At 44.7% G+C, this 125,645-nt stretch overlaps 2 protein-coding genes across 3 annotated transcripts; one reads left to right on the top strand and one right to left on the bottom strand.

Annotated features, from left to right (window-relative positions):
• Window positions 1-33,253: 33,253 nt before the first annotated feature.
• On the top strand, window positions 33,254-80,957 carry RDH5 (retinol dehydrogenase 5). 2 transcript variants are annotated; one of them, XM_044284921.1, is made up of 6 exons: window positions 33,254-33,486; window positions 56,061-56,153; window positions 59,132-59,450; window positions 63,488-63,746; window positions 67,342-67,505; window positions 78,434-80,957. In XM_044284921.1, the coding sequence occupies exons 2-6, from the start codon at window positions 56,079-56,081 to the stop codon at window positions 78,655-78,657; spliced, it is 1,041 nt and encodes a 346-aa protein (XP_044140856.1). In that variant the 5' UTR covers window positions 33,254-33,486; window positions 56,061-56,078; the 3' UTR covers window positions 78,658-80,957. The 2 variants fall into 2 exon arrangements, with proteins under 2 accessions (XP_044140856.1, XP_044140857.1); XM_044284922.1 differs by lacking the exon at window positions 56,061-56,153.
• An 8,936-nt stretch (window positions 80,958-89,893) lies between these two features.
• Window positions 89,894-123,482, bottom strand: CD63 (CD63 molecule). The gene is made up of 8 exons (XM_044285141.1): window positions 123,361-123,482; window positions 123,101-123,179; window positions 100,977-101,165; window positions 100,811-100,885; window positions 96,241-96,336; window positions 94,021-94,158; window positions 91,145-91,228; window positions 89,894-90,553 (listed from the first exon to the last, which is right to left on the bottom strand). Exons 1-8 carry the CDS (start codon window positions 123,465-123,467, stop codon window positions 90,488-90,490), a joined length of 834 nt encoding a protein of 277 aa, XP_044141076.1. The 5' UTR covers window positions 123,468-123,482; the 3' UTR covers window positions 89,894-90,487.
• Window positions 123,483-125,645: the final 2,163 nt, after the last annotated feature.

Genomic DNA, 125,645 nt, shown 5'->3' with positions numbered 1-125,645 from the left:
TTCCCTACTTTATGTTTTCAGGACCGGACTTCATTCCTAACGGAGGAATAGTTGTCTGAATGCGGCTCTTGGAGTGTGCTATGTGCGCACCTACAGTTTTACTCCCATTACATCTGTATACTGGTTGGAACTGGAGCTTTCTTAAAAGGTTTCTTAGCTTCAAAGACTCTATTGTTCAGCCCCACTACTCCAGCTCTAGACTATTTATGTTTTATAAGCTTATCACATGTTGCATAAGCCTCTCTCTGACCTCTTTGATAATTTTCTTGGCCGGCTTAGAAGATATTTATTCTTATAACACACTGAAACTTTTTAAAGAAAGTGTTAAAAGTGACTCCAGGCAATGCAGTCATCTGATGCAACCTAAATGTGATGTGAAGAGCCTCTGGAGAGTCTGGAGTGGACATTCCACAGATCCAGCAAAGAGAAATGTTTCTTGTCATATGTAACAGTTCATAGCTAGGTTTTCCTTCAATATGAGTAAAGATTCCGTTACTAGGCCCTAGCAGTGTTGGACTGAGGTGCCTATTTAGCTGATGGATTATCACCTCCTTTTCCGGTATATGGGCCCATTCCACTCGTGCAGATTCCACCTCTTGGGCTGAAAGGGCACAAGTGTCTTTGCAGGATATTTGCACAGCAGCTTCATTGTCAACACCTTTTACCTTTATAAACCATTATAGGTTGGACATCGAGGCTTCAAGGGAGACAGCTTTTGGAACAGGAGTCCTGAGTGCTGTTTTGCAATCGTAACTAGCCCCCCCCCCCCCCCCCCCTTTAATTTGAGCTATTTAAATCCCATTCTGTGCTGCCGTAGGATGATAAGGAAAGATGACATTTGTTCTAACCAGTAATTTTGCTTTCCTCGAGTCCATAGGCAGCACAACTATATCCCTCCCAATAAATGTGTGTTTTGCAGCAATTCGTCTCTATTATACGCGTGTTGTCAGGGAGGAGATTTTATAAAGGTTAATTAATTATGCTAAATAAATATGCTAATTATTGTAGTTTAGTATTCTAGGTGGGCTGGTCCTAATATGGAGACTGGGGACAGAATATCCCATTCTGTGCTGCCTATGGACTCGAGGAAAGCAAAATTACAGGTAAGAACAAATTTAAGCTATTCTGGTGCATGGACCTTTGTAAATTTGGAGTGTCATAAATCCTGCACTATATTTATGCTAGAATGTTGTCCATGTGCCAAAAATTCTGTCTGAGCTCCAAAAACTGTCTAGTCTAAGTTTACACCACATATAAGTTGGTGTAGCATTACTCCAAAAACACACCAAAATTTTGGCATGGGGCTGCACATTTAGGCCACCTTCCCTTTCTAGCAAAGCCACGTTTCTTTCTAGTGACCTTTCATGTCGGAGAAGGTGGAAAAAGCATAGACAAGTATGTAAGATGGTTAGTAAATGTGAGGCAAAGCATTCACTGCAGTTTTTTGGTGCAAATTGTGCCAAAAACTGGCACATTTTCATTAGCAAATCTGCCTCATTGACATTTGTCACTTTTAGTCAATTTTATAAGCTGCATTGACACAATGGATAGATGACAAAATGAAAAACTGCCTTTAATCCCCATAGCAAACAATCACAGGACAGCTTTCATTTTTCAGGAGTTCTATAACAAATTAAAGCTGTGCTGTGATTTGTGGCTATGGGCAAGAAAAACACTTTTATTCTTTTAGGCTGTTTTCATATCACATATTTGTCCCACGTTTTAACATATATTTTGGGGAAACAAAAAGATGCAAAAGTGTCGTACACTATGCTTTTCTATCGTGCAGAGTCCCTAAAAAAACTTTGGTTACATGCACACACAGGGGCAGATTAAGGCTACCATGGGCCCTGGGCTGTATGGAGAATGAGAGCCACCGTCTAACAATGCATAGATATGACAACAGAACCAAGCTTATGACTCAGGCACGATACCAGAACTAAGAATACTACAAGATACGATACCAGAACTAAGAATACTACAACGACAAAATAACGGAACCAAGATTACTACATAGATACCTGAACTAAAATTACTACTTAAATGTGATACCAGAACTAAGCTGACTGTATAGATATGGTGCCAGAACCAAGATTACTACACAGATACAATACCAGAACTATGTTACTACACAGATATGATACCAGAACCAAGATTACTACACGGATACAATACCAGAATCAAGATTCCTACATAGATATGAAACCAGAATCAAGAATACTACACAGGTACGATACCAGAACCAATAGATATGATGCCAGAATCAAGATTACTACACAGATACGATATCAGAACCAAGATTACTATGTACTGTACATACAATACCAGTACAAATAATACTACACAGATATGATACTAGAACCAAGATTTCTACATAGATATGATACCAGAACCAAGTCTACAACACAGATATCATAACAGAAATAAGCTCACTGCACAGATAGAGTAACTTTACCACACCATACATTGCTGGAATATTACTATAGCCACACTAATGTGTGTGAGGCCAGGGGCATGCTTAGGGGCTATTCTTACAGAAGAATTTGACGGCGGAATTTCGGTATAGTTTTGAATAAGAGGCAGCTCTGCAGTTTGTGGGCTGTCAGCTTAAAGGTGTGACCAAGCAAGAAGGGACATGTCACTTCTTCATGCAGTGCCCGGATGGACGCTGATTGGAGCCATGGTGGGATATAAGAGAAGAGAACTACAACTCCAAGAATGCTCAGACTATAGGGCCAGGGTTGCCAACTGTCCAGAAATTTCTGGACAGTTCATAAAAATATGTGACTTTTTTCCTGTGTCTATACTTGACTAGATTAATTTGGTGGTAATTTTCATCATTTTACAGTTCACACTAAATGCTGGTAATGAGTTCCTATCAGTATATTGAGCTATGGACCTGTATTACTTATTATCTTTATCATTCATTATGGTTTTCCAATTAGTCCGTAATTGGTAATACCAATTATAAATAGTTTTTGCGTTTTTTCTTTTTTAGCCCCCCCCCCACCCCAAGTATAAATGAATATTGCTCTCAGTCATTTCAGGCTGGTTACAAACTGTGGTGTTCTTTAGTGGGAACACCAATAAAAAGTGGAGAACCATATCTACCCCCATGACTTCACATATTCTGAAAATATCCAGAAACATGTACATACGTTTGAATGAATTGCATTAGAAGCTCTTTGTATAAGCTGTACTTTTATGGATGCTATGCTTCATTTACATTGTTCCTTTCACTTAGGAAATAGACGAGACAGTATGTGTCTATAGTTATACTGTACATGATCACCTTATTTCTCTGTTTACTTTGCTGATAACGGGGAGAGGATAAGGAGAAAGTGTGGTTAGTTCTGCATAAAATGCATAGTACAGAGAATTCTTTCATAACTCGTGATCTGGATCTGTTCTGTGAGTAAGGACTCTCCCCCATTTACTGAGAACATTAATTCTCCTATTGTTCTATATCGTTAATCCTCTTACTGATCCGTATCAGGGGGAAGTTTAACCAATAATAGAGTAGTGGTGGCTCAAGTTTGGAATGTGGGAGCAGAGGACTCTTTGCTGGAAGATGCTCAGAAGTAGAAAATTTGTCTAACCATGGATTGATGCACACCAAAGTCTTTAGCAATGGCCCTTTCTAGCTTCATGTGTTTATATAAGACATCTTCTGAGGTCTTCTGAATGGTGTTCTGAAAGTTATTTGCATGAAGACATGCTTCACATTAACAATTCTTTCTTGAGAAAAGATTTGTCAGTAACCAGGTTTTGTGTGCCTTTATTTAATGGGCAAAGCAACTAAGAATCCCCCACACTTTCAAGTTTATCTCCTGAACTGAAACACCTTTTGCCAATTAGCTTTAGGAAAAGTTATTAAAGAGGTTATAGAGACCCAAACAGACCTCCCAAATGTAGCACACCCGCACTGGTGATGATACTCACCTGGTCCCGGCCACTGGATTAGGTCAGTGTGGCTCCCATATCAACACTTCTGCTTCCTTATGTGCCAGCATCAACATCTGTTATCGGGGGGACACGTGACCGCTGTAGCGAATCGAAGACCGCAGCAGTCACCTGCTCCCCCTACATCCCCCTACACGGTACACATGACATAAGGGGAGCAGGTCATCGCCGTGGCCTGTGATTGGCTGCAGCAGTCACATCTTCCCCCTATTGGCGGATGTTGATGCTGGCGCAGAAAGGAGCAGAAGTGCCAGTTCTGGAGTCACACTGACCGAATCCAGAATCTGGGACCAAGTGAGTATCATCACTAGTGCAGGTGTGCTACATCTGCGAGGACTGTTTGGGTCTCAGATAACCCATTTAAGGGCTCTTTCACACTTGCGTTCTTCTGTTCCGGCATAGAGTTCCGTCGTCGGGGATCTATGCCGGAAGAATCCTGATCAGTTTTATCCTAATGCATTCTGAATGGAGTGAAATCCGTTCAGGATGCATCAGGATGTCTTCAGTTCCGGACCGGAACATTTTTTGGCCGGAGAAAATGCCGCAGCATGCTGCGCTTTTTGCTCCAGCCAAAAACCCTGAACACTTGCCGCAAGGCCGGATCCGGAATTAATGCCCATTGAAAGGCATTAAGCTAAATGTCATTTCGGCGCATTACCGGATCCGACATTTAGCTTTTTCTGAATGGTTACCATGGCTGCCAGGACGCTAAAGTCCTGTTTGCCATGGTAAAGTGTAGTTGGGAGCAGTATACTTACCGTCCGTGCGGCTCCCGGGCGCTTCAGAGTGACGTCAGGGCGCCCCACGCGCATGGATGACGTGATCGCATGGACACGTCATCCATGCACATGGTGCGCTCTGACGTCATTCTGGAGCGCCCCGGGAGCCACACGGACGGTAAGTATGCTGCTCCCCCGCTCCCCACTACTACTATGGCAACCAGGACTTTAATAGCATCCTGGCTGCCATAGTAACACTGAACGCATTTTGAAGACTGATCCGTCTTCAAATGCTTTCAGTTCACTTGCGTTTTTCCAGATCCGGCGTGTAATTCCGGCAAATGGAGTACACGACGGATCCGGACAACGCAAGTGTGAAAGAGCTCTAATACAGCGCTTCACTTACCCCTTTCTCTGTGCACTATAGGTGGTAAAACTGTGTGTGTGATGCTTGTTTAGTTAGATTGTGTTTGGCTATGATTATTACTCAGGTAATACCATCAGGCATTAAGACCTGTGTTCAGCATGTGACTTATGTGACAGATATATGTCATGTAACATGACTGCAGCAAAAATGAAGAAGGTCACGGCACTCCAAAGGCTATTCAGTGTTTTTAATACACCACAAAATCAGCAGCAACGTTTCGACAAGTCTTTTTCAAGCTTTTCATGCTTGAAAAAGACTGTTGTCGAAACGTTGCTGCTGATTTTGTGGTGTATTAAAAACACTGAATAGCCTTTGGAGTGCCGTGACCTTCTTCATTTTTGCTGGTATTTGTGGGGTCTGTGAGGCCGGGACCTGACGTCACGAGCACCGCCGCAAAGCCCCTTGAATGCATTCAAGTAAGTGGTGCTGTCCTACCACCTCTTTTTATGTAACATGACTGCAGTCATTTTTCTGACACAAATCAAGCTCATCCCTACCTCTTGCAGGGCTGTTTCCATATCAGACATATCTACTAGAGATGAGGAAAGTGAGTTTTGGATGTTACATAACTTCGGATTAATACTATACGGAGATCCGGCTCCATACAATAGTAGAATGTATGGGCTGCGATGAGCCGAAGATAGTTGTTTGCGAAGTCGTGCAGTTCGAAGCCGAGTTCAGTTTCGAGTTTTAAAGTGGTTTTCCACTTTAAAAATCAACTACCGAAGTTATTCAACTAAGTCACGAGTGACTTCGCAAATAACTAACTTCGGCTCATCAGAGCCCATACATTCTAATACTGTACGGAGACGGATCTCTGTACGGTATTAGTCCAAAGTTATGCAAGAAGCAACTTCGGATGTAACATCCGAAGCTGATCTTCTCTCATCGCTAATAGCCACAGGACATGCCATAATACATTGTGCCTAAGAAGGATGTTGGTTATTTTCGTTTAATTCATCATTTATCATATTCAGAGAAACTGTGGTTGAATGATAAGATAGCCACTCATCTGCCTCTGTACTATATTTGTCTGTTGATCAAGCTGTTAGTCTATTGCGTCAGTTTGGACATAGGGCTTTCTTAGCTAAAGCCGACGTTCAATCTGCCTTCAGGCTGTTGCCAGTACAACCCCAAGGTTATTATTCATTGGGATTTCAATTTATGAGTCAATATGTTTATGACACGTGTTTGCCTATGGGGTTTTCATTTTCTTGTTTTTATTTTAAAGCGTTTTCTAGTTTTATTCAGTGGGTAGTTGAATGTGAACTTGGGGATGGGGGTGTGTTACATCATCTTGATGATTTTCTTTTTGTAGGCTATGCTGATTTGGAGGTTTGTAGAGATTTGTTCTTAAAGATTTTTAAAGGTTGCCAAGTTGTTTGGGTGGCCGTGTCATTCTTTAGCATTTTTTAGAATATTATTAGAATATTATTATTGATTCTAATTGTATGGAATTTCGCTTGGCATAGGATAAGTTAGATAAGATTAGATCCCTTATTGTCCTTACGTTGGCTAAAAAAGAAGACGACACTTAAAGATATGCAGTCTTTATTGGGTTTATTAAATTTTGCCACCCATGGAATTCCAATGGGTAGAATTTTTTTCCGACGTTTGTATTTTTCTAAAGCAGGTTTGAAGTCCCCTTCTGCCCACATTTGGTTGATGAGGCCTTTGAAGGATGATTTAGGTGTGTGGTTGGAATTTTTGGGTTCTTTCAATGGCCATGGTGGTTGGCAGGAGGACTTTCAAGATAGCGATTCTTTGCGTTTATTTACTGATGCTTCTGGCAATATTGGCTATGGGGCATATAGGGATGGTCAGTGGTCTGCTGAGCAGTGGTTGGTTTCTTCTGTGTCTGAAGGTTTTACTAAGAGGATAGTTTTATTAGCATTGTTTCCAGTTATAGTGGCTATGGTGATTTGGGGAAGTTTCTTTCAAAATAAGCACATTCTTGATGTAACAACACAAAGCTGTTGTATTTGCAGTCAATAAGTTATCTACTAAATGTTTAATGGTGACTTAGTTGTTACGTCATCTGGTTTTGTGTTGTCTAAAATGAATATTTGATTAAAGGCTCGGTATATAAGGTAAGAGGAATCATCTGGCTAACTCTCTTTCTCTTTGCCAGTGGGACAGATTCAGGGAATTGTCTCCAAATGCAGCGCAGAATGGGATCCTATGTCCAGAGCATTTATGGAACGTGCTTTGGGAATAATGTTAGAGAATATTCGGAAGTCACTTGCCCCTAGAACATGGGCCAGTTGTTTGGCTGACTGAAGGCAATGGACTTAGTTCTGTCTTTCTTTAAAGGTTAAATATTTCATTACGGATGTGCAGTTGGTGTTGTTGTTTGTTGGTGACTTAATGGTGAGGAGATTGTTTTATAAGTAGGATATTATCAGGCATTTCATTTTTTCTTAAATTGGGGGTGTGCAGCCTTTGTCTGTTTACTTTCCAGTGAAGCAAATGTTGAAAAGATTATAGGAAATCTTTTCCGGCTGTAGACAATAGCGACTGATTTTGGCTCAGACAGTTATGGGATACTTTAAGGTGTGTTTGTTTAGATTAATTTGAGATTATTTTGTTTAGGCCGGGTTCACATCTGCGTTGTGAACTCCAGCACTGTAATCTGGTCACTGTATCTGGCATACATGCCGGCTTTCATGCCGGCGAAAGTTGGCATATATTTCAGAAAGCGGGTGGGTTACCGCCGGGTCCCATTACAGTAAATGGGGATCCAGCGGTGCATGGTGGTATCCGGCTATGCCGGATACGGTGAACTCCGACGGCCTGTTCCTCCGCCGGAACAGACTGCCGGAGTTCACACCACAGATATGAACCCAGCCTTACAATAGTGTTTGTTTTGGCTTCTTTCACTGAATTAAGGATAAGTGAGTTAGTGGCTGCCAGTAAGCAGACAGGGTTGAATATATTGTGGGTGATGTAACAGTCCATGGGTCTTCTGTTAACATTTGTTTGAGAAGATCGAAGACTGATCAATTGGGCAGGGGATCTTGGATTTGCTTATATGCTTTGCCAAGATCTGTTATGTCCTATTCAGAATATGGTTGCTTGGTTATCAATCTGACCTTCAGTTGCGGGTTCTTTTTTATTACATAGTGATGGTTCTCCGCTTACGGTTTATCAATTTAATTTGGTTCTTCAGAAGTGGTTTTCTGTGTTGGGCCTTAGTGATTTTAAGTTGTCAGCTCATTTTTTCAGAATTGGGGCAGTAACAGAAGCTGCTAAGTTAGGTTTGGACTAATCGGTTATTAGAAGAGTTGTGAGGTAGGCTTTAAATCATTATCATTTGTATATTCGACATGAATTCTAATTCTTTTTTTCTTTCAGGTGCTCATTTTGTTATTTGGATTGTGGGACACTCTTACATCTATTGGGCTAAGAAGAGAGCAGTGCGGTGGATTTATTATGAAAACTTTTCTTTTCACCCTGATCCTTTTCATGTTATCTGGTGGGGTTTTCGAGGTATCAAATGGTGTATGCCGCAGGAAATGATATTGGAAAAGTGAAGACTTTGGAGTTATTGTGGGAGATGAGAAGGGATTTGGCATTATTGAAGTGTATGTTTCCTTCGACAGTGATTAGTTTTTCTGAGGTGGTACTATGGCAGGTGTGGTGTGGTAACGAATGTATTTTCTTGGAAATAGGGCAATGGAGATGTTTTTGCCGTCGTTGGGTGGCTTTAATTATAGGCATCTTGATCTTGAAGGTGCTGTGGGAGGGCTTTCTAGAAGGGATAATGTTCATCTTTCAGACGTGAAAAATCTATATTTTAATCTAGGGTTACATTGTTTGGGGGGGGCATATCTTTTTGAGTCATGGCTTCTGGGGTTTTGGTGACACAGTATGCCACCCCCCCCCCCCCCCCCCACACACACACACACCTCTTTTCAGTATTAAGGAGTCAGATTAGGTTATATTGCTTCCGTGCTATTCTCCTCCAACCCTCTAATCTCTCTTGGCATCCTTAATATTAGGTATATTGACTTGCTGAAGGTGAACTTGGGTCAGCTGTACTTCGGCATGAGCTGGTTCTGGAAGCCTGTCTGCTGTTGCCATAAAGGTCAGAAATGTGTCCGAATTGGCCTTCAAGTTCTTCGGCGGGAAGAATTCATCATGATTGGAGAAAGGTGCTAATGGTGAGAAGAAACCCCTTTATAAGTTCATGTCCAGTGGCACTCGTGGTCAGTCCATACGTGAAACCCTGTTTTTGGTAGCAATGTTTATTAGTGAGGTGTAGTTCGCAGCCTAGCTGTGACAAAAATGGTAATGCTTCCATGTATTGGGACTAAATATAAATATATATATATATATATATATATATATATAGTGTGGCTATCAGCTCATATGGTGACTTCAGATATACAGTAGTTTAAACAATAGTCTTTTTTATTTTGTCCAAAAAACGGATTCAACAAATACTTGCTTACTTCAGCATGTAAACACACAAAAACACAGTCCATGTGAAGTGGTCTGACTCACAGTCCTATGTAGTTCCTTGTTTCCACCACCAGCTTGAGGGGGAGAAGACTTGGCAATAGCAGGCTTCTCCGCTGAAACACTCCACACAGCTGTACTCCCAGTCTATCACACTTCCAGACTAAGAACCAAACCCCCAGCTCTCCTGGGCTTCCTAGCTTATATACGCCAGCCAGCCAAAACCTGGCCTGGATACGTGGGAGTAGTCATCCCACCCTGATCTTTGACTACTCCAATGAAGCTCGGGACGGATCAGCTGCAGCCAGTAGCTAAACTACTACTAACAAGTGTCAGTAACCTAGGGTTACTGACAAAACGTTATCTGTTCATTTCACCGAGGCCAGGCACCTCGGTGACACATATCTATCGTCTACTATGGCACCTTGTGTCTTCTCACATACCCCCCTCCCCGTCCAATGCCGGGAATTGCATCTTTAGCCACAAGACTGTGTACCCTTGACAGGGCATCCGCATTCCCTTGCATCTTTCCTGGCCTGTGTTCCACTGAGAAGGAGAAATCATGTAGTGCAAGTAACCAGCGGGTAACTTGGGCATTATTCCCCATCTTCTCTCGCATCCACCTTAGTGGGGCATGGTCTTACAATAACCTGAACCTTCTTCCTATTAAATAGTACCTGAGGGAATCTAGTGCCCATTTTTTGGCCAGACACTCCTTCTCAATGATGGCATAATTCCTTTCTGCTGGGGACAGTTTTATACTAAGGTACAGTCCTGATCAAAAGTTTAAGACCACTTGAAGAATGGCAAAAAATCATATTTTACATTGTTGGATCTTAACAAGTAGAGCTTCAACATGCAACAAGAAGAAATGAGAGTGAGACAAAACATTTCTTGAGCATTCGATTAATTGAAAATAACGATTAAACTGAAACAGGCTGTTTTTCAGCTGATCAAAAGTTTAGGACCACATTCCTTTAAAAGGCCAAATCTGTGCAAAGATGTGGATTCATTGTCGTTTTCTGTCAGGTAGTCACACGTCGTGATGGCAAAGGCAAAAAACTCTCCCTGTTTGAACGTGGTCGGGTTGTTGAACTGCATAAGCAGGGTCTCTCACATCGTGCCATCGCTGCTGAGGTGGAAGCAGTAAGACAGTCATTTGGAATTTCTTAAATGATCCTGAGGGTTATGGAACAGAAAAGTCAAGTGGAAGACCCTAAAGAATTTCATCAGCACTGAGCCGGAGGATCCAATTGGCTGTACGTCAAGACACTGGACGATCTTCGACCCAAATTAAGGCCCTTACTAGTGCTGACTGCAGCCCCATAACCATCAGACGGCATCTGAGACTGAAGGGCTTCAAAAACAAAAAGCGTCTTTAAAAACCTCGTCTCCTTGAACGCCACAGAACTGCTCGTTTGGACTTTGCAAGAGAGCACCAAACATGGGACATTTAAAGGTGGAAGAAAGTTTTATTCTCCAATGAGAATTTTTTTTACCTTGATGGTCCTGATGGCTTCCAATGTTACTGGCATGACAAGCAGATCCCACCTGAGATGTTTTCTACGCGCCACAGTGGAGGGGGCGCCATAATGGTCTATGGTGCTTTTTCCTTCAGTGGAACAATGGAGCTTCAGGAAGTGCAGTGGCGTCAAACGGCCGCTGGCTATGTCTAGATGTTGCAGAGAGCATTCCTCATGACTAAAGGCCCTCGTCTGTGTGGTAACGACTGTTTTTTTCAACAGGAGAATAACATCACTCTTTTGGCCCATCCCGCGTGTTCCTCTGATCTAAATCCAATTGAGAACCTTTGGGGATGCATGGCAAGGGAAGTTTACAAAAATGGACAACAGTTCCAGACAGTAGATGGCCTTCGTGCGGCCGTCTTCACCACTTGGAGAAATGTTCCCACTCACCTCATTGAAACGCTTGCATCAAGCATGCCGAAAACAAATTTTTGAAGTGATAAACAATAACGGCGGAGCTACTCATTACTTAGTTCATGTTTGGAAGTTGGATTTCTGTTTTGGGTGGTTTATTTTTTTTTTGGAGGTGTGCTCCTAAACTTTTGATCAGCTGAAAAACAGCCTGTTTCAGTTTATTTGTTGTTTTCATTAAATTGAATGCTCAAAAAATGTTTTGTCTCACTCCCATTTCTTCTTGTTGCATGTTGAAGCTCTACTTGGAACCTTGTTAAGATCCAGCCATGCTAAATATGATTTTTTGCCATTTTTCAAGTGGTTTTAAACTTTTGATCAGGACTGTATATCACTGGGTGCTCTTCTCCATTCACTACCTGAGACATGACTGCACCCAGACCTACATCAAAGGCATCGATCTGGACCACAAACTCATGGGAGAAGTCCGGGCTATCAACACAGGTTGCTTACACAGGGCCTTTTTAAGCTCCTGAAAGGCCCTTTCCACTTCTGGGGAGGACCTCACCATGGCCGACTTCGTGCCCTTTGTCAGGTCGGTCAGGGGAACCGCTATTTTAGCGAAACTGAGGACAAACCTCCTATAGTATCCCACAAATAACCAGGAATGCCTTGATCTGCTTCTTGGTTAGTGGGCGGGGCCAATTCTGAATGGCTTCTATCTTATTAAGCTGGGGTTTAATCTCCCCACTACGTAGCCCAGGTATCTGGTTTCCTCCATCCCTAGGGCACATTTTGCTGGGTTAATCGTAAACCCCGCCTTCCTTAAGGCATTAAGGACGGCCTGAACCTTTCTGAGATGACTTTCCCAATTGTGACTAAAGATGACAATGTCATCTAAGTATGCTGCCGCATACTCCCTATGGGGACGTAGAACTTGGTCCATGGACCTCTGGAAGGTGGCAGGGGCCCCCTGCAACTCAAACAGCCTTCTCCTTAGCCTCTTTTGACAGTGGGATCTGCCAGTAACCCTTAGTGAGGTCTAAGGTTCTAATATACCTCGCCGGGCCTTGTCGTTCAACCAGCTCATCTACCCTGGGCATAGGGTAGGCATCAACCGTGGACACTTCATTAAAGGGCTTCTGTCACCCCCCCAAAACTCATTTTTCATTTTTGGGCATATTAAAATCCTTACTGGACGACTATTCCCTATATAGGGCTCTTACCTTGTTCTGTGGCTTGGTTTCACTAAAAATTGATCTTTTAAAATATGCAAATGACTTCACTACCAGCAAGTAGGGCGTCTACTTGCTGGTAGCCGCCGCATCCTCCTTTAAAAAAACGCCCCCTCCTCCTGCTGATTGACAGGGCCAGCGAGCGCTCTCCTCCTCTGGCTGGCCCTGTCTGCAATTCAAATCCTGCGCCGAATACGCCGAAGACGTCATCGGCGCAGGCGCACTGAGGAAGTGCTGAGGAAGCGAGCGTCCTTCTCTCAGAGCGCCTGCGCCGAATGAGCTGCAGGCGCGGGATTTGAATTGCAGAAAGGGCCAGCCAGAGGAGGAGAGCGCTCGCTGGCCCTGTCAATCAGCAGGAGGAGGGGGCGTTTTTTTTTTAAAGGATGCAGCGGCTACCAGCAAATAGATGCCCTACTTGCTGGTAGTGAAGTCATTTGGATATTTTAAAAGATCGATTTTTAGTGAAACCAAGCCACAGAACAAGATAAGCGCCCTATATAGGGAATAGTCATCCAATAAGGATTTTAATATGTCCAAAAATGAAAAATGAGTTATGGGGGTGACAGAAGCCCTTTAAGCTTGCGGTAGTCATTGCAGAATCCCCACTCGCTTGGTTTTGGCACTAGCACTATGGGGCTGGACCACCCACTGTTAGACCTCTCAATCAGCCCTAGCTCTATCATCCTCTGGACCTCCTTGGAAATTACCTCCTGGCGGGCTTCAGGGATCCTATACAGTTTTAAGTTCACCCTCACTTGGGGATCCGTGAGGATTTCATGTTCTATCACATTGGTATGCCCAGGGGTTTCCGTGAAGAGATCCTTATTTCTCTGCAGCAGTTCCCTACACGGTTGTTTTGGGGAGGGGGATAGGGTCTCTGAAATCTTAACAGCTTCAATGGTGGACTCTGGTTGAGTCACCAGGCAAGAAGCTTCAGGTGGGTCTCTCTCCTTCCAGGGTTTGATCAAATTGACATGGTAGATCTGGAAGGGCTTCCTCTTCCCTGGCTGGTGTACCCTATAGTTGACCTCCCCTACTTTTTGTAGGGACCCTGCCATTTGGCTAGGAATTTGCTCTCAACAGTGCGGACTAACACTAATACACGATCTCCCGGCTTAAACTGTCTCAGACGGGCGGACGTATTATAGACCCGGTGTCACAGGTAATGGGTAGGGGAAAACACCAGATAACACACAGAAGGAAATGGACCAGAGTCTAGGCCTCAAAGATAAGGGAGGGGGATGGTGACCTCCTAGGAATCCCTAGACCTCTCCCTGACTCCTGCAAATATGAGTAGACCCTGAAGGTAAAAATACTCATACACCGTAACCTTAGCCCTGGAGACCCTGGAAATCCCTAGGAGTGGTGGCAAGGAATGAGGCTACTGGTTCCTTCCCAGCTGAAGGAACCAGCGTCTCCCAGAGGCCTAGAAAACAACAAACACAAGTGAACAACACAATGCAAAACAAAATGCACTTAACTTAAAGAAGGATGGAGGAGCAGGAGATCCAAAGGGACAACACACCAGCTCAACCAACTCCAGCAGGAAATATCAACCGCATGGTAAGCAGTGTGAGTCATAACTAAATAGAGACTCAGTAATGACCACAAGCTGCACCTGACAAGAGGTATGGTGATTACCAAACAACAACACTGCAACAAGAAAACAGAGAGACTGTCAGATAAAAAAGAGAGTTACAGCCAGCTCACCTATATTCATCCTGTACGGTGGTGCACGGGACGGACCCAAGTCAGTCCTGGTGTAAGTCCACATGAAAAGAAAAAATGCTCCAGCACCAGTTGTGAACATTTAAGCAGTTCTGATCTATATTCACCAAATTGTTGGCAGTAAATACAGCATACAGTGGCACCGATTCCCACGCTTTTCCAGTTGATTTACGCGTTTCGAACAATGATGTTCTTAGTCATAATCAACATAATCGAAACGCGTAAATCAACTGGGAAAGCGTGTGAATCGGTGCCACTGTATGCTGTATTTACTGCCAACAATTTGGTGAATAAAGATCGGGACTGCTTAAATGTTCACAACTGGTACTGGAGCATTTTTTCTTTTCATGTAGACTGTCAGATACCCTCACGTGCCAGCAGTCTCTCAGATCTTCTCACCTCTGTCATGGGAGGGACCGTGACACCAGGGCCTGTGCCTCTTATGCCTGGAGCATATGCTCCTTTACAATGGGCATCACCCTCGACATCCTCTCCTGCATCTAGGCTACATGCTCTACTACACTTTTGTAGGGCATGGCCTCACTTTCCCATGTTTCCTTTGCCACATCCAAGAGACCCCTGGGGTGCCTGCCATACAGTAATTCGAAGGGTGAAAATCCTTCAGAGGTTTGGTGCACTTCTCTTATAGAGAACAATAGGTATGGTAGAAGACAATCCCAGTCCCGCCCATCCTTCTCTACCACCTTCCTCAGCATGGCCTTTAGGGTCTTATCAAATTGCTCCACAAGGCCATCCATCTGAGGATGGTAGACCGATGTACGCAGCTGAGTGACTTTTAAAACTTTGCACAGTTCCCTCATCACCTTTGACATAAACGGGGTTCCCTGGTCTGTAGGAATCTCCTTGGGAATTCCCGTTCAGGAGAAGACATAGAACAATTCCTGGGCAATATTTATGGAGGAGGGGTTCTGTAGTGGAACAGCCTCAGGGTAACGGGTACAACGATTACAAGGATGTACTGATGCCCCCTAGCTGACTTTACCAATAGCCCCACCAGGTTCATTGCTATCCTATCAAAGGGAACCTCAATGATTGGTAATGGGACCAGAGGGCTATGGAAGTGGGCTACCGGGGAAATGACCTGGCAAACTGGACAAGATAGACAGAAATCCCTAATCTCTCGGTAACACCCTGGCCCAAAAAATCATTGTAGGACCCTTCTGAGTGTTTTGTCTGCCCCAAGGTGACCAACACATGGGAGTGGGCCATATATCCATAACCATACGTCTATCTGGTCCCGGGACTATTAGCTGCTCTACCACTTCATCCTGTATCTTGGTCCCCCGGTATAAAAGGTCCTGATTTAAGGCAACGTGTGGAAACCGTTGGTCGGCCCCGGGCTCCTGGGGAATCCAATTAAGAACCACCACATTCACTAGTGCCCCTTTCAAGGTCAAATCTCGGAGTTGAGAATTTCCCCAGGACACCTCCAAATCAGGGACATTTTCCTCTGTGGTAGCCTCTTCCTCATTGTCCCCTAGCAGGACAGTCAGAGGGAACTCCTAGGTTACCTCTGGACTTCCACCCACCGGGTTGCCTGGACCTTCTGGGTGATTTGGCATAGCTGTCTTTGTCCACAGGTCCCAGAACAGGTGGCAGTCACGACCAATAATAGCATCATGCAGTAAGCGTTACACCACCCCCACATTGTGCATCTGGGTACCCCAGCCTGTCTCCAGAGTAACCTGGGCCACCAGGTAAACTCTGGTGTCCCTGTGAATACACGTGACCCCCAGGTTTTTCCCAGGGGCGAACACATGAGGAAGAGAGGCCGAGATAAGAGTTACCAAGCTCCCTGAGTCCAACAGTCCTAAGACAAGAGTCCCATTGATTGTTAGTGTACACATCTGGGGTCCCTCCACCTTAATTGGTACGGCGCTGCAAGCTGGCTGCGCGAAGAGGGAACTGTGCCGGCCCACAGAACAGTCCATGGGCTTTGTGGTGAGGGGACACTGGGCTACAATGTGACCCAGGGCCCGACATCTCCAGCAAATGATTTCCCAGGGAATTCCTTTGGTCACTGGTTCTGGCATCCCCCTGGCCTTGGCGCGACCCCCCAAATAGGCTTGGCCCCAGTCTCTGACTGTCCGAGTCCTTCCAGGCCCCTCAATAGGGTGACTTCGGGTTCCCTAGACTGCCCAGGGACTTCTCTATAGCATGGAATTTCTCCACCAGTCCCACCAGGTCATCTGCCATCTGGGGGTCACCCTGTGCAACCCAGCACTAGATGGGTTGGGGAAGAGAGTGCATGAACCGGTCCATGACCACACACTCCACCATTTCAACCAGAGAGCAGATCTCTGGCTGCAACCACTTCTGGACTAGATGTAGCAAGTCAAACAGCTGGGATCTCAGAGGTTTGTCCAGGCTATAGGCCCAGTACTGTACCCTCTGGGCCCGCACAGCCAAGGTGACGCCAAGCCGTGCCAGGATCTCAGCTTTTAATTTGGGGTACTCTTTAGGGTCCTGCAGGGCAAGATCATAATATGCATTTTGGGGCTTCACAGTTAAATATGGGGCCAGGACTTAGGCCCACTGATCCGGCAGTAGATTCTCCCAGTCAGCCACCTGCTCGAACACAGTGAGGAAAGCCTCAATGTCATCCTCCAGGGTAATCTTCTGCTAATATCCCTCTCACAGTCCTCCTGACACGATTACCATCAAAACGGATTCAACAAATACTTGCTTACTTCACCATGTAAACACACAAAAAACACATGAAGGAGGTATTGGTTACCTTCCGAACGACCCTTCCACTACTTGACTTACCTTCTACATCAGCCCCACCCATGCCTCCTCAAACCAATCCTCCCGGACCTAACCAACCCCTAATAAGACACGGACACCAGATTGGATTAAATCGGCCACAGCAGCCGTTTTATTAACATAAAATAAACATATATACTTAACCTTTATTTAATACCATAACCATAACATATGTATAACATATGTGAAAGATAGGTTTTATTTCTCTCTCTATATATGTACTGTATTACTCTTTTCTGTCCACAAGATGGCAGCTAACCAGATGTGTGAGCCTTGTGTGCATTTCTTTGTCTTAAGGTCACTGTGGGGGGGGGGGGGGGAGGTGGAGTTAAGTTGCCATTTTTAAATGTGCCAATGAAACTCAGGGATAAAATTGGCAAACTACTCCCATTTTGTCAAAGAGACAATAACCTTTCTTTAAGGACCACCCTTTTTGTCTACCTCACATCTCCTATATAAGTGTATGTCACTTGAATAAAGAGAGGGGTATATTTTAAATGATACCAGCCTGTGTTGGTCTAATTGAGAAAGCTGTATGACAGGGGTACTCAACTGGCGGACTGCGGTCCGAATTCAGACCGCGGTTGCCAGTAGTCCGGACCCCTGCATGCACCCAGGTGCCGTCTCTCGGGGTGCCAGAGTCCAGAAGCAATGAGCACTTCCATCAATACAGATGGAAGCGCTCATTACTGGAGCTTAGGGAGCTGGGTCATTTGACTCATCGCTCAGCTCCCCACGCTCCTATCCTTCTTCAGGTCAGCGGCACACAGAATGGTGAAGCAGGAAGACTGCTCCACCGTTCAGCACAGATCGCTCTGCCAGCCTGTGTGGGCGGAGCCTGCAGCCAGGAAATCTGAATAATCTCTGCCAACACAGTGCTGCAGAGCGATCTGTGTCTGCAGGGGAGAGAGGACTGTGAGCTTCAGGAACGGGACAAGGTGAGTAGTTACAGTGTTGTTTTTTTGTTTTTTGTTTTTAACAAAGAGGGTGCACAATGGGCATTTTTTTACTCTTGAGGGGGCACAATGGGCATTTCTACTTTAGAGGGGGCACAATGGGCATTGGTAATGTGAAGGGGACACAATGGGCATTTCTACTCTGGAGGGGGCACAGTGAAAATTTCTACTCTGGAGGGGGCACAATGGGCATTGCTAATGTGAAGGGGGCACAATGGGCATTTCTACTCTGGAGGGGGCACAATTGGCATTTCTACTCTGGAGGGGGCACAGTGCACAGAGGGCATTTCTACTATGAAGGGGGCACAGAGGGCATTATTACTGTGAAGGGGGCACATTTGGCATTACTAGCACAGAGTGCATTACTACTCTTAAGGGGGCACAATGGGGATTTCAAATATGGAGGGGGCACAGAGGGCATTACTACTGTGAAGGAGGCACAATGGGCATTACTACAATTAAGGGGCATTATTACTGTGAAGGAGGCACAATGGGGATTATTACTATGAAGGGGGCACAATGGGGATTATTACTGTAAAGGGGTCACAATGGGAATTATTAATGTGAAGGGGGCACAAAGAGGGCATTACTACTGTGAGGGGGCACTTAGGGTATTCATACTCTGTGGGGAGGAACTAAGGAGGCACCGCAATGTGTCAGGGGCACTGAGGTATCACCTTGCCATGAGGGTGCACTTAGGGGTATCATACTCTGTGGAGCACTAAAGGGATATCATACTGTCTGAGGGGCATTAAAGGGGCATCATTATTGTAAGGGGGCACTGAAAGGACATTCTTAGTGTTTGGTCGGCAGAAAGGTGATTAGGTGGGCTTGGAGGTGTGGAATATTGTTAAAAAATAAAAATAATGCAGCGCTACACGCCAATGGTGTTGTCCCTCCTAATATATTTTTTGTCTTACAGCTCGGAGCTTCATCCTACAGCAGACTCAGGTATGTTGACCTTTAAAAGAAGTTCTTGAGTACCCCTAATGTATGAGCTCATACTTACAATCCTATTTGATTTGGCACCACACAGAGAAGAATAAAATTGCATGAATTGTGATAAATTGGCGTACCTGGGTGGGCAGACAGCTTGCGTAGCTTCCGATTCAAACGCCATGAGAGGCCTTGCGCAAAACCATCAGACGAGGTCACACGCTGCAGCAAGGTAAGAAAGCTTTATTTCTTACATACCTTCTCTGAGCCTTTTGCCCAAGTAGATTCTCAAGAGTTGAATTGGTGTTATCGCGATAGAAGGGTTCAAATTATAGCTGATCTGTCCTTTAGAATGAAAGAACTCATTTGAATATTTCTTCTTTGTGTGGTAGGACGTGCTGGAACTAAGCGGGAATTGATAGACAGCTGAGTCGGATATCTGTGACATAGAATTGGATCCCAGCCAAGCTCTGATGACGAGAGTCTTAGAGATTTATCAGTAGGATTAACACCAATTACAGGGCAGTTATTAAGATTTTGTTTCCCTACAGAGGTGAATTGGGCCAGGGGTCTTCACCAAAGGATTTGTGGGTTCGATAGTGATTAGATATTGTTTGCTCTTTGTGTAACTGCTTTAAGCTAGCGGGTTCGATAGTGATTAGATATCATTTGATCTTTGTGTAACTGCTCTAAGCTAGCAGGTTTGATAGTAATCAGTTATCGTTTGATCTTTGTGTAACTGCTTTAAGCTAACTGGTTCGATAGTGATTAGATATCGTTTGATCTTTGTGTAACTGCTCTAATCTAGCGGGTTCGATAGTAATAAGCCTTCATTTGATCTTTGTGTAACTGCAAAAATGGGAAATTCTAATGTTGCAGGACATAGTGAGGAGATGTCAACAGCAGCTCAGCTGATGAGAGAAAGAGAAGGGAAAGTTTCAGTTATTAAGTTAAAATCGTTCATGCGTGCAATTGGTATGCTAGAAACCGGTAGATTAAATGAAAATTTATGGAAAAATATATTGCAGGAAAAGAGATGTTGGTTAAGAGATAATAATAGGCTGATGCAAGCAGAGTTATGGTGGAGGTTGTCTATTGTAAGATGGAGGATTTGGATGTAGTAGCGAACAAAGAAAAGGGCAGTCTGCCATGTGGCATCCCTTCTCCCGCCACATCTGCTGTAACCTCCACTAGTAGTTCTGTGTCTTGTAGTTCCACAAAAACTCCTATTGTTCCTTCCGTCAGCCCCTCCTATGCACTCTGCTGTGGAGTGTGCTCCTTTCCAACAACCTCCCACCGTGCTTTCTGCTCCTTCTATCCCTTCCCCATCCTCCAAAACTTCCTCCTCAGGAAACCAACCCCCCCTTATGGGGGGTGAGAGTGTGTTTGCAGGCACAAAAATGCTGAAACTAGTAACATGTGTGTTATCTGTAGATCTCAAAGACAGGGCAATTCCTATTATAGGTCCCAGTACTGGATTATATCCAGTGATGCCTGCAAATAACCCTTCCCAATTGTATGTCTCACCAGTTAAAAATGTGCCTGCAGTGATTGCCCCTATGATGCCTACTGGAAGTGTCCCTGACCAATCCACTCAATCTAGGGCTGCACCCGCTCTAAGTCCTTATTCAGACATGAGTGGATTTCAGTCACAAGAAAATGTGGGGTTTCCAGCATCATTGTTTGATGTGTGAAATATGATGCACCAGTTTCCCCAGTTGTATCATCCAGACCAAATCCACCCCGGCCAAATCTACCCTATCGTACGCCCAGACACCTAACCCCTGAAGTTGCTCCTCTCAGGGGTCCAAATGATGGCCCTGATGAGCCTGTGTATCACCCTTGGTCCCCTAGTGAGATGCTGGCCATGATGTGTAGAATCCCCAATCCAGAGGACTTACCCATGCTGTTTTGTAGGAAGTTAGCAAAGATACGGAAAGCTTTCTCATGTTGTTGGCGGGATTTGGAAGATTTGGCAATCAATGGGGGGGAGCCCTTCCCCTTTTTGATTGACATTGGAGCAGCCAAAACCGTTACCCACAGCAAACATGTAAAACGATCCCTCATGTCTAAGGATAGTATTTGATCTGTAGGATAGTACGGCTCCTAAACCTTTCTTACTTGCGTCAGTGTAGAGGCAAAATGGTAGGCTGTAGTCAGGGTAACCCAGGACTTGAGGTTCTGTAAGTTTTTCTTTCAACAGTCAGAAAGCAGCTTCTCTCTCTTCATTCCACTCCACCGGAATTTTGGCATTCTGACAGCCTTTAGGGTGACCTTTCACAAGCTCTTGGATAGGTTCCGCAATCTGAGCGAAGTGTGGGATAAACCTCCGATAGTAACTTGAAAATCCGAGGAAGCTCTTGACCTCTTTCACTGTCTTGGGGGCCGGCCAGCTTTGTACTGCAGCTATCTTGTCGGGGTCCGTTTTCACGCCCTCCGCACTCACAACATGTCCCACATATTTCACTTGGGGCTTCAGTAAGTGACACTTTAAAAGGTTTCACTTTCAGTCTATGTTGGGCCAAAGTCTAGAACACTTCCGCCAAGTGCTGTAAATACTCTTCGTAGGTCTTAGAGTAGATGATCACATCATCCAAATACAGCAACACGGTCTCAAAGTTTCTGTGTCCAAGACATCTTTCCATGAGTCTCTGGAATGTCCCAGAGGTGTTGCACAACCCGAATGGCATATAGTTGAACTCGAACAGACCCATTGGGGTGGCAAAAGCTGTTCCCAGTAAGTAAGCAGCAGATCCCAGAGCTGCCAGGGACTCCTCAATTCGTGGCAGGGGGTATGCATCCTTGTGCATAATGTTGTTGATCTTACGATAGCACAGTCCAGCACACCGTTGATCTGTTCAGCACAGGTTGTGGTATCCCCAATATGTAGTTCGACCCACCAGATTGGAGTGATTGTTGGGCCGCAACAGTAGGGGAATCCAGGATATCCTGCTGACGGATGTGATATAGGCAGGCCACTGGGTAGTGTTTTTTTAATTTCACAGCTTCATCACCTAGATTGACTAAGCGTATGGGTACCTTTCCTTGAGACACGGTGACCACGCGCCTAGCGGCTAGGACAAGAGGGTGATCCTGAAGATGTAATGGTTCCACAAGGGCCTGATAAATCTGACCTTGGATACCGATGCTAGCCTTGCACCATATCAGAGTCTCTGCTCCAGGCTGGAGTTTGATAGGTTAAGCATCCTTGATGTGGACATGGCAGATTTTTGTTGGGCGGCTAGAACTTGAATGGTCTGGTTTATAACACATTGAGTTGCACGGGGTGCAGTCAGTAGGGTTTTCTTTAAGGCTTGCAGAACTTCATGGTAACAGTTGCTGAGGATATTCATCCCCAGGACCACAGGGTCATCTTCCGGGACCTGAATCACGACTACCCCTTGGCATGAGAGTTCGGTATCTTCAATCTGTAAGGTAGGTTCCCAATAACCTAGTATCAGCACTGGTTCGCCATTGGTAGCTATGATGTGGAGCCAAGATTCAGGAGGTTGGGTCAGCTGGGCTCCGTTTCGGCATGTGTCAAATGCTGCTTGGCGGATGGTAGTCACATGAGATCCAGTATTGATTAAAGCAGGAAACTTCACTCCATCGATGTCAACTTCAACCACTGGGCGGGCGCCCACATATCTAGGCATAAGGGCTGGATCTTTGGGACCTAGTATTCTTCCTCCCGAGGGGCGGTCCTTGACCTCAGGGGATACCTGTTTAGCTGACAGCAGTCCTTTTCATTGTGTCCATACCTCTGACAATGCAGGCATCGGTGTTTCCTAATGTTTTGATAACTGGGGTCTGACAACCTACCGATTGGCTGGCGCCGATATTCTTGTGGACCGGGTATAGGGCGGTCTCTGTTTGCATAAGTCCCTTTCTCCACCTTGGGTTGCTGTTCCAGTCGCTCTAGCTGTTTCCTCATCCTCTCCATATTTTCAGCTAAGAGGGAGACTTGAGCAGTCAGAGCTGCTACGGCATCTAGAGCGGGTGCCTGAGCCCCATGCTCAGCTATTTGGCTGTAAGTAGCAGGCCGTAGTGTGGGCCCTGCCCTCTTGTTTTCAGGGGGTTCAGCTTGGCAACTTTCCCCTAGGATGCCAATAGGAAGTTCCTTAAAATCCAAGAAAGGTGTATCTGGGTGCTGAGCTGACAGCATCTTCAGCTGACGTTTAAGGGATTTGTCAAGGACACCCTCAATAAACTGTTCCCTGAGAGTTTGATCTTGTCCCTCAGCTTCACGGGGATAAATGTGGATAACAGCCCCCAGGGCTTCCTGCAGAGACAGGGCAAAGTCTCTCAAGGTCTCCTTTGACTGCTGCCGCTTTCCAAAGAAGCGCATTTTAAGTTCAGAGGCGGTCCTAGTCTCAAAGGTGGTACTGAGTCGGTCTAGGATCTGCTCAGCGGTTTTCCGCTCTGGCCGAGGCCAGGACTTGACCTCCCAGAGCTCAGCTCCCTGTAACTGGCCAATCAGGATTTCCACTTTCTGATCCTGTGATACTGGATATAGCTTAAACGTGGCTAGCATTTGATCGCGGAATTCCCTGAGTAAATGGGGTTCTCCTGAGTAACTTGGGAGCCAGGGTGCCCCAAAATAGTATGGCATAGTAAGAGGCATGATGCAGGTGGCTGCAGCTGCTGCTGATGGATCACTGCGGACCAAGTGGGTGCTATCTTCATTGTCAGACATGGCCCTTGATACCCAGTACCAGATTAGAGGGATCAGTATTGGCTATAATGCAATTTAGGTGCAGGTTGCTATGGGTGACTGCAGCAGAATTACTGCGTGACTCCTTTAAGAGTCACTGCAACTGCTCAATTTCGGGTAGTATGGTGTTCTGGCAGACAGATTATAACCCTTAACAGTCTTTAGCAAGGTTATTTGCAAAGTAGTACTCACTCAGATCCACGGATGGTGTTTCTCCAACATCCAGGGCAAATAAGACAGTATTTTCCCTTTTTCAAGATGGCCACCGCTTCACTTCCTGTATGGGAAAATTCAGCGATTTCTCTGTCCTCCTGGGAACTTGTATTCAGCACTTTAGTTCCCGCTGCTGTAGGACTGGTTTCTCTGTGGAGGTGGGCTGTTTGGTGTCCCCCCCCACCCCCTCTGCTGGGTGGAGATATCTAAGATGGCCGATTAACCCCTGTTCTGCCACTGTCCTGCAGCTGATGCAAACCCACACTCTTCAGCAGTAAGTACATGCAATAAAAGTCTCTTTTTCTGGGGGTTTGGTGATTACTATAGCCTGTATTATAGGCACAAAGGTAAATCCTGTTCACTGACGCCACTTATGTAATTGTCAGGATACGGGTTGTTAAAGTTCTGTATTTGTCATGACGCCAATTGCAGCGTGTGCAGGGTACTACCCCAGGGCCCTTCCAAGGTGTTATAATGCACATTCCAGATTAGGAATGCCAGAGTGGTGTAATGGCCTATAATGTCTCTATAGGGTGGTGATAATTGTGTCACGGTGTCTCCTACCTGGGTACGGCTGGACTCCTGGCTCACTTGCAATAAATTTGAGTGTAGTGATAGTAGGAGTAATAAAGGAATTTTGCAGCAGAAACGATGTTCAGACCTTTAGATAAAGTTCAAACGCTTCTTTACTGAAGATAACTTGTATCCAAGCAGTATACAGCTTTGGTCTCTGGTCCCAGCAGGTTTTAGCAGTGATTGGCAGGAATTGAATGCTTCTGCTTTAAACTTGGAGCTTGCAGGATAAGTCGTCTGCTTGGTAGCTCTGCAATTGTGACAGGAATTAATCTTCTGCACTTTTCTATAACTTCTGCTTTGTGGGGACAGACTAGCTGAGGAGGAATGTCTTCTCCTGGGTCTCTGGACTTATCTCTCAGATGGATTCTCAGGGGATGCTTTCTTCCTGGAACTCTGGAGGTTGTCTGTAGTTTTCTGCGTCTTCATCCAGCTGAGGCTGAAGGTGCTCGGACTGGGAATATGACTAAGTCTCAGACCGAGACCTGGTCCTTGCTGTCTTCCCTATACAGGGGGAAAACTCAACTGGCTTTAACAGTTTTTTTCCTCCCTTGCTGCAGGAAGATGGAGTCCTCCACTTCTCTTCAGCAGGGGGGCAGAATAGAACAGGATCGTTCCACTCTGAACTGCCATAACATTAAATCTATCTCTACCAATGATCCAATGATGCTGCCACCTGCTGGTATACCAGGAAAATGACTTGAACAATTGCATTTAACATAGGTTTATGCACACTTGTGGATGACATAAGCAAAATCACATCAGATGACAGTATAAAAGCTCTTAGAAGATAGTAGCGGGGTAGAGGCGTGTAGTAACACAACGCTGGGGTGTTACAAATTGAACTGGCCAATCCCTAACCCCCGGGGGTCTCCCTGAACCAACCCCCCATCATGATAGCCAACCCTAAAGGCTCCCGCCCCCCGATCCGGCCATTACTCTACATGTGAAGTGGTCTGATTCACAGTCCTCTGTAGTTCCTTCTTTCCACCACCAGCTTGAGGGGGAAAAGACTTGGCAATAACAGGCTTCTCCGATGAAACACTCCACACAGCTGTACTCCTAGTCTATCACACTTCCAGACTAGGAACCACACCCCCAGCTCTCCTGGGCTTCCTAGCTTATATAGGCCAGCCAAAACCTGGTCTGGATACGTGGGAGTAGTCATCCCACCCTGATCTTTGACTACTCCAATGAAACCCGGCCCAGATCAGCTGCAGCCAGCAGCTAAACTACTTCTAACAAGTGTCAGTGTTACCGGTTCATTTCACCGAGGTCAGGCACCTCTGTTACACGTATCTATCGTCTACTACGGCACCTTGTGCCTTCTCACAACAGTCATAGATAGATGTTATTTAAATAACTGGTGCCTAATATGTATCAAGCTTTAACAGAATGAAATCTGTAGAAACAGACGCCATACTTCGCTGATGATATGTTAGGAGAACATGTATGGGAGATTGCTTCCCACATTGAAGCTGTCCCAGTCCCAGATATATGTATTGTCCAGGACTTTGGTTTCCATGGATATAGCAATGAATGAGTGTGAACGGATTGTGTATTGATCTTCTTGAGTCCTGTTCATTTTATAGCAAGGTAGAAATCACCTGAGCAGAGATTATTACATAATGCATGTCTAGCACTGCGTGTCTTGTGTTTACTGAGCTATATAAATATGTATTCCGCTTTTTACATGTGACTTAATTTCCATACATTAGAAATTAAATACTTTTGTGGCCTGTAACATGAAACACATGACGTGCAGCAACTGCCAGCACCCTAAGGCTACATGCATGCACACAACAGTGAAAAACGGATGTGTAATGGATGTTTTTTAACGGCCATCACACGTCTATTTTAAGACCAGTGGTAGTCTATGGGGTTATTCACACAGCGGCCAGTGAATAACAGACGTAAAAAAATAGAACTATCTTGTCCATTTTTTACTGACCGACTGCCCCATTCAATTGAATGGGTCCATTTTTAATGTCCGTTTCTAAGAAAGGAATCAGTGAAAAAAAGTCAGTGAAAAATGGACAGTTTATCCATTTTTAACTAAGGTTTATTTTTCACTGTCGTGTGCATGTAGCCTAAGGCTAGGTCTACACAACAACATGTGTTGCGCAACACATAGGGCACAACTACACTGCAACATGTGTCGCGCATCATTAATGTCGCGCAACAATTTTTATAACGGTAGTCTATGGTGTCGCTCTGCGACATGCGACATGCTGCGACTGCGACGCGACAGTCGCAGAAAAATCCATCTTGATTGTTTTTTTTGCGACTTTCGTGTTGCAGTCGTCGCATGTCGCAGTGCGACACCATAGACTACCATTATAAAAATTGGCGCGTGACAAATGTCGTCGTATAGACGACACTACAAGCTATTCTAAAAACATACAATACTAAAAAGCATAGTAAATGTATAGTACAAACCATTTTCAAAATCACCTGAACCAGAACTCTGGGGGGGAATAATTGCTTGACATTTACAAAAATCACAAGAAATATATTATGTAATGGCACGCATACCTCAAATTGCATGTACCCATGCTGTTTTATGGGGTGTTACATGCTGTATTGCATTGCAAGCTAATGATATATTGCCCTGGAGGTGGCCTGGTCTTGAAGGGATTGTCCACTTTCTCGCTACAGTTGATTAATGTATTTGTAAGATGACTATATGCCACTTACTAATATAGCCTTTGTTGGCCTTTAGACAATTAGTTAAGCTTTGTACACTATCTTGCTAAATCCTCTCTGTAAAGTCTATGGCAGGCAGTAGTACTCTGGCAGTAATGGCTGTAATGTCTGTGGGATACAGGGTTTTGAAAACACGTCTGGCCAGGAGGTATCCAAATGTGAACGATGTCTTAGGCCTCATGCACACGACCGTGGTTTGGGTTCACTTCAATGGGGCCACAAAAAATAGAACCTAGAATGACCCCCATTTCTTAGCTCTATTGTTTGTATATATAACGCTGTGCAGCCATTTTGTTTTTTGTAACAGAGTCATACAGTCATTTTACATACACAATTTGTCAACAATAGGCAGAAAGTGACCAACCCCTTTAAGTTCAAAAGTGTCTGTAATTATTTCCTGGAAACATAGATCCAAAGAATCAGAGCTGAGTCACAAAATAGGTTTCATGGCATGTTATGGGCTATGTTCTCTGTGAGGGGTATTAAAATCTAGGTAAAATCTTCGTTGATGCTTTTATTGCTGGTTAACAAGGTAGCGTTAGGTGCACAGGCTGGGGAGCAGAATGGCCCAGGTGTGATTAGGCGGTGACGGCCGTTTCGCGCTGAATCGTGCTTCCTCGGACCGCTGTATTTTCCTTATCTATCTCCCTACCATTCAAAATCTAGGTAAAGGCAGGAAGAACTATCAAATAACAATGAAAGTATTGCTCACCCGTTAGATTTCCACCGTTCCACTGCTTCTGCCAGTCTGTTTCTGGTGCTGCAGAGATGACATCCCCAACTACCCCATCTGATCACTGCAGCCAATCACTGGCCTCAGTGGTCATGTGGGAGTAACTGGGAACACCGATGATGTACCTGACTATACCACGGACTGCTGAGGCCAGGGATCATGTAGGGGTAGTTGGAAAGTCATTACTGCAACACCAGAAACAAAGATCAGCAAGCCCTCTCTGGAACGGCAGTGATGAAATCTGTATTTTTTGAGGTCTTGAATAGTGTTGATCGTGAATATTCTAATCGCTAATTTTTATCGCCAATATTAGCACATCGAGAATTCGCGAAAAATGTAGAATATAGTGCTATATATTCATAATCACAAATATTCTAATTTTTTTTTTCAGCAGTAACCTCCCTTCTTGTGGGCCAATGAGAAGGCTGCAATATCTTTGCCAGAGCTTAGCAACATCCCTAGCAACCAATAGGAACATTGCCTACCCCCTTACTATATAAGAACCTCCCCAGCAGCCATTTTCTGCTGTTTTTTTGCAGTTCTGAGAGAGAGCCGTGTCATTGCTGTGCTCTGTGCTTTCATCTGGATCCTACTTCTTATCCAATTACATTAGATAGATAGTTAGCTCATATATATAATACAGATAGTGGGAGATAGTCAGTGTAGGTTAGAGAGTGATATAGTGTAGCTGATAGGTTCCAGTGCAGGGTGTTAGGTAGTGTGATAGGGATTACTGTGCTGTGATAGGGATTAGTCCATACATACATGCTACAGACATAGTGCTGTGATGTCACAACAATATTTAGTGCACCAATCAGTAATATCTACTCATACCTGATAAAATAAGAAGTTGCATGTATTGCGCAAAAAATATGTGCATCATTAGTGCCGATTTGTGCAATGACGGAAATAATGACTGGAGATCACAAATTCTAGAATTTGTGAATTTATTGTGAATATTATGCGAAAAATTCGTGAGATATCGTGAAAAAAATATTGCCTATGCCGCTCATCACTAGTCTTGAAAAATCCCTTTAAAGAGGGTAAGGATGAGGAACAGACTACTCTGGAGGGTGTAGCGAGATGGCCGTCTGCTACAGGATGGCTGGAAGATAAACAATATGCAGTGCCGGTCCACGGGGTGAGGTGTGGTGGCTGAAGCTGAAGAGAAGGGCAGTGGTAGGTGGTGGTGGCAAAGAGGGTGGTTGTAGTGGTCACTGTGGATAATCCCTCTCCATAGCACTCCTGGGGCTCCATGCGTACAGTGAATAGAGGACGCACCCTTTCTGCCATTGAGGTACACCCTGGATTCATATAAATGGCACAGGAAAGTACATCAAGGGTGGCTGCACATGGTGCAGATTTGTGTGCAGAAGATCTGCAAGAAATCTGCCCCAAAACAGCACAAAAACGCACATAAATTTGCATTATTTCTCATGGTTTTGGCAATTTTTTGTGCAGTTATTATGTGGTTTTTGGTGCAGATTTGCCACAGATCTCACCCTTCCATTGAAAAGGGTGAAATGTACACAGAAAATGTAACAATTGACATGCTGCGAAAAAAAAGTGTACATGAGACTCATGCACTTTGCTGGTACTGTATTAAGCTGTGTCTATTCTGTACAAGATCCACACAGAAAAAACGTGTGTAATCCGCACCGTGTGCAGGCACCCTAGCCCTTAATGGAGGAAATTAACCCCTTTAGCAGTGGAATAACTCTTTAGTAGTGATCCACTGGGTCAATGCAAATATATGGCGGAAGATCTGGAAAAATCAACTATCTTGGCGGGAGCATAGCTTAGGAGATTTAAGTGGCAGGCAGGTGCAGGTGACAAATCTCCTGGACATTTTTGCTGACACATTGATACTTATATATGAGGGAACATTATCTGGTATAGCAGGTCCAGGACTGTCATGGTGGAAGGTTTCTCGGTACTGGATACTGGAGACATCTGGGTGCAAGAGGCAGCAGACGGGGGTTGACTATGATGATGGGGCTTCCACCACATTTTGCCATAATTCTTTGGTTTTGGTGTTATTTTTTACAAGGAGTAGGATTGGACCATACCCACCTTATTGAAGGATTGGACCATACCCACCTTATTGAAAAGGGTAGTCCGCTATGCTTTTTAATATACAGGTGAAACTCGAAAAAATACTCAGGGGGTATGGATGAATTAGCTGACTAGAGTGTGACACTTTGAGCCTAGATTATTGAACCTTTTCACAAAATTTTAATTTTAAGCTGCATTAATGCAATTCCTTTTAATTTTCATTGCTAAAATAAATGGACTTTTGCAAAATATTAAAATTTTTCGAGTTTCACCTGTAAGTGGCAGATGCATGACTGAATCTAGCGTGCTTATAAGCAGCTAATTCTAAAAACACATGGCTATAACCAGGATCATTATTTATCACAATCTGCCCCTAGTACTACTAGACATGGGAGGGGGATAGGGGGGATTTCAGACGAGCGAGTTACTCGCAGCGCAGCTCCCGTCCTGGACTTCCAGCACTGCCAAGGTCGCATAGTATTATATTGATTTATGATGCTATGTAACCCTTATAGGTCTGGAATGTATAGGCCTCTTTCAGACGGGCGTTGCGGGAAAATGTGCGGGTGCGTTGCGGGAACACCCGCAATTTTTTTCCGCGCGAGTGCAAAACATTGCTATGCGTTTTGCACTCGCGTGAGAAAAATCGCGCATGTTTGGTACCCAAACCCGAACTTCTTCACAGTTCGGGTCTGGGATCGGTGTTATAAGGGAAAATAATAATGATCGGGTCTCCATCCTGATCGTCTCCTAGCAACCGTGCGTGAAAATCGCACCGCATCCGCACTTGCTTGTGGATGCTTGCGATTTTTCACACAACCCCATTCATTTCTATGGGGCCTGCGTTACGTGAAAAACGCACAAAATAGAGCGTGCTGCGATTTTCACGCAACGCATAAGTGATGCGTGAAAATCACCACTCATGTGAACAGCCCCATAGAAATGAATGGGTCCGGATTCAGTGCGGGTGCAATACGTTCAACTCACTCATCGCATCCACGCGGAATACTCGCCCGTGTGAAAGGGGCCATAGGATAACACTGACAGCCTTATGTCAGTGTTAGGGCTCATGCACACAAACGGATTTTCTTTCTGCGTCCGTTCTGTTTTTCTTGCAGATTGTATGCAGAGCCATTCATTTCAATGGGTCCGCAAAAAAACGGAAGTGTCTCTGTGTGCATTCCATTTTCGTATGTCCGTATTTCCGCTCTGCAAAAAAATAGAACATGTCCTATTTTTGTCCGCATTATGGTCAAGGATAGTACTGTTCTATTAAGGGCCAGCTGTTCCGTTTCGCAAAGTACAGAAGGCACACGGATGCCATCCATATTTTTTGCGGCTCCGTCTTTTGCGGACCGCAAGATACATATGGTCGTGTGCATGAGCCCTTATACAGGAAAACTGACTAAGGCCGGGTTCACATCACTGTTTATTTTTCCGTTCTTCTGGTCCGTCAGAAGAACAGAAAAAAATTAAAATAAATGGATCCTGTATTTTAAGCATCCGCTATGCACATTTTGCATCTGTTTCAACCATTTCCATTTGATATCCATTATTTTAGACAGAAAAAAAAAAACGTTTGTAGGGCTTATTATTTCCGTCTAAAATAACGGATCTCAGATGGATATGGCTAAAACAGATGCAAAATGTGCATGACTGAGCTTTAGGCCCTTTCACACTAACGAGTTTTCCACGTGGGTGCGATGCGTGAAGTGAACGCATAGCACCTGCACTGTAACCTGACATATTCATTTCAATGGGTCTGTGTACTTTTTTTCACGCATCAGTTCTGCATTGAGTGAGAATCGCAGCATGTTCTATATTCTACGATTTTCACGCAGATCTGGCCCCATAGAAGTCAATAAGGATTCAGTGAAAAAAAGATTGCATCCGGATGCAATGCGTTTTTCACTTATGGCTGCTAGGAGATGTTGTTTGTAAACCTTCAGTTTTTTTTCTAACACATGTGAAAAATGCATCAAAACAGATTGCACCCGGCGAAAAAAAAAAAATAAAAATAAAAAAAAAACTGAACTGAACGCAATCGCAGACCAAACTGACTGAACTTACTTGCAAAATGGCGCGAGTTTCACTGAATGCACCCTGAACGCATCCTGAGCCAATCTGTCACGCTCGTATGAAAGGGGCCTTACAGATTGATAAAATACAGATTGCTGTTTTTTGCTTATTTTTCTGTTCTTCTGATGGATCAGAAGAACGGAAAAATAAAAGGTGCCTTAGGCCTCTTTCACACTTGCGTTGTCCGGATCCGGCGTGTACTCCACTTGCCGGAATTACACGCCGGATCCGGAAAAACGCAAGTGTACTGAAAGCATTTGAAGACGGATCTGTCTTCAAAATGCTTTCAGTGTTACTATGGCACCCAGGACGCTATTAAAGTCCTGGTTGCCATAGTAGTAGTGGGGAGCGGGGGAGCGGTATACTTACAGTCCGCGCGGCTCCCGGGGCGCTCCAGAGTGACGTCAGAGCGCCCCATGCACATGGATTACGTGCCATGCGATCACGTGATCCATGCGCTTGGGGCGCCCTGATGTCATTCTGGAGCGCCCCGGGAGCCGCACGGACGGTAAGTTTACTGCACCCCCGCTTCCCACTACACTTTACCATGGCTGCTAGGACTTTAGCGTCCCGGCAGCCATGGTAACCACTGTAAAAAAGCTAAACGTCGGATCTGGCAATGCGCCGAAACGACGTTTAGCTTAAGGCCGGATCCGGATCAATGCCTTTCAATGGGCATTAATTCAGGATCCGGCCTTGCGGCAAGTGTTCAGGATATTTGGCCGGAGCAAAAAGCGCAGCATGCTGCGGTATTTTCTCCGGCCGAAAAAAAACTTTCCGTTCCGGAACTGAAGACATCCTGATGCATCCTGAACGGATTTCACTCCATTCAGAATGCATGGGGATAATCCTGATCAGGATTCTTCCGGCATAGAGCCCCGACGACGGACAAGAACGCAGGTGTGAAAGAGCCCTTAGTTGCACATAGCAATCAATTAGATTCCACCTTTCATTTTCAATAGGAGCTCTGAAAAATGAAAGGTGGAATCTGATTGGTTACTATGGGTGACTAAGCCAGTTTTGATAAATCTCCCCCCGATGCCTATTTTCTTTGTCTCCAGCGATTGCAGTGCTAAGTGTTAATAGCACAATCTCCTCCTCACCCCCCCTCGTAAGGCTAGGAAAATCTCTCCTTTAAAGCTGATGGACTTTGCCTACAAACAGCGGCTGTCTTCACCATTAGCCAGGCAGCGGAGGCACAACACTGCCCAGAGCTGAGGAGATAGTTACTCCAACTAATTCCCAAAGCTGTTTCCAGAGACCCAAGATCCTGCTCCACCCAAATACTGAGCACCAAGCAGGAAAAGCCTCAGGGACTGTGAAGGTAGGAGCTGCGATGACACTGCTGTGTGCGTATCATGTCACTGACAGGCACTGCTGTCACTATGCTCTCTCTGTTAATATTTAACTCCATCTCTGCTGGGTGACGACATGCACTTATCTATCGCTGCAGATGTTACAGTAGGAAGTTCCACAAACATGTGGCGGACTACAAGTGACACGACATCATGTGCTGGAGGCGACAGGCTGCAGTGTAAATTGCTATGATGTGTGTCCAGGTGTATGCAGCGGTTTAGTGTTGCTGTTTTATGGTTGTGTGCATGCGTGTTGCTATTTTATTCTGCTATATAGTCAGTGTCAGACTGGGCTACCTAGGGCCCACCAGTAAAATTTATTTTGGGGGCTCACCGTACGGATACATTCAAATATAATAAATAATCTAACAAGTTTTTATATGAAAAGAGGCTGGTTGAGGTGCTGTACATGGAATATATTTATGTAGTGTAATAAGTCTACTGTGTTATGTGCCACTTGTGCAGGGGGTGGGAGACTGGGGGCCCACTTTGCTCAGGGGCCCACCGGGGGAGTCCCCTGTACCCCTGTGGGCCAGTCCGAGCCTGTATATAGTAACCTTTAAGTCGGAACATCCATTCATCTACATGTAATGCTCCTCGGCTTTCTGGTCTCTGCATCGACATTCCAGTTTCCTCTAAGCTTCTGATACAGGATTAGTGAACCAAAAAGCTTCTAATTTATATAATAGGTTGAGGGTAGATTCAAGCACACCGTCGCAGCTTAAAGGGGTTGTGTCACTTCAGCAAATAACATTTATCATGTCGAGAAAGTTAGTACAAGCCACTTACTAATGTATTGTGACTGTCCATATTGCTTCCTTTGCTGGCTGGATTCATTTTTCCATCACATTGTACACTGCTCGTTTCCATGGTTACGACCACCCTGCAAACCATCAGCAGTGGCCGTGCTTGCACACAATAAAAAAATAAAATAAAAAAAAAGCAGTACCCCAGTGATGGTGTGGTGAAACTACGACTCCCAGCATGCTCCATTCATTTCTATGGAGTTCTGAGAACAGCCAAGCAAGTGTGCATCTTGGGAGTTGTAGTTTTACCACAGCTGGAGTGTTGGAGGTTAGCGATCACAGCACTAGCCTATATGCGCTCCCACGTGCCCGGCCACCAGACAGGCCAGCACTTTTTCCCGTAGTGTGCAGCACGCCCACCGCTGATGGATTACAGGGTGGTCGTAACCATGGAAATGAGCACGGAAAAATGAATGAGGCCAACAAAGGAGGCAATACGGATAATAACAATACAAAGTGCCTTGAATTAACTTTGTCTACATGATAAATGTCACTTGCTGAAATGAGTGTAATGTCCTAGATGTATTGAGATCTGCAAACCATGGGGTTTTAAAAAGAAGCCACCACCAGCTGGTAGAACAGACCGCACTTGTAGTAGGCAGACAAGCTAGCACTTGTTTTGGAAGGTATATTAAGCCTAGAATGCGGAGACATTCTGTAATATATAGATAACAAGAAAATGCCTTAAATGTTTGCCCACATTTTGGAAGAAGAGTGATCCTGTGATCCATGTATGGGAGTACAAGTGTGGCCACTAAGAGCAGGAGATGGCTGCCCAGGCCTGTCACTCTCTCCATTCTACTCTAAGGCCCCTTGCACACGAACGATACAGATTAGGTCCGGATGCTTTCATGGTACGTTCAGGAAAACTCGCACCATTTTGCAAGCAAGTTCAGTCAGTTTTGTTTGCGATTGCGTTCAGTTGTTCAGTTTTTATCGCGCGGGTGAAATGCGTATTGATGCGTTTTTCACGAGCGTGATAGAAAACTGTTTACACACAACATCTCTTAGCAACCATTAGTGAAAAACGCATCGCATCCACGTTTTTCACGCAGCCCCATTCACTTCATTCACTGCTATGGGGCCAGCGTTGCGTGAAAAACGCTGAATATAGAACATGCTGCGATTTTCACACAATGCACAAGTGATGCGTGAAAAACAACGCTCATGTACACAGACCTATTGAAATAAATGGGTCAGAATTCAGTGCAGGCGCAATGCGTTCGCATCACGCATTGCACCCACACGGAAAACTCGCTTGTGTGAAAGGGGCCTAAGGCCTCTTTCCCACCAGCGTTATGGATTCTCTCAGGATGCGTTCAGTGAAACTCGCACGATTTCTCATGCAAGTTCAGTCAGTTTTGTCTGTAATTGCGTTCAGTTTTTTTGCAATCATTTTTGATGCATTTTTCACACAAGTGAAAAACAACATCCCCTAGCAACCATCAGTGATAAACACATTGCATCCAGGTTACACCCGGATGCAATGCGTTTTTGACTGAAGCCCCATTCACTTCTATGGGGCCAGGGCTGCGTGAAAAACGCAGAATATAGAACATGCTGCGATTCAGAACATACAGAACTGATGCGTGAAAAACAATACTCGTGTACACAGACCCATTGAAATGAATGGATCAGGATTCAGTGCAGGTGCTATGCGTTCAGACATCACGCATCGCACCCACACGGAAAACCGGCTCATGTGAAAGGGGCCAAATGCCTTTTTCACACCAGCGTTATGGATTGTGTTAGGATCTGTTCAGGAAAAACTGATGGTTTTGCACACAAGTTCAGTCAGTTTTATCTGCTATAGCATTCAGTTTTTTCCACGTGGGTGCAATCAGTTTTTGATGTGTTTTTCATGCATGTGAAAAAAAAACTGAAAAATAACTATCTACATCTCTTAGCAACCATCAGTAAAAAAAACATTGCATCCGGATGCAATCCATTTTTCACTGAAGCCCCATTCACTTCTATGAAACCAGAGAAAAACGCAGAATATAGAAGATGCTGCGATTTTTCCTGAACACAGAGATGATGCGTGAAAAAACTCATGTACACAGACCCATTGAAATGAATGGGTCAGGATTCAGTACGGATGCTGTGCATTTGCCTCACGCATCGCACCCTGACGGAAAATCTGCTCGTGTGAAAGAGGCCTAAGGCATTGTTTGAGGGTCAGATGCAGACTCATTCACATCAATGGGGCCACAAAAGATGCCCGCATCCATATGTCTATTCCACCGCGGGGATGTAGGGTGTCGGACCACCACCGATTAGATATTGATTACCTATCCTCAGGATAGGTCATTAATATCAATCACTGCACAATCCCCTTAATTTACTTATTGGCATGATCTTTGGTGATAGATCATGTGACGGACCATGTGATGAGCGCAGTGACGTCATCAAAGGTCCTTTTCCTGTGCACAGCAAAGAAGAAGACAGAAGAGAAGCCGGACTGCGCAATCAAGTGGATTAAGGTGAGTTATCCCCATCCCGATCGTCTCCTAGCAACCGTGCGTGAAAATCGCACCGCATCCGCACTTGCGTGCGGATGCTTGCAATTTAACGCAGCCCCATTTACTTCTATGGGATGTGAAAAACGCAGACTATATAACATGCTGCGATTTTCACGCAACGCACAAGTGATGCGTGAAAATCACTGCTGGTGTGCACAGCCTCATAGAAATGAATGGGTCCGGATTCAGTGCGGGTGCAATGCGTTCATGTCGCGCATTGCACCCGCGCTGAAAACTCACCCATGTGAAAGAGGCCAAAGGGAAGGGCAATCCTTCAGCCATAATTCTCTAGATGTTTCCTCCACAGGGGGTTTTCCTTTCCTGAGTGCGTTGTTTACCATTTTCAATCTTGTCATGTCATGGCTTGCCTTGCTTCAGAATCAGGATCCATCACATATCACACATCATGAGGGAAGTCACCTGCATGTAACATAGACCAAAAGACGAACCAGTGGGTGCATTTGTGCCACATTAGTTGACGCCCCTTTTGACAATATAATAAATGTCATGTACAAGTACTCCTATGTTCAATCAAACCATCTAAAAGCAAAACTGTATTTGTTACCAGCACAGCTTTTATTGCACTGTTTTCTATGCTGTGTTAAGAAAAGTAATGGAGCGGGGTGCAGACTAGTGAAATGCGGCTTGACTAAGGGCCCTTTCACACTTGCGTTGGCCGGATCCGGCATAGAGTTCCGTCGTCGGGGCTCTATGCCGGAACAATCCTGATCAGGATTATACTAATGCATTCTGAATGGAGAGAAATCCGTTCAGGATGCATCAGGATGTCTTCCGTTCCGGAACGGAACGTTTTTTGGCCGGAGAAAATACCGCAGCATGCAGTACTTTTTGCTCCGGCCAAAAATCCTGAATACTTGCCGCAAAGCCGGATCCGGAATTAATGCCCATTGAAAGGCATTGATCCGGATCCGGCCTTAAGCTAAACGTCGTTTCGGCGCATTGCCGGATACAACGTTTAGCTTTTTCTGAATGGTTACCATGGCTGCCGGGACGCTAAAGTCCTGGCAGCCATGGTAAAGTGTAGCGGGGAGTGGGGGAGCAGCATACTTACCGTCCGTGCGGCTCCCGGCGCGCTCCAGAGTGACGTCAGGGCGCCCCAGGCGTATGGATGACGTGATCGAATGTACACGTCATCCATGCGCCTGGGGCGCTCTGACGTCACTCTGCAGCGCCCCGGGAGACGCACGGACTGTAAGTATGTCGCTCCCCCGCTCCCCGCTCCTACTATGGCAACCAGGACTTTAATAGCGTCCTGGCTGCCATAGTAACACTGAAAGCATTTTGAAGACGGATCCGTCTTCAAATGCTTTCCGTACACTTGCGTTTTTCCGGATCCGGCGTGTACCTCCGGCAAGTGGAGTACACGCCGGATCCGGACAACGCAAGTGTGAATGGGCCCTTAGGTGGAAGGTAGTGGTTAACTCAGTAGTGAGTCCGGCAGGGGTGGAGTAGGGGGTGGAGCGGCAGTTTCGCGCCGGGGTTTTAAGGCAGCGAGGGGAGGGGCTTATTGTGTTAGGACCATGGAGCAGAAGTTGCAGGACGCGGCATGGATTTCCTCGAACTAATTGCGCAGGTTAGATCCGCAACGGCTAATCACAGGCTGGAATGGGTGCAGGAGACCCTCCAGTCAGCTTTACATGGGGGGTAGGTCCTTGTCCTCAGTGGCTCTGGAGCGTGGCCTTGGGGTCTCCACAGCTTTTAGGCAATCTGTGAGTACCAGTACATGGTCAGCTTATTCTGCAGTGTGGTCTCAGTGGGAGCGATTGTTAGATCAGGTTGGGGGTTGTAGTTCGGGAATGATTTTCGGACACTTTTGATTTATTTTGCTGGGTTGACATTCAGCGAGGGATTATCCTATTCAGTGGTCTCAAAACGGGTGTCGGCGGTTTCCTAGTGGTTTCGCCTGTGGGGTATAACGGACGTGTCCAAATGTTTTCTAGTACGTCAAGCGCTGAAAGGTTATCGGCAGAGCGCACTCACCAGGGATAAACACCGCCCGGTTTCTTACAAAATCTTGCAACTCCTGGTGAGACATGTGGGCTCGATCTATGTATTTGGCTATGAGGTGTGCTTGTTTCGGGCTGCTTTCTCGTTGGAGTTTTTTGGGGCGTTTTAGGGTGTCGGAATTAGTTGCACGTAGTCGGGTTGGGTTAGGCGGTTGGCAGAGGGAGGATGTATTGCTGTGTTCGGAGGGTTTACAATGTTTGATGCGTAGATTGAAATCGGATCCTGAAGGTAGAGGGAGGAGTTTTGTATTACGATCATTGGCAGGGTCGGTCGTTTGCCCGGTTAGATGTGTTGAGGATTTCTTGGTTATGCGGCAAGTTATTGCTGGGCCATTGTTGATACATTTAAATGGGACGGCTTTGTCGCATTTTTAGTTCGTGGCACTCTTTCGGAAGTGCTTGGCATCAGGAGTAGGGATGAGCGAACTCGAACTGTATAGTTCGGGTTCGTACCGAATTTTGGGGTGTCCGTGACACGGACCCGAACCCGGACATTTTCGTAAAAGTCCGGGTTCGGGTTCGGTGTTCGTCGCTTTCTTCGCGCTTTTGTGACGCTTTCTTGGCGCTTTTTGAAAGGCTGCAAAGCAGCCAATCAACAAGCGTCATACTACTTGCCCCAAGAGGCCATCACAGCCATGCCTACTATTGGCATGGCTGTGATTGGCCAGAGCACCATGTGACCCAGCCTCTATTTAAGCTGGAGTCACATAGCGCCGCCCGTCACTCTGCTCTGATTAGCGTAGGGAGAGGTTGCGGCTGCGACAGTAGGGCGAGATTAGGCAGATTAACTCCTCCAAAGGACTTGATTAACTGATCGATCTGCAGCTGTGGATCATTGAGCTGCTGATCCTCAATTGCTCACTGTTTTTAGGCTGCACAGACCGTTTGTCAGTCACATTTTTCTGGGGTGATCGGCGGCCATTTTGTGTCTTGTGGTGCGCCAGCACAAGCTGCGACCAAGTGCATTTAACCCTCAATGGTGTGGTTGTTTTTTGGCTAAAGCCTACATCAGGGTGAAGCTGTCACACCAAGTGCATTTAACCAGCAATAGTCTGTTCATTTTTTGGCCATATACAAAATCAGGGGCAAGCTGCGCCTGTCACCAAGTGCATTTAACCCTCAATGGTGTGGTTGTTTTTTGGCTAAAGCCTACATCAGGGTGAAGCTGTCACACCAAGTGCATTTAACCAGCAATAGTCTGTTCATTTTTTGGCCATATACTAAATCAGGGGCAAGCTGCGCCTGTCACCAAGTGCATTTAACCCTCAATGGTGTGGTTGTTTTTTGGCTAAAGCCTACATCAGGGTGAAGCTGTCACACCAAGTGCATTTAACCAGCAATAGTCTGTTTATTTTTTGGCCATATCCCAGTCTAATTCTGTCACTAAATCCATACCGGTCACCCAGCGCCTAAATACTAGGCCTCAAATTTATATCCAGCTAAATCTGTCCCTAGTGCTGTAGCTGGGCGAGTTATTTAGTGTCCGTTCAAGCACATTTCTTGTTCTGGGTTGAAATACAATTCCCAATTTAGCAATTTCATAATTTAGTGGTTTCTGCTATATCAGAGCTATTTGAAATCTATCCCTAAAAGGGTATATAATATTCAAGGTGCACATTGGGTCATTCAGAATAACTTCACACACACCCGCTACTGTGTATTTCCAAGTCTAATTCTGGCACTAAACCCATACCTGTCACCCAGCGCCTAAATACTAGGCCTCAAATTTATATCCCGCTAAATCTGTCCTTAGTGCTGTAGCTGGGCGAGTTATTTAGTGTCCGTTCAAGCACATTTCTTGTTCTGGGTTGAAATACAATTCCCAATTTAGCAATTTCATAATTTAGTGGTTTCTGCTATATCAGAGCTATTTGAAATCTATCCCTAAAAGGGTATATAATATTCAAGGTGCACATTGGGTCATTCAGAATAACTTCACACACACCCGCTACTGTGTATTTCCAAGTCTAATTCTGGCACTAAACCCATACCTGTCACCCAGCGCCTAAATACTAGGCCTCAAATTTATATCCCGCTAAATCTGTCCTTAGTGCTGTAGCTGGGCGAGTTATTTAGTGTCCGTTCAAGCACATTTCTTGTTCTGGGTTGAAATACAATTCCCAATTTAGCAATTTCATAATTTAGTGGTTTCTGCTATATCAGAGCTATTTGAAATCTATCCCTAAAAGGGTATATAATATTCAAGGTGCACATTGGGTCATTCAGAATAACTTCACACACACCCGCTACTGTGTATTTCCAAGTCTAATTCTGGCACTAAACCCATACCTGTCACCCAGCGCCTAAATACTAGGTCTCAAATTTATATCCCGCTAAATCTGTCCTTAGTGCTGTAGCTGGGCGAGTTATTTAGTGTCCGTTCAAGCACATTTCTTGTTCTGGGTTGAAATACAATTCCCAATTTAGCAATTTCATAATTTAGTGGTTTCTGCTATATCAGAGCTATTTGAAATCTATCCCTAAAAGGGTATATAATATTCAAGGTGCACATTAGGGTCATTCAGAATAACTTCACACACACCGCTACTGTGTATTTCCAAGTCTAATTCTGGCACTAAATCCATACCTGTCACCCAGCGCCTAAATACTAGGCCTCAAATTTATATCCCGCTAAATCTGTCCCTAGTGCTGTAGCTGGGCGAGTTATTTAGTGTCCGTTCAAGCACATTTCTTGTTCTGGGTTGAAATACAATTCCCAATTTAGCAATTTCATAATTTAGTGGTTTCTGCTATATCAGAGCTATTTGAAATCTATCCCTAAAAGGGTATATAATATTCAAGGTGCACATAGGGTCATTCAGAATAACTTCACACACACCCGCTACTGTGTATTTCCAAGTCTAATTCTGTCACTAAATCCATACCGGTCACCCAGCGCCTAAATACTAGGCCTCAAATTTATATCCCGCTAAATCTGTCCTTAGTGCTGTAGCTGGGCGAGTTATTTAGTGTCCGTTCAAGCACATTTCTTGTTCTGGGTTGAAATACAATTCCCAATTTAGCAATTTCATAATTTAGTGGTTTCTGCTATATCAGAGCTATTTGAAATCTATCCCTAAAAGGGTATATAATATTCAAGGTGCACATTGGGTCATTCAGAATAACTTCACACACACCCGCTACTGTGTATTTCCAAGTCTAATTCTGGCACTAAACCCATACCTGTCACCCAGCGCCTAAATACTAGGCCTCAAATTTATATCCCGCTAAATCTGTCCTTAGTGCTGTAGCTGGGCGAGTTATTTAGTGTCCGTTCAAGCACATTTCTTGTTCTGGGTTGAAATACAATTCCCAATTTAGCAATTTCATAATTTAGTGGTTTCTGCTATATCAGAGCTATTTGAAATCTATCCCTAAAAGGGTATATAATATTCAAGGTGCACATTGGGTCATTCAGAATAACTTCACACACACCCGCTACTGTGTATTTCCAAGTCTAATTCTGGCACTAAACCCATACCTGTCACCCAGCGCCTAAATACTAGGCCTCAAATTTATATCCCGCTAAATCTGTCCTTAGTGCTGTAGCTGGGCGAGTTATTTAGTGTCCGTTCAAGCACATTTCTTGTTCTGGGTTGAAATACAATTCCCAATTTAGCAATTTCATAATTTAGTGGTTTCTGCTATATCAGAGCTATTTGAAATCTATCCCTAAAAGGGTATATAATATTCAAGGTGCACATAGGGTCATTCAGAATAACTTCACACACACGCTTACTGTGCATTTCCAAGTCTAATTCTGTCACTAAATCCATACCGGTCACCCAGCGCCTAAATACTAGGCCTCAAATTTATATCCATGCTAAATCTCTCGTTACGCTGTCCTGTTAGGCTGGGAAAGTTATTTAGTGTCCGTTCAAGCACATTTCTTGTTCTGGGTTGAAATACAATTCCCAATTTAGCAATTTCATAATTTAGTGGTTTCTGCTATATCAGAGCTATTTGAAATCTATCCCTAAAAGGGTATATAATATTCAAGGTGCACATTGGGTCATTCAGAATAACTTCACACACACCCGCTACTGTGTATTTCCAAGTCTAATTCTGGCACTAAACCCATACCTGTCACCCAGCGCCTAAATACTAGGCCTCAAATTTATATCCCGCTAAATCTCTCGTTACGCTGTCCTGTGTGGCTGGGAAGTTATTTAGTGTCCGTTCAAAGCACATTTCTTGTTCTGGGTTGAAATACAATTCCCAATTTAGCAATTTCATAATTTAGTGGTTTCTGCTATATCAGAGCTATTTGAAATCTATCCCTAAAAGGGTATATAATATTCAAGGTGCACATTGGGTCATTCAGAATAACTTCACACACACCCGCTACTGTGTATTTCTAAGTCTAATTCTGTCACTAAACCCATACCTGTCACCCAGCGCCTAAATACTAGGCCTCAAATTTATATCCTGCTAAATCTCTCGTTAACGCTGTCCTGTTGTGGCTGGGAAAGTTATTTAGTGTCCGTCAAAGCACATTTTTTGTTCTGGGTTGAAATACAATTCCCAATTTAGCAATTTCATAATTTAGTGGTTTCTGCTATATCAGAGCTATTTGAAATCTATCCCTAAAAGGGTATATAATATTCAAGGTGCACATTGGGTCATTCAGAATAACTTCACACACACACACGCTTCTGTGCATTTCCAAGTCTAATTCTGTCACTAAATCCATACCGGTCACCCAGCGCCTAAATACTAGGCCTCAAATTTATATCCCGCTGAATTTGAATACAATACATTGGGCCAAATAATATATTTGTTGTTGTGGTGAACCATAACAATGAGAAAAACATCTAGTAAGGGACGCGGACGTGGACATGGTCGTGGTGGTGTTAGTGGACCCTCTGGTGCTGGGAGAGGACGTGGCCGTTCTGCCACATCCACACGTCCTAGTGTACCAACTACCTCAGGTCCCAGTAGCCGCCAGAATTTACAGCGATATATGGTGGGGCCCAATGCCGTTCTAAGGATGGTAAGGCCTGAGCAGGTACAGGCATTAGTCAATTGGGTGGCCGACAGTGGATCCAGCACGTTCACATTATCTCCCACCCAGTCTTCTGCAGAAAGCGCACAGATGGCGCCTGAAAACCAACCCCATCAGTCTGTCACATCACCCCCATGCATACCAGGGAAACTGTCTCAGCCTCAAGTTATGCAGCAGTCTCTTATGCTGTTTGAAGACTCCGCTGGCAGGGTTTCCCAAGGGCATCCACCTAGCCCTTCCCCAGCGGTGAAAGACATAGAATGCACTGACGCACAACCACTTATGTTTCCTGATGATGAGGACATGGGAATACCACCTCAGCATGTCTCTGATGATGACGAAACACAGGTGCCAACTGCTGCGTCTTTCTGCAGTGTGCAGACTGAACAGGAGGTCAGGGATCAAGACTGGGTGGAAGACGATGCAGGGGACGATGAGGTCCTAGACCCCACATGGAATGAAGGTCGTGCCACTGACTTTCACAGTTCGGAGGAAGAGGCAGTGGTGAGACCGAGCCAACAGCGTAGCAAAAGAGGGAGCAGTGGGCAAAAGCAGAACACCCGCCGCCAAGAGACTCCGCCTGCTACTGACCGCCGCCATCTGGGACCGAGCACCCCAAAGGCAGCTTCAAGGAGTTCCCTGGCATGGCACTTCTTCAAACAATGTGCTGACGACAAGACCCGAGTGGTTTGCACGCTGTGCCATCAGAGCCTGAAGCGAGGCATTAACGTTCTGAACCTGAGCACAACCTGCATGACCAGGCACCTGCATGCAAAGCATGAACTGCAGTGGAGTAAACACCTTAAAACCAAGGAAGTCACTCAGGCTCCCCCTGCTACCTCTTCTGCTGCTGCCGCCTCGGCCTATTCTGCTGCTGCCGCCTCGGCCTCTTCCTCCGCCTCTGGAGGAACGTTGGCACCTGCCGCCCAGCAAACAGGGGATGTACCACCAACACCACCACCACCACCTCCGTCACCAAGCGTCTCAACCATGTCACACGCCAGCGTTCAGCTCTCCATCTCACAAACATTTGATAGAAAGCGTAAATTCCCACCTAGCCACCCTCGATCCCTGGCCCTGAATGCCAGCATTTCTAAACTACTGGCCTATGAAATGCTGTCATTTAGGCTGGTGGACACAGACAGCTTCAAACAGCTCATGTCGCTTGCTGTCCCACAGTATGTTGTTCCCAGCCGGCACTACTTCTCCAAGAGAGCCGTGCCTTCCCTGCACAACCAAGTATCCGATAAAATCAAGTGTGCACTGCGCAACGCCATCTGTGGCAAGGTCCACCTAACCACAGATACGTGGACCAGTAAGCACGGCCAGGGACGCTATATCTCCCTAACTGCACACTGGGTAAATGTAGTGGCAGCTGGGCCCCAGGCGGAGAGCTGTTTGGCGCACGTCCTTCCGCCGCCAAGGATCGCAGGGCAACATTCTTTGCCTCCTGTTGCCACCTCCTCCTTCTCGGCTTCCTCCTCCTCTTCTTCCACCTGCTCATCCAGTCAGCCACACACCTTCACCACCAACTTCAGCACAGCCCGGGGTAAACGTCAGCAGGCCATTCTGAAACTCATATGTTTGGGGGACAGGCCCCACACCGCACAGGAGTTGTGGCGGGGTATAGAACAACAGACCGACGAGTGGTTGCTGCCGGTGAGCCTCAAGCCCGGCCTGGTGGTGTGTGATAATGGGCGAAATCTCGTTGCAGCTCTGGGACTAGCCAATTTGACGCACATCCCTTGCTTGGCGCATGTGCTGAATTTGGTGGTGCAGAAGTTCATTCACAACTACCCCGACATGTCAGAGCTGCTGCATAAAGTGCGGGCCGTCTGTTCGCGCTTCCGGCGTTCACATCCTGCTGCTGCTCGCCTGTCTGCGCTACAGCGTAACTTCGGCCTTCCCGCTCACCGCCTCATATGCGACGTGCCCACCAGGTGGAACTCCACCTTGCACATGCTGGACAGACTGTGCGAGCAGCAGCAGGCCATAGTGGAGTTTCAGCTGCAGCACGCACGGGTCAGTCGCACTACAGAACAGCACCACTTCACCACCAATGACTGGGCCTCCATGCGAGACCTGTGTGCCCTGTTGCGCTGTTTCGAGTACTCCACCAACATGGCCAGTGGCGATGACACCGTTATCAGCGTTACAATACCACTTCTATGTCTCCTTGAGAAAACACTTAGGGCGATGATGGAAGAGGAGGTGGCCCAGGAGGAGGAGGAGGAGGAGGAGGAAGAGGGGTCATTTTTAGCACTTTCAGGCCAGTCTCTTCGAAGTGACTCAGAGGGAGGTTTTTGGCAACAGCAGAGGCCAGGTACAAATGTGGCCAGCCAGGGCCCACTACTGGAGGACGAGGAGGACGAGGATGAGGAGGAGGTGGAGGAGGATGAGGATGAAGCATGGTCACAGCGGGGTGGCACCCAACGCAGCTCGGGTCTATCACTGGTGCGTGGCTGGGGGGAAAGGCAGGACGATGACGATACGCCTCCCACAGAGGACAGCTTGTCCTTATCCCTGGGCAGCCTGGCACACATGAGCGACTACATGCTGCAGTGCCTGCGCAACGACAGCAGAGTTGCCCACATTTTAACCTGTGCGGACTACTGGGTTGCCACCCTGCTGGATCCACGCTACAAAGACAATGTGCCCACCTTACTTCCTGCACTGGAGCGTGATAGGAAGATGCGCGAGTACAAGCGCACGTTGGTAGACGCGCTACTGAGAGCATTCCCAAATGTCACAGGGGAACAAGTGGAAGCCCAAGGACCAAGGCAGAGGAGGAGCAAGAGGTCGCCAAGGCAGCTGTGTCACGGCCAGCTCCTCTGAGGGCAGGGTTAGCATGGCAGAGATGTGGAAAACTTTTGTCAACACGCCACAGCTAACTGCACCACCACCTGATACGCAACGTGTTAGCAGGAGGCAACATTTCACTAACATGGTGGAACAGTACGTGTGCACACCCCTCCACGTACTGACTGATGGTTCGGCCCCATTCAACTTCTGGGTCTCTAAATTGTCCACGTGGCCAGAGCTAGCCTTTTATGCCTTGGAGGTGCTGGCCTGCCCGGCAGCCAGCGTTTTGTCTGAACGTGTATTCAGCACGGCAGGGGGCGTCATTACAGACAAACGCAGCCGCCTGTCTACAGCCAATGTGGACAAGCTGACGTTCATAAAAATGAACCAGGCATGGATCCCACAGGACCTGTCCGTCCCTTGTCCAGATTAGACATTAACTACCTCCCCATAACCATATATTATTGGACTCCAGGGCACTTCCTCATTCAATCCTATTTTTATTTTCATTTTACCATTATATTGCGATGCTACCCAAAGTTGAATGAACCTCTCCTCTGCCTGTGTGCTAGGCCTAAATATATGCCAATGGACTGTTGCAGTGGTGGCTGACATGAAGCCTGATTCTCTGCTATGACATGCAGACTAATTCTCTGCTGACATGAAGCCAGATTGTCTGTTACGGGACCTCTCTCCTCTGCCTGTGTGCTAGGCCTAAATATATGCCAATGGACTGTTGCAGTGGTGGCTGACGTGAAGCCTGATTCTCTGCTATGACATGCAGACTGATTCTCTGCTGACATGAAGCCAGATCCTCTGTTACGGGACCTCTCTCCTCTGCCTGTGTGTGTGCTGGGCCTAAATATATGCCAATGGACTGTTGCAGTGGTGGCTGACGTGAAGCCTCATTCTCTGCTATGACATGCAGACTAATTCTCTGCTGACATGAAGACAGATTCTCTGTTACGGGACCTCCCTCCTCTGCCTGGGTGCTGGGCCTAAATATATGCCAATGGACTGTTGCAGTGGTGGGTGACGTGAAGCCTGATTCTCTGCTATGACATGCAGACTAATTCTCTGCTGACATGAAGACAGATTCTCTGTTACGGGACCTCTCTCCTCTGCCTGTGTGTGTGCTGGGCCTAAATATATGCCAATGGACTGTTGCAGTGGTGGCTGACGTGAAGCCTCATTCTCTGCTATGACATGCAGACTAATTCTCTGCTGACATGAAGACAGATTCTCTGTTACGGGACCTCCCTCCTCTGCCTGGGTGCTGGGCCTAAATATATGCCAATGGACTGTTGCAGTGGTGGCTGACGTGAAGCCTCATTCTCTGCTATGACATGCAGACTGATTCTCTGCTGACATGAAGCCAGATCGTCTGTTACGGGACCTCTCTGCTCTGCCTGTGTGCTAGGCCTAAATATATGCCAATGGACTGTTGCAGTGGTGGGTGACGTGAAGCCTCATTCTCTGCTATGACATGCAGACTGATTCTCTGCTGACATGAAGCCAGATTGTCTGTTACGGGACCTCTCTCCTCTGCCTGTGTGCTAGGCCTAAATATATGCCAATGGACTGTTGCAGTGGTGGGTGACGTGAAGCCTCATTCTCTGCTATGACATGCAGACTGATTCTCTGCTGACATGAAGCCAGATTGTCTGTTACGGGACCTCTCTCCTCTGCCTGGGTGCTGGGCCTAAATTTATGACAATGGACTGTTGCAGTGGTGGCTGACGTGAAGCCTGATTCTCTGCTATGACATGCAGACTGATTCTCTGCTGACATGAAGCCAGATCCTCTGTTACGGGACCTCTCTCCTCTGCCTGTGTGTGTGCTGGGCCTAAATATATGCCAATGGACTGTTGCAGTGGTGGCTGACGTGAAGCCTCATTCTCTGCTATGACATGCAGACTGATTCTCTGCTGACATGAAGCCAGATTCTCTGTTACGGGACCTCTCTCCTCTGCCTGTGTGTGTGCTGGGCCTAAATATATGCCAATGGACTGTTGCAGTGGTGGCTGACGTGAAGCCTCATTCTCTGCTATGACATGCAGACTAATTCTCTGCTGACATGAAGACAGATTCTCTGTTACGGGACCTCCCTCCTCTGCCTGGGTGCTGGGCCTAAATATATGCCAATGGACTGTTGCAGTGGTGGCTGACGTGAAGCCTCATTCTCTGCTATGACATGCAGACTAATTCTCTGCTGACATGAAGACAGATTCTCTGTTACGGGACCTCTCTCCTCTGCCTGGGTGCCGGGGCCTAAATATCTGAGAATGGACTGTTCCAGTGGTGGGTGACGGGAAGCCAGATTCTCTGCTATGGAACCTCTCTCCAATTGATTTTGGTTAATTTTTATTTATTTAATTTTTAATTTAATTCATTTCCCTATCCACATTTGTGTGCAGGGGATTTACCTACATGTTGCTGCCTTTTGCAGCCCTCTAGCTCTTTCCTGGGCTGTTTTACAGCCTTTTTAGTGCCGAAAAGTTCGGGTCCCCATTGACTTCAATGGGGTTCGGGTTCGGGACGAAGTTCGGATCGGGTTCGGATCCCGAACCCGAACATTTCCGGGATGTTCGGCCGAACTTCTCGAACCCGAACATCCAGGTGTTCGCTCAACTCTAATCAGGAGGTTTAATGGCTAGTGAGTTTGCATCTCGCTCCTTTCAGATAGGAGCTGCCACGGAGGCTGCTAGGTGGGGTTTGGGGGATGAGGTGATTCGAAGTATAGGTAGATGGGAGTCTGCTTTTTTTCGTTCATATATTCGGCCTCATTTGCTGTCTTATTGCAAGATGAGGGTGGTTTTGGTGAACGTTACAGGATTCTTATGATGGGAATATGTTTTCTGATGTATTTTTATATTTTTCAGGATCCGCCCCGTGTTTGGTTTGGATTTTTGGTCATTCTTATGTGTATTTGGGGGACCAAAGAGCAGATGTGTGTAGGAATGGAATTACAGGTTCGTTGGATTGGTTTGTTGTGGAGGCGAGTGCTTCCAGAATTTTGTTTTTATGTTTTGTTAGATCGTCCTCCGGATATTGTGGTTTTACATGCGCGATGAAACAATTTGGGCATTCGTTGTACCAGGGATGTCATTAGGGATATCAAGTTGGATTTGCTGAGGTTGTGGGCGGATTTTCCTTCATTGTTGGTGGTCTAGTCTGATATCGTGGCTCGTTGGGCTTGACGAATGGCGAGGTCGGTTGAGAAACTGAACAGGGTGAGGGCAAAAGTGAATAAGGAAGTAGGTCGCTTTGTGAAGCGGCAGGGAGGATTTGTGGTGCAGCATAAAGACTTAGAGGAGGCGTCCCCAATGTTTTTGAAGCGTGATGGGGTTCACCTGAATGATATGGGGATCGATCTGTGGAAGTTAGGCTTGCAAGAGGGCTTGGAAACGGCTTTCAAGGTTTGGAGGGATGAACATAGGTGAGGTGACACCAATGTTCGTCTGGTGGCAGGTAAAAGGGGGATCCTGTGAGGCAAAACTTGGAATAGGTGCATGGCTCTATCTTTTTCGGCATGCATCTAGGACGTTGGTGGTGAATGAAAAGCTGGGGGGATCCTGTTTGGGCTAATAGCCTTGCAGGGGTATAATTTCCAGGAGTTGGTGCCCTTCGGTCGGAGAGTGCGGCCAAGGGTAAAGTTGGATTAAAAACCTGGATCATAAGTGGAGGTTCACGAGTGGTGAATATGGTGTACTAGGTTTGCCTTCTAGGATCCCTTTGCGTCATTCGGGGACATGAACAGAAGGAAATGTTACATGTTGAATTATTGTTACAATGGTTACAAAATATGTTTATAATTCATGGTAATAATTGTATTGTTAATAAATTGCCGCTACGGCCTTTGCAACAAGTCAAGCTGATGAGTCTTTTTTGGGTTAATGGTGGTAAGGGATACAAGCCAGAGGATCTTCCATCCCAGGAAGTTACTGTTGCTTCAAATAGTATTGAGACTAGGATATGTGTCAGGCACAGCACTATGAAGTGCCTTTTGCGCTGTGGCATTAGAAGAGTTCTGATATCTCTGACTTTTAGACTGTCTGTTACTCTGTAATTCCTCTAGCGCTGTTCTATGGAAACAGTAGGTTTAAAGAGCACACCAAATGCTTGAAATAACTTCTTTATTAACTTCGACTTTTCTTCATATAACACTGCCGCCTCCGCAGCAGATAGTCAATGTACAAAATACGTGTTGAATAAAGTATCACAAAATGGCGGTAATCATAAGATTGTGGTTCAACTGTTCAATCTTGTCATTTAACTTAAAATTGTGGATATATTTCTCTCTTGAGAATCTGGACTCTCACTTTAAGTTATTTAAGCACTTTATGATCTCTCTGAGAGGTATATCTAAAGTCTAACTAATAGTTCACTTGCTCTACTTGGTTTGCAGTTTGCTCTATACAATTGCATATGATCTGGTACAAGCAGTTCACATTTGTATGCAATTTGTTTGGATTGTATGGCTCAGTAGTTCGTTTGTATGTGTACTTTGTATAACAAAATTAAAGATGGGCACTCTAATATCCGGAACCACCAAACAGTATAATCATATGTTTATTCAGGATAAAATAAATGGCATAAATAACAATATCATAAAAAGAAATAAATCCAATGTCTAAAATAGGCCTAAATACATTATAAAATGTAATAAAACTAATATCTGATATAAATTGACTATAATAGCCGCTGAAAATAAACGTTAAATTGTTGCGAGGTAAATAGAGCTGGTATTGAACTGCCTGTTCAGGTCCAGCCTAACTGCACATATAAGCAAACTCCTGTTGCAATAGTAAAATAAGTCAGGCTGATGTTCAATAGGTACCTACAAATAATATATAATCCCCAAGTGGTGTGTTTCTCATACACTATATAAAAGAAAAACGTGAGATACAATGTAACAAAATGTTCCAAGTGAAATATAATCCAAACAGGTCCAAGGGAAAAAAAGATAAGATAAAGATAAAAATAAACGAGAATATTTGTGATCACTTCTTAATCGTGCAAAGAGTCCAATTAAAGTATATGGTGTTACTGTGTCTCAATTGTTTGAGTCAGTATTATACACTCTCCACAGTCGACCAGAGGAAAAAATATAAGAAGTTAACGGTCGCTGCTGTTTGTAGTGGTACTCACGCTTAGTGCTGTTATCCGGTCTGTAGCGTGGCTGCAGAGAAGGCTTACCTCGTATGTGGAATAAGGAGGTACCTTGCTGGTGTATCTGGACTGTATAGTCCACTTTCGCTGTTATCCACGGTTATCCAGAGCCGACCGCAGTCCTCTGGTCGACTGTGGAGAGTGTATAATACTGACAAAAACAATTGAGACCATATTACCGGAGTAAATATCTATACCCGGAGGTACCAGCTACAGTTGCGGAATTGCCATTATAAAGCCCCTGAATACGGGCAGCATATGCACTTTAACTAGTGATTGACTATTACCTACTTAAACACAGTAACACCATATACTTTAATTGGACTCTTTGCACGATTAAGAAGTGATCACAAATATTCTCATTTATTTTTATCTTTATCTTATCTTTTTTTCCCTTGGACCTGTTTGGATTATATTTCACCTGGAACATTTTGCTATATTGTTATTTCACTTGGAACATTTTGTTACATTGTATCTCACGTTTTTCTTTTGTATAGTGTATGAGAAACACACCACTTGGGGATTATATATTATTTGTAGGTACCTATTGAACATCAGCCCGACTTATTTAACTATTGCAACAGGAGTTTGCTTATATGTGCAGTTAGGCTGGACCTGAACAGGCAGTTCAATACCAGCTCTATTTACCTCGCAACAATTTAACGTTTATTTTCAGCGGCTATTATAGTCAATTTATATCAGATATTAGTTTTATTACATTTTATAATGTATTTAGGCCTATTTTAGACATTGGATTTATTTCTTTTTATGATATTGTTATTTATGCCATTTATTTTATCCTGAATAAACATATGATTATACTGTTTGGTGGTTCCGGATTTTAGAGTGCCCATCTTTACTTTTGTTATATTACTTTGGTGCTTTGAGTGTGACATCAGATAGGTGCACCTGGCCATCCCAAACCAGGAGGTAGAGCCGTCCTTTATTTGACTTCTCTATGTGTACTTTGTAGTTTGCAATTGGTGGAACTGTAAGTAAACACACATATAACTGGTTCAGTATACAAATCTAATCACAATACTAACAGTAGGAACCTATTTTGGCCTATCTGCTTCCATAAAACACAGCTCTTAGTGGAGTGAATGTCTGTTAAGCTTCTCTCCTCTGGTGAATAATGATTCCAGCAGCTCCTACTAGGGGAATTTCCCACACAGGCTGTGTGTGAAGCTGGCTGTGATTGGTCAAGACTCCTGCCCAGCAACAACAGTTTAACTCTATGGTTTTTGTTGTTTCTGCTGTGTCATAGAGCTTACCTTATATTATATAATGAATATTAAAGGCCTACTATCTTTTCTGCTTCTGTGAACATGAAATATAACAGTTATATGACATCCAAACATGAAGTCACTGTAAATCTGCTTTTGTCTTTAACACACAAACATAGGAACTGTATTAAGGTTATTGGCAGGTTTATCTGTATAAAAATATAAGCTATATTAGCAACCTAGGATAGGTCTTAGGCGGCCAGCTACAGGATAAGTGTTCCTGATGCCATGTTGTTGTAGGATAGGAATGGGCTGATGGATGTGAAGTTGGGGTGCTTAGGCTGAGTCAATGAAGTGGGGTTAATGCATGTTTATTTAAAAGGGAGCAGATGGTTCACCAAGGGGTTCACTGTTCAGCCACCTGTGTGTGGTGATAAGATCCCTCATTACCAAAAATTTCCTCAGGAGGAGCTAAACTTGCCCCAATGGCACATTGAATCAGTGTGAGCCAGGGCAAAAAGACTGATTAAACTGTAGTAGCTCTTGAGCATGAGCTGGTGTGAGCAGAGGCTCCCTGTATTGGTGGTCCATACAGTTGGAGAGTGGAGTCTCCCTAGATCTGAAGATCCCATCTATAGGCTACAATACCAAAAAAACTTGATATAAAGGAAGGTAGAACAAAGTCTCATGTTGGGGGCTGCTATGGTCAGCATATACGTTATAAGGTATGGGTGCTAGTTGTAGGTTAGGTCACATTATGGCTCTTGGAATTAAAAGTAACCCAAGGGAGACATCTGGCATTAAACCGAACAAAGCACTAACATTCTTCCCATATTAAGTCCTGCTAATAGTATTTGGCTGATAACTGTACGTACTGTGTGAGGGAAGTCCATTAACCCGATAAAGCACAGCACTAATACAGGAGACATAACAATATGCTGAGCAGGGACTTTGGATAACAATAAAAATGTAGCCTTCCAGAACATGAAAACATGCTTTCATTCCCACAAAGAGTGAAAGTAGGTGCCAAGGGATTCCACATCTAATCCAACAAGCTATGGAGTATGATGGGTCACATCTGGAAATGTGCATAGGAGTAAGATACCATCTCAGTATAATTTTGAGTGTCAATTCCCAGTCATGCCGCTTTAGAAATAGTTCTATCCACTTTAATGGCTGAGTAACAATCATTGAGAGGAAGTGTGTACTGTATTAATTCCTGTTCCTATTTAAGGACATAAGTAGGCTGGATAGTATGGCTAGGGAACAATAAAAGTCTATAGAACAGTCATCTCTATGAACAGGAAGTTTGCAGTTGTGAAAAATTTAAGTGCCATCTGACACTGGCCGAGAATCTGCCAGATAATCGCTAATGAGCGTTCATAGGAACGCTTGGTAGCGATTATCTGGCGGTGTAAAGGGACCACCGATTACCTGATGAACGAGTGAAAAGCTTGTTCATTGGGGAATTGGATCGTTTGTGTAGGCACCTAAATTGCTGTTTGCCAGCAGCAGAGTGTGGTGTCTAAACACTCTCTGCTGCCAGCAAACAGTGATTCTGTATGGGGATGAGCAATGGCATTAGCAATCACTCCTCCCCATACTGTGGAGGAGATTGCTGCATGTAAATACAGCAGTCTCCTTTACTGGCAAGAAGGCGCTTCATATATAGAGTCAGTGCTTGGGGACACCCCAGTGTACATTAGAGGCAAGGACTTTATTCACTCATTGCTCTCGAGCACACGTGGTGTTCAGCCGAGCATAGCGACTGGTGTTCAGCCGAGCATGCTCGATCGACACTACTGATGACCTATCCTCAGGATAGGTCATCAGTATCTGATCAGTGGGGATCCGACCCCTGGGATCCCTGCCGATTAGCTATTTCAGAAGGCACCTGTCCTCCTTCTCCGCGGCCTTCTCTCTGCTCACCAAGCACAGCGCCATACATTTTATAGCGGCTGTGCTTAGTATTTCCCTCAGTCCCATTAACTTCTATGTGTTTGAGCTGCGCCTAAGCCATGTGACCAATGAACGCGTCATTACTGATCTAGGAAAAGTTGACAGAAGGCTGCGGTGCCCAGTGCGAGTGCTGCGGCCTTCTCAAACAACTGATTGGCAGGGGTCCTGGGTGTCGGACCCCACCGATCAGATACTGATAACCTATCCTGAGAATAGGTAATACAGTATTAAAGTCTCGGAAAACCCATTTAACTCTGGCCTTGGCCGACTCATGCTGAAACATGAGTGTGTCCTATTACATAGAAGTGAATAACAACATTAAATGCAGCACATTACCTTAACAGTACGTTAACAAACAACTGCAGATACCCCATCTGGGGTACAGCAAACATACATCCTTTGCCTTCGTTTACCCCATGAATGCCCTTTCTGAGTCGTTCATATTACTTATCAATGACATGACAGACGTAAAGAAAACTATAGCATAGGCCCCCGACTCCCTTTTTTTTTTTTTTTATTCTCCATTTAAAGTGGGAGTATAATGTGTAGTTGCTCAGTATTTACTAAAAATCACGGTGTACTGTATGTCACATGTATAAATGTGTGTAGTAAGTGAGTAGTATGGAGCCGTTGCTTGCAACAGTAATTGTATCTGGTACGTTTTCTCCAATAAGCAGCAATGCGATGATTGTATTTGTATGGAGGTGATATGGACAGAGAGACAGGCCAGTAATTTAGTGGTCAATTTAAGTACCGGTATATATAAACTGGAGTGTGCTGTATTTTACGACATGCTGTCATTTTTCCTATTTTAGCATCAACGCTCATGCTTCAAATGATATGTTACTGCAGCTCTCTGCTCCCATCCCCGCAGGCTGCATTACTTTTATCATATATATGTTACGTGTCAGGGAAAAGACAGCTGCTCCTGTCATAGATCTGTAGTGTGACATGGTTTAATAACAACAACAAAAAATGATTTCCTAATAAGATGTAAATTTTGTTTTATTCCCCGATTGTGCAGCGCCTCTGATTTCTATTCATGATATTCACGCTCTACTCCCGTTTTATGTTTCTTACGTGCGGATCAGGAGCAGTGTTGTATCTCATATACACGGTAAGTCATCTTACGTGGAAAGCTATGTAGAATAATAAGAAAAACTGAGGAAGAAGGTTCTAGACGAGATCAAGGAGGTACTGTAGTTTCAAGTCAATAAGGCTCTAAAGCAGCTTGAGTTCTCAAATTTCCTTATTTACACAAAATAAAAATGTCAAATGCTGATGCCATTGTCAGGGATGGTAGATACAAGCAGGAGATGGCATCTGTAGGGCTGACTGCCTATACAGGGATAAATATTGGTAATCGAAGATCAAATTTGGGCCTTGTGCATATTGAAGTGCTATACTACCATAGGGACAGCATAGGCCACCACAACACAGCATCTAGTGGAGCATGCCACAATTTTTATCTGACCCTACGAATATGACAAAGAATGAAATTGAGGCATGTGGGGGGTGCAGTAAAACTCCAGGCACCTCTCGAGGAGCGCTATAATGGCCTGGATTTTGAACCTGATGTTAAAGATCTGAGCTGTATTGTCACACCCGTGACAAGTGGTAGAAGATCTGAAAGACTGGCTGCACATCAGTGATCTGACAGCTTCTTTTGGTTTCACTTTGTCTATGTGTTGCTGGGATGTCCACACCTCCTTTTTTAGGTGTAGATCATGTGAACAATACTACTCCCTTCTTAGTCTGGCCAGTTGTATTATAGGAACTGCATGTCTCTATCACAGATTTCATCAAAAATAGCGGAGAGAAAAGTCCTGCAAGCATTCTCCAAAAATATAAACTGAACAAATCCGATTATAGTCAATGGGATTTGTTTGGGTCCTTTCCTGCCAGTCATTTGCTGGATCTGGCACTTCCGTTATCTTTGTTCTGTTCCTGTAACAGAGCAGAACAACAGGAATGAAGAAAACTGATGTGAAAGACCCTTGTGCTGAATCTTTTCCAATAACACTATATATCAATCTGCTCTGCTCTATACCATGCTGTCTGCAGATTGGACGGTATCTACAATATGACATGTTTCTTTTACTGGGTAAATGGCATACATTTCACATTTCTCTTAGTGTATTTATTTTTCTACTGCTCATGGTGCTGAAATTTTTACTCGTGTGTTTGCCAGTAGGTAGATCTCAGTGATAGCCTCCTATACACAATCAATAATGGCTGTAAGGATGGACATGCTTTTTTTGTCCGGAGAATTGAATTGAAGTGCAGATTAGTGCTGGATTTTGTTCCATTTCTATATGAACAAAAATAGTAACGTAACTGCTGCAGTTGGTGATGAAATTGCAGACACTCACATTATATTTTTTATGGAATCTGGGAGACAGGTCATTCAGTGTTTGTGGTGTATACAATGACGACAAAAGTCAAAAAGCCAAAAAAGAACAAAGAATGTTAAAATTATTATACAATTAACCACTTTTCCACAAATGTGTTTTCTGTTCATATTCAGATATTGCTTGTTTGGTAATTGACTTTAGTGGGAGTCACCAGTCACTATCCAACTGTTTACATTGTTACGTAGCTGTGGTTCACCCTATTAAAGTGCTGTTTTTTTATGATACATTTTCCTAATATACATAGCGGCCGTGCTTGGTATTGCAACCCAGACCCACTCACCTGAGTGGGACTCAGCTAAGCCTAGGCCATGTGACTGATAAACGTGACATCACTGGCTCCTTCCAACAGCTAATCGGTGGTGGTTCCGGGAGTCAGACCCCCACCGATCAGATATTGATAACTTATCCTATCCAATATTAAACTCTCTGAAAATCCCTTTAAACTCCAATATTTTCATTAAACCTGCTGTGTAAATTTTTATTTCTCACTGTGATTTTTTTTTTTTTTTTAAACTGACTCGCTGGCACTTGAGCACAATGGCAAATGATCGGCTGAATTTAGCCAATCGTCATACCCGGGAGAGTGGACAAAGCTTCTACCAGCACTTATTTCCCTAAGAACAAAAAGATTGAGCAGTTGAAATCCAACCGACATTTAAAGGGGTTCTGCAGTTTGTTTAAACTGATGATCTATCCTCTGGATAGATCATCAGCATCTGATCAGTGGGGGTCCGACACCCCGGACCCCCGCCGATCAGCTGTTTGAGAAGGATGCGACGCTCCATCCTTTTCAAACAGCTGATCGGCTGGGTCCCGAGTGTCGGACCCCCACTGATCAGATGCTGATGATCTATCCAGAGGATAGATCATCAGTTTAAACAAACTGCAGAACCCCCTTTAATGTATATGGCCAGCTTTAGGCTACATTCACACGACATTGGAAAAAAACTGCTAAAAACAGGAAAACAGTCTTTTTTTTTTTTTTTTTTAAAGGACATTTTTTTTTTTTACGTCTGATAAATGGTAGTTAAAAATGGTCCCATTCAATTGTATGGGAGCTGTCGGTCAGTAAAAACAGACAAAATAGAAAAAAAAATTATTCACTGCCTGTAAAAAAAAAAAAAATGCCATGGGAATAATTTCATAGACTACCATTTTTCTTATAATAGCCGTGTAACGGCCATTTTTCACTGTTGTGTGAATGTAGCTTTAGTTGCATGACTTTTAGGGCTCATGTACAAGAACATTTTTTTCTGCATTTTGTGCTGGTTGGATGCGGACCTCTTCACTTCAATGGGGCCGCAAAAGATGCAGACAGCACACTATGTGATGTCTGCATCCATATGTCCTTTCTGTTGCACCTGCAAAAAAGATTGAACATGTCCTATCCTTGTCCGCATTACGGACAAGGATAGGGCTGTTCTATAGAGGCCAGGACGTTCATGGACGCAATTTGCCACAAAAATGGCTACGTCCGTGTACATGAGGCCTTATTCATGAGCTGCCCTCTATTTCTACTTACCTGGCCAGTAATAGCAGTCTAGAAAATGCATTTTGGTTTGGAGTCATGAGGCGGGTGTCTTGGCCAAACACCAAACACTTGATGTTTTAAGCTACCTATATTACGTTTTGCTCATTATTGTAGCAATGCACACAATCGATATCTGTTTGTCTCTAAAAGGGATCCATGTGGTGCTACGTGATCCTGTTTGCCATTGTTTGGGCCATTGTATGGTTTCTGAGAGACAGACAGACTATCTCACGACTGTCCGACAAACATGTCTTTATCACGGGATGTGATACCGGCTTTGGCAATTTACTAGCCAAAAGACTGAACAGAAAAGGTTTTCAAGTCCTGGCGGGATGTCTCACAGAAAAAGGAGCAAATGATCTGCTAAAAGCATGTCCTACGGGACTGAAAACCACTTTACTGGATGTCACCAGCCCAGACAGCATCAAGAAGTCTGTGGAATGGGTGAAGGCAGAGGTTGGGGGCAGAGGTAAGAAAGTCATAAGAAAGATACTTACAGTTGTACATTTCTTTTGATTATTGACTTTGTCAAAAACTGCAAATTAAAAAATTGTACAATTAAGGGGTTAAAAAATTAACCAATGGTGAAATCCCATAAATTAATAAAAGACCCATTACTCACCTGCTAAATTTCGCACCATTCCTGCCCGCCCGTTCTGGGACTCCCGCATGTTTTTGTTTACCGCGCTGCAGAAATGACACGCCTGACTACCCACATGACCACAGTAGCCAATCACTAACTTCAACTGTACACTGCTGAGACCAGTGCATGGCTGCAGAGGTCACATGGGGAGCTGGGCACGTCATCGCTGCAACACAGTGAACAAAGACTGGCGGGTGCTGAAACGGCAAGGGATTTATCTGGCAAATAATGATGTCTTTTATTACACAATGGCATTTTCCCCCTGTGGAAAAGCCTTATACACACATGAATTTGCTCTGGCATTTTTCTACCACAAAAAAAGACCCTGCTTGTGTTTTTTTTCCATATGGCATGTGGTTTTTATGGCAGTTTCTTAGTGGTGTTTTTTGCAAAACAAATATGTGGATGCCTATTTTCATTCAGGTGTCTCTTTTTTTCCCCTATAGAGCAACTGATGAAAACATACTTAAAAAACACCAAAAGCTTTACCATGGTGCATAAAAAAAAACACCAGACTGAGAAAACGCCACAAACCAGCATCTGGAGCTGGGCTTTTTACCACAAAAAATCATACTACAAACAGAGGCACAAAAATAAAATCAATGTAATAATACCTGAAAAGTGCAGAAAAACACTGCAAAATACAGATGTGCGTTTTCAGCCTTACAGCTATTTTACCAAATTACAACTATTGAGTAAATATCCACATATTTGAGGCATAGGGTGTTGCTTTTGTGTTCATTTTTTTTTTTTTTTTTTATTTAATTTTTTTCAATCTTCTACTACCATATGTGAAAGAAAAATCTTAAGCGTATGTCCACACAAGACATAATGGGGACATTTATCAAAAATGGCGTAATTTGCACCAAAAAAATACTAACATTACAAATCAAAAGTGGTGATTTGTTTCAATTCATATATCAAAAGGCGCACACCATTTATAAAATGTGACTTTTTGTAAATATAAACTTGATTATTCGCCTATTTCTCTTGATTTGCGACATTTTAAGGGTACTTTCACACTTGTGTCAGAGGATTCCGGCAGGCAGTTCCGTCGCCGGAACTGCCTGCGGGATCCGGCAATCCGAACGCAAACTGATGGTATTTGTCAGACAGCTACGGATGCGGATCCATCTGACAAATGCATTGAAATACCGGATCCGTCTCTCCGGTGTCATCCGGAAAAAACGGATCCGGTATTTTTTTTCCCCACAGATTTAAAGGTCTGCGCAAAAAGAACGGAAGAACGGATCCGTCAATGCGCCAATTTTAATGTCTGATCCGACACTAATACATTTCAATGAAAATTAATGCCGGATCCGGCATTCCGGCAAGTGTTTAGGATTTTTGGCCGGAGAGAAAAATGCAGCATGCTGCGGTATTTTCTCCGGCCACAAAACGTAAGAGAGACTGAACTGATGCATCCTGAACGGATTGCTCTCCATTCAGAATGCATTAGGATAAAAATGACCAGTTGTTTTTTCTGGTATTGAGCCCCTAGGACGGAACTCAATACCGGAAAAGAAAAACGCTACCCTAACACCAATAGCACTAAAATGCAACTTTTTAAAACCGAAACCCAGCAGACCACATTTGAGATTTTTTAAACATATATTTGCGACTTTACACAACACACAAACGCATAAACACTTAATTTTCTGCAACAATTTTAGTCATTTCTCCCGATAAAAGGATGATAAATGAGGCGTAATATCTGCCAATTTGATAGCCCCGCCCACTTTGACATTTATAACTCATTTCTGGCGTGATGCATTCTTTATGATGAAAATTCTGGAGAAAACAGTTGATATATTTGGTGCAAATCAAAATGCCATTCTTGTTGGCACATTTTATGCTATAATTGTGGCACAACATGCTTGGTGAATGTTCCCCAATATATTGCGTGCAAAATACAAACAACTTGAGGGCTCATGCACACGACCGTATGCCCTCCGAGACATATGGTCCGTGAGCGGGTCATATGTACCAAAGCGACATACATCGTGCGCACGGGAGCGCACAGCATCATAGATTACAATGATGCTGTGCACGTCGGGCTTCCCGTGGGGCTATTGGCCCGCACTCATAAGATCATACCAGTGCGGGACAATAGTCCAGTGGGTGGCCCAATGCGCATAGCATCATAGTAACCTATGATGCTGTGTGCACGATGTATGCCGCTCTGGGACATATGGCCCGCTCACGGACCGTATGTCTCGGAGGGCATATGGTCATCTGCATGAGCCCTGAATGCGGGTTTTGTACATATTTTGCTGAGCATTGCAAAGGGTGAAATCCATGGTGGAAATCCAGAGCGCCCACTGGCATGCTGCAGATTTATAATCCGCACCATTTACACTGCATGTGTATGAGATTTCTTCTCATCTACTTTCCTTGTACTGTACTAGGCTGTGGATTTGGTGGTAGACCCGAAGCATGTGGACATACACTAAAACAATTTCAATTTACAAGACCACATTTCTGCAACACACCCCTCACATCCTCTTCTGTGTCTCCTGATGTCACGGTCCCTCCGGCTGTCAATGACTTTCTGCATTGGCAATATTGCTTTCTTTACCTTTTAAAGGGTTTCTACCACCACATTTTGACCTAATTAGCTGTCTGACACTAGCGATCTGCTAGTGTCTGCTCTACCTAACCATGCTATTGTAATCCCTTTCTCTGCAGCGGTTACCCTAAAAAACTAACTTTTATTGCTATGCAAATGAGCCTCTAGGTGCTATGGGGGGGCATCTTTTCAGCACCTAGAGGCTCCGTCTACTCACCATGTCTGCCGCCCAGCTCTTCCCTCCAGCCCGCCCATCTCCTCTAGATTGACAGCCTCCATTGCGGCCGAATTCTCGTGCCTGCGTCGCTGTGCGTCTGTATTCGGCGCAGTGACTGTCGGAACGCTCCCTGCGCCGACATCTCCACTGCGCCTGCGCCGATGACATTAGAGTGCTCTCAGGAACAGACGACGCCCAACCTCAAGCAGTGGAGATGCGCAAGCACAGTGGAGATGCGCAGGCACAATGGAGATGCCGGCGCAGGGATCGGTCCGACAGTCACTGCGCCTGCGCCGAATACAGACGCACACGGCGCAGGCACGAGAATTCGGCCGCAATGGAGGCTGTCAATCTAGAGGAGATGGGCGGGCTGGAGGGAAGAGCTGGGCGGCAGACATGGTGAGTAGACGGAGCCTCTAGGTGCTGAAAAGACCCCCCATAGCACCTAGAGGCTCATTTGCATAGCAATAAAAGTTAGTTTTTTAGGGTAGCCGCTGCAGAGAAAGGGATTACAATAGCATGGTTAGGTACAGCAGACCCTAGCAGATCGCTAGTGTCAGACAGCTAATTAGGTCAAAATGTGGTGGTAGAAACCCTTTAAGGCCACTTTCACACTAGCATTTTTGCTGGATCCGTCATGGATCAGCAAAAACGCTTCCGTTACTGATAATACAACCATCTGCATCCGTTATGAACGGATCCTGTTGTATTATCTTTAACATAGCCAAGACGGATGTGTCATGAACCTCATTGAAAGTCAATGGGGGACGGATCTGTTTTCTATTGTGTCTGTATCTCATCCGCATCCCATGACTGAAAGAAAAACGCAGCTTGCTCTCCAGTATGGGAACGCAACCAAACGGAACAGAATGCATTTTGGAGCACCCCGTTCTGTTCAGTTATGTTTTGTCCCCATTGACAATGAATGGGGACAAAATGGAATAGTTTCTCTCCGGTATCGAGATCCTATGACGGATTTCAGTACCGGAAAATGTAAACGCAAGTGTGAAAGTAGCCTAAGACGTTCAACATTGTTCTGATGCTTCTTTGGCATCATCTTTTTTTCACCTTCTACAGGTCTCCATGGTCTAGTTAACAATGCTGGTGTGGCCAACCCAATTGGTCCAACTGAGTGGATGACGCTCGGAGACTACAGGAAGGTTATGGAAGTCAATACATTTGGCACTATCGGAGTGACACTAGGATTTCTGCCACTAGTAAAACAGGCACAAGGACGGATTGTTAACATGGCCAGCGTACTGGGGAGACTATCAGCAAATGGAGGCGGTTACTGCGTGTCTAAGTATGCTGTGGAGGCTTTCTCTGATAGCCTTAGGTAAGAAACCTTATAATTGTATATTCTGTCAATACAAATTTACTTCAACTTTCCAGAAAGCAGCATCGCAATCTGTAGGCTGCTAGAATTGGCCCTAACAGGCAATGCATGTAGATATTCATCTAAATTTTGACTTTCAGACTTTTTTAAATGCCATTACTGTTTTACTTCTTTCCCACTACAATGTCACCATTTTCTGCATAAAACCAATTAGTTGGCATATAAGACAAGTAAAATACGGCAAACAGTCTGAAATTGGTAGTGTTTTATCAGCTATTTTATTATGATTGCGTTTTATGAAGATTTATGTCTCGGGAGGACGCCTAATTGCCCTATTAAAGGGTTTATCCACTGATTAATGTAAATTGACATCAGGAACATGACAATCTCTTTCTAAGGGTCCATTCACACGTCCGCAATTTCGTTCCGCATTTTGCGGACGATGTGCAGCCCGGCTCCGGAAATGCGGACCCGCACTTCCGGGTCCACATTTCCGTTCCCGAAAAAAATAGAACATGCCCTATTCTTGTCCGCAATTGCGGACAAGAATAGGCATATTCTATTAGTGCCGGCAAAGAGTGGGCCGCAAAATGCGGAACGCACATTGCCACTGTCTGTGTTTTGCGGATCAGTGGATCCACAAAACACGTTACAGACGTGTGAATGGAGCCTAACAAAGCTAGAACCAGCCTTGCATTTGTCATGAATCCAGAAATCTCCCCATTCATTGCTGCAATCGCTCTGCTAGATTTATTTCAAGCTGGCAGCTCAGGGGGACATGTCCTTTCTCAGGGGAGGATGTCCTTTCTGCTGCAGCTATCTCCCTATTACAGCTCAGGGTGTGTCATTTCAGTTGTAGCTATCTCCCTGTAACTGTTTCAGCTTCTAACATTAGATAGAGAAGGTGGCAACTGTAGGATGGAACTGAGCATGTGCGTCCACCTTAATGATGTTATTAAGGTGGACAGTGAAAAAGAAAAAGAACAGACAGCAGGTGGTGCTATGCAGACACATTTTATTGAATAACTCTGGCTATACTAAATTTTCATTACATGCAGTTATATCCGTATTCAGATCCAGGTTAGAAAAATTTTGGTCTATAGGTACAGCCCAACAGTGCAGCTGGCCTCATGCAGCTAAGTTATGCCCACTTGCAGCAGTCAATGGCAGCATGGCTTGGCCAAATCTGTCCAGCCGCCCCGTTGGGCTATGCCCTAAGTATATTGGACTACGTAATGATTTTTTTTATGGTCATCACCTTTAGTTTATTTTTAGAACATTTCTGTAAAAATAATTCCCATGATGCCTTGTTTTCTAGTTGTAAAAAGTGCTATATGTCACCCCAATTCAGATGTAAGATATACTTGACAACTTGAGTTGTTAGAAAACCTTCGTTCAACTACCCCTCCCCAAAATCGAATGGATAATTCATATGTAGTTAATATTCCTATGTAATGTATTCCTATGCCTGTGCACACCATGAAGGGGATGTGGCGCTCACAGGAGCATAGCCCCTTCATCATGTATATTTGTGATCTATAAGGTCACTTAAAAAAAAAAAAAGATAGGCTGGCAGAACAACTGCTGTAAGATGGGTTTGCTGCAAAGGGCATAGCTATAGGGGAAGCAGCTGCTTAGGGCCCCGATTTCAGAAGGTAACGCTAACATGCAGGAAGCAAACCAAAAAAAGGTATGGCAGTACAATATTTCATATATGCAAGGAGAAGGACACTAGTACAACGGGTCAGCTATGCAGTGGGTCAGTATATATGTGTAATAGTTCGTGACACCAATTGCAGCTTGCGCAGGGACTGTAGCAGGGCCCTTTTAAGATGTAATAACTCACGTACCAGGTGAGGAATGTCAGAGGGGGATAATGTCTCTGTATAGCAGTAGGTATAGTGTCAACGATGTCTCCTACCTTGGTACGGCTGGACGCCTGGGTCCTGGCTCACTTGCAATAAATTAAATGTAGTCAATAGGAGTAATGATGGAATGATTGAGAACCAGACAGGAGATATGATCCAACTCGTCTTTACTGAATGGCAGCTTTAAATCCATATAAGTTACAGCAATAGTCTTGGGTCCCAGTAGGTATTGGCAATATGTGGCAGGAATTTAAATATATTCTGCTTCTAATCATATGCCTAAAGAGTCTGGCAGGTATTAGTCTTCTGCTCCGTCTGTCTTCTGCTTAGTAATGGGCCTGACTAGCTGAGGAGGAATTTGGCTTCTCCTGGACTTGGGATAAGTACTCACAGCTTGGCTCACAGGGTATGCTTCTTCCTGGAGGCTGGAGGTGGCTGCTCTTCTTGTCGACCCGCTGAGGCTGATAGCTCAGGCTGGGAAGAGGGATCCTTGCCTCAGCCGTGGCGGGATCCAGGATTGAGTTCCCTGGTTCTGGGAACTCCTACCAACACAACCTACCCCAGCACTGCCTACACTTCCTTCTCCTCCTCATGAGATAGGACATGGGAACGTCCAACTTCTGCTCACACAGGGGAGCCTAGACTGGAATGGACTATTCCAGACTAGATATACTAACTAACTTTGGTCTGCTTACATATTTCTGCCACCTGCTGGCGGACAGGGAAATCACAGCAAATACATGATACAAGCCTGGAAAGTACATATGCAGGAAAATGCAAAGTTAGATTACACAAAAATGGTAATAAAGATGCACCTAACATGTTATAGCAGGGGAACAGAGTTTAGTGACATACTCTGGGATGTTACATATACAAACAATAAAAATAAAATGAAAAATAAGGATAATTCTAACTTAAAATGATATTAAACCTACTATAGATGAAAAAAATAGAAGCTCTTTGCGCACATGTTTGATCAAACGTGTGTTGGGCCCATCTACCAGGCGTCAAGGTGGCTTCTGCAGATGGGTCCCTAACACTAACAGAACTGCCTCTCCTGGGCTTAACTTGTAGTATATATTGAGGGTAGCTGCCTCTTTTAGATTGAGCACTCCCCGCCCATCTGCCCAGGGCTTCTGAGCAGAGTATAAATGTAGCTAGTTCCTACTCTGCCCTGAACATTGTAGGCTTAGTCAAGCCCAGGAGAGGCAGTTCTGTTAGTGTTAGGTACCCATCTGCAGAAGCCACCTTGATGCCTGGTAGATGTGCCCAACACACGTTTGATCAAAAGCTTCTATTTTTTTCATTTATAGTAGGTATAATACCATTTTAAGTTAGAATGATCCTTATTTCTCAGTAGTTTTATTGTTTGTATGTGAAATATTGGGGTGGTGCCATACTTTTTTTTTTTTTCTTTTTTTTTTTTTTTTTTTTTTTTTGCTTCCTGCATGTTAAACTATATAGAGTGACATGACATATATTATATAGGGGTAAGGAAACAGACAGAGCGGCTGCCGGGCCTGTTCGGAGAGAGCGAACTTGAATAATCACAAAAGGTTGCACGGAAGCAGGGAGATGCAAAGAAGCTGCTGGGGAGGGGGAGTTCAAAAGTTTGCTGTGGGGCTCAGTCATTTCTAGTTACCTTACTGGTTTGATATGTATGAGAACGTCAGGCATCCTGTGTGGTTATATGATAAAAGTAATGACATTTTCCATTCATGCTACAGGAGAGATACGCAGCACTTTGGTGTGAAGGTTTGTATTATAGAGCCTGGCTTCTTTAAGACTGCGGTAACCGATCTGGATTCAATTGAACATTCCTTGAAGCAGCTTTGGGACCAGATGCCACCTGAGACCAGGAAGAGTTATGGGGAGGCATATTACCAAAAATGTGAGTGTCTGGGACTATAGGGTTGTAAGTTAAGCAGAACGATAAAAGCCTCTCTCTACACATTTAGACTCTAGGCCAGTGATGACCAACCTTTTAGAGACTGAGTGCCCAAACGGCAACCCAAAACCCACTTATTTATCGCATAGTGCCAACATGGCAATTTATCCTGAATACTACCATGCAATATAGTATATCTTCCAGGTAGTTTATAATTTAGCTATAATAGCCTGCCTACATTCAATGTACTACCTGTGCTGTTCATAGTGCGCTGATGAATGGCAGGAGAAGTCTAAGGCACATTGGTACACCATAGACTTTTTCCAGGGTGCGGGTGCCCACAGAGAGGGCTCTGAGTGCCGCCTCTGGCACCCGTGCCATAGGTTCGCCACCACTGCTCTAGACTGTCACTTTTGTTCTTTCTTTGCGGCTATTGGCAGTTTTGTAATTTATCAACTGAGATTGTAGTTACACAACTTACAGTGAGGACATTTCTGTAGTCCAGGCCTGCACAACCTTTCTGGGTCACGTTTTTAACTTGTTCTACCTTAAAGACTAACTAAACTTTTTTGAAGCTTTTGATGTCATAGGGACATATCAAAAGTGTTGATCGGCGGGGGTCCCAGCACAGAGACCCCACGTTCTCAAGAAAGAGGAGTGAGAAGCACTCAGCTGTGAACTGCTTCTCCTCACTGCTGAGTGCAATAGTGTAGACCGTCTCAATAGAAAGTCTTCACTATCGCGCTCACTACATCGCTCAGCAGCGAGGAGGAGCAACGCTCTTCTGAGCACTTATGACTCCTTGTTCTAGAAATCGTCTCAGTGCTGGGACCCCTGCCAATCAACACTTTTGATATGCCCCCATGACATATCAAAAGTTTCAAAAAAAAGTGAGTGCTGCAACCTGCGCAGTTGCATAGGGCCCAACTTTATGGTGGCTCGTTTTTTTAAATATATATAGAAATTTTATTTGGTTTTTGAATATTATGACAAAACACAAACAACATAGGGATATGCAGACCATCAGTAACACCACAGTCAACATTTAAAACTGTGGGTCCCCTTATAATGTTCATTACTAAAGACAGCCAGGTCAAATAGATGCACAGTTTTATTATGCCTGCAACCTCAAACGAGCCTGTCATCAAGTCCACCGAAGGCCCCAGAACCCTGGTCACCCACAGCAAGTAAGTCTCCCCCCTTAGCTGTTCTGACCATTCGGTCAGAGAAAAAGGCCCAACCAGACATTGTATTTCTACATCACTCATGCATTTAAGAATAAAACATCTCATTTAAAAAACAAAAACCCTGAGTTTGTTTTTCCTTCAATCTATCTAGAAGACGTTTCAGTTGCTCAACCATAGTAGAGATTGAGAGTGGATCCATGTGCCGCCACCGTTGTACAATACATCTTTTTGATAATCAAGCAAATCGATTAAAATAACTCGACAAACTTGAGTCATTCCATTCATCGTCATAACGGAAGAGAAACAGCTGGGGCCTCAGGGGAGCCATCCGACCCCCGCATAACATGAAACATATGGCTCACTTCTTCCCAAACCTCATGGATCCTTGGACAGGTCCAAAGGCCATGACCTAAATCATATCAAAAGTATTCAAACTATCTCTTTGTCCACCTCCCTCAAATCCAATATAAAAACAGACTTGGGCCTAGTTCACATGAACGTATGGCTTTTATAGTTTTTTGCGGTCCATTTTTCACGGATCCATTGTTCCGTTTTGAGTTCCGTTGTGTTTCCGTTCCGTTTTTCAGTATGGCGTATAGAGTAATTACATAGAAAAAAATTGGGCTGGGCATAACATTTTCAATAGATGGTTCCACAAAAACGGAACGGATACGGAAGACATACGGATGCATTTCCGTATGTGTTCAGTTTTTTTTTTTTTTTGCGGACCCATTGACTTGAATGGAGCCATGGAACGGGATTTGTGGGCAATAATAGGACATGTTCTATCTTTCAACGGAACAGAAATACGGAAATGGAATGCATACAGAGTACATTCAGTTTTTTTTTGCGGAACCATTGAAATGAATGGTTCCATATACGGAACTAAAAAAAAAACGTCCCACAAAACGAAAAAAAAAAAAAAAAACGGTAGTGTGAAAGAGGCCTTAATGGGAGTCTGTCACATCATTGTCACCAATATAACTTTCACCCTTGCGGTAGAGGAATCTGGCAGGCCGTTCCGTCGGCAAAACGTATGCCAACTGATTGCATTTTAAGACAAATGCAAATGCATTAAGAGAACGGATCCGTCTGTCCGTTTGTAATATGGACAAACGGATCAGTTTAGATTTTTTTTTTTTCACATTTTTTTCGGTCTGCGGAAGGGCGGATCCGGCATTCTGGTATTTTGAATGCTGGATCCGGCACTAATACATTCCTATGTAAAAAAAATCCTGTATCCCCCATTCCGGCAAGTATTCAGTTTTTTGGGCCGGAGATAAAACCGTAGCATGCTGCGGTATTATCTCCATCCTGATCAGTCAAAAAGACGGATGCATCCTGAACGGAATGCTCTCCATTCAGAATACATGGGGAAAAAGCTGATCAGTTCTTTTCCGGTATAGAGCCCACAGAGGATTGAAAATGCATCCCTACCCTCGCTGTGTGTGATTTGTGTCTTTATTCCATGTCCAGAAAAAGTGCTTTTTTTTCTGCTGGAAAGTGCCCGGCTGGGCAGGGTTTGCTGTTCCCTGTGCCCAGTGCGAACCAGACTGAAGAAGGGGGGAGAGCTGCTTTAGCTGCTCATATCTTGGGATTGGTAGCATCTAGAGCTATGGTCTTGTTTGAAAATTGGCATTTCAAACTTTCAGACCAGAATATCAGCATTATATGCATTGCATCTGAAGATGTAGCTGTTAGATATTGTCAGGAGGGAAATCAGTGAAACCTGATTTTGCTTTCACTTTTAACTGCATTCTCTGCCATATCAACTTCTAACAGCCATATCTTCAGATGTAATGGATATAATGCTGTGATTCTGGTACTGTCATATCTCTAGCTGCTATCAATCCCACGATGAGCACCTAAAGCAGTCCAACCCCCTTCTTAAAGGATTTGTCTGGGCTTTTAATATTGATAACCTATCCTCAGGATAGGTCATTAATATCAGATCGGTGGGGGAGGGATCTGACATCTGGCACCCCCGCCAATCAGCTGTATGAGGATACAGTGCATGCATTGTCAAAAACCATAGACAGCAGCGGACAGGAAGAGAGAAGGGAGGCGACGTATGCGCTCCGAATGAAAATAACAAACAAAGAAATCCCTCAGGGGGTTGCTACGCCAATATTTAATATGAAATTAGAATTTAGTGGTCACTAGGACCAGGCGTATTTTCGCAGCTCCTCTGACTAGTAATAAAACTCGATTTTATTTAAATACTTTAAAACCAATACATTTCTTGGGAACATGTTTAAAAAATTCAGGAGTACACAGAATCAGGGTCAAGTGCCAGGTATCCATGTACACTTCTTATACGTTAAACCTTCATACTATTTGAATAGACTGGTTGTGTATCATCTCTTGATTCAGATAATGCTTGTAGGCATCCCTGACAAACTCCTGCCTGAAAAATCGAAACCTGTGTCCCTACATGTTTCGCCGAACCTGTCGGGGAAACTAAACTGGTGCGCTCCGTCTCCTCATACAGATGTTTGGCAGGGGTGTCGATCTGATATTGATGACCTATCCTAAGGATAGGTCATCAATAGTAAAAGCCCAGATGATCCTGACAATTTTTTTCAGAAGTAATGGATATAATGCTGATATTCTGGTCTGAAAGCTTGAAATGTCAGTTTTCAAACAAGACCATATGTCTAGATGCTACAAATCCAAGATATGAGCAGCTAAAGCAGCCCCCCCCCCCCCTTCTTCAGTCTGGTTTGCTTTGGGTACTTGGAACAGCAAACCCTGCCCAGCTGCGCACTTGGGATCCGTTTTCCAGCAAAAAACAAACAAAAGAAAACCTTTTTCTGGACATGGAATAAAGATACAGTGCACAGGTATGCTTTGGAATGTGTTTACAATCCTCTATGGGCAGTGCTGTTTGGTGAAAATGAGGTGATAGACTTCCTTTAAAGAGGACCTGTCACCTCTCCTGATGTCATTTTTTTTAACTACTTGCATTCCCATGTAATAACAATTCTTGATCATCTTTTCTATGATGTGCCATTCCTGTATTATCCCTGCTAGAAGTTTACAAATAAATTATCAGCAGTCTGCAGTAAAGGTACAGATGGGTGTGTCTGACTCTGTCCAATCAGTGCTGCCAGTGGCAGACTGTGCAGGGACACCCCCCAAACTGGTAACACCCATCTGTACCTTTTACTGCAAGTTGCTGACAATTCATTCATAACTTCTAGTAGAAATGATAAAGGAATGGCACAACATGGAATTATAAGAATAGATGCTCCAGAATTATGTAATGGGGAATGCAAGTAGTTACTAAAACAGACATGTCAGGAGAGAGGACAGGTCCTCTTTAACTTGATCATATTGTATAACCTGAAAAAGGCTGAGAGAATATTTTTCAATCAAGGTGTCTCGGGAAAGCCACTGTGTTTCAGTCGTGAAACAGATGTTTAATCAAAGAGATACCCTTAGTCAGTGGCGTACATAGAGAGGTAAGTGCCCCATAGCAAGGATCAAACCAGGCCCCCCACACAGGACGGAAGAGTTTCTGCCTAAACCATTTTCAATGGGCCATTTTTTCCACTGCCTCATTTGCTAAAAGCTGTTCCTTTAGAGGGTAGAGTCCTGACCAAGTTTTCACCCCCAGTAGAAGAGGAGATGATCCCAACTGGGCCCCCTCTTGCCCTGGTCCCCATAGCAGTTGCATTGTCTGCCACTATGATAGTTACGCCCCTGCCCTTAGTTCTCCACTCCCTGTCGGTTTGTCCTAGAGGGGATTCAAGGTGACCCCTCAAAGTCAGATGTTTCAAATTCCTATAGGACAACTGATATAGTTTTCTAAGGGTTCACCACGTTGCAATATTGTCATATATTATAACTGACTGCTTTATCTAAGAAGGGATGTATTGTGACCACGTATACAGCAGGGTTACTGAGGAATAGGGACCACAAAAGCGGGCTTCAGGAGACAAAGCCGAGCAATGACTGGTACCGCTAACCCAACCAGTGATATGTCTAGCAATACATGCAAGAATGTAGCCTTGTATGTTTTGTGGGCTCATTTTAAAAGCAACGTACTGCTCTCTGTTAACCTGCATGTAAGGAACTGTCATGGTACACAATTAGATGGAGTCCGTCCTAGGCTTTACATATGTCTGATATATCCATTATTTATCACCTAGAGAATAAATCGGATAACACCTTTACCCCTTCCCTTCGTAAACAACTTTATTTATTCATTGTTTACTCCCTGCCTTCCAACTGCCATACATTTTTTTTATTTTTACGTCCACTAATGGAACCATTTACTATTCTAGAAGATGTGTTATTAAGGGAGTGGAATTGGAAAGAAACACAATTGTACAGGTTTTGTAATTACAGATTTCACTAGGTGGTAAAAAATAATGCATTACTTCATTACGCAGGTCAGTATGATTACACTGATACCAAATTTATATTGTTTTTGCTATGTTAGTACTTTAAAAAAAAAAAACTTTAGAAGAAACATTTATTACGTTGCCATATTCTGACACCCAGAAAAGGGGGTGATTTGAATTTGTTTTAATGATTTGTAAAACCTCTAGTCCTGCTAGATTAACATGTGATCATCAAATTACTGATACCATAGACCATTGCAATCTATTGGAAAATTGCTATGTTCCAGCCTGAACTTTACTATGGCAGACCTCGGAGCTTTCTCAAGACTCCAGGCTGCCATAGCAACTGAGCAGCTCCTGCAGTCTCGTCAGGTGAGCCATTCACTCCCTCTAAATAGCCTCTTAGGATACTGTGGTTGCAATTGACAGTTAAATGTCTTGTAATCAGAATTGTCTCTGATCACAGACACTGCTGGGATATGTGTGCTATATAAGGCTACTTTCACACCAGCATTTTTGATGGATCCGTCATGGATCAGCAAAAACGCTTCCATTCTGATAATACAACTGCATGCATCCGTCATGAACGGATCCGGTTGTATTATCTTTAAAGGATAACTGTCATATTTTCATTAAAAAAATCAATTTTAGCATATGTTACTGCTGCTGCAGCATTATGCATAAAGCAATGTTTAGTTTCCTCACTTACCACTGTTTTCCTTGAGTTTTCCACTTAGTTACGTCTGTTTTGAATCCTACATTATGAGGATCTTCTCAAGATGGCTCCTCTGCCAGTGCTCTGAGGCCAAAACTGCATTCCCTCAGGTCACATACAAACTTGCTGTAGCCAGCATCTTCCTTTCAGCCAATCAGATTGGATTATTGAGAGACACGCCTCCTCACTCTGAAGCCTAATGCAGGCATGCAGTGTGAAGGACCGCCCCTCTGTCTTCCTAGCCGGAGACAGATGAGCCCTAGCAACGATCTTTTAAGGGAGCAGTGGAAAGGGACAGAGGACATTAATGAAAGCTGCTATTATAAGGTAATTACAGATCTTTTGGCAATCATTGACAGACTTACTCAGGTATACATGCCTAGCTCTAATAAACTAGCAAATAAAAAAAAATATGACAGTTATCCTTTAACATAGCCAAGACGGATCTGTCATGAACACCATTGAAAGTCAATAGGGGACGGATACGTTTTCTATTGTGTCAGAGAAAACCCCATGACTTACATTGTGTGTCAGGACGGATCCGTCTTGCTCCGCACCACATCGTGGACACAAAAACGCTCCTGAGCGGGGACTATCATTAGAGGGATTGTCTCACTTCAGCACATGGCATTTATCATGCTTGCACACAATAGTAAAAAGCGTAGGCCTATGTGCATTCTTGCAGTCTCGGCGACCAGAGAGGAGGGCACTTTATAGTGTGCAAGCACGGCCATCGCTGCTGATTGCAGGGTGGTCATAACCCCTGGAAACGAGAAATGTATAATGTGATGGAAAAATGAATCCAGCCAGCAAAGGAAGCAATATGGAGAATCCCAATACATTAGTAAGTGCCTTGTATTACCTTTCTCTACATGATAAATGCCATTTGCTGAAGTGATATAACCAACATCAGCCATACATGTACAGCGAATTTTGGGGAGATGTTAACCCCTTCAGGACCAGACCAAGTTTCATTTTTACATTGTCGTTTTCATCTCCCCACACTCAAAGATAGGAAAAATTATTTGTGGGGTGAAATTGGGGAAAAAAAATATGGCATGACTACCCTTTTCTGCAGGTCAGTACAATTACAGTAATACAAAATGTATATGGCTTATGTATTACTACTTTTCCTGGTCTTTGCGGCCAGGTGTCAGTCGTATTACACATTCGGCAACTACAGCGTATGGAAGCGCTCAGCTCATAAGCCTGCTCCATACATTCTTTGCGCACCTTGGACTTAAAGTTATGTATGCCCCAATGCCGGAATGGGTTTTGGATTTCTAGGTGGTCCATGTACAGAATGCTTATCTTTGGCCAGAGTAAAGATACAAAGAGGATCTCTAGCTCTGGAGGACCTGTCCTTCATTTACACACACAGGTCATTTCCCCTGTAGTGCGAAATAGAACATTACGGACAGCCATAGATTACAGCTGACTGCTGGGGGTCCTAGCAGAGGGACTATTTATGGTCCGCTTATTAGTCAAGAGATTCTTTTGAAGCAATCCTTGCAAAAAATGTAACCTTGTTAGAAATGTATTAAAGGGGTTTTCCAGGAATATTTACTTATGCCCTTTAGCAGGGATCACCAGGTGATTCATAGTTGCCAGCTCCCCGCTGCTCTGGTCCTGCACCCTGGGTCCTGGTCTGTATCTTCCAGTCCCTGGCTTCTTTACTTTCAGATGGGGTATGGATATGATCATGTGTGCCACTCCAGCCAATGACTGTCTTTAGCAGTGCCATGTCCCTACAGGTAACCCAGGAGTGATGTGCTGCTAGAGGATATGTCAGTGCTGTAGCCAGCCATTGTCTTCAATAAATCCCAGCAGAGCTCTATACACAAAAGAGAAAGGTCGTGTCAGTGCGGTTCACTGTGACAGTTGTGGTTGTGTAGGCTGGCTGCATGCCCTCTCACGTACTGGCTGCAGGCTGACACCTGTGTGGTGTATTGTGTGACCTATGCCTGTGAATGTGTGTACTCCCTGTGTCTGCATATCGGTGCACTTCTTGTCACTGTTGCCTTGCAGGCTGGCTTCATGTTCTCTTGTGTCCTGGCTGCAGGATTTCTCCTGTGTATGCTGGTTGTTTGGGAATGCGTGCTGGCTGCGGCCTTTAGTGTGTTAATGGTGTCTGAGTATGTGGATGTTCTTTGACTTGTTGGTGTCTGGTTCTGGTGGGGTTAAGATTCTCTGGTCGGCCTGTGTGGGGCTTATCAGGTGCCCTCGTTATTGAAGCTATTACTATCTTGTGGTCAGTTCTGTCTTGTGCCTTGCTGGGTGTAGCCCCTTGCTGCTGACCCAGGGGGGTTTGCCATGTGCCTTTCTGTGTGGTGTCGCCTGATAAAGTGTTGTTGCTGTTGTTATATCCTCGTTGATGCCTTGTCTGATCGTCTGTACTTGTTCTGTGTTTGGATACTGTCTGTTTCATGCTTAGCCTGGCAGTGCTCCACTGCTTCTGATCCTATCTGTTCCATGTACAGCCTGGCAGTGCTCCACTGCTTCTGATCCTGTCTGTTCCATGTATAGCCTGGCAGTGCTCCACTGCTTCTGATCCTGTCTGTTCCATGTACAGCCTGGCAGTGCTCCACTGCTTCTGGTCCTGTCTGTTCCATGTATAGTCTGGCAGTGCTCTACTGCTTCTGGTCCTGTCTGTTCCATGTATAGCCCGGCAGTGCTCCACTGCTTCTGGTCCTGTCTGTTCCATGTATAGCCCGGCAGTGCTCCACTGCTTCTGGTCCTGTCTGTTCCATGTATAGCCCGGCAGTGCTCCACTGCTTCTGATCCTGTCTGTTCCATGTATAGCCTGGCTTTCTGCCTCTGTTCCTGTCCTGTGTATGTCCTGCCTTCATGAGAGGGCTCCTGGGTTCTCTGGAGGGAGGACATCTAGTCTGTGTGCAGCTCTGTCTATGACCGCCATGCTTCCGTTCTGCATGGGGTCCAGCCATCTGCTTGTGTCCTGGTTCCCGTTTGTCTTGTCTGTTCCTGAGTTTGTTTGGATTCCAGTCCTGCTGTTGTCTAACGGTGCTCTGCAGCTAGCAGCCAAGTGTAACGGGACCTTCCTGGAGGTGCGACCAGTGAGCCCTCAGCCAAGTTCACCCCTATCACCAGGGGCTCTTTGAAGAACGGGGCTTACTGGCTCATCGCCCTCTGGAGTTTACTTCTAGTCTAACTGTGCACTTGGTTCAGTGGTAGTGCTACCACTATTGCCTAACCTGCTTATACCTTACTGTCATGTTCATTTATTACATGTGTAATAAAGTATTCTGTTGGTTTCTGGTCTGTAATCTGCCTGTGTCCTGTTTGCGAGTAGTTCTGGAGGTCTGCCTGGCCCTTAGAACGTGACAGGTGGAAAATGGGGTGCTGGTTCCAATGTAGTGCACCACATTACAACAGGTGCGGAGAATAGGCCAAAGCCAGAAGTGGGTCCAAAAAACAGAAAAGGTACAAATCTTTCCATTCTACTTTGTTCTGTTCCACCCCTGGCTTTGACTAACAAATACTGATGCAAAATACTGAATAAAATACAGTGTTAAAGTGATCTAATATATATATTCTGATAGGACATCCCTCAGAAGTTGTATGCCTACATATGAAATCCGAGGCATATACCGGTGGCCCTATTTTACTTCTATGTGCTCCATTTATACACAAAGGAGTAGTTGCATAAATCCACTCCGGGGCAGACTGAAAAATTAAAGTGGCCCTGGAAAAAAAAAAAAAAAGTTGACCCATGTTGTAGGCGAATCCAAATTGACAGTAGGCAGGGCAAGCAATACCATAGTGCAGAACTAAATACTGCCCAACCAGAACCAGATACCACAGTACAGCACAAAATACTGCCAGCATTAATTAATGCTGAGAGCATCAGATTTTATGTTCCTGGCTGGTGGCCAAGATGAGAACTTGGGCGGCCCCCTGGGCATTAACCAACCGGGAAGATTCCCTGTAGGGCCTATGGCCAGTCCGCCCGTGACTCCACCTGATGGCTGCCAAAGCAACGCCATTTAGATAAATGGAACTGATTTTCAGTTGCAGAAACTTCTTCAACAAATTTGTAAGGTATTGATGTCTTGGGTTAACGGGATGTCAGCTGAAAAAATCTAATCAGAATTACTGGTGCCTCCCATATTGTACACGCAACGTTTGCTGCCGAAACTGATCCTGTAATCTGGAGAAATTAATATTTTAATAAATATGCAAATTACGTCTTCAGTACACCAAGGGTGGTCTCGAGATGCTTCGTTCACTAGAGTTACCTTTCCTCCTAGCGCCTCTCGCTCTAGCTTGATTGACAAGGCCAGGCTTCCCAATCAAAATTACACCTAGCCCAAAAATCCCACCCCAGTACTGCCACATGAAACCGTGGCGCATGCGCAGTACATCCCAGCCCCTGGAATGAAAGAATAGTACTGTGCATGCTCCAAAGTGACCTTGGCACATGTGCAATATGTTCTGGTTATGACATTTAAACACATTTTCATAATTGATTCGAACTGAAAAAAAATCACTGTTAAAAATGCCTTGATGTTCAAACCTAATTTTATACTTTCCTTCCAAATTGGTTTTGACCGCACAAACATACATTTGGCAAATACATTTTTAACCTCCATTGAATGGTTCCAATATTCAACATCAGTGGTAATATATCTAATATTGTAATTTTTCCCCCCTTAAAAACAGATATGAAAGTGCAAAGGTTGATCATGAACTTCATCTGTGATGCCGATATCTCCAAAGTGCCAAAATGCATTGAGCATGCCTTAGAAGCCTCGTACCCTCGAACAAGATACAGTCCAGGATGGGATGCCAAGCTGGTGTGGCTACCTGCATCTTACATGCCAGCCTTCATTGTGGATGCCGTCCTTGCCATCGTTCTACCTAAACCCGAACAGAGAGTCCGCTAACACACATTCTTGAAAATCCTCCAAATCTGGGTCTTAGGAAAGTGAGGATTTCATTTCCAGACTGGCACAAAGCTTGTTTTGTACTGGAAATGCATGACCACTAAGAGGCTCTACGTTTAATCAGAGAAATATGTATGGTTTTTATTTGACAGAGCAGCGTATTTTCTGTGTGTTTATACCCGCCTTACTACCAGTTTTCATGCATTTTAAAATGTCAGACCGTGAAATAGCGTTCATTTGATGGTTTGTAGTAGCCTGCCAATTTCCTGGCTGAACCAGTGCAAGCTTCTGATGTGACAGGTTCAGTTCTGGATGACAAGCCAGAAATAAGCTGCTGATATTGACTCACGTGACACAATGGGTTAGATTTATTAATACGGTCCTAATTTTAGACAGTCAGGAACTGTACACGATGTCTTGCAGGGGTACATGCTGTACAAGAAATTTAATGCAACTTGCTAAACTTTCTTTACGCCATCTCAAGATAGTTTTCACAGAGGGGGGAATTTATCAAGGACCTTTTGGCCTTATTTTTATTTGCTTAAAAGTTGAGCTATATTGGGTGGGAAATGTAGGAAAGTGAATGTGGTTAACCATATTAATTTGTTTCATAGGTGCAAAATCATTCCAGGAGAGGTTGGCATAAAAAAAAATTGTGGAGTAGCATTTCTAGACAAAAGTCCTAGGTTTAAAGATGCACCAAATTTAATAAACAATTCATAGTATTTGATAAAATTGGCACAAATGACGACAATGCAAAGTACCCAAAACTGACTTTAAATATTACCGTGATGATAAATTCCTCCATAAAAAATTTGGCAATTCTGGCACACTTTGCTTCATAAATCTCCCCTAATGTTAAAGAGGTTATGCCACAATTAATGTAAAAAATGAAAGTCAGACATCATAACAAAGATAGAACCAGCTCTGTACCTTATATATGGGCCCATAGATCTTCCAATTCATTGCTCCAATTGTTTTGCTAGATTCTCTTCAGGCTGGCAGCTCAGTGGGCATGTCCTTTCTGATGTAGGTATCTCCTTATCAGCGCTCAGGGGATGTGTCCTCTGCTGCAGCTTGTTCCCTGTAAGGGCTCACGCACACGACTGTGGGTCCACAATATACGGGCCCTGGACGTTTTTGCACCGCATCATGAATGGGTCCGCAATCTGGAAGGTCCAGTGTGGAACGGAGGCATGGAACCCCACAGAAGCACTACGGAGTGATTCTGTGGGGTTTCTGTTCATGCCTCCACACCGCAAAAACACTGCAATGCTTATTTGCGGTGCAGACCACCTGATGCGGATCGCGGACCACATTCAAGTGAATTGTTCCGCATGCGGTGGCCCTAAGGTCGGTGCCCGTGCATGCACAGTCGTTTGCATGAGCCCTGTCGGTTTCTAACAGCAGATACGGCTGGTGGCATCTGTAGGATGGAACTGAGCATGTGTGACCACTACAGTAGGTGGACGTTCACATTACTATACAGATTAAACACCATTATAACAAAATAAAGATAATTTTTGTATTTAATGGACAACAGAACTGTTTCAGATTAGACCCTATACGCAACAAATAGCTAATGAGATTGTGAACTTCCATAGATCTAACCATGAATCTTGGCTGCTTAAAACGCCATACTTCTCTATGTTTTGTGTTTTGGTATTGGCACTAAATTACGTTTGAAGGGAATGGAGCTGAGATGCAATACCAAACACAACCTGTGGACAGGAGTGGTGCTGTTTTTTCTTGTTTTTTTTAAGAAAGCAACCATGTTTTTCTAGTCCTGGAAGATTAGGCTGCTTTCACATGGCCGTGGATGGTCTGTGAAACACACTTGGTTTGAAGGTTACATTTCCCGGACCAGCCAAGGTTCATTCAAGCTGAACTCAAGGGGTGATCCATGATGCAGTGAGTTCCAGCCTGACCATGGGTCCAATGTCCCATACTCCAAAGATGATGAGTACAGGACACCGCAGGCAGCTGGAACTCAAAGCATCTTGGAACTTATCACAATGACAAAAAATTTTAGTCATAGCTCTGTGGAAAGCTGGGTCGCCATTACATTTTGCATAACTTGTCAGATCTGCAATTCTAGAAAAGCTGGGTGACAACCCCTGGGTAAGCTGTATTGTCAGCCATATTGGATGGCTGAATGGAATTTGTACCTATATGACACAAGGCAACAATTCACAGACTTTACATACTGTAGTGCAATCACTCGACGGTTCTGATTTCTCTTTTGAATTCTTTCATGTGAATATTTGTCTGATTCTAACAATAAACATTTTTTAACCACACATGTTGTTCAGGAGATTGTGACCTTTATTGATAAAAGGCCTAGAACACCCTGCGTGTGCGTACTACAAGTGCTGTACTGTTCTGTGCAAGGATCATGTAGGTGACCATGCTCAGGATATTAGATGACTAGTCAATAGGCACCGATACACAGTGGACGGAGCCGTGTGGTTCTGGTACCTGTTTCTGCCATGGAGCTCCTGAAATTAGCTGATAAGGGGGGTGCAGGAAGTTGGACCTCCGCCAGTCTGATATTGATGACCAGTTGTAAGGATAAGGACACAGCCTAGTTTGGTACCTAAAGGGGTTATCCAATACTATAAACTGCCCCCCCCTTTCCCCATATGCCGGGCCCCTCACAGGGAATATACTTACCCCGCTGCCGCTGCTTCTTCTCCCTGTGCTCGGATGAAAACACCTGGGGGGGCGTAGCAGCCAATGGCAGATGGGGGCGAGCCTGGGACCAGGAGAGGCGCGGGGAGAGGGGTAAGTATATTCCCTGTGAGAGGCCCAGCATATGGGGGGGCAGTTTATAGTATTGGATAACCCTTTCGCCGGGAATGATTTTAAAATGGCTGCAAGGAACCTATCCTAGAAAGCATGCAGGACAGCTTGCCTAAACTTGCAGAGCTGCCGAGGGGCTGAGGTCTCACTACACACTATGCTCTGGCACTTGCTTATACTACATATTGGTGAGTGGTCCTGTCAGGCTGCTCAGCCGTGATGGCATATCATAGGCAGGATCACATCATTACCATCTATTGTAGAGCAGTGTATAGTGAGGTTTCGCCATCGCATCCCCCTAGCAGCTCTGCAAATGGTGGCAACCAGTCCTGCTCACGTTTTAGGACAGGAAGCTGGCAGCTATTTAAAATCTTTCTCGAAGAACAGTGTTTTTTTTAGTTTTATCTTCACATTTCCAAAGCAATTACTTTATTTTTTCACTAACAGCCATTTGAGGGCATTCTTTACGCAGGATGAATTGCTTCTTATTAATGTCACAATTTGGGGGCACTTCTATTGTATTCTATAAGGCTACTTTCACAATAGCGTTTTTGCTATTCAGCAAAAACGCTTCCGTTACTGATAATACAACCATCTGCATCCGTTGAACGAATCCGGTTGTATTATTTTTAACATTGCCAAGTAGGATCCGTCATGAACTCCACTGAAAGTCAACGAGGAACGGATCAGTTTTCTATTGTGTCAGAGAAAAAGGATCCGTCCCCATTGACTTGCATTGTAGGTAATGGGGATCCGTCTTGCTCCGCATCCCAGGACAGAAAGCAAAACGCAGCAAGCTGCGGTTTGCTCTCCGGTATGAGAACGGAACAGAATGCATTTTGGAGCACTCCGTTCTGTTCAGTTACATTTTGTCCCCATAGACAATGAATAGGGACAAAAAACAGCTGACCGTTTTTTTCCGGTATTGAGACCCTATGACGGATCTCAATACCGGAAAATATTAACGCTAGTGTGAAAGTAGCCTAACTATATAAATTTATTTTGGGGGGAGGCAATTCAAAAAATCGACACAATTCTGACATTGTTTTGGGGTTTTGGTTTTCATGGTGTTCACTGCTTAGTACAAATTAAGTTACCTTTATTCTTTATTTATGCCAAATTTATATGGTTTTTATGTTTCACTATGTTCAAAAAAATAACAAGCATTTTTTTTCTGAGAAATAAAAAAAGATTTTCATATCACCATACTGCTCAAAAAAAAACACCACAAAAAGCTGTGTGTGGCAGGTAAAAAAATAAATAAAAATTTTGCCTGGAAAGGCCATATCAGGGTACAGCCACACATGGCTCTTCTGCGGCATATATGCCATGTGTACCTATAAACATTGTTTGTCCTGGTTATAACCTTCACTCCTGCTCTGCTTATAGATCCTGGTGGCCTCATCTTTTGCCGTGCACCCTATTCACAGTAGTCCTGCACATGTAGGTAAACTGCCCTCAAATACCTATGTTTTGGAACACCTATCATATGTACTATGGCCAAACTATCGTATGGTAGGTGCTAGACTGACTCACAAGTCTGTGTGCATGACGGATATCAAACTCATGGCCCTCCACCTGTTGCAAAATGACAACTTCTATCATGCCTGGACAGCCTACAGCTATAAGGGCATGCTGGGGGTTATTGTTTTGCAACAGCTGAAGGGACATGAGTTTGAAATCTCTGGTGTAAGTATTAAAGGGGGTTCTCCAGGGATTTACCTACATTCTTTCTTCCACAGGTATCTGAAAGACAGAATTTACGTAAAGCCTTGGAGAACCTCTTTAAATGAAGGGATCTGGTTCTGTAAAATAACATGGAAGAGCTAGTTACAATTAGTTTTAAACGTGGAGTCTAAAAACACCTCTCACATACCCTTTTTGACATTTTTTAATTGTAAGGAAAGGGATGCAAATGAGCTCTTAACAACTCTGCCTCTAATGCCACTCGATGTAGGATAGCTGCCTTACAAGTCAATGTTCAGCTCTTTAATTAAGCCTTGAGACATGGATATTATAGACTTGGATATTAAATAAGCCAACACCTCATCTGCAGGCAGCTGTTTTGGGGTAATTAACCCTCATTAGTGCAGAGCAGAGAGTACTGGCTTGACTGGGTGAGAGGCCTGTCAGGGTTAAGGGGTACTATCTCTCCTTAGGGAGAGAGCGCCTTAATCAGCGGGAGGAGAACGTCTCAAGGCTTAGTTAAAGAGCTGAACATTGACTTACAGGGGGTTCAGACCTGAGCGTTCTGAAACGAGCACTTTGTATGCGCGATTGTACGGGCGTTTACAATCACGCATACAGAGACAGGCGTGCACACATTGTCGCGCGTTCCCGAATATCTATGTGCGGGAACGCGCGACAAACGCCCCAAAAAAAGCTCAAGAACTTGTTTGAGCGTCGGGCGTTTTACAGCGCGATCGTACGCGCTGTAAAACGCCCAGGTGAGAACCATTCCCATAGGGAATCATTGGTTTCTCCTTGTTGAGCATTTTACAGCGCGTAGGAACGCGCTGTAAAACGCTCAGGTCTGAACTTAGGGTTATAGGATAGCTGCCATACATCTGGTGGCATTAGAGGCAGAGCTTGTTAAGAGCTCATTTGCATCCCTTTCCTCCTAGAATTCCAGAGGAGCATATATGGCCTATAAGTCTCCTCACGCTGATTAAGGCGCTCTCTCCCTAAGGAGATATAGTACCCCGCTAGAACTAATTGTAATGTACACAAGGCTTTATACAGGCCCCACAGTTTACAATATTTTTAGCACAGCATGGTCCTTAACCACTGTCACTCTAGACCTCACCCACAATGCCACAGACACTGCCAGTCTTTGACAAATGTGTTTGGCTGGATCTTCTAGCCAATCAGCATGGGCATTTCACCATTAAAACACCTATATTACAGAAGTAAATGCAGATTGGTGGTCTGCATATACCATAGTGCGGTACTACATGTTCTGTACTATCCTTTTCCTGTACTTGGATGAGTTGCTCCAATGGATAGTGAGAGTGGCTCCATTTCACTCTTACTCTACACTGTGTACTGTATAAGACCCTGAAGAAACTCCTTTCCTCTATACAGAAATTGGCTTCCAACAGCTATTTCTGACTATAGTGTGCACTGCGCTCACTCAAGACATAGAAGAGTCACTTCTCAATCCATTCCTCTGGATCATCACTTGAAGCACCAAACATGCCCTGGAAGAAGCTACTGTCAAACACCTGGTGACCCCATAGTGGAATATTTCATATGCTCGAGGTAACTTTTTTAAAGGGGTTTTCTGAGATATTAATACTGATTATCTATCCTCAGGATAGGTCATCAGTACCTGACTGCTGTGGGTCTGACACCCGGGACCCCCACTGATCAGCTGTTCGAGAAGGCAGTGGCACTCGCAGTAGCTTCATTGCCTTCTCACAGCTTTCCTTTGGCCATGGCGAAACGTTAATTGGTCATGTGGCCTATGTGCATTGGGCTGCGCTGCAACACCAAACACGGCCGCTATACAATGCACAACGCTGTGCTTGAGAAGCAACGAGAGCGCTACTGCCTTCTCAAACAGCTGATTGGCAGGGGTCCCTGGTGTCTGACCCCCGTCTATCAGATACTGATGACCTATCCTGAGGATACGGACATACGGAAATGAATTGCTCATGGAGTACATTCCATTTTTTTGCGGACCCATTGAAATGAATAGTTCCACATACAGTCCCCCCCCAAAAAACAGAATGGAAACTGAAAAAATATCCAGTCGTGTGAATGAGCCCTAAGTATAACAAATACACTGCATGGATCTACTTCTGTGGCAGTACGTCACTATTGGTAATTTTGGCTCTTACTTCGTTCCAGAGCGTAGATGTTTGTAGCTGCTTGTGATAAGAGGCTCTCAGCCACACTGACGGCATGGAGAAGAATGACGCAAATGTGCAGTTTAGTGCTTTAAGTAATGACTACAGAAAAATGGAATGATAAGAGACTCTCTTCTACGTCTTACCATGGAGCAGGGCACACCTTTCTGTATATCCGTTTCTGCTTTGGAATTGATCTATTTACTTTGGGCGTTGCAGTGCTTAAAGAGCAGAGAATCCCAGAATCCGCCAGAACGCTCGTTAGCAATTATATGGCTGTAGATTATGCGATTATGCAGATTATGCGATGCAGAAGCAAAATACTTCTTCATTGGGCAATTGGATCATTCTGAGTAGGCACCTAAATTGTCGTTTGCCAAACAAGAAGTCTATGGGGAGAAGCGATGGCATTAGTGATCGCTCCTCCCTTTACTGTGGAGATCGCTGCATGTAAATACAGCGGTCTTCTTCACTGACAAGCAGGTGATTGCCCGAAATGAACGCTTCCTTCCCGACAATCACCCGCTGAATTGTTCCATCTAAAGGGACAAGTGTGAACTTTTGGCGTTTTCTTATCTGACTTTTATATGTAAGGACTTTTCTGATATCTGTTTATACAGTGGACCCTCAACTTAGAATGGTTGTCCTGGAACTGATTCATATTTTATGTTGAAATCATTATAACGACTCCTTAAGGCTACATGCACACGACCGCGGTGTGTTTTGCAGTCCGCAAATCTTGGATCTGCAAAACACGGATGGCGTCCGTGTGCGTTCCGCAATTTGCGGAACGGCACGGACAGCATTTACTATAACTGCCTATTCTTGTCCGCAAAGCGCGGACAAGAATCGGACATGTTAGTTTTTTTTTTGCGGGGGCCACGGAACGGAGTGCTGTCCGCATCTTTTGCGGCCCCATTGAAGTGAATGGGTCCGCATCTGAACCGCCAAAACTGCGGCTTTGATGCGGACCAAAACAACAGCCGTGTGCATGAGGTCTAACACTACAGAAAACTAGTTATTGGTTCCAAAGCCAAAAGAATGACATATCAAGATAAGGAAAAAAAAAAAAGAAGATTTAAGAAAAATAAGCAGATAACTTAGACTACTTTCACACTAGCCTGCCGGATCCAGCAAAAACGCTTCCGTTACTGATAAGACAACCATCGTCATCCGTTATGAACGGATCCGATTGTATTATCTTTAACATTGCCAAGACGGATTGTGGCAGAGAAAACAGGTCCGTCCCCATTGACTTGCATTGGGGGGTCACGCCGGATCAGTCTTGCTCCACATCCCAGGACGGAAAGCAAACTACAACATGTTGCGGTTTGCTCTCCGGTCCGAGAACGCAACTAAACAGAACGGAATGCATTTTGGAGCACTCCCTTCTGTTCAGTTACTTTTGTCCCCATTGACAATGAATGGGGACAAAACTGAAGCGTTTTTGTCCAGTATTGAGCCCCTATGACAGAACTCAATACCGGAAAACAAACGCTAGTGTGAAAGTACCCAAGTGCTTACATATAACAGGCAGGAATAGATGCTGGAGCCCATAGATCACTTCCTATGACGAGGACAGGAGCTTCCTCAGGGCCCTGTATAGCCCACAGTGCACCAGAAAAACACCGTCACCCGATACCTAAAGGAGCAGCTCCTCCTGGCACAGACAGGGGGCGGTACAGGACATGTAGTAGTACCGCTCTGTACTGTAAAGAGGAGCTACTAGAAACACATATACAGGCGTTTTACCAGGGAAATTGGACATGATGATTGGCTGCATCCGAGTCTCAAGCATTGTATGCAGACTCTGGTTTCAACATGCAGTGGTCTTTTCTGGGCTATTGCAAGTTGAAACCATTGTGCCCTGAAGCCATTGTATCTTGAGGGACAGAGTACGCCTACCATCCAGGTGTATCTCTGGGCTGAGGTTGTAGGGTGGAGTAGAGACAGACATGGGTATAGATACGTGTTGCCCCACTGCTCATCCCATAGGTTTTGGCTATTGGTCCGGGCCATTACAGCTCTTTCTGTAGCTGCATTTATGTGTATTAGTCCTTTTTTTGGGATGTTTAACGATTCTTAATAAAAGTTACGTTTTAGATGGTTGCCTTCTAGTTTTGTTACTGCAACCATCCCTGAGGTATTTATTCTTTCAGTGAAATTGATCACTGTATTTCATTTTCTTTTTGTATTATTTTTTTTTAAACCTATTAGTTTTCCATAAATGTACGGTCTCAAGTTACAATATTCTGAACCTACAATGGTCGTCCAGGAACAAATTAATATTGTAACACTGCACATCTCTTTGAACAGTACATTGAAGTGTAAATGTAATATCAATTTACAGTGTTCTGATGATACAAATCCTAAGATCCTTCCTCTAGCCTGCATTATTTAGCAGTCTCTGAGGCTGCACATACACACCCAGCATCTGCCAGTCTCTCCCTTTACTAATGGAGCGCTGCTCCGAGACGTGGAGTGAATTGTTCCAGTTGCTAGACACACACTCTGGGACTAAGGTGACTGCTATCAGATGTAAAATACGGTAGTTAGTAGACAATCGTATGGCGCACCCTACACATTCAGGTTTCACCCTCCGCCATTTGAGATTTGAATGGAGTGTATGCGGCGCTGGCAACAGAAAGGGGTTGTCTCACTTCAGTAAGTGGCGTTGATCATGTAGAGAAAGTGAATACAAGCCACTTACTAATATATTGGGATTGTCCATATTGCTTCCTTTGCTGGTTGGATTAATTTTTCTATCACATTATACACTGCTTGTTTCCATGGTTACAGACCACCCTGCAGTCCATCAGTGGTGGTCGTGCTTGCACAATATAGGAAAAAGCACTAGTCTATGTTTGCTCCCATGGTCCCAGCCACCAGAGAGGCCGATTCTTTTTCCTATAGTGCGAAGCATGAAGCCCACTGATGAATTGAAGGGTGGTCTGTAACCATGGAAACAAGCAGTGTACAATGTGATGGAAAAATGAATCCAGACAGTAAAGGATGCATTATGGACGATCACAATACATTAGTAAGGCTACTTTCACACTAGGAAAGGTGTCTATCCCTGTAGAACAGGGGCGCACAACCTGCGGCCCTTGATACCATTCTGAGCAGGTTATGTCTTGTGGCTGCTTAAATGTATTTTTCATGTATTCTTCCATTCGATGGGAGTCCTCGAACTGTAACTACATATATACTGTATTTTCAATATGCCATAAATACAGTATTTCCGTTGTTAATACCCATTTAAAATTTTTATTTTCGGCCCTTGACGTCGGTTCATCCGACAATGTTGCCCCCAACCAGAAAAGGGTGTGCACCTCTGCTGTAGAACACCTATCATCCAGCCTGAGCCCCTGTGATAAAGGAGGAGCAGATCTACAATGCCTGACTAAGGCTACTTTCCCACTCGTGTTTGGTGCAGATCCGTCATGGATCTGCACAAACGCATCCGTTCAGATAATACAACCGCAAGCATCCGTTCAGAATGGATCCGTCTTGATCATCCTCCATTCTGCTTTGGGGGCGGACACCAAAACGCTGCTTGTAGCGTTTAGATGTCCGTCTGACAAAACTGAGCCAAACGGATCCGTCCTGACACACAATGTAAGGCGATGGGGGACGGATCCGTTTTCTATTGTGCCATAGTGTGTCAGTGAAAACGGATCCGTCCTGACAGACAATGTAAGTCAATGGGGGACGGATCCGTTTTCACTGAGTTTCATCAGACGAACATCAAAAAGTGTCCGCCTCCAAAGCAGAATGGAGACGGAACGGAGGCAAACTGATGCATTCTGAGCGGATCCTTTTCCATTCAGAATGCATTAGTGCCAAACTGTTCCGTTTTGGACCGCTTGTAAGAGCCCTGAACGGATCTCACAAATGGAAAGCCAAAACACCAGTGTGAAAGTAGCCTAAGTTTACACCAGCTATAGGCGTAGTAAAATCTAGACTAAACTGTTTTTGACAAGTACAGTGTTCATATTAGGACATGCTCAGATGTCAATCATAAAAGTTTTAGGGGCCATTCACACATCCGCAACTGTTTTGCGGTCCGTAGTATGCAGACCGCACATGGCCAGCACTATAATAGAAATGCTTTTTCTTGTCCGTGGCCAAGAATTGGACATGTTCTATTTTTTTTTCAATGGGTCTGTGTACATGAGAGTTTTCTTTTTTCACGCATCAGTTCTGCGTTGTGTGAAAAACGCGGCATGTTCTATACTTTATTTTTTCACGCAGCACTGACCCCATAAGAGTAAATGGGGCTTCAGTGAAAAACAACACATTGCATCCAGAAACAGGTGCGGATTCAATGCATTTTTCACTGATGGTTGCTAGGAGATGTTGTTTGCACACAGTTGCAGACAAAACTGACTGAATTTGCTTGCAAAATGGTGCGAGTTTCACTGACCTAATCAGTCACGCTCCAGGCAATCCCCGACTCCGGGCGCAGCAATGGTTTGGCCCTGCAGCATGTATGTTTGCAAATATACAAAGCCCAATCTACCACTGGAATAACGCGTCCATTATTACACATCCAAAATAAATAAATCAAACTCACAGTAGACTGCCGTTCTAGTCACTTTAATCTTGGCATTAAAAAATTATTTCTGTTCATAGAAATGGAAAGTACGACAAAGCACATGCTGCTTAGCAAAAATTACTGGACATTACCCCTTGGCATCACTTATGGCACAGCTTACATACACTTTTTACATTTCTTTTGCACTGACACTTATATGCAAAGGCAAAAATATTGCATTAAGGCACTGAAGGAATGTTACCGTCTTTTCCCATTTTTTTTCCTATGATTTTTTCCCCCCAGTAAAATGTATCATACAAGAATGGTAAAGCTTCTAAACAAGAGGAAAAAAATAAATCTGCTTCTTTACTACAGCTTTCAGGCACGTCTGTAGTATACATGGACGATATGAGTACTAGTAGAGTAACAGCTACAGGTTTTCCTCAAACACATAAAAAACAACTAGTGATACAGAATATATTTAATTCACACAGGCAATAACACACTTTGCCTCGTCAAGCTACACTGTGGCATCGGCAGACAAGCTGAAGACCATGCAAATAGAGCATATGCCAGTGTGTATCTTAATGCGGCAACAGAGGAAGTGACATTGCGGCATGATCGGCTACAGCGGAGCGGGTCACATCACTTCATAGCCGCTGCGGATTCCCTTCATTAGACAGCAGGCAAAGATGATTCCCAGGATCTGAAAGAAGAATTTAAAGTGTTGATGCAACTTAAAATTGGCGTAAATATTCAAAGACAAAACCATTTGACTCTTTGGGCAGGTCATCAGTATCTCATCAGTGGGGGTCTGACACAAGGGACCCCTGCCGATCAGCTGTTTGAGATGGTACCAGCGCTACTGTGAGCGCCGCCGTCTTCTCTCAGCTTTTCCTAGGCCACCGATGACGCGTTAATCGGTCACGTGGCCTAGGAGCAGCTCAGCCCCATAGAGGTGAATGGCGTTGCGCACGATGCCCAGCACAACCACTATACAATGTACGGCGCTGTGCTTGGTGAGCTGCAAGAAGGCAGCAGCGCTCACAGGAGCGCCTGTGCCTTCTTAAACATCTGAAGGCTAAAAATTTCGGAAGACCCTATTAAAGAAGCAAGCCATCTTCAGGTCTGTTCCTTCTATAAGGGCCGCTCCTCAGCTGAGCGTCCCACCATATCCCTAGGTCAGCTGTGCGACAGACAAGTTGTAAGGTTCTGCTTCTCCATGATATCTTTTGGGCACAGTGTACCCCTTGACTTGGCTCTCAGATTGTGCTGATAAGGGGGCATGGGTACTCACCTCAAAGAATGCAATACCCAAAGCAACTCCAGCTACAATGGCTATGTTTTTCCTAAGAAGGTCTTCTAGTTTGCGCACACAACCCTGTGTAAGGAAAAGTTACAGGAATTCATAGTAAATAATCAGTTGTTCACTCTGTGTATAGCAAACAGATACAGATTTTATTTTATTTTTTTATATTGTACCTCCTTACCTATATTAGGAGTCACCAAGTGCTTCCGGGATTAGGAAAAAAGCTTTTCTACAGGTCTCAAAAAATGACTACGACTACATAATTGATAATCTAAAGGTGATTAAGTACCAAGAAGCTTAATAAATGCCACCTAAGGCCTGTTTTACACTGCCGTTATGAGTTCCGACAGAGAATCGGAATGGCCGGGATTCAGCAGGACAAAAACGGCTGCACAACAGAATCCTCGCACATTTGCCAGGTAGCGGCTGGATCTTCATCTGACCCCATTCTAGTCAATATGGCCCGTCGGCAATGCCGGCTCCAAAGAGCACCAGCAGAGTGAAACAGGTGTAACAATGGTGGAGAATAAAATAAAAAAGGAGGTTTACCTCAGGGATACAACTCAATGGAAGTTTTAAAACTGCACAATTTCTAAATGTTATGTTGCATTTGTAATTTTGGAAATAAAAGTTTTAATTAAATTATCTTTAAAATGTGGAAGCTATGGGAACTATACGGCTACAATACTATAAAAAAATATCAGTATTTTTTCGGCACCATATTTTGACCCCTAAAACTTTTGTAATTATGTGTGGGCTCATTTTGTGCGGGGCGATCTGAACTTTTCATTAATTCTGGGGTGTGTATGACTTTTTGATCACTTTTTATTTAATTTATAAAACGAAGCGACCAAAAACGCTGAATCGGCCATTTTTATGCTTTTTGCCGTATGGGGAATATATTGTTATACTACGGCCGTTTTCGCACATGGAGACACCCATGTGCATTTTTTTTATTTTGGGAAAAGGAGGGCGATTTGAATGTGTTTTTTTTTTTTTTTTACACTTTATTTTTTTTAATAGTTCCTATAGGGAACTATAACAAGCAATCATTAGATTGCTATTCTCATAGACCCCAATGCACTAGCTCCCATTGCCGCACTTGGAAGCTGGAGCATAAAGCTAAAGGACCTTTGATAATGTTTCACTCGCTCAGATGCCATGGTCAGGATTGACTACAGCATCTGAGGGGTTAAATGTCCGCGATCGGCATTACTGCCGCTTGCGGACACTAGCCGCGGGTGTCTGCTTTAAGAAACGCCTATGGCACCAACTCAGGATATACTATATATCTGTACACATGGCAGCCACTGCTGTATATACTATATATCTGTACACAGTGCATCTATTATACCTCGTACCTCACATGTCATCACAGGTCCTGGCAGGTGTACTTTTCAAACCTGGGAGCTACACTATTTTTGGTGCAGTTCCTTTGCTAGATCCTGCAGGACCTGTGATGTTGAAGATGATGTAATCACAGGTCCTGACAAAAGCACCGTTCTAACCTGGGAACTATACTTTACACTATGCAGTTCCCTTACAGGACCTGTGATAACATTATCAAAAGGTCCTTTAGCTTTAGGAAGATAGACGGGAGCAATTAGGGAGCGGGGCCTCTCCTCCACTGCGGGCTGCCCTTACTCACGGGCCCCATAGCAGCTGCATGGTCTGCCTATATGGTAGGTACACCACAGCCATTTGGCACGACTGCAAAAGATAGCCCCATTTGCAGATTGCGGACTTACTGAAGTCAATGAAGGCTGCACATGGCCAGTGTCTGTTTTTTGCAGAATGGGGCCTTAAGCTGGGCAGACACACTAGATCAGGGGTGGCCAACCTTACATACACAGAGCCAAAAAACAACAACATATGACTACCAGGAGCCACAAGCTATACAATGACACGAGTCACCGTATTTTTCGCCGTACAAGATGCACCTAGGTTTTTCACAAAGAAAAATAAGATAAAATAAATATTTTTTATCCGATCTGAGGTCTGCTAAAATATATATTTTTTTTCATTAGCTGAGAAAAAAAAAACAAAAAAAATACTAAAAATATATTTTTCATCAGACCTCAGAATCCTAAATGAGATCCCCAATCCTAATCTGACCTCCAAATCAGACCCCCCAATGCTCGGATCAGGCAACACAAATCAGACTCCCAGTGTCAGACCTGACTAACCCATGCTCAAATCCCCCCCCCCCCCCCCCCATGCTCAAATCTGAACCCTCATGCTCCGATTGTCCCACTCATGCTCACATCAGACCCCCCATTGTCTAGCGCAGTTCTACAATTTAAAAAATATATATCTTCCCTCCTGCTCGGGCACCTGACACGCTCTCCACTGTGACCTGATGAGCACGTCGTCAGGTCATAGTGCGTGGAGACACGCACTAGGTTCTCACACTCTGCATCAGGACATAGTGGAAAATTGGGTTTTCTATCCCCCACTGACAGACATCGGGAATAGGTTTGGAATAATATAATATCTATCTATATATCTCTATATATATATCTCTCTCTCTATATATCTATCTATATTTCAGGTGCAGTCAGGTAAACCATGGCTTGCGTGACCAAAACTCACTGCATCTAAAGTGCTGCGAGTTCCTGCCAGACCATCAGACCATGGGTCTAATGTTCTGTATTCACAGCATCATTTCAGTACGGGACCCATAGACCCACACTCGGACTGTTACATCATGCTATGCCATAGTGAAAGGACTGGTCTACAGTGGATGGTCCGATTTCTTTATTTCAGTACAAAAAGGGAATGCATCTAAAATAACCCACCGAATAGCCATTCCAAATTCATTCAAGCTTATGTTGAACACTGCACCTCCTCCATACTATACTCACATCAGTGTAAACGTTGGTCAGGTTCCTGCCACACTCTGTAGAAGACACATTGCAGCAAGAGTCAGGCAACCTTTGTCCACCTTTAAAGGGGTCAACGTCGTACCAGTCGGTATAGTTGTCGGCACCACAGCACTTTAACTAGAGTGGAAGACAAGATGTGTAATTAGAAGTTATTGTATACAACCATCCCCTCATATCATTTAGGGAACGTGTCACATATATCTGTTTTCCAAATTTGTTTTAGTTTTTTCGGGGCGGCCATCTTGCCTGAGCTGCTGTTAACAGCATTTAGAGATATGCTTTACAGCAGCCACCACAGACACAGTGGTTTGGAGGGCACTCTAAGGGGGTACTTCCATCTGGGACAATCCAGGCATATCGCTAGGATGGGACCTGCGCCTATATCGATATTGGAGCGGGGAAAGTGGTGGCTGGAGGACCCAGGTTTCCACAAGTCTGGCCACCACGAAGCACTCTACCCACAGAAAAGAATGGGAGTGCACAGCTCATGCACTGCCACCGCTCCCATTCACTTCTATGGGCCCGACAAACAGCCGAGCCAGCACTCAGCCATTTTCGGCGACCTCATAGAAATGAATAGAGGGCGCCTGCGCATGCGCCCTCCACTGCTTTCAGGGGTCCGTTCTTGGCGTAGGTGAGGGGTCCCAGGAGGTGGGACCTGCACCTATCAGACAATGGGGGCAGATCCTAGTGATATGCCCCCCATTGTCTGAGATGGGAAAACCCCTTTAAGGCTTCATATGAAGAATCCTTACGATATTCATCAAAAGCAATTTCAAAAACATATATGTCATGAGAATGGGATCCCCGTTCCTGTTTGGCACTCCAGAAAAGGAACACATGAGAGTCAGATGTGGCCGTGCATGAATGCAGCTCTCGGCTGTGACCACAACACCCAGAAGCTATAATGGAGGGCTACATACATGCATGCTCTCCTCCTCTCCGTAAGGCCGATTGGGGAGATTCTTAGAGTTCGAGCTTGCACCTATTAGACATTTATTGAATTTTTAAGTTTTTTACGCCATAAGTGTGCCAGATGATAAGGCACTTTTGAAAGGAGATATCCGGCAATCCCTAGTGATGATGTGTCCTCTGGATAGGTCATCAATAACAGATCGGCGGGGTCACGCGTACCATCAGCTGTTAGAAGAGGTCGGGCCACCTATGAGCACCACGGCCTCTTCCTTGGCCATGTGATGTCATCATACATCGGTCACATGGTTTAGACGCAGCTCATTCCCATTTGAGTCAATGAGGCAGAGTTACAATTCCAAGCACTGCCTCTGTACAATGGATGGCGGTGTGCTTAGAAAGCTGCCGAGAGCCGGCTGCGCTCACCAGAACCCTGGTGACATGGCGGCTCCTGGAATCAGCTGATTGGTAGGGGTGTCAGGACTCAGACCCCCGCCAATGTGTTAGGATAGGTCATCGTTATCTTTACCAGGATAAAGATACGTTTAGGATTAAGTTTTATTGCGGCCCCTGGGACTGGTTCACTATGACAATGTGACTCTCGGATCAGAAAAGGCTGTGCACCTGCAGAATGGACAGCAAAAGAATGGCAGCAACTTTCTAATACATTTCTGTGAGTAATTTCCTCGGTCTTTACTTGCCAGCAGTGAATAGAAACGCTCACATTTTCATCAAGGAGCTAAAAACCTATCCAAAACCTGTCCAGCTTACACAGGTGGAGGGCTTGTTAGATGTTACAAGCCCTGCACCTTTCCCAGTTGGCCATGATCGGGATAGCTTGAGCCTATGGGGTCATTTATAAAACTGGTGTCAAGTAGAACTGGCAAACAATGAGATTCCACCTTTTATTTTCCAAAGGAGCGGTGAAAGATGAAAGGTAGAATCTGATTGGCTGCTATGGGCAGCTAAGGCAGTTTTACTTTCCACCAGTTTGATAAATATCCCCCCAACGTTTCTGCTGACAGCAAGCAGAATACTTGGTTTCATATTCTTTTATACAATGACAGTGCTATAGTCACAAAAAACTGGAACCCTCATAAGCGGAGTCATCATGGCAGACCCTCTGTAAAGCTGCCCTCTACCTAAACCCATCATTTATAATGCACAATGTGAACCAGACAGAAATCAGCTGATAAACATGACTTTCATAACTGAGAAACATACCAAAAATTGGAAAGAAATAAAAAAAAAAAAAAAGTTTTAAACTTAAGGGAAAGGAAAACTTACATCTCTCTGCAGGTCATCGACTGCTTTACGTACATCCGCAGTCGAGTTGTACTTCTTTAAATCATCTTTGATGGAGTCTGTGAATGCATTCTGTATCTAAAATATTAAAGAAAACAAGCACAAAAATGAAGATTTCACATAGTCCCAGTCACAAGACAAAACCTACCACCTGCACAGCGTTACTGGCGCTCTCCGGCACGGACTCCCCGGACACGTGCGCCACATAGAGGCGGAGCGCCAGCAGGATCTTCTTTCTACTCCGGTGCACACTATGATTTTCCTCTAAAGCTTTTGGGTATGCCCACACGTGACTGAAGTGCTGCAGATTTTGGGAATCACTGCGACAATTCTCTGGATTTGATGCAGAGGTCACTCTTTGCATTGCAAAGGGCGAAATCCGGAATGAAAATCCACATGCAAACGACCAAATTCTCTCTATTTTTTTTTTTAAACTCATTATTGGTAGAAAATCCTTTGTTTTTGTTGAAGCTTCCAAAATAGTTAATTATCAGTTTATTGATGCGGTGAGAAGAAGAGGTTATATATATTTTATTATTATATTATAATAGTCGATACGGAATATTGTTCTCCTGACAGGCCTAGATAAAGAGGCTCACAGAAGAGCATTGCATGGATTAGTCCAATGTGTCATGCGCTAACAAAGGGAGGCTCTCTGGCCGCAGTAATGGTCTGACTGAATGACACAAGGTCCTTTCACACAGACCGATTAAGCAGGCAATTAAAATCGGGAATGAACAAAACATTCCCAAAATGCGCCTGATCATCAGGGACATGAGAGCTGCATTTACAGGCAGCAACCACCACCTCTGGAGACGAGTAACCACCACAGCGATCGCTCGTCTCCGTACAGTTTCATGGTTCCTGTGCAGCAGATCCCGAGCAACACAGAATCAATGACATTTAGATGCAGGTTAAGGTTGAGCGAATCAGATATAGCAATCTGATCCAGATTCATTTAAAAACAATAATATGGCCTCCGTCCTACTGTAAAATGTATGTCCTCCACGGAGGTCTTTCCAAAGTTTCTGCAAATATTACAAGACTTACTCCGTCTATCACGTGTCAGTTTGTTTATTTGCATAAATTACTGCATCAAAATACGAAGCTGAACTCGGCTTTGAACTCTGGTTCAGATACAGCAATCCGATTCCTCGCGATCTCCCGATGGACGAGCAGTTGCTTGGTCATCAGGTCATCCCGGGCATCTTCCACAGAGGCCAATTACCAGGAATGAGTGTTTCTACAAATGCTCATCCCAAATAATTGGTCAGACTGTCTGCCCACATATTAGGACCACTAAAATGAGGCCGTTTGCCATAGAATAGGGTCTTCAAGCAATTCTATCCAGAAAACATCCCACCTGTTTTTATTATTACATACAATATTCACATGTACTGTAGGCTGTTAATATGCGATATAAACATTGATGGAAGTGTTCCTTTAAGCTGCTGGTTACTTAAGCTTAATGTATACCAGCTGCTCTCAGTTGACTTGTGGTAAAGGGGGTCTTTGGGCCTGACATGGCATGTTGGATTGAAAACACATGCACGTTTGGCGGTATGGGGGAAACGGAGAAAAATAGATTTTAGACATCAGCTACTGAAGCTAAATGGGCACCTTTGAAATAGAGTGCAACAACCACTTCAATTAGCTCAAGCTACGCCATTCTGCCGTCTTAATGTCATGACGCAGTATCTTGAAGAAAACACCGCTGATCTTGTCTGTAGGTCTTGCCCAAAATGTATTGTTAGAACAGACCCTTACATTTGCTGTACATGTAGAGCGGTAAAGATGGCGCTAAGTGGGCACCATAGCTGGCTTGTGCCTACTGTTTTTTTTTTTTTTCCAGTGACAATGATCTAAGACAACTCCAATCACAGACCTTTAACTCCTCAGATACCCTGGTTAATTACACCACAGCTTCTGAGTGGGAGCCTTGTGAATGCTAGAGTAAGGCTGGGTTCACACGGGCGTGACGGATTTGTTCAGGATGCGTCCCAGGTGTACTGCAGCATACCCGCGCGAGTAGGTAACCAATTGCAGTCAGCTGCCAGTCACCTGTTCTTTCTTCAGGACCTGTGGTGACGTCACAGATCATCACATGGTCCATCACCACAGTGATGGACCATGTGATATGACGTCACCACAGGTCCTTTAGCCGGCAGCTCATGATTAAAAGAAGTAAGAAGAGATCGGCAACTACGCAATCAAGAGGAGGAGGCGAGTAAAAATGTTTTTATTTTTTTTTAACCCTCAATTGACCTTCTACTAAGCATTCTGTATTAAAGAATGCTATTATTTTCCCTTATAACCATGTTATAAGGGAAAATAATACAGTGAATAGACTGTCATCTCAGCAACCATGGGTGAAAATCGCACCGCATCCGCACTTGCTTGCGATTTTCACTCAGCCCCATTCACTTCTATGGCGCCTGCGTTGCGTGATAAACGCACAAATTTATAGCATGCTGCGATATTCACGCAACACATAAGTGATGCATGAAAATCACCGCTCATGTGTACAGCCCCATAGAAGTGAATGTGTCAGGATTCAGTTCGGGTGCAATACGTTCACATCACGCATTGCACCCGCGCAAAATCCCACCCGTGTGAACTCAGCCTAAAGCTCCTATTGAGCCCTGCCACTGCAGTCCTCTAAGGGAGCTAAAAATAAAAATTAAAAAAAAAAGGAAAATAAATAAAATACAAACAAAAGGAATTGAATAAAAAAACAAAAAAATAAATAACAAAACCCTCTTTTACATATAAAAATAAACACCATTGGTATAAGCCAGGTCAAAAGTGTCAGATTAAATCGTAAAATAATTCATCCCGTAAGATGAAAGCTCTAACGTTTGGGGGGGGGGGGGTGAATGGTTTCCTTTTGATTTTTTTTCCCCTGTTTTACCACTCACCATATGGAATAAGTATTTTTGCATTTTAATTGTACAGGCGTTTTGGGGTGCAGCAATGCCTATTACCACCAAGGAACGCCGTCCCCAATCTCAGCGAGGGGAAGGAGTTTTCTGGCACAGCATTCCTGGGTTTTTCTGGTCTCTGATGCCATGGTCACAACTGAGGAGTTAAACGTCTGCGATTGCCATTCTAGCCAATTGCAGACGTTAGCCCTGGTTGTCTGCTGTGTGAAACAGCAGGCACCAAGCAGCCATGGAGCTCGCTCCGGAGCGAGGCGACATCTGCCATACATGGATGCAGTCAAGTGATTAAGTGCCATTAACAAGTACAACTTATCCTGCAAAAACCAAGTCCGCATTCAGGTATGTGAACAGAAAAATGAAAAAGCTACACTTCTGGAATTCAGGGAGTAAAAAATGAATATGCAAAAACGTAAAATGGATTAATGTCGAAGGGGTTAAAAACAACCAGCATATGACCCACTTTCACATATTATATACTGTTTGTATATAATATAAAACCAGAAGAAGTGGAACCTAGAGAGAAAAACTATGAAGGGAGATTTTGTACCTTTGCTGCTGTCGTGGGGGGGGGGACTCCCCACCGTACAATGCGGAGCAGACGGGATAGCTACTAGGCCAGGACACCGGGGACAGGGAGCAGGACACCTTCTAATCCTTCCCTAGCCCTGACTCCTACCCATATGAGCGGATCTGGATGGTAGGACGGCTTATAACGGACCCCGAGTCGCCCTGATAATCCCTCACTACAGGGAAAGGGCCGAGACGACCTGTTCATCCCAGACATGGCCTAGAAGCAGGGAAAGGCAGGCAGTGCACAGCTACTGCATTGTCAGGTAAGAGCCCAGAATGCATGGCGGCCCCTGCAGAGCTGCACGCTGACTTGCAATTCCATCTCCGGGGAACCTGAAAACCCCTTCCAGAGGTTCAACAGACAGCGGAAATGTCTAGCAACCATGCTGGATTACAACACCAAAAATACTAGACATGGAACACCAAACTAGACATTACAACACACCCATGACATAAACCCACACCAAACAGAGACATGTAAGGAAGGGTACAGAACAGAGGGAACAAAGGGGAGACATCAAGGTGACATCGATGTCCAACTAGTGGCCCTCATACTGGACAGATGACATATCCTGGACAGGAGCAACTCCAGCACACACCACGGCTGGAGAACAACCGACTCCACCCTGGAGGCCACAGGCAATATGAACACCTAGTGGCCACACCCGGCCAGGTAGTTAACACCCCTCCAGCACCAGACAGGAAAGGACCCAGAAGAAAGGAGTAGGCACCAACATGCTGCAACAACACGTTGCCAATTGCAACAGACATGCACGGCTAACGTGTCACAGTGAAACAACACCGCCCGTGACAGCTGCATTTTATGCCCAATTCTGGTTTTGGTTTACAACTAGTGACCATGTGAACGTGGTCTAAAGGTAGACGTCTAGAAGGAGGCAATGGAGTTGTGTGAGGGCAGTATGATTGGCGCCAATTCAGAGAATTCTTCAAGAACTAGAAAAAGCCCAATAATAAAATAAAAAAATTATAATATCTGATGAATGATGTATATAATGTCACCAGTATATGGGACTGCTTACCTGATTCCTGTAAACGTATCCGGCGATTGCAGCTGCTATTTCCACCAGGAATATCAAAACCAGCAAAACTGCAAACTGGTCAGAGAAGACAGAAAGATGGGATTAAAATAAAGAACAATCGGTTTTCTATACAAATCACTATGAAATAAAAGGAAAGTGGCCCCACCGTGGTGACCATGCAGTAGTTCTCTTTTGCAGCGCCACAGCAGCCAAAGAAGGAGATTAGGAAGATGACGACCCCCACTGCAATGATGACAATAGGCGGACCAGATATGGAGGCATTAGGAAGTACTTGTGGTCTGTACACTTGGACAAACACGTAGATTCCCAGCGCTATGAGAGCGCAACCACAAATCTGCAGAGACAAAAGAAAAACAGTACGTCAGATGATGGCAGGGTAGTACACATTAACCGTGCATAGTTCTGCTCTAAATCATAGCCAAACCACTCGGCCCATTACTGGCAGGTCCTGCTGAAAACGGCGAGATCAGCAGACAATACATAGTGATTGGGGGCCTTAGTGGTTAGTGAAGCAGTCAAGTGGTTTCTATGTTTTTTTTTTTTTTTTTTTTTTTGTCCTGCTCCTTTGTGCCCCTTTAAGGGGATATCCAACCCAAAAAATGCCCAGGCCCCTCACACAGATTGTACTTACCCCACTCCCCGCCTTGCTTCTGATGCATCTCCCCGTCACATGGATCAAAACATCCTGCGCGAGGGGGAGGCATATGGTGTTGGGCTGCCAATAGCAGGCCATGACGGGAACACTCCTCCCTAGCATCACAGGTGACACTAGGGAGGCTCGTTCTCGTCGTGGCCCGCTATTAGCTGCCCCCCCCTTGTAAGTTTTCATCCACGCAACAGGGAGATGCAGATGAAGCTGTGCTGGCATCAGTAGCGACGCGGGTGCCGGGGAGCAAGGCAAGTGCAATATGTGTGAGGCGCCCGAGCGTTTTTGGCGTTGGACCCTTTAAGGCCTGATTACACAGGCCTATGATTGGCTGAATAAATTATATCTACACTAAAATGGTACCAATAAAAACATACAACTCATCTGCAAAAAAAAAAAAAAAAAAAGGAGCTATAGTTCTCAAAAGCCAATTTTTTTTATTTTATAGTTCCGCTATATTCCATATCGCATTACAGACATTAGCATCACTGTGAAACAAAACAATGCAACAGCTCACTGCAAACCAAATAAAGTACAAAATTGCATCACAATTACAAATGCTATACTAATAAGTTAGAGATGCTTGGCAAATCATTTTGTACAAAATTATTTGAGCCTGTCTGCCGCACGCCAAGGCTCACTGCAAATAAAGTTTGCAGAGAGCTGTTGCATTGTATGTTTTGTTTAACAGTCTAATCCTCAGCCATAGCAATGTGCTCCTGCACTTTGGGATGTGCTGACTGACCCCCTTTTTCCTTTGCAGTTTGTGCTGGAGGTGTGGCTGCCTCCCCAGCCGTGCACTCCTGACCAGCTCGTCTGCCCCGTAGGCAGATTTTAATTAGTGAGAGTATATAGCTTAGCCTGCTCTCCCTCACTCACAGAAGCCATCTGGCACCAGGAGAGATAGTTTGTGGACTCTCATTGCAGTCCTTGGTGGCCGTTTGGCGCCGGGAGTGGTGTGGAGTGGGCCCGGCATGCATGCTGGTACCTGCTTTCCTAGGATATAATGGAGGCCATTTTGGCACCAAAAAACTACAGAAATTAAAGCAGGCCCAGCATGCATGTGGAACCTACACTTGCTGAATTACATGGTAGCCGTCATGGCACATAACAGGTAGAATTTAGTGTTAGGGACCCGTCTAACTAGAGAGCACCTTGACGTGCGTCAGACAGGCTCAAATAATTTTGTACAAACCGATTTGCCAAGCATCTCTAACTTATTAGTATAGCATTTGCAATTGTGACAATTTTGTACTTTATTTGGTTTGCAGAGAGCTGTTGCATTGCATGTTTTGTTTAACAGTCTTGTCCTCAGCCATAGCAATGTGCTCCTGCGATTTGGGATGTGCCGACTGACCCCCCCCCCCCCCCCCTTTTTCCCCAGACATTAGCATCAAGCTGTCCCCAACGAGGCTCACAATCTAAGATCCCTATAAGTATGTCTTTAGAGTGCGGGAGAAAACTGGAGAATCCGGAGGAAACCCACGCAAACACAATAAGTTATATGTACCCCAAAATAGAGTCACTGAAAACTACACTTTGCCTCACTGGGTCTTGCAATGCGACAATGAAATGAAAAATTAAAGAGAAAAAAAAAATGACTAAGTGACAAACAGGCCTGGTCAGTAAGAGGTTAAAGGGGTTGTAAAGAATAGGAGTAAAAGCGGAACAAATTTCCCGCCAGGTTATTAAAGGTTTCCTTATCATTTTAATGAATCACAATTGACCTTTAGACGTCTCGTCCTCCGGCAGCACAGCGCTATCACTATTTCACCCCGGGTATGTCGCTTCCAACAAATCCATAAGAACAGACAATTCACGGAAGTAGTGAAGACCGCGTTCCTATAATCATCTCCCCACCCCATAAGCAGAACGGACGACGGGCTGCTGCTTTGGCAGGCAATAGTGGAGAGATAAGGGTCAGAAGCTCCAGTTTGTCTCTTCCGGTATCGATGACTGATAACCGAGAGCAACAGAAAAGCATCATCTGTGATTACATTGTAATGGCTGAACACACTTCCCACATGCATCAGACTGAACTCGGCCATACACATAGAATAGGTGTACGATCAGCATGCACGTCTTCTCAGTGAAGGGCCGAGAACCTTAAAGATAATCGCTAATGAGCATTCATAGGAACGCTCATTAGCGATTATCTGGCAGTGTAAATGAACCGCCGATTACCCGATTGTGCTGCTGCCAGCAAACAACGAGTCAGTATGTGGAAGAGCAATGGCATTATTGGCGATCGCTCCTCCTCATACTGTGGAGGAGATCGCTGCATGCAATAGTAGCCGTCTCCTCCACCAGTCAGTAGCAGATTGTCGGGAGGGAAGCGTTCCTTCCTGCTGCTCTGTCGTCCCGTGTAAGAAGAGGCCTCTGCCAGATTCCGCTGCTGGCAGCTCATCTCCCTGAGAACAAAAGGATGGGGCAGCCGAATCCCAGCATGCCTGACCCTTACCTTCCCCGCACACATTAGGAGGTTGGCAGCTTTGGCCAGCCTGACTCCTCTGAGAAGGCAGTGGTAACAATGAGTCATGTTGGGCTTCTCCTCTGAAATAAACATGCATGCTCAGCCGGGCCAACTGCATGTTTATGGGGGATAACCGCTGACCAAACGTCTGGACGGCGATTTTTCAACGTATATGGGGCCATGACACTTACCTTATTTGTGTACAAGTGAAACACCCAAAGATCTGCAAACAGCAGTATTTACCCAGAGCCTTATCTACAATACGGGTAATGTTGCAGGGCAGGCACACGCCTTCACTCGACCAACAACCCACCAAGGGCACACATGACTGCGACAAAGCAGAGATAATTTACTTTACTCACTTTTATATTGCTGATATATTCTGCAGCGCTTCACGGACAATATGATTGCTTGCTGTGCCCAGTGGAGCTCACAATCTAAGTTCCCTATCAGTATGTATTTGGAGTGTGGGAGAAAACCGGAGCACCCGGAGGAAATCACTCCACGCAGATGTGGTCCTTGGTCGGACCCAAACCCAGGACCCCAGCGCTGTAAGGCGCCCGTGCTAGCCACTGAGCCACCGTATGTCACATCACAGTCACGAGTGCTCAACGCTTACATGGCAATCCCTCCAAAGCCCAAGGCACGCACAGTAATATTGTACTGCAGGGCAGATAGCAAGGCTTGTCCTGATAATACTGTTATCTGCGGTCATACAGATATGAACGCTATTCAAACCCTCCTTTTATAAAATGTGCATCATTACTGAGAACGCCTAGGAGCATTTACACATACGATAATTCACAGAAAATGACATTCGTAATACAGTCACCCCCCTCATAATGGAAGGTGTGCGAGCGATGGTCTGCAGTATTCTGCACCTACGTCACCTCTCAGGGCTGGTACTTTGTCTCAACATGCCCTTGTACCGTACACATACACTAACGGCGGCTGAACCCGCAGGACTGACGGAACACCTAAGGGCTTATTCACACGTCAGTGTTTGGTCAGTGATTTCCATCAGTGACTGAGCCAAAACCAGGAGTGGAGCCTGCACAGACATAAGGTATAAGGGAAAGATCTGCACCTGTTCTGCGTTTAGAGCCGCACCTGGTTTTGGCTCAAACTAGACGTCGGCATAGACCGGTATCTAAAGTGTAGCTTAAAGGGGTTGTCTCACTTCAGTAAGTGGCATTTATCATGTAGAGAAAGTTAATACCAGGCACTTACTAATGTATTGCGATTGCCCATATTGCTTCCTTTGCTGGCTGGATTCATTTTTCCACCACATTATACATTGCTCGTTTCCAGGGGTTATGTCCATCGCTGCAGCACAGATACAAGGTGGCCAGGACAGAAGCTGCTGCACACGCGTGCCTATGAGCACTCCGGTGGTCCCGGACCCCAGAGAGGCTGTGCTTTTTCCTATAGTGGTCGTAACCATGGAAACAAGCAGTGTATAATGTGATGGAAAAGTACCTTGGATTAAAGAACATCGGTCAGCAAATTTCTAACCCATTGCATGTGCACTTGGCAGCTGAAAGCCTCTATATGGGTGTGATGTTCATATGTGCCCGCATTGCTGAGAAAAATTATGTTTTAATATATGCAAATGAGCCTCTAAGAGCAATGGGGGTGTTCCCGTTACACTTAGAGGCTCTGCTCTCTCTGCAACTGCTGCGCCCTCTGCACTTTGACAGGGCCAGGCTGTGAAAACATCATGCTTGGTCTTGAGTCTTGAAGTGCAGAGGGGGCAGCAGTTGCAGAGAGAGCAGAGCCTCTAGGTGTAACAGTAACGCCCCCGTTGATCCTAGAGGCTAATTTGCATATATTAAAACATTCTTTTTCTTAGCAGTGCGGGCACATAGGACCATGGGGCCAACACACACGTCTTCAGCTGCTAAGCGCAGATATAACAGGTCAGCCGGTTCTACAGGAACCAATCTGCTGACAGATGCAGTTTTACTTTGTTTACACGATGCCGCCATTTGCTGACGTGAGATAACCCATCTCGGGGATCGTTTACACGCATGTACACAAAGGTTTCTGGAGGTTCGCTGAGAAAGAAGTGAACATGGAGCAGACATTTCTCCAGTTTTCCTTCCCGATTAAATTTCTGCTTAACCTCAAGGCTACGCTACCTGCACATTCTGGTGCGGATAAACCGCAGAGTAATACAGTACCAGCTAAGCGTACGAGAATAGAGAAATCTCATGTATACGACAAACTGCAAATACATAAAAAAATGTTGGTGCAAATTACATCAGAATGTACGCAAAACCACAAGAGTAAACATGGGCCACAGACAACAATACAGAAGATTCTCTTTATAAGTTGTCGCTAGTGTGGGGGATGGGGGGGGGGGGGGGGATGTCCTGTAATATAATAGCTGATCCATCCACACTAATATTTTCTGTCTTAAGAAGTTTACCAAGAACCGCCAGGACTAGGAGCTCATCCTCTGGCACAGCGCAGCCTCGCGAGATCCTACGCTCTCTGCACTGCAGTCACATGCCCTCCAGACGTTACCCCCTTCATTACGAGAGACGCTTTTGAGAGCTCTGGCAAAGGCGGAGATTTTGCTGGTATTTGGCATTCTCCCCTGGAGAATCTGTGCGATATCGATGGTCCAAGTCCGTCAGAGCCAAGGACAATAGTTATCCGTCTGACGCTCGTACAGAGATACCAGATTCCGCTTTTCTTCTCCATTATAAGTCCTGGATCCGCACATAACTGACCCGAACAGTGCTGAGTAGACCTCATTGGCTATAATGATGTCTATGATGGACGTGCAGGACTCCTAGCAGTGGAATCAAAACGTACATGAGCATGAGAAACCTAAAACAAGCGTTTTTGCTGGATCCAGCAAAAACGGTTTAGTTACTGATAATACAACCATCTGCATCTGTTATGAACAGAACCGGTTGTATTATCTTTAACATGGCCAAGACGGATCCGTCATGAACTCCATTGAAAGTCGGATCAGTTTTCTATTGCGTCAGAGAAAACGGATTGACGAAAAGCAAAACCAGGGACAAAACGGAAGAGTTTTTTTTCCCCCCGGTATTGAGATCAGTCACAGGATCTCACTACCAAAAAATATTAACACTAGTGTGGAAGTAGCGGGTACTTTCAGTTGCGTTGTTTGATTCCGGCAGGCAGTTCTGTTGCCTGAACTGACTGCCTGATCAGGCAAACTGTATGCAAACGCATGTCATTTTTCTGACTGATCAGGCATTTTTTCAGACTGATCAGGATCAGTCTGGATCAGTCTGAAAAATGCCTGATCGGTCAGAAAAACGCATTGCAATAAAGGATCCGTTTTTCCTGCGTCAGGCAAAACGTATCCGGTATTTATTTTTATATCATTTTTAAAAGGTCTGCGCATGTGCAGACCGGAAGGATGGATCCGTCATTCCGATATTTTGAACTAATACATTAATATGGGAAAAAAAAATGCCGGATCCTGCATTCAGGCAAGTCTTCATTTTTTTTTTTTTGCTGGAGATAAAACCGGAGCATGCTGTGGTTCTCTCTTTTGCCTGATCAGTCAAAATTACTTAACTGAAGACATCCTGAACGGATTGCTCTCCATTCAGAATGCATGGGGATATGCCTGATCAGTTCTTTTCCGGTATTGAGCCGCTGTGACTGAACTCTATGCCGGAAAAGAATAACGCTAGTGTGAAAGTAGCCTAAGGGCCCTTTCACACTTGCGTTGTCCGGATCCGGCGTGTCCTCCACTTGCCGGAGGTACACGCCGGATCCAGAAAAACGCAAGTGTACGGAAAGCATTTGAAGACGGATCCATCTTCAAAATGCTTTTAGTGTTACTATGGCAGCCAGGACGCTATTAAAGTCCTGGTTGCCATTGTAGAAGCGGGGAGCGGGGGAGCGGCATACTTACAGTCCGTGCGTCTCCCGGGGTGCTCCAGAATGACGTCAGAGCGCCCCAGGCGCATGGATGACGTGTACATGCGATCACGTGATCCATGCGCTTGGGGCGCCCTGACGTCACTCTGGAGCGCCCCGGGAGCTGCACGGGCGGTAAGTATGCTGCTCCCCCGCTCCCCGCTACACTTTACCATGGCTGCCAGGACTTTAGCGTCCCGGCAGCCATGGTAACCATTCAGAAAAAGCTAAACGTCGTATCCGGCAATGCGCCGAAACGACATTGAGCTTAAGGCCGGATCCGGATCAATGCCTTTTAATGGGCATTCATTCCGGATCCGGCCTTGCGGCAAGTCTTCAGGATTTTTGGCCGGAGCAAAAAGTACTGCATGCTGCGGTATTTTCTCCGGCCAAAAAACGTTCCGTTCCGGAACGGAAGACATCCTGATGCATCCTGAACGGATTTCTCTCCATTCAGAATGCATTAGGATAATCCTGATCAGGATTGTTCCGGCATAGAGCCCCGACGACGGAACTCTATGCCGGAACCGGCCAACGCAAGTGTGAAAGGGCCCTTACATGGCACACATTCCACCAGGACACCCCCTTCTAATAATACACTTTCCAACTCTGATCACCTCGACTTCCTCACTGCACAGGTCACAGAATATTGCTAGAAAACATTCCCATAGAAACCAGTGAGACATCACCAGTCTACAGGTTCCTATTGTCCATGGGGCTGCTGTAAAGCATCTCTCCCAGGGTGCAATCACATGATCAAATGTGTTTTGTGATCTGCAAAACGTGGATCCGCAAAAAAAAAAAAAAAAAAAATCTGATCTGATGCGGAGCAAAACTACGGTTGTGTGAATGCACCGTCAGGCAAGATGGCCACCCTCAAACACACACAAAAAAGAAAATAATCAAATCTATCAGAAAATAAAAACCCAAGAAATGTGCGATCATCTGATGTTAATTAGCAACACTACAGTCTAAAAGCTTTAATCAGGTTTGGGGGGGGGGGGGGGAAATGCAGAAAAGTAAGACTGCTTTAAAAACTAGAAGAATAGTTTATCAATTAACAAAAGGCAAAGTAAATGAAAAAAAGAGGAATGTAAATCAGAATAAATATTTGGTGTGACAGCCCTTTGTCTGCAAAACATCATCAGTTCTAGGTATACTTAGACACAGTTTTAAAGGTACCTGGGCGAGTGCTTGTAATTACTCTACACCACCGCTCCACTGGAGACAAGACGTAGCGTAACGACGAGGAATCGGCGCTCGCGTGGAGAGTCACCGCCTCGTTTCACAGCTGATCAGCGGGGGTCCTAAGTGTCAGACCCTCACCGATCAGATATTGATGTCCTATCCCGACGAGAGGTCATCAATATTAACCGCTGGACAACCACTTTAATATCAACTCACTAATAAGCTCCTATTCTGATACTATTCGATTACCGCCAATGACATAGCAAACATCATTTTGAATCTTCGGCTGTGTATATGCTCCCAAAACTGACATATACTCCAGCCAGGCGCTGATCTATCATTAACGCTCATGCGGTACCACTTTTTTTTAAAACATTGCAAGAGTTGACAAAAACATAAAAAGTTCCAAAAACGCTAATTTCTTTTACGCCAAAAGTCGGGCTGATTTATACAGCAAACTGACTGGTGCTCGTTTACATGGCAGAATCATCGGCAGTAGGTTTGGACGAACAATCACTGGTATGATCATTCATCCCCATGCTGGTGTATCGCCAGCAGCACATCCTCCGTTTACAGGAGATGTGCTGCTGACAGGCAATGATTTTTATGTTCAAATAAAAGATGCGACCAGCTGATGGACATGCGGTTCTTGCTTCATTGGTGGACAAGTTTAGGGGGCAATGATTGGGAACGAAAGTTTGCAATTTGGTCGATTATCAGCCTGTCACACTCCTGACATGTCTGATTTAGTGACTACCGGCATCTTCCAGTAATAGCTATTCTGGAGCATCTTCTTTTATAGCTCTATGATGTGCCATTCCTCTATTATCCCTGCTAGAAGTTGAATGAAATAACCCTACGCTTTAAAATAGAGAAAACGCACTTGTGTCACGGCCATCTTGTGTAGACGATAAGTGGTTAATCTAGCAGAAAAGGTCTGCCGCCGCCCCCTGCGCCTGCTCTGCAGCTGCTTTATATCACATTGGTAAATATTGATCCAGGCAGTCACCAGGCACTGAGCACTCAAATCATGGAGGCTAGTCACATGAGGAGAGAGGCTCAGGCAAGCAAGCGCCATTCCTCCTGGAGGGGCAGTTTCTACTTCAATCTATAAGGCCCCACGCACACGACTGTTGTTGTGGTCCGCATCCGAGCTGCAGTTTTTGCGGCTTGGATGCGGACCCATTCACTTCAATGGTGCCGCAAAAGATGCAGACAGCACTCCGTTGCGTGGTCCGCAAAAAATAAAATAAAAATGTCTTATTCTTGCACATTTGGTAGCTAGGCAGCTACGGTATATCAATGGCTGTCCGTGGTGTTCTGCAAATGGCGGGACGCACACGGACGCCATCCATGTTTTGCGGATCCGCAATTTGCGGACCGCAAAACACACAACAGTCATGTGCATGAGGCTTAAGGGTCTATTCACACGTCCGTTGTTTCTTTCCTGATCTGTTCCGTTTTTTGCTGAACAGATCTGGACCAGATCTGGACCCATTCATTTTCAATGGGTCCTGAAAAAAATCTGACATTGTGCTGTCCGTTTTTTTCCAGGACCCATTGAAAATTAATGGATCCAGATCTGGTCCAGATCTGTTCAGCAAAAAACGGAACAGATCAGGAAACAAACAACGGACGTGTGAATAGACCCTAAGGCTACTTTCACACCTCTGCAGACAATCAGCTGGACACAGACAACTGCGTCGGCCGCTTGTCTGCCAGAATGCGTATGGATCTCCGCCGGGTCCAATTATACCTAATGGGGCTGGCGGAGAATTCCGGCAGGTTGCTCTCTGCTGGAGTTAAAAGTGGAGATGTAAGAGTAGCCTAAATGTTCGTTAAGGCCAGTTTCCCACGAGTGCGCTCAGCCCGGGACATACGCTACATGCGACGGCTGGTGGATTGAATGCGCAAAATCTGCAGCGTTTACAGCAGCAGCAATGTGTAAGAGCCCAATGCAGAAGTCCACAGCTAAATCCTCATGATTTTGCCGCTGTGGATCTAGGCCAGATGTGCTGAATTATTGCCACGCATCACTGTACCCTTCAGAACTTTTCATCCTTTGAAGCAGAGGGCAGAATACGAGTCACTGCTGAGGCCATTACCTGCCAGTGCGCGGCAGCCAGCACCAGGAAGTTACAATTCTTACCTACAAGTTTTACGTCCATGTGGCATTTTATTTTTTATACCCTGTTCACACATCTGCACATGATCCGGCTGTGGATTCTAAAAACCACAGCATGTACTAACGCTGTGGATTCCGTAGATTAGCTCCACTCACTGCACGGATCTTCTGACCAATCTGTGGCAGAAACGAGAGCCGCAGCTTCTGATTTCTGCGGTGGACTTTTAGAAAAACATCACAGGGGACGTGCTGAGCTTCATAGACATTTTGGTTCTATTCTGGACATACCCATATAGACACACCACATGCGACACAAAATAATCCTGCCACTATTAGTGGGATCCCTCCACCACGGTTGAAGAAACATGGTCCCAACAGGATTGATTTTTCACTGTCAAGACTACAGAACGGTTCTCATGTCCACCTGCTCAAGTCGAAACATGCGCCAGAAACGGGAGGACTGTGGACCAAAGAATAAATCGCCTGACAGCTACCCCATGTCCGACCGGTGGACGGCCTGCCGTCCTGAACATGTTGGTTGTCACTTATCTGCACAGAAACACACGTAGCTTCCTTCATGCGCACTCACCGAAACAGGAAGTTACTAATCAAGATAAGACAGGATGTGTGAAAGTCAGGCCGCTTACACCACTACAACCTCTTGGCAGGCAGCAAGCTTTGGCTCCCGTGACAACATTTTTTTTTTTTGTCTTTCTCCCCCCCCCCCCAATTCCAGTGTTCACATGATATTGCTAGAAGAGTTTTTGTTTTTGTTTTGTTTTTTTCAACAGGACGAGTTGAATTTTTTAATAGTATTTTTTTTTACCCATTTCCTGAAAATGTAAACTATTTTGCAAGTGGCATATGAGACTTGTTAGATGGCGCAATCAGCGCAATAGTCATTACAGCCAGCTCCCACCGCAGAGGACGTGGACATCTCTGCAAAGGCTCACACACACAAACGTATTTTTGGTCCACATTCAGACCCAGACCAATTCACTCCAATAGGGCCGCTGTGGTCGAGTACCATGTGGCCCCACAGGATCTAACTAAACTTAAATACCACACTGTTTAGTCAGTGGCCACATGGTTAAAGACCATTATTAATTGTATTTAATTGTAATTAATAAAGGATTAGATTATTATATTTTTTGGTGCGCGGTAATTGGGAAAAAAAATAAATAAATAAAAAAAGCCATGAGTATGTATTTTATTTTTTAACACTAACTTTATGACATGACGGAACTATCATGTAACTTAATGTATGGGTCAGCATATTGATAGCATGTCCCGTGTAAAAACATTTAAAAAAAAATGTGTTTATGATGTCGCTTTCAAAGTCAAAACTCAATTCTGCCGATGAAGCCGTATATGGACTTGTTTTTTGCGGGATGAGACATGGTTTCATTGGTACAATTTTGGTGTAAATTGGACTTAATGATTTTCTTTTTTACTTTTTTTTGTTTTTGTTTCACTAGGGGTACATGACTTTTATAATGCAGTGGTATACCTTGTATACCAATGAAAAGATATCTATATCTTTTTTTATTTTTTGAGTGCTGTCGATACGGACAAGCTATAAAACAATGAAAAATGTATTCCCCATGTGGAACAATACAGCAGCAGCGACGTTTCAGCTCATCCATAGAGCCTTTCTCAAGCCTTTACCAAGGGATAAAGCCTATTAGGTAACACAGCCATGGCAACGATTTTGTTCACAAGGTGACGAGAGTAATGAAGAGCCCGTGTCTAACTGGCTAGATGCTGCAGGTGATTCTCAAAGCTTTGTCGCACTCTGTACGGGTTTTGCTGTGTATAGGGTTCCCACCCCAATTTCAGATCATAACGAATCACAGCAAGTCACCATCAATTAGAAGTGCTTTTATTACTGAGTACATCGGAAAACACATGGCAGTTCGTGTGTTAACGTTTTCGGCACATAGGCCTTCGTCAGACACTGTGCCGCAGTAGGTGACAGGAATGGAAAGTGTAGGCACACCAAACGGAACGGTGCATAATTGCACCAGAGGTAAGAGGGTGTGTGGCTAGATGCTGCAGTCGCTACTGACCATGGCATCTGGGAAGCGGAGTCTGGCTACAATGACCTGGAGCACAGTATGTCAGGTCTCTGTAGTCCTCGTGCAGGCTGCAGGGACTGATGGCAAGGGCAAGACAGTGCTCCAGAAGAAATAAAATTGTATTATTATTAGGACAGATTAGTGGGGTTGTCTCATCTTATGAAGTGATACTTTTGTTGTGTAATAACCCAAGTAACTTACCGATATACTGTATGTGACCATAACGACTGCTGTTCTTTCTTCTCCCAATTTTCCTTGTCATTATAAACTGCTAGTCTCTAGGGGACTGTGAAAAGAAACAAAAGCCGGCCCATCTGGTGGCCAGGATAGCAGGAGAGAGTGCACATAGTCTCCCGCGAATTAGCTCCCATCCCCAGCCACCTCGTATTGCTCGAGTCTGATGTGCCTTTTGCCATTTACCTCGTATGTGGTATGAAGCTGCCACAGTGCTGCGCCCCCCGGGTACCCTTCTGCTGAGCAGACCGAGGCTGCTACCCCATGAGTAACAGCCTCAGGAGTGCGGGCGTACAGGCCAGGGGAGGGAATTACTGCATCCCAACGGCGCTGGCCTGTGTTGCCACTCATGGTAGCAGCACTCGAAGTCTAGACCTGCCGCTCTGAACACAGGAAGCGAGACAATGGAATCTAAAAGTACAGAGTAATCAAATTAATTTAATTAATTGCCCAGCCTTAGGTCACATTTATCAACAGAGCTTAATTATTATTATTTTTAAACATTTTCACAAGTAAAGGGGTGGCGTAGAAAGTGGAGTAACATCTCAAGACACAAGTTTTAGACTTAAAGGGAATGTATCAATAGAAAACAATCGATTTAAAATAAAACTTATTTTCAGAATTTTTCACGAATTTATAATCGCGCAGCTTTTCCACTGGACACTAGGTCTAAAGTATGTCAAGACAAGACTTGTTCTTTGACAGCAGCCACATGGACCATAGACAACAGACAGAAGGGGGACCTCATTGACCGCTATAGGACTTTTCTAGGTAGGCTTCGTGTCCTGTCAGAGCAAACATCATGTGACATTTAATACATTTGGCACAAGTTATGGCAATGCAGACTTCTGCAAAACTCACTAAAAAAAAAAAAAAAAAAAAAGGTATTCTCCTCATGATAAATCCATGTAGTGTTTTTAGGAAAAACAATGATTTTGTCAAACCAAAAAAAACAAACACTTACGCTGGGTTCAGACCTGAGCGTTCTGAAACGAGCGCTCTGTATGCGCGATTGTACGGGCGTTTACAATCGCGCATACAGAGACTGGCGTTCACACAATGTCGCGCGTTCCCGAATTTCTATGTGCGGGAACGCGCGACAAACGCCCCAAAAAAAGCTCAAGCACTTGTTTGAGCGTCGGGCGTTTTACAGCGCGATCGTACGCGCTGTGAAACGCCCAGGTGAGAACCATTCCCATAGGGAATCATTGGTTCTTGCCTGTTGTGCGTTTTACAGCGCGTAGGAACGCGCTGTAAAACGCTCAGGTCTGAACCCAGCCTTAGGCTAGATGTTAGCCAAAAGCCAACGGTAAATTATAAAATGCACTACAAACAATGCTTTGTTTTGTTTGGTTGACCTCTATTCATTCCAACACCTCCAAACACAGTTAGAAGAATGCAGGCTGCACACCAAATTTTGCCTAGCCATCAGGGGAACAAGCATTGGACTGACAGTCCATCTCAGGACAAATGCACATGAGCTTTTTATAGAGTAAGGCCACTTCCACACTCGCGTTTGGTCCGAATCAGTCATGGATCTGCACAGACGGATCCGTTCAGATAATACAACCGTCTGCATCCGCTCAGAACGGATCTGTTTGTATTATCTTTAACATAGCCAAGACGGATCTGTCTTGAACACCATTGAAAGTCAACAGGGGACGGATCCATTTTCTATTGTGCCAGACTGAGTCATAAAAAACGGATCCGTCCCCATTGACTTACATTGTGTGGCATGCCGTTTGGCTCAGTTTCGTCAGGTGTCAGTCTCCAAAGCGGAATGGTGATTAAACTAATGCATTCTGAGCGGATCCTTGCCCGTTCAGAATGCATTAGGGCAAAACTGATCCCTTTTGGACCGCTAGTGCGAGCCCTGAACGGATCTCAGAAAGGGAAAGCCAAAACGCCAGTGTGAAAGTAGCCTTATGCGACTATGGTTTATGTAGCTACGTAGTGATTTAGGACTAGCTGAGGCACCAAAGAGCTAATCAAGCAAATCCCTGTAGAAAATCTTCGGGAAGAAAATGGAGACTTCAGTCAAATCTGTAAAGGCAGGTGTGACTGACTACAGGAACAGAAAACGACAGTCTTACGGTATGAAAACTAGCTTTGACATCACAGAAAGATTAGTTCTGCGAGGACCTGTAGCACAAAGTGTCTCAGATTCCCATGAGCACAACCAGGGGAGGGTGACAACTTTTCTCAACTCAAGTCAAACCTGTTCCGCTTGAAGACACTCATCTATATTGCAGTCCTAACATTCGTATACATGTTTCAGATTGTCCTCACTTTCATTCAAGATGGCTTACATTAGCCTACGCGCTTTCAGCACAGAAGCTACTGGAGATCTTGACATAGCATCTACAAGTCTCAAAGTCACTACCACACCCAACTGGAGGCTTTCCACATGTGTCTCCCACATCCCTCATCCTCAGGATGGACCAGAACCAGTGTTAAAATTAACATGGTCAAAAAATAATAATAATCAGCTTTTCTGATACAGAGCTTCAAATCTTCAGTACAGACAGTAAAATTATACATTTCTAGTTGCCTCCGCCACCACTAGGGGGAGCGTAATGCTCATAAAATGCTCCCTGGTGGCAGCAGCAAGAAGGACGCTCGCCAATCAGCAGTTTTAGAAGCAGCTCTTCAGGACAGAGATAAACAATAAAGAGATCGCAGCACAAGCACCATGGTCCTGTAAACATATCCTCAACAAAGCTGATGAGACTTGGGCTCCCACTGATCTGATCTTGAAGGCCTATTCAGAGGATAGGCCATAAACACTATGATCAGGAAACCCCTTTAAGCTATTTCCATCACCTTAACCCTTCACACATAATAAATAGTCTTTTACACAGCAAGTCAAAAGTCGCAGGACACCCTTTTATTTCAGAAATGAAAATAAAAAATATCTGAATAGCCCAGCAAGTAATGGGTGAGCGGGCCTATCATTTAGGGCTCATTCAGACAACCGAATAATTGGGTCTGCATCAGTATTTCCGTTCCGCAGCACTGCAAGAAAAATAGAGAAAGTATTCTTGTCTGCAATCGCAGACAAGAAGTCATTTCTATCATAGTGCCAGCCATGTGTGGTCCGCAAAAATCCGGAACAAATTATTTTGTTTCCATATAGGCCCCAACACTTACTCAAGGAGGGACTGCCGACCAGTTGTGCGCTGTCATTTAGGACAGATTGGGCAAGTAGGCAAGGACAGTGGTTGAGGTACCTCAGTATCTAACTAGGCCCCACGGTGACACTACTGGACTCTCCCTTTTAACTATGGGGCCACTTAAAGGGACTGTACACTTTTATTCACTTATACGCCAAGGCAAACAAACCTTGCCTTCACAAACATTTATTTTTATGAAATTTATCATCAAGACGTTTCTGGTAGAAATTCTTCATAAAACAAATACATGCGTGGTTTTTACTACTAAAAGTTGTGAGCCTGCTGAAGATATCTGAAGTCTGTAATCTATACTAGCGCGAAGGCTACGTCTGCCACAAGCGTTTTCTGACGAAACAATCACTTTCTTTTTAAATGGAAAGTGTGCAGTTTTACAATGATGATGACCAGATGTATCCAGAACATTCGTATGGCGTGTGCGAGAGGAACGGCCATTTAGTTGGAGTTTAATAAAATCACTTCTGACAATTCATTAACAAAAACCCTCGACAAAGCCCAGTGTACAAATCACCGCAGAAAACTTTATTAGGATGAAGGCCTTCTGATGGGAAACTTAATAGAAGTGCAGGATGAGGGTACGATGGTTAGAGAATCCCATGCGGCAAAAAGTTAATTAGAGCAAGAGCGAACTAAGGAGTTCAATTAAAGTGGGCCCTGATGCAAAATATAAATAAAAAATGGCAACAAGCACTCTACCAACCAAATCCCATCTATAAACACCAGAGTCGTCTATGGCATAGGGGCTTTGCCCCGCACCCACACCACATCCTGGTTATACATCTGCATCCCTGTACACTAGATGGTTCTATGTTCTACCCACCAGGATCTATAGCTTATGGGCTGCTTAAAGGGGTATTCCAGCTTTAGGAAACGTTTCACAATTGACTGCACAGTAATCTATTCACTTACTGCCCACCACTTCATCCCAGTACTGAGGTGCCTCGCAGCCATGCTTCCGGTCCCAGGCTTGTACACATCCAAACTGGGTAATGTGCGCTGTTGCAGCCAAAGCCTGGCTCAGCAGTGCCGTATACCTATCAGTATGTGACCGGGCAATGACGTGTCACTAGGGGACACGTCACCGCTGAGGCCAGTGATTGGCTGCACAGGTATACAAGATGGCACTGCTGCTGCCACCACAATAGAGGTCACTGGCTGCAGCCCTGGAAAGAGGGAGGAGCAGCAGCGCTGGATCGGAGGGGATGGCAACGGTGATATCCTTTTACCAGCCCCCCCAGTAGATTAGGATAACAATGCTTTAATGCAGACAAACCAGAGAATAAAAGACAAGCAGAAACAGGGCTTCCTTGTTCTAGAAACAGCCCCACACCGGTCCACGAATTGTAATGTAACTCATCAGAACAGGACTGAACTGCAATACCACCTCCAACCTGTAAACTGAGGAGGTGGTGTATTATTATTGGTATTTTTTTTTTTTTTTATGTTTGCAGCAAGCCAAGAAATGCAAAGAGTCCAATCCTGCCAATTCTGGGGCTGCGGTCAACGTTCAAGTCGCTTTGCGACCGCACTTCTATGCCCTGCTACACTGCGATCCTAGGGCACGACCAAGATCACCGTGTAGCCGAACCCTAAATAGGACATGCTTTCATGGAGAAATAATCAGAAATTCCAACTACACTGCCGTTCAGTATGCTACAGTCACATTCCACCGACCACATGATTATGGCTTTCCTTGCTTTTCCTTCGTGCAATCATCCTTCTCCTTTTCACCAACCAAAAACAGACAATTATAAGAGACGCCAGCGAAACCCGTACTTCTAGTTCAGGCCGGGAAAGTGAATTTAAATGTACATTACACAACTTGGATTCACTCCACACAGGCAACACATAATATGCTATAGGAAGCGTTCCCACCGCCCTGGGTGCGGGGCGGCCTAAGGTGCCAGCTGATCATTCACAAACCTGCATGGCCACTACAATCCGTTATGTGGTTTTGCGATGAAACAGCAGTTTCACGCAGCTCCGTGGGGACAGAAAGCAAAAGTTCCAACTCCTTCATAAATGGCTAATAATTTAGTAATAAACCCTGCAGTAAAATGGTAACTATGGAGCCCTATAAATTATAGGCATGTCCTGGTAGCTGCTGTATTCAGCGCCAGCATAAAAGGGTTGTCCGGGAATATAAAACTCTTCACAGGAGCCGCCGCTATGGAAAGAATCCTACTTACCTGCTATCCAGCCTCTGGTCCTGCGGGCTCCGTGTGTCCATCTTCCAGGCAGGTAGGATTCTCTCCATAGCAGAGGCGGGCTGAGGGACCTGTGAAAGGTTACTTATTCCTGGACAACCCCTTTAATGGTGTCCTCCTGTTCTGTCTAGCACGCCCAGTATTGAACGTCCTCCTGGGGTCTTCTCTACGGAGCACCTGCAGCCCAGGTCCGGCCACTGTAACTAAGGGCCTTGGAGCAGCATGAAGATATGTAGTATAAGGGACAGGAGAGGAGAGAACTGATCATCTATCACCACTAGGACACTTGGGCTACTTTCACACTGGCCTTTTGAATTCCGTTTGTGAGATCTGTTTCAGGGCTCTCGCAAACAGTTCAAAACGGATCAGTTCAGCCCCAATGCATTCTGAATGGATAAGTATCTGTTCAGAATGCATCAGTTTGGCTCCATTCTGCCTCCATTCCACTCTATATGCGGACACCAAAACACTGCTTGCAGCGTATTGGTGTCCGCCTGGCGATGCGGAGCCAAACGGATCCGTCCTGACTTACAATGTAAGTCAATGGGGACGGATCCGTTTTGACTTACACTTTTTTTTTTAAAAAGAATAATGCAAACAGATCCGTTTTGAACGGATACAAGACGGATCCGCACCTAACGCAGGTGTGAAAGTAGCCTTAGACTGATAGAACATAAAATATATTTAGGATTAAAATATCTAAACTTTTCTAAATGTTATGAAAGCTTATAAATTCTACAGTATAAATAAATAATACCTTAAGCTGATTTAAGAGTCATACATTTCTATCAACTCCACCCAAATCTAGCCCTGACTCGGACTCCACAGCAATCTGAAGGATCCTCCTATAATTCAATTTGAAAATGGTAGTGATCATGAGCTGCTACAGTTTGCGACCACGTGAGTGCCACCCTGTTTGACCTGGTGGTCCTTTAGGACTGATATTACTGGTAATTAAGGGTGGGTTCACATAATGTTTTTTCCCCATACGTTTTTTGTATACATTAAAACGGATGCCTCACGCATGGCGAAATTACGGCGCTCTAGCTTTGTGACGTCAGGGAGCAAGGAGGAGATTCGGAGTATGCGGGGCGGTGCTGGGCTCCTTCACAGTGGGCGTGGCTGGGCTCCGGAAACGCCAGTAGCCTCATTTACATATATATATAATAGTTGTTTTTTTTACACAATAAAAAGCACACAGAGCTATGGGGACTGGGTATTACGGATGTGCTAGCGGCGATGTCCTCAGCTTTATACACAAAATCCAGGTGACAGGTTCCCTTTAAGATCGGTCAGAAATCTGCGTGTATAAAACCGTATGGCGTGTTAAAACTGGAAATACCAGTATTTTCACTGTAAACGACACAACTATTACAAGAATTTAGATTCAATTTACAAGAATAGACAGCATGTAGCGGTTCAAAACCAGTTTTTGTGGAGAAAAGTCACAAAACAATCAATATATACAACCAATATAATAAACATCTATACATATGCAACGGGCCGCCTCCCAGGGCCCAACTTGATGTGGAACAGGGGTACCCAGTTGTAGGAATGGCCCTATAATGTCCCTTTATGTTGAGTGTGTCACGGTGCTCCTACCTGGATATGACTGGACCCCAGGCATCGGCTCCGAAGCAGACAAATAGCAAAACAGAGACTTTGCCTTGGTCCCAGCAGGCTTTAGCATTAAAACTGGCAGGCAAACTCGTCTCTGCTACATCTGTACTGACAGGCTGGCTATATAACTCAGCCTTGCTGTATGCTGCACTTTCCTTCAGTAGTCTGTCTCTTAAGTTATACCAGGGAACTTTCTTCCTGGCTTCAAGCTTCTGCCTCCATGTCCAGCTGAGCTTAGGGCGCTCTGGCTGGCTTAGTTTGGGTACATCCCGAATAGAGGTGGCCTTGCACACCTTCACCTAGCTTGGGCTAAGCTAGGACTGACTATTAACTAACTAGTGTCCACCCTTCATTAGAGAGAGGGTTAGAATAGAAAGAAGGGTTCTATTCTCTCTAACTGTAGCTGTGCCATGTTTGCTGCCACCTACTGGTGAACCATGTACATTACATGAACATATACAGTTGATATAGAAATAGGAAATGCACAACGTGGAGGACTTGGAATAAATCCATAGATGAAATGATATTGGCATACATAGAAGCAGGGCGTAGGAGTGGTAGTGCCAATTGGGGGCATTACACATACACACAATTCAGGGTACTTTCACACTTGCGTTAAAGTTTTCAGGTATTGCGTTCAGTCCTAGGGGCTCAATACCAGAAAAACATCAGTTTTATCCTAATGCATTCTGAATGGAGAGCAATCCGTTCAGGATGTCTCCCGCTCAGTCACGCTTACGGTATTTGGCCGGAGAAAATACTGCAGCATTTTCTCCTGCCAAAATTACGGAATATTTATTTTCCATTGAAATGCATTAATGCCGGATCCAGCACCAAGTGTTGCGGAAAACTGGAAAAGTTTTTTTCCGGACGACACCAGAGAGATGAATCGGGTATTGCAATGCATTTGAGAGACAGATCCGCATCTGTCTACAAATGCTATCTGTTTGCACACGGATTTCCAGATCCAACAGGCAGTTTAGGCAACGGAACTGCCTGCCGGACCCTCACAACGCAAGTGTGAAAGTACCCTGAAATCAGACATCAGAGCAGCAGCAGCACAGTACTGTTCACTACATACACATTAACGCTTTTACTCCAGAACAATGAAAATACCGGACTCCATTGACTTTAATGGTGTCCCTCAGGCTTCTGTCATGCAGCCTGGCATTTTAACACATTTTGTATAGCATTGTTTAAGGCATCTGTGACAGAGGCTCCAATGCAGATGTGAACACGGCCTACAAGGGTAACAGAAGCAGCGCAGCTCTGCTACATATAATTATAAGACTACTGTTGTGCAATCTACACAAGTGGTGGAGAGAAGAACTGATCTGAACACGCGCTGAAATCACACAGCCAAGCCGACGTCCGAGGAGGTGCGAAGAGCTTTCTAAAGGGCACCATTTACATAGACACCCACTAAACCCGGACCGTGACCTGCATCGGTCATATGCACTAGATAGTTGGACAAAGGAAGGTGTATCTGAGCTGTGCCCCCATGTCTCCCACAGGGGGCGCAAGACTAGGACGTTTTACCTTGTCCAATCTTTTGCTACTTATACCTCCACCTACTAAACGACATGCCTGATCCACCAAAACAAAAGGGGTTGTCCAGCATGGCAGCTTCCTTCCGCACCACCCCTGTCCACAGACTGTCTCTGGTATTACAGCCGGACTCTGGAGTCAATGGGGACAGAGCTGCAATACCGCACACAACCTGTGAACAGGGGTGGTGCCGTTTTTGGAAGGAAGCAGCCAGGTGCGGACTGTGAACTTATAGTGGAGTAGTGGCGCTGGGAAAATAAAAATAAAAAAATCGTCCTGTTTTGTCGTCAGATCCACAGTACCATATTGTGGCACATTATACCACCGTGACAGCGCCACACAGTCATCACAAAATCCATTCCAAAAAAACTTCACTGGCCGGCCGCGAGGAGGTCCCAGGCATCGGCCCACCAGGAAATGTCCCTGTAAGGTCTATGGCCAATACGCTCCTGGAAGCAGCCATGTTTTTCAAATCGTGGACAACCCCTTTAACTAGGTATGGAGGCATCCGGGGAAATCGCTGCCAGCTGACCACATAACCAATGGTTTTACCTTTTTGTGCAGTCGGGAAACACAGAAAACAAATCCATTTGGCAGAGGAAGAAGAATTGCAATGTCCCCGCTGCCCACCTCCGCACGCGATCACAATGTCAGCCATTCATACAGTCACCCACATTGGCCCCTATAGTCAGGGCCCACAACGTACTCTGGGGCCAATATCATTGGAGGCGTTATCGTTTTGCTACACAGTGGATTAAAAACCTCCCGCCATCCGTTTTCCAATCCGCCAGCCGACGACCCCAACGATAACAACCAATGGTTGGCATAGGATGGGTGATGACCGGTTGGCAGGAAAGCGTTCCAGGCGGCCATGGTAGCATGCAGGAACCAAGGACTGCCAGCTGTTACTGATCCGACCACACCTGGGGGTTATGCTGCACCTGTAGAGGCTTAGTCTAGGCCACCAGCGGAAGACAAGGACTGGAGGGACCCCCTGGAAACATCACATGATGAGGAGGATGAGGATGTAGTAACACAGACACTTACCCAGAACAAGAAGTTGAATATGAAGACGAGATACTTGACACACTTCATCCCTCCTTCCACCGTCATCTTGCTGCCGTGTCTGCACAAGAGAGGACGGCAGGGCGTTATATAGCACACGGTACATTGGACGAGCCCTGCTACACCCTGCCCGAAAGCAGCGCGGAAAGAGTTAAGCAGCGCGAATATTAATAACTCCCGTCCCCGCGCTGCAGTGGGGCTTAACCCCGTCGTTCCCAGGGAGTCCGCGCGAACACACTCACCTCTGCTGCGCCTCTCCTGCACTGCTGCCTCTCCCTGCCTGTTGCTTCTTCAGACTGAGCGGACACCTCCCCCAGCTAAACTTCCTGCCCCCGCACTCGGCGGTCATGTGACTGAGGGTGGTCACCGGGAACCCCCGTGACACATGAGGGGGCTACTAGTCATGGTTTCCTCCCTCCTCCCTGCCCTGAGTAACTTCCTGAGCACGACGTGGAGACTGGGCTCCATTACTCCTGGTTGGATAGTGTGTTTTCTGGGATAATGGCTGGGAGTTGTTGTCCTGGCCTCAGGGGGGTTAAACCACATGGAAAGTATGATCATAATGTGAACACGCCCCAGAGAGTTAGAGCTCGAGGGGTAATCCGCTACGTGACAGAGAGCCAAGCCGCGTTCCCGACACCGAGCTCCGTGCGTCTCTGCGATCTCTTTACTACAAAATCCCGGGGACAACTTGATCTCACCATTTTGTAGTCGAGCGGCACGGAGCACTATCAGTCATGTTAGGCGACTTTCACACTTGCGGCAGAGGATTCCGGCAGGCAGTTCTGTCCCCGAATCTTTTAACCACTTCAGCCCCCCCCCCCAGCTTAAACACCCTTCATGACCAGAGCACTTTTTACACTTCGGCACTACACTCCTTTCACCGTTTATCGCTCGGTCATACAACTTACCACCCAAATGAATTTTACCTCCTTTTCTTCTCACTAATAGAGCTTTCATTTGGTGGTATTTCATTGCTGCTGACATTTTTACTTTTTTTGTTATTAATCGAAATTTACCGAAATGTTTGCAAAACAATGACTTTTTTCACTTTCATTTAAAAAAAAAAAAAAAAAAACATTTCTATATAAATTTTTCTCAAAATGTATTGTTCTACATGTCTGATAAAAAAATGCAATAAGTGTATATTTATTGGTTTGCGCAAAAGTTTACAAACTATGGTGCAAAAATGTGAATTTCCGCATTTTGAAGCAGCTCTGACTTTCTGAGCACATGTCATGTTTCCTGAGGTTCTACAATGCCCAAACAGTAGAAAAACCCCACAAATGACCCCATTTCTGAAAGTAGACACCCTAAGGTATTCACTGATGGGCATAGTGAGTTCATAGAACTTTTTATTTTTTGTCACAAGTTAGCGGAAAATGATGATTTTTTTCTTTCTTACAAAGTCTCATATTCCACTAACTTGTGACAAAAAATAAAAACTTCCATGAACTCACTATGCCCATCACGAAAAACCTTGGGGTGTCTTCTTTCCAAAATGGGGTCACTTGTGGGGTAGTTATACTGCCCTGGCATTTTAGGGGCCCTAAAGTGTGAGAAGTAGTTTGAAATCCAAATGTGTTAAAAATGCCCTGAGTGCTCTTTAGAATTTGGGCTCCTTTGCGCATCTTGGCTGCAAAAAAGTGTCACACATGTGGTATCGCCGTACTCAGGAGAAGCTGGGGAATGTGTAGGATCCTGATCAGTCTGAAAAATGCCTGATCAGTCAGAAAGATGCATTGCAATACCGGATCCGTTTTTCCGGTGTCATCAGGCAAAACGGACCTTTTTTTTTCTCATTCAGTCAAGTCTTCAGTTTTTTTTCGCCGGAGATAAAACCGTAGAATGCTACGGTTTTCTCTTTTGCCTGATCAGTCAAAATGACTGAACTGAAGACATCCTGATGCATCCTGAACGGATTGCTCTCTATTCAGAATGCATGGGGATATGCCTGATCAATTATTTTCCGGTATAGAGCCCCTGTGATGGAACTCTATGCCGGAAAAGAAAAACGCTAAGGGCTCTTTCACACCTGCGTTCTTTTCTTCCGGCATACAGTTCCGCCGTCGGGGCTCTATGCCGGAAGAATCCTGATCAGTTTTATCCCCATGCATTCTGAATAGAGAGAAATCCGTTCAGGATGCATCAGGATGTCTTCAGTTCAGGACCGAAACGTTTTTTGGCTGGAGAAAATACTGCAGCATGCTGCGCTCTTTGCTCCGGCCAAAAATCCTGAGCACTTGCCGCCGCAAGGCCGGATCCGGAATTAATGCCCATTGAAAGGCATTGATCCGGATCCGGCCTTAAGCTAAACGTCGTTTCGGCGCATTGCCGGATTCGACGTTTAGCTTTTTCTGAATGGTTACCATGGCTGCCGGGACGCTAAAGTCCTGGCAGCCATGGTAAAGTGTAGAGCGGAGCGGGGGAGCAGTATACTTGCCGGCCGTGCGGCTCCCGGGGCGCTCCAGAGTGACGTCAGGGCGCCCCAAGCGCATGGATGACGTGATCGCATGGCACATCATCC

The sequence above is a fragment of the Bufo gargarizans genome, chromosome 3, assembly GCF_014858855.1.
Source record: "Bufo gargarizans isolate SCDJY-AF-19 chromosome 3, ASM1485885v1, whole genome shotgun sequence".
Lineage (NCBI taxonomy): Eukaryota > Metazoa > Chordata > Amphibia > Anura > Bufonidae > Bufo > Bufo gargarizans.
This window is presented reverse-complemented; position numbering and strand designations above follow the sequence as displayed.

Coding starts and splice junctions, on each gene's coding strand:
- RDH5 (XM_044284921.1), top strand. CDS start 56,079: ATGATATTCACGCTCTACTCCCGTTTTATGTTTCTTACGTGCGGATCA. Junction 56,154..59,131: donor TGTTGTATCTCATATACACG/GTAAGTCATCTT, acceptor TGTCTCTAAAAG/GGATCCATGTGGTGCTACGT. Junction 67,506..78,433: donor GGAGGCATATTACCAAAAAT/GTGAGTGTCTGG, acceptor CCTTAAAAACAG/ATATGAAAGTGCAAAGGTTG.
- CD63 (XM_044285141.1), bottom strand. CDS start 123,467: ATGACCGCCGAGTGCGGGGGCAGGAAGTTTAGCTGGGGGAGGTGTCCG. Junction 94,159..96,240: donor TCGATGACCTGCAGAGAGAT/GTAAGTTTTCCT, acceptor CTTCCACTCTAG/TTAAAGTGCTGTGGTGCCGA. Junction 90,554..91,144: donor TGGGTATTGCATTCTTTGAG/GTGAGTACCCAT, acceptor TTCTTCTTTCAG/ATCCTGGGAATCATCTTTGC.